Source organism: Pomacea canaliculata, linkage group LG3 (genome assembly GCF_003073045.1).
Source record: "Pomacea canaliculata isolate SZHN2017 linkage group LG3, ASM307304v1, whole genome shotgun sequence".
In the NCBI taxonomy this organism is placed as follows: Eukaryota; Metazoa; Mollusca; class Gastropoda; order Architaenioglossa; family Ampullariidae; genus Pomacea; species Pomacea canaliculata.
The window spans coordinates 18362075-18506253 of NC_037592.1; the positions used below are offsets into that span (position 1 = coordinate 18362075).

The window sequence follows — 144179 nt, forward strand, 5'->3', positions numbered from 1 at the left end:
CTTCCTCGTTCCCTTTTAACCCAATATGGGAGGGAACCCAAAGGAACCTGACTGCACCATAGCCAGCAATGATTTTGTTTATGGTGGACAATATACCAAAAACAATGTCTAGTCTTCCAGACGATAAATTTTGAATAGCTGGAGCGAAGAAAGAGAGTCTGAGAGTACTAAGAAATGAGGTTGGTGATGGTTCCATTGTGTGGTGGACAGTCTCGAGGCTGTCTGTATGGCAGTCATTTCAGCAGTGAAAATGGAGGTGTGATTTTGGTAGTTTGAGGGAAAGACTAATGAAGTCAGGACTATAGACTCCTAGACCAGACTCGAATGTCTCTGGGTTGTGGGAGCCATCTGTGTATATTTGTACATAATCTCTGTAGATGGTATCCAGTCTGAGTCTGATCTCAGAGGTGATGAGATGTGGTTGTTCCTCTTTGTTAAATTGAGAGAGACCAGTGTCTATAATCGGTTGTGGAGACAACCAGGGAGGAGTTGCTAATTCAGCTAGTGGGTAGGGAGCCGTTATGTTGATCTGTGCTCCTTTGGTTCTTTCTAACTGCTGGGACATGATGCTGTAGAGTTGGTTAGAGGGGTAGGACGACCTGTTCTGTGTCTGTGTGGTTGAGAGTGGACCGCGCCGTCACTGGATGGTCTGGAAGGAGACATTGCGTTTTGTCAGTAGTAGGTGGCAGCTCTCTCCTTAATAATCAACTCTATTGGTTTTTGCCCTGTCTCCGCTAATACAGACAAGTTTGGGGATACGAAGGGACACCCAACACTACTTTTAGTGCCCTAGCCTGAAACTGACTGGGAGTTTTCGCTAGATGTTTAGATTCAAATGTACAAAAAGGGGAGCTGCGTAGAGTAGTTTGGACATGACATGAGCTTGATATAAGTTAAGCAGTGATTTTGGGTGGGTGCCCCAGTTGTTACCGCTTCACTACTCTCATGAGGTTTATGCCATTTTTAGGCAGATTTTGTGATGCTGTCTACATAAGGGACCAGTTTGACTTATCGAGGAATATAACTCCTAAGAATTTTACCTGGGAGCTATAATCATTGATTGTGTGGTGAAGCATGAGCTTGGGATAATCAGCCGTTTGATTCGGGCTTTTTAAAGATTATTGCCTGCGTCTTAGGAAGAGATAACGAAAGCCCTTGAATTTTAACCAGTTTGCAACTTCAATTGAGGTCCTCTTGAATCTCAGCAATACCTAGGTATTTAGAGACTTTTCGGGTTACGGGTTTTTGCGTATTTCCACTTTTCCCAGGAGGGAGGTGTCATCAGCAAACTGTTTGATCACTTACATACTTGACATTTGGGAAGGTCAGCAAGCATAATGTTAAAAAGCAATGGGACTGAGAACACTCCCTGAGGCACTCCATTAGCAAGTAGTACCTCTTTGGACGTCTGACCGACCACTCTGACTGAGATTTTCCTGTGCGATAGAAAGGAGCTGATTAAATGGACAATTTTATTTGTGTTGCCCATTGTGGTAGAGTTTCTGGATCAGCCCTTCATGCCAGAGCATGTCATAGGCCCGCTCAATGTCCAGGAACACTCCACTAGGTTCACTCTTTTTTCAGTATGGGGTGTTGAGTAATTAGTCCTGTTGTAGCGCTGTTATATGATCCATTGTGCTATGTTTTATTCCTAAAACCACACTGTTCCGGGGGGGAGTATGGTTATGTCTTTCACAGAAGTAGTTAAGTCTCGATTTATAATTGTTTCAAAAGTCTTACCTAAGTGGGAGGTAAAGTGCTATAGGCCTGTAATTAGCAGGTGATGATGTCTTTTTCTTTACCAGGTTTCAGGATTGGGACCACCGTGGCCGTTTCCATAAAGCTGGGAATGAACTTTGATCTAGATTTCATTAAAGGACGTGTTGCAGGATATGAATGTTTAGTTTTAGAAGGACACCTCTGAAGCATTCAAATAGGTTATTAGGTCGGGACCTGGCGCCGAAAGCCAAAGCCTTTATTGGTAAGGCCTGCTCAAGTTTCTACCATAGTATAGTTATCGCTGCTAGGGGGTGACGTCAAGAAGGATCATCTTGGTTTAGGGAGAGGTTTGAAGTCGCGTTCAGTCTGCATCCTATGTACTTTGAAGTCGGGTTGGTATAGAGTTTAGAATTCAGAACTAGCTTCTTGGAATTGATCCCACTAAAAGTCCAAGAGTATGACACAGTGCTTTTATGAGTTAAAATGGAAGTGGAAAATCCCAGCCTTTTGCCATAGTGAAAAAGATTGAAAACAAATATGATCACATTATCCAATGTAATATGAAATGGTAAAGAGTAATCAAAAATAAGATAAAGTATTTTTCCAGGCATTGTGAACTACTAGCATAGGAAAGCTAGCCAAAGAATTCAGTAAATTTGATGTAATAGTAAAGTTTCTCGCTGATTTGTGTTTACGTGAGTGTCGAACTAAACATAGGTTCAGAATTCGATTGGGATGTCATAACATACTGTCTCTAGGAGAAAGTTGGTAAGAGATACATCTGCAAGAGTGAATCATGAAACAGACCTAAAGGAGTATTCTTGCTGGATGAGATGGATAGCATAGATACAAAAGGAATGGAGCACGTGGAGCGTGAATCTGTCCAGATGGGGTTTCAGGTTTCGGATCCTTACATGGGTATGGATGAACAAGGACAGAGATAGGCAAGTGCTGCAGCAAGGAAAGCGGGACAAATGTGCGACGAGAGGTTCTCCAGTTCTCCCTAAGTTAGTCAGCAGGTGAAAGATGTAAGAGGGTCTTGAGGGACTCGTCACACGAAATGAAGGACATCTTGTACCGTTTTATCAAAAAGGACATGCTTGGTATGTGCTTTATTCTGATTTGTTAGTAGAGAGGAGGGTTAGTCAATCTGTTATCCTGGATTCCCTTTAAATAATGAGGGTTCCCACATAGCAGATACCGATACGAGTGCTGGTGATTTCTTGATCCATGTGCATTGTGTAAAAAACGTAATGACATGTTGCGTACTGTGTAGTTAAAAAGTAATAAAAAGGCATTGTTTCGCTGGTGGGGCGTATTGATTGAGTAAGCAGCTTTAGAGAAATTTTTGTAGCCCCGGGCTAAAGGGCCGTGCTACATTGTTGCTTGTATGAATACGGTCAAACTTGGCGACGGCTGAATTTGTTCGCCAGTCTTGTTTATTGTTTTTGGGGGGGACGAGGGGGGGTGTCTCTAAATAACTAGTTGTCATACTAGTAACAGGTATTATAGATGTTGCCTTAGCCACAGATCTCGCTGCGAATGTGAATTTTTGTTTATTGAAATGGGGCTGATGTGTTTCAATCTGATGTCGTTATCCAGGGGAATGCCATAGTGCCCGGTGATGCGTCGGGCCTCTTTCACATTAAAAGCAGTGTAGGTGAGGGGCATTCTATCTGTGCTATTTTTTTTCAACTGAAGTGATATGCCTTTGTGTCCTTTGGATGGCTCTCTGAAGTACTTTCAACTGAGGGGTGTACTGAAGTGTCGGTGTCGTGGAAACCTGGGTGTTCTCACTAGAACCTGAAGAGGCCCCGATTTGTTCAGAGTGAATCATGAAAGGCGACTACACAAGTGGTTCTCTCTTCATCTTAAAACAAAGGACAGTTCGAGGGTAAGGATTTAAATATTTGACTCTGTAGTGTTGTGTGTGTATATGGTACAGATTTATAGACATGCCTGTCAGTAAAATAGGACTGTTGTGGATTGTTTCTTTATTGCTTTATCGGTTAGTTATGAACCTTTTTAACCGTTTCTTGAGCTCATTGGTGCTAGCGGTCCCTGCTTGCATTTCGCGCTACTCTAACCAGACAGAGAATTTCCATTGAGTTCTCTCTGGTCCCGTCTGGATAAAAAAAAACCGTCTTCTCGGCATGCTCCCCCATTCTCTTATGTCTTCACTCCAACGCTCACCGTACTCGGATTTCGTTTAGTTTCCGCCTTTTATTTCTTCTTAGTTTATCCTTGATCCTCTGTATTGTTGATCCACTCTGTCTTAATTTACGAAAAACATAACAAATCGTTCTGTCACAATATTGGCCCATGCGAAGATCAGCGATAAGTAAACTAGATCTCTTAACCACATTAATTCAGCTGCCTTACTTACGACTTTGAAATTACAACTGTTTTCTGTTATCTCCATTGTAATAGGTATGTTATTGTTATCAAGGTTAAATTTTCTATCCATTTTTCCTAACCCCTTTCCCGTGAATGGACCTTTATGTGGTGATGCTGAATTATATTGGCCACGAAATAAGAAATGGACACAATGTTTACGCAATTTCTAGTGATCTGTAGTCTTTAATCAGCTGGTTGAACACGAGCAGTGTGTAGAAAGGAATTAAAAATGACAGTTTATAGACATCTTTACAGTTCCCATGTATTGGGATTGTTTTTTGAAATTAGAATTTCCAGAGTTTTTCTGCCTATAGAAATGTCTAACTGAAATTCAAATGCCAGTTCCACTTGTAGTTCCCTTTCTGTTTATAACACTTTAAATTTTTATGCCACTTTACATATCAGTATAATTTGCTTGTAACTCTTTTTGTTTCACATTATATTCTGGATTTTAGGTCAGTAACCTACAATTAAGTGATTACTTTTTTTATGCAGACCTCATATTCTTATATTTGTTCTATTTTTAGATGCTGCAAGAAAAAAGTTATCCTGAAGCTACGGATGCTGACTTGCATGCATCAACTTGGTTAGCTGGTGCTAGGGATCAAGAGAATGGCAGAAGGGAAGGGCTGAGCACAGCCTATACGTCAGTTAATTGTTCTGGGTGGTGGACAAGTAAAATGCTGTGCAAGCTTTCTACCTACAGTTGTAAAATTCTTGTACATAAACCTGCATATACTAAATCTGGATTTATATAATTATATAAAACTGTGCTGTGATTATTATTTACTCTAACCCATTAAATTTATCAATGAGGATATTTCACCCGATCCAATAAGAGATGTGTTGTGGTAAATTCAGAATCATTTAATATGTTTACAGTTCTTTTCTAATACCTTCTAAAATTCTTGAACATAATTGTGTTTCAAACATGTGTTTGATGGTTTCCTCTTCTTAGTGATAAAGGTGCAATTTAAAAATTTAATCTGTTTAAAAGATTGTAGTTAATACCATAAAGCTGCAATCCAACCTAGAACCTTTTATAGTTAATTTCATGACTTTGATTTATTTTTAGAAATGTCTATTAAAGCATCACTCTTTTTTGACAGCAATTCAGTTCATACTTATCATTTGATATATTGTCATAGATCTTTGAACCTTTTCTTTGGGAAAATGTAATTAGTGTTAAGGAAACTGCAATTTAATTTTAATTGTTTTGTCAATGGATACATGGTTTTGCATCGTTCTAATGAACAACTTATAATTAAATAACGAATGTTGCATTAATATATCAAGAGGAAACATCTTTTATGTATGCAAACAGACAATGCTTTAAAAAAATTTATATATTTTTTAAAAAGTTATTTTTTTTATCAGTTTGCTTTTTATCCTTATTTATGATAACATTTTTACCTGATAAATGATAAATTGTTTATGTATACAAATGAGACAATGCTTTAAAAAAAATTGTATATTTTTAAACATTATTTTTTATTAGTTTGCTTTTTTATCCTTATTTGTGATAATATTTTTACCTTGATAAATGATAAATTGTTTATGTTATACAAATGAGGCAATGCTTTAAAAAAAAATTATATTAAAAAAAATTTTTTTAGTTTGCTTTTTATCCTTATTTTACCTCAATAAACGCCAATAAATGACAAATCATGTTTGTTTTTTTTTATAACATTTTGCACTTTTGTGCACTCTTTTGCTGCTTGTTATATATATTATAATTATTGCAAAAATACACAAATTATTAATCCATTTGATATTGGTATTTTTAGGAATTTTGGCATGTCTTGATTAGAAATATGTAAATCAGGATATGCCGAAATCCCTAAAAATACCAATAATCTGAAGATATAAATAGTGGGATATATAAAAAAAAAAAAAAATGGGACGTACCCATGAGCCATCAGGGTTGACTAGCGGTCACAAGGGGGAGAGAAGCGTTCCCACGCTTGTTTGACAGGTAAAAACCGACATGACCCCGTTGTTACGGCCCGGTTTCACTTTCGCTATGGGTCGGACGCCATTTTGCCACATGGCCCCCGGATACTCAAGACATGTGTCCCACCTGTAGCCAATATTCCTTTGCTGCTGGGGAAAATGCAAAGGTATAAAACAACCTTTTGACTTAGTGCTGATAATTTGTGAATACTGTTAAAACAAATCTACATGCTTTCAGTCCTCCATGGAATTGAACTTGACCAGAACTTTGGCCTCGAAATTGCTGTCTGTCACCCTTAGTTGCGCAGCTTTTGTCATGATAAGTCCTGCCAGACTGAACAATCTCTCAACCGCAGCACTGCTTGGCAAGACGTGTTGGTGCGCAGATAGGGTTGTTTTGATCGTGGGTTCTATTTGTCAGTTCATTGACATTCTGCGACAATCCAGACATCAGGAAGGTAGTTGTCTCAGGGGTGCCGGTAACTTCTTCATAATGATGAAGTCTGCCTGTTCAGCTGAGCACTTGGTTGGGGACTGGACTGGCGTGTCCATCAATGCTGCCTCTGCAGTCAAGAGGGATCTGCATTTTCTCATGCAGGGTTTGGTCCCCAGTCCACATCAACTTGCACCTGAAACAATAATATGCACAATAATTAATGCTTTGTTTAATTTCGTTAAATTTTTTTCTTATTATTGTTTTTAATTAATTTTATAAATGTACTGGTTTTGTGTACTTATTTTGATTTGTAGGCAAAGTGTCAAAAGACCAGTGACAGTGAATATTATGTTTTGTTTTTTAATCAACAGCCCCCGTCCACCCCACCTCCCGTCAAAAGTTTATTTTTTAATTATTTACGGATATTTGTATAGCGCTTATTCTCGTGTAATCTGAGCTCTAAACGCTTCACATTCTTCTCATTCTCAAAAGAACAGTGACAGAGAGTAGCTTATAAATGAAGAAAAATACACTGAAATAACGAAAACTCTCCCTCACCTTGGTTCGACACAGTTGCAAGCAGGGTGTCTTGGGTCCTTATAGGCATCACAAATCTGGTCTCCAACCCATTCAGCAGTAGCTAGGGGACCACGGATTTCTAGCTTGGACTTCTGTTGCTCGATGCGGGTCTTGAGGGTGTTGAGCTGAGGGCAGGAGGTGTCCCAAGCCCACGCACTTTCTCGCCCTGCAAGTAGTCGAGGCACATGAAATTTGAGTTCTGTGACCAAGAACAAAAGATATTAATTGTGGATACATCAACCCTACTTAAAAAAAACTAGTAAAACAAACAAAAAAGGAAGAAAAACAAAAATAGTAAAACTTACCTCCAACATTTGGTTCGCCGTTTTCCTGCTCATTAACTGCGTTTCCTTGGCCCAGTGAGTCTGGACACGAACTTTGAAAACTTCTCGTCTCCAGCATGAAGAAGGACAGGTTGCATTCCAACAGTAATCAAGGACGGCGGAAATTGACGTCTGCTTGCTGACGTACTCTCGTGTTCCACTTTGAAGAGCTTCGAGACAGAGGGTTGGTCTCGTCTCCCCTTTTTGCCGCTTTTCGTGACGTTTCAAGTCTTGAGTCAACTGCCTGGCAAGCAGTGGATGTTTCCTCTAAAATAAACACATGAAAATGAAACAAAATTTAGAAGTCCATTCACAATCACAGCAAGTTTCTATCAAGCTAATTGTCATATTAAATTACTAGCATTAAATATAAAATCCTTCAAGCCACATACTGTTTCAAACGTCCTCCATGCTCCTTTTCATACAAACAAACCAAAAACACACACACACACCTTTTATGACAAAGACTAAAGTAGTACATGTAGTACAGAAACGGTAAAGACAGCAGTTTGATCAGGAGAGGTCGTCGCCCTGCGGTAATCACGTGATGCAACCCCTTACCTTCCACAATCTTTACAACATGTACACTCCTCTATTTCCAAAGCAGAAAAGCAAGAACATGAAGAATGAAGATCGATGAAAATCTCAACGAACTTACCTGCAAGTGCGTTCTCAAATTAAACGCCGACGTCTTGTTCGTTGAGTACTTTTTCGTGCACACCATTCTTGCATTTGAAACTATAGCCACATTTTGTGGCTTCGCAAATGTAAAAAATTTCAAATAAGGCTGGAAATTGATGGTACGTCCATCTTCGTTTTTCAAATCGCTCCCGGTACTCCGGTTACTGTAGTGTGTCAACCACACACCCCGAGCAGTGAGAGCAGTGGGCTCGTCGCGTCTTGCTGACACGCTGTAGTTCGACGAATGGTCGTGTAACCAACACGTCAAATGGCTAAGTACATGGGCTGTCGTATACCAGAAATATCACAGAGATGGAATTCCACACTGAAGTTTTCTTTTAATTTCAGTATTGTGTGTGATGCTTTTTAGTTGATATACGCGTCCAGCAGCCTGGCCTAAACTGAATCTTCTTCTCTCCAATGTAGCACAAAGAGGGTCCACACCACTGTCAGTCCTGTTTGCATTTATTCTCCCTCCCCTCGAACATTCTAGCACAGACATTCTATTTCGTCGCAATAAAACATTTTTGAACATCGCTACATTGTTTGAACATCATTTCCTCCCTCGCGCAAAGACAAGACATTTTACTTTGAACATTGCTACATTGTTGAACATCATTTCCTCCCTCGCACAAAGACATTCTATCTTTTACATTGCTGCCGTGCTGAACATAGCCGTCTGGAATATAGATGCAAATCTACAACCCAAAGACATTATACTTTGTACACTACTAGAGTTGCTACAGTCGTGAAAGTAGCCAACCTGTAGCCAAGCTACAGCTACTTTCTAAATGTAGCTTACGCTAAAAGCTACTTTTTTTTAATTTGTAGCCGGCTAAAGCTACAAGCTACAAAATTTGTAGCCAGCTACAGTAGCTGTAGCTAGGCTACAGCTACTCCCCATCCCTGGTTAGGACTGACTGTATTCTCCACAAACAGACAAAACTAGAACTTATAAAGGAGAGAAGAATGAACAGCGCAAATGACACAAACATAAAAACAACTGAATTGATCGCATAATGGTCGGGTTAGATAAGCGAAGAAAGACACAGTGGGGGCACTATGTTGCAGTCGTGAATTGTTGGCCATTTATAAAAGTTCAAAGACTGGAGTCAAACCGAGGTGTATACTTTAGGTCAGTCATCAGGAGGAATGAACTGAAAGTATTAAATATTATTATCCCCTCTTATGAGTAAAGAAAGATGTAAGGAAAGACAGTATGTTCAGATAGAAGCCGTTTCACCTCACTTTTTCTTAGACCCTACATCAAGTACTAGTCGGCTGAGAAAGGCGTTTTATTGCTAAATATAGTTTGCAACTGAAACTCGTTTAATTTATTTGCACAGTTTCAAACACCTTCGATCCCCCTCATCTCATGTGTTAAGTAACATTCAGAATCCACTGAATGTCACTGAGCTGTGGAGCCACGTCATGCCGAGGTTCGCTTTTCTACCTGCACCAGGTTTTTTATCCCAACTTTGATACTTTTAGCACGTGCCACCTCTCGTTGATGTTTCTTACAACTCTAGTTCTCACTAACTCATTAATTGCCAGTTACGGTCGAGAACTTCCTTTTGAATGATGCATCTGAGGCATTCATACTTTCATACATCTCTCCCATCCACCACCAGTGCAGCTTTTTAACTTATTTCAAAGATGTCGTTGACAGCATGGTTAAATTCATAGCCTTAGAAATGGAAAGAAAGTGAGCACCCCAAATACAATAAGCATAAGCTCATCACAGATTGTCTTGCACAGACATCATGACACAGAAATCTCGCCGTTTCTGACTAGACATTACAGTGCTTTGTGTGCCTGAAAGGAAGTTGAACAAAGTATGTTGATTTGTTGATTTTTTTCTACATTGTAAAGGGACCACTTAGAGTTAGCCTGGGACCCCTTAGAAATCTGAGGAAGGGGTCCCTGGGACCCCAAAGAATTTAGCCTTAGCAGAAGCCCTGCTTAAAATATGCACCGTAATAAAGTGTATAGGTAGGTAACAAATACATAATGGTGTTTGTAACTATGGCTAAGCTTTTATCTGTAAAGATTAACAAATGAATCATATTGAGAAGTTAACATATGGTAAACACTGATGTATTTTAAACAGCGACAGAAATAATTTCACTGTTGTTTGTCTAATGGCATACGAGTGTAGAATCGTCAGTTTGAAAGTAAAAATAACAAGGTAAGTAAAAGTTTATGTTTATCCTTTGTTTTCTTTGTTTTATTTATTTTCTTAACATGTATGAAAAGTTTTATGCAGGAACATTTTTCTCAAGGATAACTCATTATACCTAACACCGCCTCGTGCAGACAAAATCAAGATGGCGACACGGTGGGGTATCTGCAGTTGTGGACTTATCTCAAGCGACTTTTGTACTGCATTAAAGACACTCTCTAGCTCAGAACACGATGTGAGTATATAATTATTATGTCAGTAAATGTCAAATATATGACTCGTTTCGATTCATATTTCACAAGGTCACACAGTTAATATGCAGTACGTGACATGCTACCCACACAAGAAACGCCCCCGATGATACTCGGGTGCGAAGCCACTAGAACCTACAAGAAACCGTAAAATTTCTCTTATTGTCATAAAATCGTAGCAATGTTTATTTGTTGTTTTACTTTATGTGACACAACAGATGATTTACGCAGAAAAACAATTTACAGAGTAGGTGTGGCAATAAAAAGGGAAGCAAGTACAGTCTGATGTCGAACGCAAACAAGGAGTAGCTCCCCCTTAATGTCCATTTAAATAATAATAATAAAAAAAAAACTGAACACATTTGAGACTTCCAGCTTAATTTGAATCTTAATCTACAATGTTTTTTTACGCTACTACTTATGAAGATTTTTATTGCAGATTGTTGCTGTGGCGGCCAGAACAAAAGATAGTGCTGAAGATTTTGCAAAAAGATTTAACGTCCCTGCAGCTTACGGTTCTTACGAGGAACTTGCGAGAGACCCGAATGTAGGTACGAGTGCTTATAAATTATGTTAAAGCTTTTTTGAATTTACACAATTAAAGCGACTCATTTAGAGGAAATGGACACATGACTGGCACAGATGTTTTCTGTGCATTTCTCGTTGTCTGGTGGTATATATATCTATAATTTATTTCCTGCGTACGAAATAATAATACGAACGCTAATGCAAAAAGTTTTCACAACTGTCTTAAGGGTTATATAGTTCCAGCACAGCATTTTGTTTACCGTGACATCCATTGTGAGGAAATAAAAATGTAGAGAGTGTTTTAGTCGTATATTGTGTCACGTCCTAACACTGACTGTAGGAAGAGACACACTGTGACAGTAGTGTCATTACGCTGACTGTAGGCAGAGGCACACTGTGACAGTAGTGTCATTACGCTGACTGTAGGCAGAGATACAATGTGACAGTAGTGTCATTACGCTGACTGTAGGCAGACACACTGTGACAGTAGTGTCATTACGCTGACTGTAGGCAGAGATACAATGTGACAGTAGTGTCATTTCGCTGGTGATATTTTTTTTCTGCGCAATGAGCATTCTTCGGAATGGATACCTGCGCATTACAAATCGACTTATTATTATTATATATTCTCGCAGAAATTGTCTACGTCGGAACAATCAATCCTCACCACTATGCTGCCTGCAAACTATTCATGGAGAGTGGAAAACATGTTTTATGTGAAAAACCGGTAACCATGACAGTGGCTGAGCTGAAACAGTTGATCAGTATAGCCAAGGAGAGGAAGCTCTTTTTCATGGAGGTGAGATGTGATTCATACAAATACCAGTGGCTAATATTCCTGTATTTTTCGTATACGAAATATAAGATTTTATCAGAGAAAAAACATTATGCTGGGGGTGGTGCTGCTCTTGTAGTTAATGATATGTTTGATGAATTGACGCATGCGCTTAGAGCTCTAACATCCCTTTATATGCAGGGATTCTGGACGCGGTTTTTCCCTACTGTCAGAGCACTGCAGGAGGAACTAAAAGCGGGAACAGTGGGAACGGTGAAGATTGTGCGGGTGCCTTTCTGTATTCCGATCTCTCATGTTGACCGCGCGGTCAAAAAGGCCTTGGGCGGCGGCGGCCTACTGGACATCGGCTGCTACACAGTACAGTGGGCCAATCTGGTCTTCAAGGAGCAGCCAGAAAAAATAGTCGCTGTAGGGCAACTGAACGAAGATGGTGAGATGGAAATCGTTGTAAAAGTGCTTATAACTCATTTTATTGCTGCTGTTTCGTATTCCTTTCACATGTCACTAGATGTTAAACACACCACGAGATGTTTCATATTTCGCAGTTGTTTTTATCTTCAAGGTTTTATGTATCATACGTGACGGTTTAAAAGCAAGTAAAAAACTCTTATTGTGCCGTGCTTGTTCCCATTAAAAACACTTTCTGTGAATAAGAGGAAGTCTGTGCTGGAACCACGTTGAGGTAGTCGTGCAGTACGTTCGAAGCGCAAGAAAATTGATGGCAGCATGTGCACCTGCGAATGTCAATACTTTTATGCACGTGCAGGTGTAGACGTGTGGGCTACTATCACCCTGATCTATAGTGGGGGCCGCATGGCAATCCTGAACTACAACATAGACTGTGCCTTTAGCGGAAATACACTTGCTATCCATGGGTCCAAGGAAGCTATTGAGGTAAAATTTATTAAAATAAAATTTTCTAGTTATTTCTTTAACTTCGTAATACAACTTTGCCATTTTTGTTTATAACTGTATTGCTAGCCAATGTTGTCCATGGTTTGCTTTGACAGATTTCTCATCCTATGCACTGCCCGACGAAAATGGTCCTACACTCAGGTGAAACTAAGGAATTCCCTCTTCCTGAGAGTCCTCACAAATACAACTTTGTGAACTCTGTTGGATTAGTCTACGAGGCCCAGGCTGTAAGAGAATGCCTTCAACAAGGTAAGTGAAGCTAAACTTCTAGAAAAATTTGGATTGTTGTTTGTCAAAAAATTCGCTGCTGTGGCTTTCATAGAAGGTAAAAGAACATTTATGCACACACACACAACGCAACTGCCACACAGAGTTAATGCTCAGCTGAGGGTAAAAGTAAAGTTGACACTGAAATTGCAAGGAAGAATTTAAGCCTGACAAATACTTCTTCAGTGTGTTCTTTCCACTTTTGCATTGATTGTATGTGAAATATTTGTGGGCTGACCTCACCATAGTGATACTATATATCTCTTTTTCTGCGTGTGCCTGCGCGTGTGGTGTGTGTGCGTGCGCGCGCGCTTCCGTATGCCATGTTCTATTTCCAGGACTAACAGAATGTCCTCAGATGCCTCTTCAGGACTCCATCAACATCTTGACGATCATTGAAGAGGCCTTAAGACAGCTTGGAGTGCAGGGGTGCACACAACCTTAATTTCACTTTCATGCTTCTTTTGACACACTGCTGATGTGTCTTAGCGATCGCTTATTCGCTGTTCCAATGTTTATAGCGGTCTCCTTGCAGTTTTTCTTTAATAGCCAGGATTTTCTTACTTTTTCTTCTCTTACAAAGAGTGACCAGAAATATTCACTGTTATTCCATGAATGGTTGTCTGCTATCACTACATAATCCTGATTAGTCTTGCTTGGAGTGATTTGTTTGATGCACCATTTAGTATTGACATTAAGAAAATTTTGTGTGATTTATTGTGTTTTAAGATTGAGCCGATTTGGCTGTACGTTTTGCAGCCTGTTGATTTTACCTCCCATTGAGATAGTCCTTCGCTAAACATAATCAGTATTTTTTGATAAAGCTTTTTAAAGTTTTTAAATAACAGAGCATTATATATTTTTGTCTTACTGTTCATTCAGATTATTTGGTATTTCATCTGTTTAGCGCAGATCATTCTGCACAAATGGTTTTTGTTGCTCAAATAATAATGTACAGCGTGTCAGGTGTAATCGTTAAAATGTACTCGATAAAGAGCTGTACCATTTACGGCCTCGAGTATTATTCAGCACTTAGTTCAATATGCACATCTTAATAGGTGTGATTATTTGATGTATTTGATAAAACAAAAATATGTATGATTTAGCAAATCTGTCTGGCTTTTTCAGGACATTTTCTTCACATATTTCTTATTTATGTGGGAATCGCTTCTCTGCCTACTGAATCAGTGCTAGTCACAGTTAACCAGTTACATTGTCAAGGTTATGGGATCTGTACCTTTTTTACCTAGTACAGTCTTTACTTTTTGACAAGGCTATGTGATTTGGATCCTTTACCTTTATTACATAATATAGTCTTCAGATTTTGTTTTTTTGTTTTGGAGTGGATAGGGCGATAAGTATCCATGCTGGAATGCCATTTATGATAAGCAAATTTCTGACAGTTTTCGTTTTGTAAAGACTGGGTACTGAAGATTATAACTATTTTATGAGATATATTTTCATTTTGCTTTAAAAAGTAATTTGCTATCTTTGCTTTTGCTTTCTAACCGCCTTATTGTATTTTCAAGCTTTCATTTTTCAGTGTGTTTAAAATAATACAGTTTCCTATCAAACAGTGCTTTCAATGCTTTAATGCGTTTCAAATATTTCTTTCAGTGCATTGTGAACAGAAACAAGAAAAATATTGTTTTACTGTATCAGTAATAGTATATATATAGAGAGTAACTACTTCAGTGTCACACTACATTAGGTTGGTTCAACAGTTGAATAAAACAAAAGGAAAAAGCGCGAACAGCGAGACCCAACAACAAAAGCATAATACAGAAGGACAACAATAGAGCATAAAAGTACAGGAGTACAGATCTTGGGGAGTTCTGTTTCATTATTTTATATTTATTTTTCTAAAGGATAAGCTTTAGAATAACCATTTTACTGGCTCTCAAACGTGCTTCGAGATGGTGTATATGTAATAAAGTCATAACACTAGCACACACGTGTAGCTGAAAAAAGCGCCAACAGTAAGAATTATGCTAAGCTGTCGGTCTAAGACTTCTTTTCTTCAGCTCAACCAAAATGCATTCGTAGTTCGTAAAATAACAGATTTTTATTGTTTACTTTACTGACTTTATCTGCATCCTCACTGGATTTTTCTTACGGTGTCTTTACCAATCTTGACCTTATGTATCCTCGCTTTGAAAGTGGGGTTAGATGTCATCGTTGTGCACTGTTCAACTCGCCAGTTTGCTTTGTAAAAGGATTTATTACAGGCGGATAGTGCTTCTGAGTATTTTGATTGGGTCGACATCATTGTTGTACTTTGATTTTATTTAAGTTTACATCCCTCATGACTCAGTCCAGTTTGCATCATTTGAGCAACTCTTTTCTTGCACATAGTATGTGATTAAAAACTATGGACAGCTGTTTTCAAGAAGATATTATTCAAAACAGAAGCCAACGAAGTAAATAGAGAAATTAGTAATAAAATGCCAAATAATGCTTCCTGCTGGTTCAGTCAACTTTAGAAGATATACACACGTACACACGCGTACACACACACACAGCTAATCAAAGCTAGTGTCACGTCATCGACAAGTGTGAAGACTGCGCGGACTTGCGACTCGGCTTCTCGTAGTTAATTGTATCCTGGTTGTATTTTAATTGTGTCCAAATCTTATTGGTAGGTTATTATTTTTGTAGTCGGGTGGGAAACGCCAGTTGCTCACTGCTTGTTCATATTATTCTGATTATTACGTCTCCTCGAGCAGAAAAGCCTTGCCTCTACCTGTAATGGGTCTGACCTAATAGCTCTGCAGTGTAGACTTCAAATTGCAGCGGTTCTCTGAGACTGTCGACTTGGACCTGAGAATATTAAACAATTTTAATTTTAAAAAAGAATAAAAAATTGTTATCTCAATCATTCAAAACAGTTACAGCAACTTAAAATCTTCATTACTTTAAAGATATCAAATACAATTTAAAAAAGATGTAAAATAGAAAGAAGTTATCAATCTTGGAAAAGGCAACCACTAAATCCCTAAAGAGGATTGAAACTGATGATTTTCCTTTACTGTTTTGTTTCTTCTATTGTCTTCCTCCTCATATTACTCATTTTTCTCCAATATTGGAAGATTTTACAGAGAAAAGTTTGCAGCAGAAATGTTTGAGCATTACAAAGAGAAACTTACAGCCACTTCATCCATTTTTATGATTGTCATTATTATGGCAAATGGTTTTCCCACAATCAAAGGAAAGACTCTATAAAAGGTCTTCTTGCTGTCACCTTTCATGATTTTGCTTTTACCAATGATTTTCTGACTTTGGAATTGGAAAATGAAAACGACAGGAGCATCGTTACCCTTCGTCAGAGCCAGGCTGAAACTAGAAGGCATTGAATGTGTCAGCTAGCTAAACACCATCAATAACTACATGAATAACATTTCTATTCCAATACAAATATTACACTTGCTTTAAAATGTGTAAATTGTCACCTGTTCTACTAGAAATATCAACTGGTCTGTGGATATCGATGCTAAAGGAACATCAATTGAAACAAAGAACATACTTGAAAACGAAGCAAAATCGGACCACAAATTTCTTTTTTTTTTCATTTCTTTGTGGTACGAATGAATCAAACTAAACAACAAAAGCATAGTAATAGTTCTATAACTTAATACTTTAAAGAATAGAAAAGCTTTGGCACTATGTATAACACACTTTCTTTCGAAGTAAATTTAATTTGCTAAATAATAAAGACAATGGAAGATGCCTTGTGTTAGCCGAAGGAATTCCCTTGATGGACAATGTGTGGCCGACAAGAGGATTTCTGCGCAAGAGGTACACTTTGCCCTGTCACAAGAATGAAACAGAGATACTTGGTAATAAAAATACTGTCGCTAGGTTTTGTAGGCTGAATCTGTTTTCTTTAAAAAGCATCTTTCAATCAAACTAAAAATATTAGGCTCTACTTATTCACTTTTCCACCTACTAAAATCCCGCTACAGATAAGTGTACTGTAGATTTTTTTTTTTTACTGTATGTTGAAAATGTTTAACGGCAGACGATTATAATGACATCTTATTTCTAATCACTCCCAGTGGAGCATAGGGCCGCAACTACACCACGCTAATGACATCTTAGAGCAACCATTTTAAGAACAACAAAAAAACTTATTTCTTTAAATAACTTTTGAATTATTAAAATGAAATATTAAGCTTAATTTATGAATAAATTCAGAAAATTATTTGGAAAGTTCTATCTTGATTTGGACATTATATGCAGAGAAAAATCCTTTGTCGTCCACAGAGACAAGCCTGAGGGATAAAACTAATGCATAGTCTCATACAGTAAACCAGGTTTATCAGGTGTATAGTGAGGCCAAAATATCAATATCTGGATATTCAGTTATTTACAAATATTTTTATATTTTATAGCAAAGTAAGCTATCACACAGCCGATATAAAAACATTGCTCATGCTAAAACAAACTGTTTGCTCTTGTAAACTACCGTCAGTGCCATTGAAACTGACTTTAAGTTTCTGATAATTAATGATTCAGCACGTCGTTTACCTTCATTCAAAGTTGAGCTTTAGCTTATCATGGTCACACTCATTTATCACTTCCAGACTGCATTTAATAGAGGTTCCTCAGGCAACCTACCACAGTAGGGTTTTGTATGGTTTGTTCTTCACATTCACCGCTCAAAGACCATATGTCGGCGAAACACATGGCGTGTGATGCTGAGATCGCTTTCCACGTGAACCCTTCCTCTTTGCACGTAACGTTACCCACCAGCGGCCATGAGCCGTTCTGCCACGTGACTTCTACGTCAGAAAACTGAGGGGACGCTTTCACATCACAAGTGTGGCCTGCGTGACGACCCAAGAAAAGATTTTGATAGAGATTTATGCCAAAAATGTCTAACAATTTGGCTTTTGGGAAGACAGATACAAAGTCATCGTTTGAATCCAGCATATTAAACAGTTTGTTTCCTAGCGTGCATGGGCGAACTCATTCAAGACTTTGATAATGGATCAGATATTTCTTTTCTGAAAAACCTAAGAGTTATCACTCTCTCTTCTATATAAAAGCGTCCAAATATTAGTGCAAATAGTGCAAAATAAAACTTTGCATATATATATATTAAAAAAATAAAACTTACACAAGCTATCGACTTCATTGACTGACACAGCACCGTTGATGTGCACAGATTTCAGCAGGTCTATTCGCGTTGCTGCCTCGTAAGTTATAAGTTTCTCTGAGCCGACACTAATCTGCCTCATTCAAGGGAAACATTTGACATGTTTTAACTGTAAGACGTAAATTGTATCTTTTCTTTTAGTGTTTATAAACGAAGAACAAATACAACTAAACCAGTTGCTTCATGCAGTCACTGATATTAGTTTTTAGACAACGCTGAACATGTTTCAAGTTTGTTGTTATTTACTTTCCTAACATGGTTGTGTTTAATATTCTAATACGATGACACCACAATCTACAGCGATTGGTTGATTCTCTGTACACAAACCAGTTGTTATTAAAGTAATAATACTTTACAAGTGCATCATACTAATAATACTTTTAAAGTGCATCATCGTGTTATTTCTCTTCCAGTCTCTTACCACAAGAGTCCTGATGTTCGCAGGAGTCAGTCTTAGCTGCACCATGCTATCGACAACGAAAGCAAGAGGACTTTACTAAAATACCGTTCTTCCTGTCGTCATCCAGGTCTCTGGTGTCTCTGGTGTGGATGTGAATTGCCTTGCCCACGAGGAAGAGGATCGCCGCGAATGAGCATCTCGTATTCTACACGAATGACAATGGCAGTCATTCTGTCCTCGCTTTCTACTGACACTTGAAACCTTTCATTTGGGTGAACAGAGAACAGTTTAATCATCTTTTCTTGCTTACAAGACACATTTAATGTGAAATTTAATACAAAGTAAAATAAAACACACAAGCGCATTACTTGAGACATCGAAGTAAGATGTTAGCAAATGTCGAGCGTATAAACGTTCGTGTGTCATAGTATATCAGTCCATCACCATGATTTACTGGCTGGCGGGAAAATGAATAGAAGCGCAGACACTTACACATTTGATGGGCAAGATCATCAACGCTATTGTTACAGATCGACCAGTGAATACATGGGAAACTTAACATTAGTGATGCTGGTGTGAATGCGGGCATCTAACGATATAAAGGGTTGCCAAGTGTATCCTCCTACATCGTAGGGAACAGAAACTCAGACATCGTGATTCGCTCCTGTCCCTAAAAGCAGGTGGGAGTCAACTTTTGTTATTCTCGTCGATAAAAGGAAATGTTTCCAGTTTAACGACCAGACCTTCAGTCTGTAAAAACATTGTGACCTTGAGCAGGGCTTACTTTGAGGCAATAAGTCAAATAAACTTGGAACATTTGTATCAACTATATATATATATATATAGAGAGTGTTAATTATGGTGAGACAGATGTTAAAAGATTTCTTTTTTTCATAATTGACTTCCGGATTTGTGTTGCAGATGGATTGAAAGATCTATTATATTGGCTGAATGTTTTGTATTTGCTTGTGTAACCCTCTCAGGCTTTGACCGCCTGCCTCCTGCATTTATAACCAGTCTTAGCCAGTATGTTTAACATTGCCGTATAACTAAGCAGGAGACGACTTGGTTGTAGTTAGTTGAGGAAGTGTTTAGGACCGTGTCTCCTGGATGTCCTTGCCCTGGTCCTCGAATACACATGAACTGAGCGTCTCAAGGCAATCGTTTTATTATTTGTTGAATGGGTGCGCAACTGTCATGAATGAATGAGTTGTAAATTACTCGTGTTAATAAAAGCCATGTACATAAAAAGTATCTCCTCTTCTTGAAATTTGCCAGCTTGCTGTTCCTGAATTAATTTTGTCGTAAGCCTTCCTCATCGTCATTACTCGCTTGACTGGCAGCGACTGATCACCAGTGTAGCTGAGCCGCTTATAGTGGCCTTTGCTTGGAGACCTGGCTAGATGCTAAGAATATTTTCCATCTAGGTCAGCTTTAAGCGGTGGAATGCAAGTCCTACTTAAAACGACCAGTTTGAACTTTCTTGTTCGCCATACAGTTCTTCTTCCGTCTGTCTCAGGGTCGACAACATCCTCCATTGCGCCCTGAAGGACGGTCTTAGCCGGAGTGTCATGTGTGGCGTCACTTCACCGTTGTGAAGAAGGGTTCTTGGTGTCCCACAAAATTGCTCAGCGATCATTATGATCACTACATAGGTCCGCGACCAAAGATGACCTCAGTTTGGCCGTGTTCATGTGTCTTAAACGCACTGGCAGTCGATTTGGTAATAAATCACATTATCTGGAGAATGCCATGTTGACGTCCTACAGTCTTTGTGGGGACGCTGAGTTTTGAATAGGATGCGATGGTGGCTCTGTGGAATTTAAAGGCCTCAGTTTTCCCTGAAGGAATTTACCAACTGCTTCTGTTCATTGTTTGTACGCGTCTGGGCCATGTTTTTGATTCTAGTATTTAAATATGACGAGGATGTCCTTTCAAGGTACTGTTTTCACTCCACAATATAGATGTCCGACTTGCCGTGAAAGCATTTAAAACTACTGTATCATGACAGTTCTTGTAACGACTATTGCATTATGACGGTTGGTGTGACAATTTCCTCAATTTTTCCTAAATTTTTTAAGTGTCAACATGCATCATTAGATCAGGATATTTATAAAGGGCTTACTTTGCAATCAAGCAAGTTGTTTGTTAGTTTACAGTTACTGTTGCCTTTTGCTTCTATATCTGTGTATCTGTTACAAAACTGGAAGGAAGGAATATTTATGGTGCAACTTCCATCTATTTTCAGGGCGGTTCATTCCAGTTTTTGCCCGATCTTTTAGGTTTCTGTTTTGCTGCAGCAGTGGGCGTAGACATAACTTTGATTTTGCCAGTAAAATCTTTGGTTTTCGTGGTAATTATGATAGTACTGCTCTGGTAGCTTTTAGACATAGAAGATAGGCACAGGTTATGGTAAAGTATTCTAAAGGTGGAAAGGAAAACTTACGTTGATGCATGTATTGGTGTCAACCTTATGCAAAGTGATCGTCTTGACGCCGTTGTAAGTGGCAAAGTAAGAAAGAAAGTAGTTCTTATCGGCTGCACACAAATGCAACAGCAAGGACAAACATAAAAGTACACACGCGCTCACACTATCATCAACCAGTCAGTATGTAGCTATCTTAGTGTGGTACTCAACATAAGAATGAATTTTAAAAACATGTTCTGCCGCACTTTTTGGTCTTAAATAAAATGCTAACAACTTAATATCACACAGCATGATTTCTTGTAGGATGTGAAGGTGTAACGATAAAACGTTGATAAAAGGTTAACGATGGTTTCTCAATATCGTAGTGTGGCCTCTATCTCTTGAAACTAGGTGCTACTATTGAAAGCACCTCAAGTACTTTATTAAAAAAAAACCCATCCCGAGTCTTAATTTATAAATTATAATAATTAATAATAATTTTTAACATCTTAATTTAAGAAATTTTATAGCCAGAAAAAAGTAAATACGCAAAAATGCCTGGATGATTTCAAGCCAATCCTCTAAACTCCAAAGGCAGGATGAATACAGAACTCTGATTATTTACAGACACTTTCGATGAAGGACTTACAGGGTTGTGCCAGAAATACTGTCGACACTCTCCCTGTGTGTGCCAGATGCCGTTCTTGCAGGTTGCTGAGGGTTGCTTGCCAAAATAAATGGAGTTGTCATCGCACTCCACCTGTGCCTCTTGTGCGTCCCCCGTGATTTTTTTGGCGTGATGGAATGTTGGGCGACTCTCCAAGTCACAACCCGTTACCTTCGTCTCCATCTCTTTGTCCTCCATTCTTAAACGTTAGATGGATTGACAGCATTCTTATGGTATTCATATAAACAAATATGGAATGCTGCAAATTCTTAAACCCAATACTTAAAACGATTATTTAACAGTAATATGTTACAATTTACGATTACTAGAGAGAAAATAGTCTCATAAATGTGACACAATGTTATAAACCATGGCCCAGCAAACGAGTGCAAGAAATTAATAAGTTTAAAAGAGGTGATAAAAGATTATTTACCAAGAACTATCCTGTTAAGATCAGAATAAATAGAACAAAAGAAAACGATAAGTTTAACTTACCTCTGTGTATTTACTATTAGAAATGCATAAAATAGGAACGGCAACCACCAGAGTACGATGCCTGAGAAAACACAAATGCTGTCAGACATGGCTTGAGCCCCAAACACAATTTTCTTACTTGAATTTAACAGCGACGCCAAATATAGACTTACCATCAGTATTAACTTTATGATTATAAGCATAGAAATAATAAAGTCGTCAGTTATGAGGAAGGTAGCCTCGTAAAGGTCACCTAAATGTAGATACGAATATGCGTGGTGAATAGCTGGGCTTCTTGGGATGAGAAAAGAATCTAATTATGGAGTCCCTGACAAGACAGGTGAGAGGCAAATGAAAAATCTTCCTACTGCCTTACTTGTTGGCACCTTGGTTAATCAAATTCTAACATTGGAAGACATGTTTGGTGTTTTAATTGACGAATCTTGTATTTCAGTTTTCTGATGATTGATACGTGATTGAACATAGAACATTTAGAGAAATTATCAAATGTAAATACAAAATGATTGAAGGTGAACCGTCTTCGTTTAGCCAGACATCGTTGTTTATTAAAGTTAGTAAATCTTTTTGTATTCATTTTGCTATACATCGCAACGGCATTTTCTGCTAGAAGAATAAACAGGTCTTAACGGTATATTGCATAGTTTTAACTTACTTATTCTTGTTTTCATTTCCAGGATCAACATTTAACAAGGTTCTTTGAATGTATTGCGTGCTGCCAGAAACCGATTTGTCTTTTACAACGATAATCGTCAACGGTAACAGATGATGTCATCGCGCCTGTTATCTCAGCAAAAAGTCATCTTTACGTCAAAGCCAATGAAACTTTTCAAAGCCGCCTTCCTCGGCTTCTCTACTCAACCTTTTACAGGAAACAACGTTAAATGTGATTAGACTTTCCACAGTAACATCAGCCATTAATCAAAAGTTTTTATTATCCTTTTTTAAGTCACACAAACGCTGAACAGAGTATGTAAACATAAATATCTTGGAACAGACTAATATTTTTTCCCTCACCAAGAGAACCAAACAAAAACAGTTTATCATTGATTTTAATTTCCGTTAAAACTAGCCCTTGCCTGAAGACTACCTTTCTCATCAAACTTTAAAGGATTAGAATAACAGAATAATGTGTCAATGATTGATATCTGTCGCACTTTATTTTACATTGTGGTTTTTAATAACTGGGAGTAGGATAGATTATAGAGAGACAACCAGTAGAAAAGTCAGAGGAAAAGATCCAGTGTGTTCCATTAAACCATATCTGTGATTCTAGCTGTACCATTTCTTGTTTTCGAAAATGTTGATGCTAAAAATATTGTTAAAAAATACACGCACGTCCTCTGAAACAATACTTGTATTCATTTATAGTGTTAAAAAATGTAAATGTCCTAAATTCAGCAGGTAAATTAAATAAGCGCTTCCTTTATTTCTGTATTGTCAATGTTTACAAATACATACATGCCTTACATACATACAAGACCGTGAAAATGGCGCGTGCACACGCACACACACAGCACATGTGCAAAATCTACTTACAAAAAAAGTAAGGTGTGAAAGTTTGCACAATGTGTATGTAATCCCAAGCACACTATTAGACGAGACACAAAATGACCACTTGCCTCGAGACTGTCCAGTTTAACAATCGGACCTCGATAAGTCGACCGTCCCTAAGTCGAAAACCTCCCTATTTCGAATTAATTGCTAGTTCTCGGCCAAACGCCTGCGCCTTTACTCCATTTTCCCGAACTCGAAAGCTCTGTAAGTCGAATTTTTTTTTCGGGTCCCTTTGAGTTCGACTTATCGAGGTCCGACTGTATATTCACAGGAAACTTATTTTACAAAGATCGGAAGAACATCATGGTCATGTTTTACCTCTGAGATACCTTCAGATCAAGAAAGACCTTAACATGTTAAGAGATGTCGGACATGTTTGAGAAAGAGATCTTCCATTTTCAGGGTTATCAGTTTTCACTTTGATGGCTGCACCAAAAAACTTGAGGTTGAAGAAAAATCTCTCGGGGTGGGGAAAACACGTAGAAAGAGGTACGTACAGGTGAGAGCATACGATGATGCAAGCATTTCCCGTTCCGCTGCCACTTGTCTTTTACACACTGAATTGCAAACCGTTTACCGATATGAACAAAGTCTTTCTGACAAAGAACCTGTGCCTCATTCATGTCCTCTCTAGTGCCTTCGAAATTTTCAAACACTGGATATTTATGTCACAATACGTGCTTTGAATATTGTAATCAAGTCAGGAAACATGATTCTGTGTAGTAAAATTGAATGTTTTCCTTTAAAACAGATGGTTTTTAAAAATAACAAGTGATAAATCTGTATTTACAATGGTGATAAACTTCTGTTATCTAACACTTAATCACATAAAGCTTATGCACTATTTATTACAAAAGAAAGACACCGCAGTGAAACAAGAAGGAATAATAGATGATGCGGATAGAGATGGGAGTTGATATCTTCTTTTCCAGATTTTTTTTTTTCAAATTTTGAGTTATAAAAAGCTAACATATGATTATTTGAGTTTTCATAATACGGGATTAGTACTAAGATTTAATATCTTGGATCGGAGACCTTTCAAGCAAACAAAGGTACAAGTAAAAATGTTTTAGGAGTTATGTTTTAAACTATATAGACTGTTTTGATGGAGGTTTACATGATGGCTATTGAGTAGAACGAGTATTTCATGCTTTGTCTTGAATAAGTGAATGTATGGATTGAGTTTGAGGGGATCTGCCGGTGTAATTGATCGTATATATCCAGTTCATGTGTTGTCATAATGGGTGCTTTAGAAGAAGCTGTGATCTTAGGACTATTATTTGTGGGTTATTTGATCTTGGGTTTTCCATTTGATTTTGTCTTTCTTTTCCGTTCTGCTAGTTTAATTAATTATGATTTCATCTTTTTTATTTTAATTGCCAAGAAATGTTTTACACAACTTCTCAGCAAATTTTTCTTGCATGAATCTTTTACTTTAATGGGTACTTAAAGTTGCTGGTCATTCAATTAAGTGTCTAACACCGTGTATCCATAACAGGGCGTGTTTATTCAGTATAGTTGTTCCAGTAAACGCAAGTTTCCTCGTAGATTTTTATGCCAGAGACTTGATTAAGAGGAGAGATGTATAGTTTGGCAAAAAATCCGATTCCACAGTTTCTAAAGGAACAGAAAGTAACAGCTTCAGCCATTCCCACTACAAGGGTTCAGTGAACCTTATGCTCACTCATGCACGCTTTCTTAAATCTTCCTATTTCCATGCATTCCAGCTGGCGCAGCTAAGGGCGACAATCGCTGCCTCCCAACAGACAAGGGTGACAACCCCCGTTCCTAACAATTCACATCCACCTAAATAATTCTGGGCAACTATAGAAACCCTGACCGGGATATATTTACAAATTAAAACCTTTTTTTAATCATCTTCAAGCAAATCCCGAGAAAGATTTAGGTACATCATGTTATTAATATATTTATTATGCTCATAGTTCGTCAAGAAAAAATAATTTTATAACAACAATTTATTGTTACTTGTGTAACTTATCGATAGCTTCCTTGTGCATAGCTTCAGTTTCAGGTTTTTATAAAATATCAAATATTTCATGATTGTCGGAATACTGTTCAAGAAAGACACTATCGACTTTTGAGGATTAGGAGGAGTTTGCTACATTACAATATATATATAGCATGCCGACAATCTCTCTCACACACATAAACATACACATACACACAAAACATTTACACACAAATGAACAAGCGCAAGAACACACGGGCACAAAATTACACAACACATTACATAAAAATAAGCAAACAAATGCGTCTACACTTTCGCACCAGACTGTAATTACAAGTGCGATCACGCACAGCACAATGGATTGAAGATATTTAATACCATAGATGCCTTACACCACCTTTCATTGAACAATGCATATCCTGTTGCTAGCCTTTTATTAACTTAAAGGAAATTGCATACTGACAAGTAGTTTATAAAGTCAATGAGTGAGAAGATTTTGTTGTAGCCTGATGCTGCCTTCACACGAAACTTGGATACATATATATCTGTCAATATTTCTTTTGCAGATGACTTAAATGACTGCACACATTGTTTAGACTCAGCCACTTAACAAGAGACGTACATTCTATGACCGTTTTACTACCTGTCAAAATAATGATGATGGAAATTAACGATTAAAAATCCTTTAACAAATGATAATTTACATAATGTACATATTTCTTTTTCTATGAGAGAGTTACACATATAGACATATATATTTTGTCAAAAGAAAGTTACTTTATTTCAGCAAATTCTACGCTTTATCTTTAACGCGTACTTTTTTTTTAAAGGAAGGAATTAACGAGAAGCAGCAGCAATACTCACGCGCACACACTCAAAGAGTAAGAAAGCAGAATGATTTATGAACACAAGTAGTAAAATATGTAAAATTAAGCATCAGAAAAAGTACTCAATAAATAAATGCACCGAAATATTTCCAGATTTGGAGATTTAGTTCTGCAAGATACCCTGCTTGGTTTGGTTTCTCATTTTGCGAGGTAATTAATAGTTGTCCACGAACGAGGTGCGAGTGGCAGGAAGATGCTTGTGCCGGTGAACGGGGAGAAGGAGGGTCTAGAAAACAAGATGCACAAAGCAACTATTACAATTATAAATTAACCAGGAAAAGCGCTTGTTTGACCTTTTAGAAAGTTTTTTTGGTATAATTTAGAAAATGCATCCCAATTACACTAAGGAGTATTTTGTGCACAAGTCGTTATGTACGCCTACGAGGCAAACAGACTAAACTTTGCATTAATTTGGTGCTCTCAGCAGTGTCAGAAAAAGATAAACGTAAACTAAAGAGCATGTGTCACTTCCAGCTAAAATAGTTTATCAAGCATGCAAACGCGCACATTGCAATACCACTGGTACACGTCACACCTTCAAAGCAGATTTAAAGCAAAAGAGAAACTGTTCAAGTTGTGTGTGTGAAAGAGAGAGAGAGAGAGCGAGAGAGAGAGAGAGAGCCAACTTCAGGAAAAAAGAATATTCGTGAACAACGTCTTAATGAAAACAGAATTAGAGTTTCAGTACTCTCTGTTCAGAGAGAGAGAGAGAGAGATATACAGAGAGAGAGAATAGTATTCTAACAAAACAAGAAAAGCTCAAAGATCAACTTAATACTACAAGAGAGAGACATAACCAAGGACACATTGCTTCTCGCTATCTGTAGGTAAATAAATAATGTTCAATACTAGAATTTAGTAGACTTTTTCAAATGATTTGTCAGGTTATATCTATACATCTGGTAGGTGTGTAATATACGTTGCTATGCATGTGTCTGTCATTTTGCAACTCACGTGGTCTTGAGGCTCTTATCTGCCCTTTGTCCTCATATTCTTGACTTACATAGCCTGCTCACCACCCAGCCGCCAGAGCGGTCACAGTGAACATCTCCGTCTTTCAGGCTGGCCAACATGAAACCTTCATTGCAAGTAACATTTCCTTCAACCCTATTGCTCGTCATCTTCAAAACCAATGTTCCGTTAGCAATGGACGGAGCCAGATCTTGTCTGCAGAAATTTACTTTATGTTGGTTACATGCAAGGTCAATTTCCAAGACGGTCAATGAAGTTTTAAAATATTTAATGTTTTTCATAGACCGACCGGAGGAATAGAGTGTCCAGCTGTCAACTCCGTTGATGAGGAGCTGAAAAATACCGTAATATGAACGGAACACATATCTTAAGATGCATTTTTATAGAAAGCAGTCAAGCTAGCTGGCATGATCATCGTTGTACGTACACCACTAGTTAGACCGTCGCCTACACACCTACAGCACGATCGAAGCAATCCACATCCACACGCAGTTAAAACCTATAAACCGGAGTACGCAAAAGTGTCATTTCTAAATGTTCTCTTCTGCCTGTTATTTAAAAGATGAATGATCCACAATACTAGATAATAGTCAATTGATACTCCTCAATACATTGTATAGCCAGAAGCTATGGTGGGATGGTAGTTTAAAACAAATTAAAAAAGTGAAAAGCAGTGTTGTGTGGGTACAAGGTGTTTCAAGATGCCTACATAGAGTATTATAATAAAAAAAATTAAAAAAAACGAACTACACATTATCAATATCGATCATCAAACTGGAGAGGTCCTAGGGAATTTTACTTTTTTTCCCCCGAAATAAGATTTCGGCAGTATATTCGATAGCTAAAATAAGACACAAACACACACAATGCGCATACAATAACCTCCACTTTAGCTTTTTTGAAGATGCCTAGCTCTTTGCTTTGAATATGAAATACATTGAATAATATTGTCAAAGTGAAACACAATACAATAATATTGGTACGAAAGTGCCTATCAGACAGATCACAATAGCAGATCAAAATAGTACAAGAATTAATTAGAATACTAATAAGAAGAGATAATATTATTAACAACTCTTTATCTCTTTACTCACACTCACGCACACATTGCACATACTTTTCAGTAAAAGAAAAAAAAACCAAAACACGTCATGTAGCCTTTTGTAAAAAAGACGAGCCTATGAAAAGTCTGGTCTGTTTTTTTATATCTATATAAACCTAAATTGTTTATGTACAAATAAAGTCGTCGTTTATTGATATATATATAGATAAAACTAACGCGTATAGACAACGGTTATATGAGCACACGTATCTGCGAATCTGTCTACTAATTTACTTACCTGCATCTGATTGTCACTGAGGGCCTTGACTTTAATAAACACGATCTCGTTTGGATTTATTGACCATGACGTCAAGATATTTGATGCCAGCCTCAGTTCATCACATACCAAGGATTTAGCTGCAAGCTTCCTCTCAGGAAGAATTTCAAAGAGAAATAAAACGTCCTCATCGTCTGTGAAGGACAAATAGGGCCTGAAAATATAACATTTTGCATAATAATTTTAGTGAAATCATAAACTAAACATTTTGCGTAATCATTACAGTGAAATCATCTTGGACTCCTTGATTAGCCCTTATCCCTCACGCACCCACATGATCGTTGGCATCTCTCTCTATATATATAAGTCTGATAAATGAAAGAAAACTCTTTAGTCGTTCCGATCACTCTATGGTGCATCTGCTGTCCTTCATTAGGCAAGCTTGCAGATGCTCGGACGAGACCTGCTGGAATCAGAAGGCTAGAGGTAAACAACACGGCTGTCTTGCCTGAAGTGACAGAGACATTGACAGCCCTGCGCGACATTCACGAGCAGAGAGGCGTCGACAAGTTTTACTTTGTTCTCTGTGAAGAACTCTGCATTCCAACACGCCACATCAGGTTGTGGCCTCTGGGCCAACGACAAGCCATGATTTAACGGCAGTTTCATGGATTGAGATAAACGTCAGTGTCATGGATTGAGATAAACGTCAGTGTCATGGATTGAGATAAACGTCAGTGTCATGGATTGAGAGAAACGTCAGTGTCATGGATTGAGAGAAACGTCAGTTTCATGGATTGAGAGAAGGCGAAAACTGACGCACACAGGTCTAATGACAACACAATGATTAGACGGGATAAATACGATCTAACAGAAAAGCAATCCATGAAAGTGGACTGTGAGTGTAAACACTCCCAAGCTGTGTGGCAAACCGTCAACGACTGTAGAAAGACAATACCGATAACTGATGCAGACTCCACATTGCGCTCTCCTAGATAGGCTTCATGACTTCGACGACCTATTCAACTTAACAACAGAACACGAGTGACAGCTATGAACCTGTGTCTTCTTTATCAGCTCCCTAAGTACAAATGAGCACGAGATTAAAAACTTATCCCGTCAACAAAAGGACATGAAAGCAGCAGGGCCTTATGATGTGTCTACGCGGACCAGCACTTTTCTATCTTTAGATATTTCTCCAAAATATCCCTTCAACTCTCCATTCTCCATTACCTAGAATCCCTTGTCTTCTGTGGATTCCTTTTTTAAGGTTACAGCTCACCTATTGTTCAGCAGAAACTCTTCGATAAGCTCTTGGCTTGTAGCCCCTCCCGATCAGTCTGTTTCTGTATCCTTGACTTCTTGCACAGCCCGAGAGAGTTGGATGGCGAAGTTTGATGATGATATGATGGTGAAATGTCTCATTGCGAGCAGTGATGAGAATGTGTACTACGTGGTAGCGTTATTCGATGAAAATAGAAAAAAAACCTTAGCATGGCTAAGACCAAGGAGATCGTAGCTGACTTCTGCAGGAAGAGATATTTTATGGAACCTGTCATTATGAGTAACCACTTTTAACAACAAGATTATAGAACAGATTGACCATTTCAGGTTCCTGGAAACCACCTTTCCCGATGACCTTAGCCGGGACAACTATTGGAGTCTATCATCAAGAAGGCAATGCAACAACTTTACTTTCTACGATAGCTTCAAAATCATGCCTCATAATGGACACTCTTGTCCAGTCTCATTAGGCAGTGATCAGTATGGTTGCTGACATTCTCAATCATCGTTTGGTACGGTATCATTATCCAGAAAGACGAAGTCCTACTTAACTGGTTTTCGCATCTAGCATCAGAGGCTATGTAAAGGCATCTTAAAACCAGAACGAGACCTAGTAGGCCAGTGCAGAGGCTACAAATATTTGCGCTGACCATCTAACATCCGTGATATTAGACAGATCTCTCTTCTCGTTCCCACATTTACGATCAAAGAACAACTTTTAAAAAGTCATTAGATTGATACCATTTTTTGCACAGCATGTTGTTCACGATAATACGTTTGTGTGATTTTATTTTGTTTTCTGAACAAACAACTGTTTTCAATGGATGTTTAATGATTATGCTAGTCATATTGTTAACAATGTAAGTGAATAAGACGAAAGGTTATCAAAGAGACGTCCATGTTGTTTTGATTCCTTACGCACTTTTAGCACGTAGCACGTCAGTGTGCCATATTTAGATCATTTCTGTGCACCCAGCATTGGGATACATGCGCTGTGATAAATGTTTTAGACTATTTTGAATTGTTTGTAAATATATCTTGAAACTCAGTCTAATCAGCTGGTATAATTGTTTTTCCCTATCTATATATTGCAGAGTGTGCTTAATTCTCTTGCATCTGCGCTTTACTATCCTGTATACACTTTTCTTCCATATGTACATATTAGAGCACATAAATGGTTGCATTCATGACACAACCTGTACAACTTGCTGTGACCTATATATATATTGCACTTTGTGAAGACCTATTGTGCTCAAAGTTCAGTAAAGAAATTAATATTTTATTTAACTTTACAGCTCCGATTATACTGTGAGCACGATTTTTTTCTGTCTTACAGAATATACAAAAAGTTAAAATTAAATAAATTTTTAAAATATCTTATTAAAAATATTATACTTTTTAATTTTTAAAAAATTAGAAATGTTTGAGTAAAAGCTAAGATGTCTGCTGCTGCATTCGACAAATTATATGGAGAGAGTTTGTTTAATTAGATCAAATATGCATCAAAATATTAATAAGCAAAGAAGTCCTGTATATTTCATTTCTTTCACTTTTTTCTTACTTTTCATACCTAAAGAGTGTAGTAATAGTATGCGTTTTCTGACCTTTTCTTTGATATAAGAAAAATCTTTAATCATTTCTCTTTAGTTTGCCAAACAGCAAGTTAACTTTGGCATTACGTCTGATTAAAGAATTACTATAACTCAACCTAAGACAAACTAGCAGTGCATCGTAACCTCCCTTCTGTTTTATAGAAAAATAGAACCCTCTTGGATCTCTAGAAAAGTTAAAATCCTAATATATTAGTTTCATATATTTAATGTTCTAACTACTATACCTAACAGACTTTTCCTAACAGTAATTATAGCTGGTTTTGTTAATTAAGGAAAAAACTGTTTTATTCGTTGTACAGCAATCTCCTTTATTTGATTTTAAGAAACATGAAACAACTCTACAGTCAATAAGTTGTATCCCCTAATCTGTGAAAGCGATCATTTGCCACATAGCTTTGTGGATGCTAACAGAAAAGTAAAAACACATAAAAAAGACATTACCGTTCTTTTGATGTTGTGTTAGCTGACAAACAGATTTCAGAAACAGAAGGCATGATTGATGGGAGAGGATATCCTTTCTGTGTAAAAAAAAAAAAAACAAAACAAAAGAGATTAGACTAAAACGTTTCACAATTCTTCCTTTACTCTTTCACTTTAAAGTGAACATAAAAACATAATATAAAGATCCAAAACAGTTCACTTAAATGATATAACGCCGAAAACAATTTTATGTGTGGAAATGAATTTAAAATATAAACACATAAAAATACACCATTTGACGGACAAAAAATTCTAAGTTCTCAGAAACCATCACAAGCACATTTTTTTTAAATTAACTCTTACCTCCACGGAATGTAAAGGTACGCACTGCTCACTCATCACCCATCCTGCTTTCCTGTCACAGTGGTTGGTAGACTTGCCTTTGTTGATCAAAGAAAGTCGTTGTTACACACGGCGCTACCCTCAAGCCTGTCCTGTGTCTTACGCCAAGTCAAGGCGCCGTTATCCAGTGACGGGGCCAGCTCCTCTCTGCAGAAGTTGGTTCTGTGGCGGTCGCCCACCACGTCAATCGCCATAACGACCAACGACGTAGACAAGTGCATCAGGTCTTTAAAGTTGTAGCCAGAAGGGTACATATATCTATAAAAGCCGTTGATCACGAGCTAAACAAAAGAAATGTTTCAGCATGTTTATTACGTGCTGTAGCAATAACAGGCGTAAATGTCATTTACTAGAAACGAAAAATTAACCTAAAGCTAGAAACCAAAACTATTGCATATAACTATGATGGGTGGTTCTTTCATACACCTCAAGATGTCTCCATCTCCTTATATATCTTATGCTTTTTTCTCTTCTTTTCTCCTTCTCTACGTATAGCACACAAATTTAAACACACACACACACAATCTCACACACTTCAGCGACGCGTGTTCGTTTTGCCACAGCGACTGGATCTGGTGAGAAGACACCAAGTACTTCTACTACCTTTAGGTCACTGACAAAGGTAGTGTCAATACCTTTCCTATTTAATGGTAAAGGAACACTATAAGCACAAAAACTGCTTACTTGGTTCCCGTTAGACACACGTAATATATCTGGGTAACCATTCAATATAGTAAACATTTGCTTACATTTACTAACATTACGTACAAGTACATCTTACCTCGATATCTTTATCTGAGTGAATTTTCAATTTCATGAACGCTCTTGCATTCCGCTTTACTGTCCACAGAGTTTTAAATTTTTTTTGTTGTCGCCAAATACCGGTAACATACGTGCTAGCGAGTACCGTTCCTTCATCAAGGTCGAATCGAAACTGAATCCGGTTATTTACTCCATCTCTCAACGAAATAACAGGTCTGAAAAAAGTCAAAAGGCCACAGTAATATCAGCCTAATCTTTATTGCTTTCCTTTTTAGTTCAATTTCACTGCGTTTAAGCGATATTTTCAGCATAGCACTCTGCAATGTTGTCGCACAACTTCTGGTTTTTGACATGTACCATTCATGTAACAGGTGTAAGATTTTTGACCGGGCGAACGCCGTCGTAGGAGAACTGACAAACCGATGTTTCCCTGCTTGACGCTAAACCCTTCTTATTATAGCCTCCTAAGCAATAACACACCAAACATGTGGCAAAACAAATAGCATAATCAACTTACTCAAGCGACTTACTAACTTAGATCGTTTGAATCCTTTCCGTGTGTTCTATAAAGGGACTACAATGAGACGCCTTACCTTCTGTCTCCTTCAGTGCTGGCTGTCAAATACAATTCCTGCTCAGCTCTTAGAGGTTCGGGTAGAAGAAAGACTGCATTTGCCTGCGGAAAATGTCATTTTTTAAACACAACTACTTTTTTTTAAGAAAGCTGATTGCCACTGATTCGTTCGGCCACAAACGTTAACACATGATACTTGTAGGGTCTATGGACACAAATGGCCTCGATTTAGATGTAAACGAGAGAATGAGGCAAGGCTATAACCGCAATCAGGACAAGACAATCACTAACTGCATATGGGCCAGATGTCCACGCATAGCGTTTACAGACAGGGTCTATCCTCCATCCTGTCTTGTCGTCACACTTGGCTGAACACCCGTGTACACCAGGGCAGTCGTAGTCCGTGTGGCACTTAATTTCTCCCTCCAGTCCTTTATCCACTTTCTTCCATTTGATAACGCCGCCGTCAAATGATGGCGCAAAATCTTCTCTACAGACATTGCTTCCCTGCAGGTCATTATTTTCGCTTTTGAACAAGATCTCCTGATTGCTGTTAACACCCACGATGGACTCCAGTGGCGTGGCCGAGTGAAACTGAGCACTGCTGGTGCCGCCGTTGACGGTCACCTATGAAGATAATGTTACGATGTTAAGTATGTATTGGTGCATTCATTAATAACAAAAGGAATCGGATGATAAATATAGTTCTATGTAATTATATTAATGTATCACAATTTGATACAGTTTACTCCAAATACATGCAGAGACACAAAAACGTATAGCACTTTAGAAGTGTACTGACTTATGTAATTTTGTGTGTAGAGAGTCGGCGTCGAACGGCTCAGGACTGTCCCTTTACCATGCAAGTAATAACCGGCCTTGAACTGCCACTCGCGGCTACTGGGTCATTGTTACATCGCAAGTTACGCCTAGATCTTGAGCCACTTAGGGAAACAAGGACCAGACAGGGTGTATCCAGTGGCGCCACGTGGGCTGGAAAGGGGGTGGATGGCTCTGGAATGTTCGACGGTAGGAGAGATAAGTAGCGTAGCTTGACAGTGGAGAGGCGCTTTTGGATTTGGGAGTGACCATGGACAGACGGCAGGCAAGCCGCCGAGTTCAAGTGAATAAAAACTACAGTTATGCGGAAATTTCGATCTTTGTTGTTTCTGGTACAAGTAGCCCAACAATAAGTAGCCATTAGATACTGACGTCTTGGTTACAAAATGAATTCAAGGAAAGGGAGAGAGAGAGAGTGTTCACGTACAGAGAGAGCTATATAGAGAAAAGAAGAGAGTAGTGGACAGCGGCAGTGTTTGTATGTCTGTCTCATTGGTGACGTTTTCTTGAAAATCTTTCCTACACTTTAGAGAATTTACCTGAATAATATTGCTATTGACCAAGTGGAACTGGAGAAAAACTGTTGAGTTCAGTTTCATATTTGGAATGGGCACGACTGTGGTTGGTGCCTTACTGTCCTTGCCAGACGTGTCTGGAACGTTTCCCTCGCCTTCTCCACGTATAACAAAGCGGTAGATTGTGTTTTCTCCTTTTAAATCTACAAACGAACTGCAACGTTCAAGAAACACACCTTTCTTACTATGCTGTTTTGGAAAAGCGGGAAAAATCCTCTCTACACAACAATTAACAAGTACCTGTAAGCTCATGCCCACCGCCCTTCCCTCACACTTACATACACGCACACACGCCAACAACAACTTGTTTACACCTACTCCTTGTCCCGAATGAAAACCACCATGGATATCATCTTCCCAGATGTCAAAGGTTTAGGCCTTGTGATCTTCTCCTTTTTCTCATCATCAAGCTAAAACAAACAGTGCAGTGTCGTATTCGATTGGTCATACTCAATGAAATCTGCATTCGTTATTTCCTAATGGATAATCATATGAGAGCTACGAAATCGAAAGCTTCATAGCCTAAGACCACATGCATAACATTAGAAGACAGTGTCAGATCAGCAGGCTGTGGATTAAGAAGTAGAGCGATGCCCGTCGTCAATCATTTAAGAAAACCCCGTCAATCCAAGAGTTTATAATCAAACCAAGGAAAAGAAGAACTATAGCGTTTGCAATGGCGTTCAAATAGTACAGATGTTAATAGATGGATTAGTAAACTTTGGCGCTTAAAGTGCTAGCAGGTACTTAAATATTTTACACCTAGGGACCGAGATCTTATTACTCCCGCATATTTGTAAGCACATGCACCTAACCGTTAAATATTAACTTGGTTTTTTAAAACAGCTTTCAGAGATACACTTTAATAGAAATAAGAGAGTGTAGAAGAAACAGTTATTATTTAAAGCAAATTACACTATGTAGGCACCTTTAGCCGAGAAGACATCGACGTGCAATCGCCTAAATCTCGTTGTTAGAATCGTACTTAAAAACCGACAAAAAAATTGGTGAAAATGATTTGTACTTTTTATCAATACTTACAATTTTGTTTTCCCTTATCAAGACACCTTCGTTGCACACGTCGTCAAAGAGCCAACCGGTCAGGCTGCTACATACCACTGAAGACGACTTGCTGGTGCTCCGTACAAAGTTGCCATTGCATATGACATCAGCAATCAGAACACTACCATTTCTTTGGGCTTGTAGTACTTTACCGTTGAGGACTTTCGGAATATGGTTTGCTTCACACGCGTAGTCTTCCATAGGACGCTTTTAAGTTTAAAATTACATTTTGGTGCAGGGAATTGTGACTAAATTATGAAATTGTAAACAAAGCGTTCAATTTAACAACTGCCAAATAACGAACTTTCAAAATCTCATAATAATAATATTCATAATCATATTCATAATCATAATCATATTCATAATCATATTCATAATCATAGGTGTATTTTTATCTCGCACTTTTATGATCAACATAGGTATCAGCCTCTGCACTGACCAGTAACGATAAATAACCATTAGGTTTGAGACTATGGACAGTAGCAGAAGGGATACGTTGACTGTAGACAGTGTAAACATGGTGCGTTTCCTACTGGTTCACATGACAAACGATATTGCAAAAGGAGTGGAGGATATTAATTCAGGAACAAACGATTTTGAAAGAGCGACAGATTGAAGCCTTTGAATGAGAGTGACGAACGTGATGTGGAATAGGGTTAGGACCTACCTCCACGGGATGTCGAGATACGCACTGCTCACTCATCACCCATCCTGCTTTCCTGTCGCAGTGGCTGGTAGACTTGCCTTTGTTGATCAAGAGAAAGTCGTTGTTACACACGGCGCTACCCTCAAGCCTGTCCTGTGTCTTACGCCACGTCAAGGCGCCGTTATCCAGTGACGGGGCCAGCTCCTCTCTGCAGAAGTTGGTTCTGTGGCGGTCGCCCACCACGTCAATCGCCATAACGACCAACGACGTAGACAAGTGCATCAGGTCTTTAAAGTTGTAGCCAGAAGGGTACATATATCTATAAAAGCCGTTGATCACGAGCTAAACAAAAGAAATGTTTCAGCATGTTTATTACGTACTGTAGCAATAACAGGCGTAAATGTCATTTACTAGAAACGAAAAATTAACCTGAAGCTAGCAACCAAAACTATTGCATATAACTATGATGGGTGGTTCTTTCACACATCTCAAGATCTCTCCATCTCCCTATATATAACTTATGCTTTTTTCTCTTCTTTTCTACTTCTCTACGTATAGCACACAAATTTAAACACACACACACACAATCTCACACACTTCAGCGACGCGTGTTTGTTTTGCCACAGCGACTGGATCTGGTGAGAAGACACCAAGTACTTCTACTACCTTTAGGTCACTGACAAAGGTAGTGTCAATACCTTTCCTATTTAATGGTAAAGGAACACTATAAGCACAAGAACTGCTTACTCGGTTCCCGTTAGACACACGTAACATATCTAGGTAACCATTCAATATAGTAAACATTTGCTTACATTTACAAACATTACGTACAAGTACATCTTACCTCGATATCTTTATCTGAGTGAATTTTCAATTTCATGAACGCTCTTGCATTCCGCTTTACTGTCCACAGAGTTTTAAAGTCTTTTTGTTGTTGCCAAATACCGTATACATACGTGCTAGCGAGTACCGTTCCTTCATCAAGGTCGAATCGAAACTGAATCCGGTTATTTACTCCATCTCTCAACGAAATAACAGGTCTGAAAAAAGTCAAAAGGCCACAGTAATATCAGCCAAATCTTTATTGCTTTCCTTTTTAGTTCAATTTCACTGCGTTTAAGCGATATTTTCAGCATAGCACTCTGCAATGTTGTCGCACAACTTCTGGTTTTTGACATGTACCATTCATGTAACAGGTGTAAGATTTTTGACCGGGCGAACGCCGTCGTAGGAGAACTCACAAACCGATGTTTCCCTGCTTGACGCTAAACCCTTCTTATTATAGCCTCCTAAGCAATAACACACCAAACATGTGGCAAAACAAATAGCATATTCAACTTACTCAAGCGACTTACTAACTTAGATCGTTTGAATCCTTTCCGTGTGTTCGATAAAGGGACTACAATGAGACGCCTTACCTTCTGTCTCCTACAGTGCTGGCTGTCAAATACAATTCCTGCTCAGCTCTTAGAGGTTCGGGTAGATGAAAGACTGTATTTGCCTGCGGAAAATGTCATTTTTTAAACACAACTACTTTTTTAAGAAAGCTGATTGCCACTGATTCGTTCGGCCACAAACGTTAACACATGATACTTGTAGGGTCTATGGACACAAATGGCCTCGATTTAGATGTAAACGAGAGAATGAAGCAAGGCTATAACCGCAATAATGGACAAGACAATCACTAACTGCATATGGGCCAGATGTCCACGCATAGCGTTTACAGACAGGGTCTATCCTCCATCCTGTCTTGTCGTCACACTTGGCTGAACACCCGTGTACACCAGGGCAGTCGTAGTCCGTGTGGCACCTAATTTCTCCCTCCAGTCCTTTATCCACTTTCTTCCATTTGATAACGCCGCCGTCAAATGATGGCGCAAAATCTTCTGTACAGACATTGCTTCCCTGCAGGTCATTATTTTCGCTTTTGAACAAGACCTCCTGATTGCTGTTAACACCCACGATGGACTCCAGTGGCGTGGCCGAGTGAAACTGAGCACTGCTGGTGCCGCCGTTGACGGTCACCTATGAAGATAATGTTACGATGTTAAATATGTATGGGTGCATTCATTCATAACAAAAGGAATCGGATGATAAATATAGTTCTATGTAATTATATTAATGTATCACAATTTGATACAGTTTACTCCAAATACATGCAGAGACACAAAAACGTATAGCACTTTAGAAGTGTACTGACTTATGTAATTTTGTGTGTAGAGAGTCGGCGTCGAACGGCCCAGGACTGTCCCTTTACCACGCAAGTAATAACCGGCCTTGAACTGCCACCCGCGGCTACTGGGTCATTGTTACATCGCAAGTTACGCCTAGATCTTGAGCCACTTAGGGAAACAAGGACCAGACGGGTGTATCCAGTGGCGCCACGTGGGCTGGGAAAGGGGGTGGATGGCTCTGGAATGTTCGACGGTAGGGAGAATAAGTAGCGTAGCTTGACAGTGGAGAGGCGCTTTTGGATTTGGGAGTGACCATGGACAGATGGCAGGCAAGCCGCCGAGTTCAAGTGAATAAAAACTACAGTTATGCGGAAATTTCGATCTTTGTTGTTTCTGGTACAAGTAGCCCAACAATAAGTAGCCATTAGATACTGACGTCTTGGTTACAAAATGAATTCAAGGAAAGGGAGAGAGAGTGTTCACGTACAGAGAGAGCTATATAGAGAAAAGAAGAGAGTAGTGGACAGCGGCAGTGTTTGTATGTCTGTCTCATTGGTGACGTTTTCTTGAAAATCTTTCCTAGACTTTAGAGAATTTACCTGAATAATATTGCTATTGACCAAGTGGAACTGGAGAAAAACTGTTGAGTTCAGTTTCATATTTGGAATGGGCACGACTGTGGTTGGTACCCTACTGTCCTTGCCAGACGTGTCTGGAACGTTTCCCTCGCCTTCTCCACGTATAACAAAGCGGTAGATTGTGTTATCTCCTTTTAAATCTACAAACGAACTGCAACGTTCAAGAAACACACCTTTCTTACTATGCTGTTTTGGAAAAACGGGAAAAATACTCTCTACACAACAATTAACAAGTTATGCCAAAGGTTTTCGTACCTGTAAGATCATGCCCACCGCCCTTCCCTCACTTACATACAGGCACACACGCCAACAACAACTTGTTTACACCTACTCCTTGTCCCGAATGAAAACCACCATGGATATCATCTTCCCAGATGTCAAAGGTTTAGGCCTTGTGATCTCCTTTTTCTCATCATCAAGCTAAAACAAACAGTGCAGTGTCGTATTCGATTGGTCATACTCAATGAAATCTGCATTCGTTATTTCCTAATGGATAATCATATGAGAGCTACGAAATCGAAAGCTTCATAGCCTAAGACCACATGCATAATTTTAGAAGACAGTGTCAGATCAGCAGGCTGTGGATTAAGAAGTAGAGCGATGCCAGTCGTCAATCATTTACGAAAGCTCCGTCAATCTAAGAGTTTATAATCAAACCAAGGAAAAGAAGAACTATAGCGTTTGCAATGGCGTTCAACTAGTACAGATGTTAATAGATGGATTAGTAAACTTTGGCGCTTAAAGTGCTAGCAGGTACTTAAATATTTTACACCTAGGGACCGAGATCTTATTACTCCCGCATATTTGTAAGCACATGCACCTAACCGTTAAATATTAACTTGGCTTTTCAAAACAGCTTTGAGAGATACACTTTAATAGAAATAAGAGAGTGTAGAAGAAACAGTTATTATTTAAAGCAAATTACACTATGTAGGCACCTTTAGCCGAGAAGACATCGACGTGCAATCGCCTAAATCTCGTTGTTAGAATCGGACTTAAAAAAAGCGACAAAAAAATTGGTGAAAATGATTTGTACTTTTTATCAATACTTACAATTTTGTTTTCCCCTATCAAGACACCTTCGTTGCACACGTCGTCAAATAGCCAACCGGTCAGGCTGCTACATACCACTGAAGACGACTTGCTGGTGCTCCGTACAAAGTTGCCATTGCATATGACATCAGCAATCAGAACACTACCATTTCTTCGGGCTTGTAGTACTTTACCGTTGAGGACTTTCGGAATATGGTTTGCTTCACACGCGTAGTCTTCCATAGGACGCTTTTAAGTTTAAAATTACATTTTGGTGCAGGGAATTGTGACTAAGTTATGAAATTGTAAACAAAGCGTTCAATTTAACAACTGCCAAATAACGAACTTTCAAAATCTCATAAAAATAATCGTAATAATCATAATAACAACAATCATAATAATCATAATAATCATATTTATAATCATATGTGTATTTCTATCTCGCATTTTTATGATCAACATAGGTGTCAGTCTCTGCGCTGACCAGTAACGATAAATAACCATTAGGTTTGAGACTATGGACAGTAACACAAGGGATACGTTGACTGTAGACAGTGTAAACATGGTGCGTTTCCTACTGGTTCACATGACAAACGATATTGCAAAAGGAGTGGAGGATATTAATTCAGGAACAGATGTATTTTGAAAGAGCGACAGATTGAAGCCTTTGAATGAGAGAGACGAACGTGATGTGGAATAGGGTTAGGACCTACCTCCACGGGATGTCGAGATACGCACTGCTCACTCATCACCCATCCTGCTTTCCTGTCGCAGTGGCTGGTAGACTGCCTTTGTTGATCAAGAAAGTCGTTGTTACACACGGCGCTACCCTCAAGCCTGTCCTGTGTCTTACGCACGTCAAGGCGCCGTTATCCAGTGACGGGCCAGCTCCTCTCTGCAGAAGTGGTTCTGTGGCGGTCGCCCACCACGTCAATCGCCATAACGACCAACGACGTAGACAAGTGCATCAGGTCTTTAAAGTTTGTAGCCAGAAGGGTACATATATCTATAAAAGCCGTTGATCACGAGCTAAACAAAAGAAATGTTTCAGCATGTTTATTACGTGCTGTAGCAATAACAGGCGTAAAGTCATTTACTAGAAATGAAAAATTAAACCTGAAGCTAGCAACCCAAAACTATTGCATATAACTATGATGGGTGGTTCATTTCATACACCTCAAGATGTCTCATCTCCTTATATATCTTATGCTTTTTTCTCTTCTTTTTCTTCTCTACGTATAGCACACAAATTTAAACACACACACACACAATCTCACACACTTCAGCGACGCGTGTTCGTTTTGCCACAAGGACTGGATCTGGTGAGAAGACACCAAGTACTTCTTACTCCTTTAGGTCACTGACAAAGGTAGTGTCAATACCTTTCCTATTTAATGGTAAAGGAACACCAAAGCACAAAAACTGCTTACTCGTTCCCGTTAGACACACGTAAATATCTAGGTAAACCATTCAATATATAACATTTGCTTACATTTACAAAACATTACGTTACAAAGTACATCTTACCTCGATATCTTTATCTGAGTGAATTTTTCAATTTCATGAACGCTCTTGCATTCCGCTTTACTGTCACAAGATTTTAAATTTTTTTTTGTTGTCGCCAAATACGTTAACATACTGCTAGCGAGTACCGTTCCATTCATCAAGGTCGAATCGAAATGAATCCGGTTATTTACTCCATCTCTCAACGAAATAACAGGTCTGAAAAAAGTCAAAAGGCCACAGTAATATCAGCCTAATTTTTATTGATTTCCTTTTTAGTTCAATTTCACTGCGTTAAGCGATATTTTCAGCATAGCACTCTGCAATGTTGTCGAACAACTTCTAGTTTTTGACATGTACCATTCATGTAACAGTGTAAGATTTTTGACCGGCGAACCCGTCGTAGGAGAACTCACAAACCGATGTTTCCCTGCTTGACGCTAAACCCTTCTTATTATAGCCTCCTAAGCAATAACACACCAAAAATGTGGCAAAACAAATAGCATATTCAACTTACTCAAGCGACTTACTAACTTAGATCGTTTGAATCCTTCGTGTGTTGATAAAGGGGGACTACAATGAGACGCCTTACCTTCTGTCTCCTACAGTGCTGGCTGTCAAATACAATTCCTGCTCAGCTCTTAGAGAGTTCGGGTAGATTGAAAGACTGTATTTGCCTGCGGAAAATGTCATTTTTTAAATACAACTACTTTGTTAAGAAAAGCTGATTGGCCACTGATTCGTTCGGCCACAAACTTAACACATGATACTTGTAGGGTCTATGGAACAAATGGCCTCGATTAGATGTAAACGAGAGAATGAGCAAGGCTATAACCGCAATAATGGACAAGACAATCACTAACTGCATATGGCCAGATGTCCACGCATAGCGTTTACAGACAGGGTCTATCCTCCATCCTGTCTGTCGTCACACTGGCTGAACACCCGTGTACACCAGGGGCAGTCGTAGTACGTGTGGCACTTAATTTCTCCTCCAGTCCTTTATCCACTTTCTTCCATTTGATAAAGCCGCGTCAAATGATGGCGCAAAATCTTCTCTACAGACATTGCTTCCCTGCAGGTCATTATTTCGCTTTTGAACAAACCTCCTGATTGCTGTTAACACCCACGATGGACTCAGTGGCGTGGCCGAGTGAAATCTGAGCACTGCTGGTGCCGCCGTTGACGGTCACCTATGAAGATAATGTTACGATGTTAAATATGTATGGGTGCATTCATTCATAACAAAAGGAATCGATGATAAATATAGTTCTATGTAATTATAATTAATGTATCACAATTTGATACAGTTTACTCCAAATACATGCAGAGACACAAAAACGTATAGCACTTTAGAAGTGTACTGACTTATGTAATTTTGTGTGTAGAGAGTCGGCGTCGAACGGCCCAGGACTGTTCCTTTACCACGCAAGGTAATAAAACCGGCCTTGAACTGCCACCCGCGGCTACTGGGTCATTTAATCGCAAGTACGCTTAATCTTGAGCCACTTAGGAACAAAGACCAGACGGGTGTATCCATTGGCGCCACGTGGCTGGAAAGGGGTGGATGGCTCTGGAATGTTCGACGTAGGAGAATAAGTAGCGTAGCTTGACAGTGGAGAGGCTTTTGGATTTGGGAGTGACATGGACAGATGCAGGCAAGCCGCCGATTCAAGTGAATAAAAAACTACAGTTATGCGAAAAAAAATTTCGATCTTTTGTTTCTGTACAAGTAGCCCCAACAATAAGTACCATTATATACTGACCGTCTTGGTTACAAAATGAATTCAAGGAAGGGAGAGAGAGTGTTCACGTCAGAGAGCTATATAGAGAAAAGAAGAGAGTGGGTGACAGCGGCAGTGTTGTATGTCTGTCTCAATTGTGACGTTTTCTTGAAAATCTTTCCTAGACTTTTAGAGAATTACCTGAATTATATTGCTATTGACCAAGTGAACTGGAAAAAACTGTGAAGTTCAGTTTCATATTTGAATGGCACGACTGGTTGGTACCTACTGTCCTTGCAACGTGTCTGGAACGTTTCCCTCGCCTTCTCCACGTATATACAAGCGGTAGATGTGTTATCTCCTTTTAAATCTACAAACGAACTGCAACGTTCAAGAAACACACCTGTCTTACTATGCTTGTTTTGGAAAACGGAAAAATACTCTCACACAACAATTAACAAGTTATGCCAAAGGTTTTCGTACCTGTAAGCTTATGCCCACCGCCCTTTCCTCACACTGACATACACGCACACACGCCAAAAACAACTTGTTTACACCTACTCCTTGTCTCGAATGACAACCACCATGGATATCGTCTTCCCAGATGTCAAAGGTTTTGGCTTTGTGATCGGCTCTTTATCCTTCTTTTCAAAAAAAAGTGCACTGTTGTATTACATCGGAAATACACAATGCCTCCTCATTTCCTACAGTCAAATCTTGTGTGATTTTCGAAATTGAAAATGTAATAACAGAGATTATGTGAATAGTAAAAGTCAGTTTGATATCATAAGGCTGATGGCAATGGGTTTGTTTGTTTCCAGTCATCAATTACTGAAGAAATCTAGTTTAGTCCTATTGTTTGCAAATAATAGTTGTAAATAATATTATCGCTTCTTTAAATGAAAAAAAAAAAATGAAACAACGAAAACAGATTTTGTTTTAAGAGCAAAACTTTCTGTATGTACATCAAGAAAACTTGCTACATGCTACATATTACTTACGAAAATTTCCTGGTTCTCCATCCATGTATGCTACATCAGAACTTAGATAACCAATATTTGTCTGTTTGCGTTACACAGGTGGTCTTCAACACGACGCATTTTAGCGTTAATTGCATTTTATTACATGTGATTACGACAAAAGTTAGGATACCACAACAACAAAAAAATCTACTTAAAAATTAAAAAAGGAAAACAATTATTGCTTACCCCCACGGTAATTAGAGATACGCACTGCTCACTCATCACCCATCCTGCGTTACTGTCGCAGTGGCTGGTAGAGTTGCTTTTCTTGATCAGTGCGAATTTGTTGTTACACACGGCGCTACCCTCAAGCCTGTCCTGTGTCTTACGCCAAGTCAAGGCGCCGTTATCCAGTGATGGGGCCAGCTCCTCTCTACAGAAGTTGGTTTTATGACGGTCACAGACCAGGTCAAGCGCCAGTATGACCATCGAGGTAGACAAATGTGTCATGTCTCGAAAGTTGTAGCCAGAAGAGTAGATATATCTATGAAATCCGTTGATTTCGAGCTTTAAAAAAAACCGGTGTTTCTTTTGGATTAAAATAGCAATGACTATTGTTGTAAATGTCATTTACTGAACAATTATAGTTTTAAGTAAAAACAATGTGTCATGATTATCGCGCATTATTGTTATAACTGAGGGCTCTTTTAGTCTTTCACTGTTACATTGACATACAGGTAGTCGTTGAGTTACGACAAACCGGCCATGTTTCGATATGGTCGTAAATCGTCAGCCTTAAATTACCGCAAGTATAATATTCTTGGTAATCATATTGTAATTATCTTCAAGACAGAGATTATCTAACTGAAATAAATGTCCAGCTGCATTATCCAGCATTAGTAAATTCTTGAAAGTCCTCTCTCCAAACAACGCCTACGCACATGAGGAATAACAGAACTACTAAACGAGTCTTCAAACAAGTGATTTACCGGGCTACTACTCAAGTTGCTAATTGAGTAGCGCGGGCTGTGTATCAGGAGTGGTGAGACCTAGAAAACTATCGTACGGTCCCCACGGAAACATTCACCTACTCTCTGCTCCCTTGCCAGTCATGGCCATCGTAAAGTTGAACAGTCGTAAGTCGCATAGGTCGTAAGTCTGCGACTACTTATATATACATATACTGACACACAAAAAGAAACACATACACGTGCACTACCGGAATGAGCGTGGTGTGCTCATTTCCGCTCAGTGTGATTAAATTTCGTAAAAAGACGTCAATAACTGCTAGTGGAGTCTATTTTTTTTTTGGGTCATTATTTGTCTTCGACGTTACAACCGTTTCTACTAAGGTGAAAGTGTAACTTTCCGAACAACAAATACTTTCACCACCTTAAGGTAAATGCCCGCAGGTGATCTCGATGCTGTTTCCATGTGGGCACGTGCATCACCATGGACTGCTACTGTTGCTTAGTGGCAAAGAAACACTAGAAATAAAGGTTACTGTTTACTGGGTTCTAGTTAGACAAACACAACATATTTAAGTATGCATTAGTTTGTAGACATTCGTTATACAACGACATTATGGATAAAAGTACATCTTACCTCGATATTTATGTCTCTGTAAAATCTAAATTTCATAAACACGTTTCCTGCCTGCATTGCTGTACACAGGTTTTTAAAGTTCACTTTTTCTTTCCAAATACCATGAATGTAAGTGTTAGCATGTACTGTTTTATTTTCAAGGTCAAATTGAAAGTGAATCAGGTTATTCGTTCCACTTCTGAACGATATGTTATGTCTGAAAAGAAAAAAAGTCAAATAATATCACCGAAATCTCATTAGGAGTCCTCTTTTTTCCCTTTGACATTACGGAACACTCTTCGAGCCAATGATTCCCTCGTTTTTTTAAACCTCTAAAACTGTCGTAAGCCTTTTCACCGTACTAAAGTGGTCAAAGGAGGAAAATAGAGATGTACCTAAGTAGCGATAGTTACTTCTTATAGTAGCCTTCTAGGCAATAATATGTGAGCTATATGGTAGAACAGATATAGTATCAAGCAACCCTCTAACTTCTGTAGCACACATCGTGCAATTTTAAATACTTTTCATATATCCTTTCAAACTGACTACAATGAGATACGATACCTTTTGACTCCTACTGTGTTCCCTGACAAACAGATTTCCCGCTCTGCTTTTATTGATTCGGGTAGAAGAAAAACTTTATTTGCCTGCGAAAAATATAATTCCAAGATTTGATTTTTAAATACAACTATATCAAGAAAGCCAATTGCAACATGAGAATGCATATTGTTTGTACCAGTACTATCTGAAATTGCCTTGAAATTGATGATTGTTGATGATGATGATGATGATGATGATGATGACGACGACGACGACGACGACGATGACGACGATGAGGGCAATGACGACGACGATATGATTATGGGTATTTGTAATGCACAGCACCACGACAAAGATAATTCGCACTCTCTACGCAGACCAGTACATTGGAACCTCGGTTAGCGAACGCCTCGGATAGCGAATGTTTCGGTTAACGAACAAAACTTTCGTTAAAAGTTTGTCTCGGATAGCGAACAAAATTTCGGATAACGAACAGCCACGTGAACCACACGTGACCGACCAGCATGTCGTCATTCGCGCTCGAGACACAGTTACGATCGGTCGTTCTTTATCTATGCGCATCCTTCTTATTTAGAGATTTTTATGCTTTATTTCAATAAGATAATCCTCAATAAGGGCTCCAAAGAAGATTAAGAGCAATTAATAGTAGTGAGGTAATGAAAGGAAGCGGCAACAATGAATTGAATGATTCAAAGTATGAAGGTGGATGCGTCTGTAGGATATGTGAAGTCGTATTACCGAGAGTTTACAAAAAAGGCAAAGGAACAGACACTGGACAAGATTTTCCTTTAGCCTCAAAGCTACAGAAAGGAAAGTCACCCGATTTTATAATGTCACGTGTGCTCATGGAGGGGGAATCAAAGCAGTAATTTCATCCCTTCCTCCCCACACCTGCTTCCAACCACGCCGTCAAAACGGCAAGTTTTCTGATGTTTATTGTTTTTATGTTTATTTAACTCCATTTATATTGCATTATAACTGTTCTCATTACAAATACCTATATAGCCTGTAACTTTCAAATATTAGCGAGTCAACAGGGGCTGGGAACCAATTAAATCTATTTCCTTTATTTCTTATGGAAAAAATTGTTTCGGATAACGAACATTTTGGATAACGAACAGCTTTCCAGAACGGATTAAGTTCGTTAACCGAGGTTCCACTGTAATGATAAATATAGTTGCATTATACTGTAAGTGATTTGTTCGGTAATCAAAGTTAAGGTTCGTGTGTAAAAATGGCCTTGAATTAGATGTAAACAAGAGAATGAGGTAAGGCTATAACCGCAATCAGGACAAGACAATCACTAACTGCATATGGGCCAGATGTCCACGCATAACGTTTACAGACAGCGTCTATCCTCCATCCTGTCTTGTCGTCACACTTGGCTGAACACCCGTCTACAGGAAAGCAGTCGTAGTCCGTGTGGCACCTAATTTCTCCCTCCAGTCCTTTATCCACTTTTTTCCATTTGATAACGCCGCCGTCAAATGATGGCGCAAGATCTTCTCTACAGACATTGCTTCCCTGCAGGTCATTATCTTTGCTTTTGAACAAGATCTCCTGATTGCTGTTAACACCCACGATAGATTCCATTGGTGTGGCCGAGTGAAACTGAACACTGCTGTTCCTTCCGTTGACAGTCACCTAAGAAAAAAAGACGACACGTTTGAAGACATAGTTACGATGTAAAATACAGACGAGTAGATATATATATATATATTACTGCATGAATCAGATGATAAATTGATAAATAAAACTGTATATTAATAAATAAAAGTAAAATTAATTCTAAAATGTTTACACAAAATCCGTACAAAGATTAAAAACAAACGATAAGCGGGAAGAGGGGGAAAGAAGGCGGACGCAGAGAGAGAGAGAGGGGTGTACAGCGGCAGTGTTTGTATGTATCATTGGTGACGTTCTCTTGAAAACCTTTCGGTAGACTTTAAAGAATTTACCTCAATGGTATAGTTATTGACCAAGTGGAACTGGAGAAAAAGGGTTGAATTGAGTTTTATATTCGGATTTGGAACGAGTGTGGATGGAGACACATTTCCCTTGCCAGATGGGTCTGCAAATATTGCCTGGCGTTCCACCGATATAATGAACCGGTAGACTTTGTCTTTTCCTATTAGATCTACAAACGAGCTGCAATGTACAAGACAGTCTTTTCTTACTATGTTTTTCTTGAAAAGCTTTGCACTCTCTACATGACAATTATCAAGTTGTAAATGTTTTCATACGTATAAACTTTACTCTTCGCACTTCCTTCACAGCTACATTCACACCAATATCCAACAAGAAAGTCTTTACACGTACTTGTTGTCCCGAATAAGAACTGTCATGGTTATTTTATCCCCAGATGGCAAAGGCTCAACAACTGTAGTCCTCACGTTTTTCTCTAATGTATCCTTAAACAAAGAGTGCACTGTCGAATGGGATTGGTAACACACAATGAAACCTAAGTTTCCTATTTCCTACAGGGTTAGTATAATCTTATGCTAGTTGCTAAATCATAAGTTTCATAACATAAATCAAACATAATATTAGAAGACAGTGTGAGATCATCAGGCTGATGATAAAGAAGTAAAGGAAGGGATCTGCCTACCATAAATCTTGGTAGACATCCTCCGTTCATGAACCACGTGTCGGCTAAGCAGAACGCTTTTGGAGGCGTATTTCCCTTCCAAGTGATGTTTCCCTTGTTGCAGGTGACATTGCCCTCCACCGGCCATATCTTTTCATTCCACGCTACTTGACCAAGTGGAAATTCAGGAGCATCTGATATGTTGCATATTCTACCTGTAGAAACACGCTTTTATCAAAATGGAACCATTGGTATACCTAAGTGTAAAATTTCTCAATGACACTTAATTTTCATCTTATTTCTAATGCTTTGTATGTGATGAATGCAATACACGATGTAATCATCATTCTTGCATACCACATCAAAAGTGTACAAATGGAAATGGTAAGATTTTTAACAATGTTTTACTATACAGCAATTCTGACGATGACATTTAAACAGTTTCATATGTCTGTGTTTCAGCCACTAACAGTAGTGCTTAAAGTAAACTAATATCTTAAATGTACTTTATGAAAAATATCTGCTTTAAAGAGCATCATGCCCCTCCTGGTGGTGATAGTGCAGATAGTTTCTACTTTAAGAGTTGTAATTAAAAATATCATACGCGATACAACACTATATCAAACCCACATCTACACAGAAATATCCAGTGCAGAGCACCATTTCAAAAAGTCAACACATTTGACTTATCTAGATTAAAACCCAGAGAACCAGTAAAGAGCTTTCAACTGGTCTTGCAGTCCAATGATTGTGTTGAATACTAAGGCAGTATCATCAGCAAACTGTAAAATAAATAGCCCAATAAGGTCAGGGGCCAGCTGTATCTCTAACTCAGTCATATCCTTTGTATATGTGTCGAGGAGTTAGTTCAATAGTACAGGGCTACATAGGTTCCCTTTAGACCACTTAGGCATTGAATACAATCAGATGTTTGCACCAGCTTTCACTCTAGTTTTTATACTGATGTACATATTTTATAGCTTAAAGTAATTTCCTTTAATCCAAATTTTTCAAGCACATTCCTTAGTTTGTTTTTATTAATAATAATAATCATAATAATTTTAAAAATGCAAAATTTGTAAAGCGCATACTCATACGCCTTAGGAGTATACTCAGCGATTAAGAATAAGATAATTAAACCCATTTCAAAAGCTTAATTAAAGTCTTTTAAAGGAGGATATACCTTTTTATGATGGGGTAGGTTCTGCTGAATTAATGCCATAAGCATAAAAGTTTAATCTGCAGTTACGTGGCCTCTCCTACTCCATGTTTGTCTGTCACCAATATTTATAGGATTCTTCATTGAAGCCAGCCAACTCAGCTGTCTTTTTATTTTAAAACATCTGATAGTTTCTCCTTTCTAGAAAACAATGCTGTTTCATTATTTTTCTTCGAATTGGTATGATATCCGTTACTGTACTATTGGACTGAGCTACTATATTTGGGATTGTCAATGTTTTGCTTGTATTGGAAACACATAAGCTAAGCCATTTTATTAAACATATAGCAAAGTCATCTGACTTTAAAGATAGTGCTGCTAACCTTCTTAATAGAGGAAGACAAGAGTGAGCTGAATGCTACTGCGAACTGTACAACTTCCAGCTGGCGAAAGTCCCGAACATCCTGTTCCGGAAGACGACCCCGTGAACCAAGTCTTATAATCAAATAATCCAATCAAAGTAATGTTGAAGGTGAAGAAACTGCTCGCTAAAGATATGAACGACTGTAGAGCTGGCAAAAGTGCAGTTGGGCAAAACTTAGACTGTCGCACTCTCATCGACAGATTGCTTTAATAGTTAACGATCTTCAACATAAATAATAATAAAAAAAAAACTTACACAAAGCGTTTGCAAAGTTCACATCTGCTTCTTCACTGATGGTTATATTAGTCAGCTTCCTCAATGTAGTCGCTGAAACGTATCTGAAAATCTTCGTAGATCCTACAACCAGCTGCATGAAAAGAATTATTTACATTTTACTGAACTCGTAATTTAACACTCACTTCTCACAGTTGGCACTGAATATTATTTATTTTTGTACACAGTTAACAAAAAAACAAAAAAAAAAACAAAACAAAAACTGACAAATAACGACAAATGCGCTGAGTTTAAAAAAAAATAATCAGAATAAATTTTTTTCCTTTTTGCTTAAAGATTCTCCCCTTATTCTGTGAATAAAACCGTAAAACTCCTCTCTGTAGCCAAATCAGATCGGTACATTTATGAGCAAGTGAGGATAGAGTCATGCAGCTAGCGGTGAGTCTAAATGAAAGTGTGGAATATAGCATCATAGTCACAGAACAACAAAATGCGAATGTATTCACTATTTTACCCCTGCTTACCCCGAGAGTCTTCACGCTCTCTGCAATCAGCTTAATGTGCGTCTTTGTGCCCACAACAAAAGGGAACAAACGCCAGAACTTGGTTTCAGCCATAATTTGTCCATCTTTCACCGTGTGAACGAAAATGTGTTTGCTGATGTCAGTACCATTAATACGGGTTTTAAAGATGACTCGTATGACTATTGCAGTGTGGTTAGATGGGTCCGATAGTCTCACCGTAAACCTGACAGAAACAGCCAAAAATGAGCCACACTTTTGCATTCACAAAACAGGACCAAGCGGCACTTAAATGATATCTAAAAATTAAAACTGCTCTAAAGAAGCAAATTCGGAACCTTTCCTTTCAAAAATATCTCATATGCTATTTATAGGCGTTGCACAAATGCACGTAAAAAATGTACTGAAATAATCGAAAGTGTAGTCTAATCGCATTATCATAACACAGAGTCATGGCAAAGTAATAATAAGTGTGATTTAGTTGGTAATACAGATGTGGTAGCAGGCGTGTTGTTGGCGTCCATGTTAATACACTGTTGCTGGGATGTGACCATACGACATGCATCGGTATTTCGCTTTACTTACGACGTGTTCGTCTTTGGGGTCAGAATGGCACCGAAAGTGAACTTGCTCCCAGCTTTCAGCTTAAGAACTAGAGAGAAAATAGTTCCTTTCGCCTGCAACAGGCACGCGCGCGCACACACAGACATCAATGTATAAATCATTAGGCCTGAACATTCACGTCAGTATTCAAATGAACTCATCATTGATCACACAGATGCTGGCTGAATGAAAGGCTGCCAACGCGTTACACTCATTAAAGTATCCCTCTTAAAGAGTAATAAATCTTCTTGTATTTAATAATCTTTGTTTACAGTTTGACAGGATTACCAGTGATATCTCCCGTTGACATCACATATTTCCACGATTTTCTAATTTGTGTGTGGTCTATGTGATCTGTGTGTGCTTACATAATCAGAAAAACTTCGAACATTCAACTTCATACAGAGACAAGAATTTCTTTGTTTCTAATGATAGGATCAAAACAAAATTTACTTATATTCGCATAAAACTTCATAATCATGTTTTCACTTCTGTAAGACCGTTAGACCTTTAACGTGTCAAGAGATTTCTGAGATGGAAAGTCTCACTTTGGTGGCGGCGCGCACAACAATTTTAACAAAATATGAACTTGAACTAAACTCTCTCGAGCTGTGGACAGACTTTAGAAAAAGGTACTTACAGGGGAGAGCCACAGATAACGCCAGCATTTCCCGTTCTGCAGCCACTTGCCATCTACGCACTGAGCTGCAGGCCGTTGTCCCAAATAAACAAAGTTTTTCTGACATGAAATATCTCCGTTGAATGAATTCCATTTTGCTGCTTCGGCATTCTCAAAGACTGGGCGATTTTTTATGTCGCAGTATTTTCTTTGAGCCTCCACACTGGACAGTATTGTATTCGGGATATCAGATTTTAAAAAACCCACACGATTCTCTCTAGTCCAATCGAATACTTTTCTTTAAAAAAAAAAAAGATTTTAAACTTTAAATGACAAATAACAGATCTGTATTAGATGGGTCCGATAGTCTTACCATATACCTGTCAGAAACAACCAACAATGAGCCACACTTTTGCATTCACAAAACAGGACATTTACATTTATAGTATAAGCTAAAATTATGTCATCGAAACTTCGCCCATAGAAAGTTAATGAACTTATTACTACAAAACAAAGACACCACAATACAACAAGAATATAAGATTATACGTTAAGAGATGGGAGTTGATATTTATTGTGACTTTTAAAAAAAAATGTTGAGTAATGGAAAAACTAACATATGGTGTTTGTGAATTTTTTTTTTTTTTAGACAGGGTTAGTAAAAAGTAGGATTTGTTTGCCGTAGACCGGAGACCAAGTTATCAACGATTTGATAAAAAGGTTATAGAAGTCTTTAAACTGGCCGACTTAACTGCAAACTTGACTCAACTGAGTTCGTGCTTGGCGAGAATCGACGACGGTGTGTATGAGCGAACTTGACTGCATGGGTCAATGCGGTGACCTCTCGTCATTGAAGGGGATTCCCTTCCGTCATTGGTTGAGACAAACAGCCAATCAACAATCGCGTTCCTCGTGAAAGCGCCTTGCTTTGTTCTTTCTATTCACTACTAAAACGATTTCGCTGAGATTCGCCTGAGTGTGAAGGTGGAAGCAACATTCAACAAAACTATGATAAAGAAGAAAGATCGCATGGCAAACTGTATCGTACTCGCAGACTGCGAAGAAAAATCTTCAACTTGGGAAAAAAAGCTGGAGCTTGCAGCCGAACCTCGTGATGAGCAGAAAAAAATATGGGGAGAGAGAAAAAAATGGTCCCACCTTAAAGCTAGGGCCATCGTGTACGTCAGCACCATGCAAAGGGTACCAACTGCAAGCCAAGTTTATTATAACTGACCCAGACTCAAGACTCAGACACGTTAACAACTATGGCGTCAATTCCAAAGATTAATCTCTTCAGCGTGCCATTACAGTTCCTAAATTTAAAAAAAAAAAAAGTCCTGAACAGAATCTGTTTGTGAGACGGATAATTTGTATCCATTGATCAGTAAAGGGACGAGCCACTGCCAACCTCTACGAATGTGTACATGGATAGAATTGTGCTTTCGTGACTAAACACACACACACACACACATCGGCAGGTTTTGGAGAGTCAGCAGTGATATCAGCAAGAAAATAACACACAAAACAAGGAAACATTTTATAAAGACGATGAAGGTAAAGTTTTTCTTTTAAAATTGATATGACTCTGATACAATGCTTTATAGAATATCAAATGTAATTTTAACAGGTTTTAGTTCTGTTTTTAGTTCCATCCAAATTCTGTCATAGATAAATGTGTGCTGAAATGATCATTTATATATTGCGTCCAGCAGACAGATGTACACTTCAATGATTGTTTTCTGCGCAGGACATTTGGCCTTTTTTGGTCTAAATTGACCGCTTAATGGCTTTGAAGTCCTGTATATGTTACTGTGTGGTTAATATATAAAGTTACAATCCTTGATGTTATAGCGAAGCCAACTCCTTGTTGTAAATATAAATAGGTGATTGGCTGCCTCACACATATTGGTGCACGCGCAGACACACACACACACTGGCACAAGCTGAAACCAACAATTCCTGTAAATGAAAATGGATTTAATGGCAAACATGGGAGCTTACACAAAATGCAATCATTTACCAATTTTGGAACACAAATCTTGCTATGCTATATATATATACACACACAAAAACTTTGTATGGTACCTATCTGGTGGTTCTGCCTTTTCTTCTGATTTTGATTAGCATCACACAATCAATGTATGACAGATAACAAAATAAATTTAGGAGAACTGTGATGGTATGTAAGTTAAATTTTTAGCTATCTTGCAAGTCATGACGTTGAAAAATGAACAAAGCAGCAGGATTAACCTAGGATTAGATAAATTGGTTACCTAGCACAATTGCTCCTATACTAGAGACTACTAACTGTAGTTGACAAAAAAAGGGACACTCTAATACTGTCTAAAATATCAAGCTGTATGGTATGTAAAAAGTAACCATTTTACTAACCCTGTAAAGTACAACACACAACCATCAGCATTTCAAACATTTGAAGAGGAAGGAAGGCATGCTAGATTATTTTGGTGACTTATTCTGGGCCTATATATAAGGACACAATGGAAAGACACTACTTATCTGTGCCTTGGGTCCCTTTAGTAATTTTTTTTTAATTTGTGCAGCCTCTATCACAGACCTGGGCAAACGCCGGCCCGCGGGCCGCCTCCGTCTCTGAGCCACCAGTGTATTGGGTAAATTTGAGAACTATATTAGTCCGGCCCTCTAGAACCATTCCAGTTTCTCATCCGGCCCCTTGGGAAAATTAATTGCCCACCCCTGCTCTATCAGCAAAAATGATTCTGTTGACTTAACATGGGCAACAAACATTTCAGTCACACCACAACAGTAAATGTCATTTTGTTGATTTTGCAGGCTGTGCACATAAGATTAGTTACAACTCAACCAATGCACAAATGGTAAGGCCCCTAAAGGTGACTGCTCCCACTTCACATGCCACCATTCACTGGAAGTGTCTGTACTGTAGCAGCACCCAGCGAAAGCTATGGATCATCTTTTTAAAGAAACCAGTCAACAGGTTAAAAAAAACTAAAAAACAAAAATTCAACAAGGGATGGTAATAGACTGCTTTAATTGATAAGGAGATGCAGGAGATGTACGCTGAGGATGAACTTATTGTGAAAAATATGGTTTTGATTAAGATTTAGTGGACCAATGTCAGACTGGCACAGCTCAGTAAATATTTTGAATTTAAAAAATTGAAAGCTGCAACTACCTGAAGAAGAAGCTTTAAAAATATTTCAGTTTGGACTGTATTAAGAGCAAAAAGTGAGAGGAAAGTAAAAATTGAGGTTCACCCAGATTATTGGACTATTTTACATTTACAATCACTGAAGATGGTACATGCTGCAGTGGCATAGGAAAGATGCTTTGCTTGATGGGGGAAAGGGGGTTAGCAAACGTCATGCTGACAGTGAATATTGTTCACATTTATTCATCCTCTGTACTGTTTTGAAGGGGAAGCTTTCCCCCTTACTCCCCCCCTTCCCCTGATTCCTAATCCACTGTACTGAGGTTTCTTGCACTGTGGAGTTCTAGCCCTATGCTCCTGTTTTTAGTCATAGTTTTCAGTGTACTCACTATTCTATGTTTATGTGCTTTATGTCAATGCTAGAACAAGTCTTCTTATAACCAACTTTGCAATTTGTGTTTAGATTATTACACTTGTATTCAAAATGTGTTATCACATGTCTTGAAATATTTTTTTGATTATCACTTTAATTTTTTGTGGGCTTCCTTGACTTCTGATACATTTTGATTTTTTATCTCCAATTTAAGTAGACCTTAGTATTCAAAAAGTCACTTTTGTATTGAAAAAGATATATTCCTAACTCAGTCTATAATTAAAAATTCTTATATGTGCTTATTACATTCTTTGTGAACCCAGTTTTCATACTTTATTCTGAGAAAAGAAGTAACAGTGAAATTTGTTGTTGTGAATCCACCAAAAAAGTTTGCAACATAGTCTTTAAAATAAGTCAAACTATGATGCACTTACAGTAAGTAAAAAAAAAAAACAGCAGTCTTTATGTTTACTGATTTTTAACACAAACACTTCCACTTATACACCCTATCTAGGCAAAATTATCATGACTGTTATATGCATGCATTTGATAAGCAGAAAGAACAGAAGGTCAAATGGGAAGCATGTGTTCTAAATAATCTTCCATTTTATGTTCTGATTTATGAGAAAAAAAGACTCACCACTGGAAATATCTCTCAACCATTCTTGTTAAGCGACCAGATGACCTCACAGCACCATTATCTCCCTCATTCAACTCAAATCCGAAGAATGTGATTTATCCGAATCTGAATGTGCTATCCAAATTCTAGTCAAAACATTATGCAAAACAGTGCAGGAAATGCTGAACTTGAGTTCAAATTCTGGGTCATATATTTCCAAAAACGGAAAAAACTGACCCTGGCCCAGTCTACGACACAGTTTGTGCTTATGTAAGCATTACAGATCAGCTGGCTGTTGATCATAATCTGGAAGGACTGCAGCATAAAATGTCAGTGCTACCATCAGCTGCCTGATAGGCGGTAAGGTAGTGAATGTTCTTTTGTATCAAGTCGCCGGAATCGAAAAGAGCAGACAACTCTTCGTCGTTGTATAGAGCAAAACGAATTCGTCAATCACGAAATATACGTTCTCTCCTCAAACGTCGTTTAAACATTAGTCTAAAACACACAGTCATCTCCCCGCCATCTTCTTTCAATCTCCAAAGGAAGAAATCAGAAATGGACTAACTTACAGGAGGCCGATTTTTCAACATTTTCGCCCTACGTAGGAGTACATGGTGCTGACTTTTACAAGCGGTAGGTGTTCCCTGTTTTATACCCCGACCCTGATGTAGGGTGGAGATCACAGGCGGTGGCAACTACCCGCGAAATAAAACGTCTTTCTAAGCCGAGTGCTTGCTGTGGCGTTTAGATACCTGGGAAAACGGTTTGCAAATGAACATACTGACAGCGTTAGGACCGACAATTGAATGTACTCTCCATAAATGAAAAAAAAATAAAGGGAAAGGATAAACAGCGGAAATGACACAAACACGAACACAATTATATTTTAAAACTTTATTTTTATTGGGTTCGTCTATCTTTATATCTTTCTTTACTCATAAGGGATGACAATATTCAACATTTTCTATTTACTCCCCTGGTACTGACACAAAATACTCATCATCCAATCAAGTAGCCAGCGTCGACGAGAGAGAGAGAGAGAGACAACCCCTACCGATTCCTTGTCCCCTCCTACAAGTGGGCTGGTGGACATGTGACTAAACCCCACCGGCCGTAAACTTGGTAGACAGGTGAGGGAGCCCCTGAGGTATCACTATTGTGAATGTTACTTCCCACACGACAAGATGAATCTGTGATCTTGGGACTTTTTAAAAATTTTTTTCCAGATGATTTTGTATTAGTTTTAGATTTTACGAAGTTACACAATTAGGTTTTCATCTCGTTTGTTTAAATTGCTGTCATGTTTTTTTTATCTGTATAAGATTTTTTTTTAACAATTATTCTGTAATCTTTTATTTTAACGGGTGTGTGAAGTTTTGGGTTAAGTAGTGAAGTATTTAACACGTTTTGTGCACGGCGGTGCGTATTTATTGTATATAGCATAAAACGGATGTATTAGAGACTCTTGTATGGAAGGTAATAAGCTGTTTGAGATTGCTTTGGGAATTTTTTTTCTTTGATATTAAATTTACCTTTGTTGCTGAAATAATGACACTGCAAATAGGAGTGACGTCAACAGCTGAAGCATGGCGACTGAGGACAGCACCTGCTGAATATGTCAGTAACCTCCCATGAAAATATCTCATCGGTTGCTTTAATTAACATATCCACAACCGTATTTGTAGTATAATAATAAATTACTACATATTTATAGACAAACCTCGATGCGTGTAAGCCTTGGAAATTGTGTAATTTGCAATAATTTGGATCATGAAATGTAGGCCAGTAGGTAAATTACAATATCTGTATTATAAAAAATAAATTAGTTCAAAGTGGTACTCACTGTATTTGTAGATGTCTTTATAAACGAGGCTCCACGTGGTCAAAACTGTAGCGTGGCAATAGCCTACGACACATTAAATCGAAAAGGATGCATACTGCTCACTGACGTACTTACGCATGTGAGTTTTTAATTTCAGATGTTTGCGACATTGCTGTTTAATTTGTTCTCATACTTAATTTTTTTTTTTAAATTGTACAAACTTTAACATACCAAGTGGCAAAGAAAGATGTTGAGCCAGTAGTCTTGCTTAAAAAAACCCCATGTATTGCAATCAGTTACTCCTCAAAATTTAAATGTGTTGAAATATGTACAGCTTAAAAGTACTGTAAATGTTACATATATAACAAGGTTATTTAAAAAGCAAGCAATTTAAGCTTGCAGTTATTTTTAAAATAGCTCTTTTTCCTTTAGTTTTCTTATTGTCAAGTGCATATCTTACATTGGTACATTGGTAAGAGTTTGTTATGTGAGATTGTTCTGAAAACGCTATTACTCGTTTCTTAACAAGAAAAAAAAAAAGCAGGAATTTAAGCATATGTACACATATAAGTTTAAATTATAACGTAGATATAAATATATAAAGTAACCTACTGCACTGTTATTGCGCCCAGGCGCTGTCACAGCTAGTCAACCGTTGCTGCAGTCTGCCGCTGTACAGTTGGCTGACGCCTGCTAAAAGACAGGGACGTCATATCAGCTGCTGCGCCGTGGAGCAAAGATTAATGTCATGTAGATAAAGGCAGATATTTCTTACAAACCTTTCGGCAAGTATGTCTGCATATTGTTTGCTGAGACGTTTAGCATCTTATATTACGCCTCTTCCGTTGTTTGGCGGCTCTGTCTGCCCGGAATGCTTGCATGCGGTTTTTGATTTGTTGCATTCACTTCAACAATCGTTGTGCGTCCAGACAGTGCTTTTTAAACACATGTTTCGACGATGTAATGCTCTAGTCCTGCTTTAACGTCTTTCCTTGAATGCCTTAATTAAACGATTGACATACAAACGATTAAATTAAAATCTACACTGTTATCCATGATTGGAGTGATTTCTACTTAATGATTAATATGATTTCATGTAGGTTTTATTTCTCACGTTGATTTCTACCTGGTTTAATGTCCTGACTGCATTCTTCCTATGAGGAACTGGCTATTGTGTCACATCACCGCCCCATCTTCGTGTTTTGTTTCTTCGCTGCAGTGTGACTTAATCTTTCTCTGCAGAGCACTGAGCTCGTCTTCTCGTAAAGCAGTTTGACTCAGGCTGACACTGGAAAGAGACGTAAGACAGCAGAGAACATAGCTGTCAACTCCAACTTTTACAAGCATGAGTGGCATAACAGTTTCATCCAAAGTCCTAACATTTCATGGTGTAGTAGCAGAAAAGTCATCCAAGAGTTAAATCTGTGCTGCTAATACAGAGGTAAAATGGCGCAGGTGTGGCAGACGAGACCGCTAGTCAAGCATTTGAAGTGATTGATGAAAAAAATGTTACATGGCGCAGGCATAGAGGAATAATCCAGAAGATGGCAAGTGGCGTAGCTGAAGCACAGATCAAACAATAAACACAAAGAGTAACTCAGATCTACGAAAAATACGAAACTAAATGGAGATCTGTCACCCTGTAGTCAGTCAGGCAAAGGGACATCACTCTCACACACACATAACTTGACATAAGTATATTAGGAATCTTGCAGATTATACTCATCATATGTAAGTCGTATTCTAATAGTTTTTATTAGTTCACTGCAGATTTTTTTAAAGGCAGGAATTAAGAATTGTAAATTCCTGACCTACAAGATACGGTTGTGTCCTAGTATGCTCGCGATTTTTAGACACAAGTTTAGGCAAGGGACTGTACTATTACTAAAGACAGCCATGACAAAAAACGCATATGAAGATCGTGTTGGTGTGTTAATTACTACATCCAAACAGCATGCATACGACAAATTACAATCAGTCGCTATGTGGAGTTTGTCTTTCAGCTAGTTTATATATACATATGCAGGTAAATATCAGGTTATATGGAAGAATTCAAAGTAACTATAAGCTAACTTTGCTAAAACACAGTTACCTTGATTCTTTGTAATGTGTGTTTATGTGTGTGTATGTGTGTTGCCTGCACTTTTAAAAGTACTATGCTTATATATTTTATTATTATTAAAATATCTCAAACGTAAACATTTTGTGTAGACTCATAATACACATTACTATGTAAGACCAAAAGCATGCCACGTTTATTAGCATTCACGTCTGCAAATGTGTTGTAATTTGTAATTTCAGAACTCGGACAACAATCTTCGAGGGCTTACATGTAAAGGGACACAACCGCGACATAAAAAAAAACTTTCTTAATAATGTGTACAAAGGTTTTCTCCCGTGAAATGTATATAAAAAATAAGCGTATTAAATGCGATAAGACGAAGATTCTGACACGTGTCCAACCTTACGCAGAAAAAAAGTAAATAAAAAGTCAAAAAAGGAAGCAATGTGCTTTATCTTGGCAAGCAATCATGAAATGGAAACAAAGCAAGCGGTCTTAGGTGACATAATATTGATATGCTATTACATGAGATTGGGGCTAACTGGGAAGCGTTTTTCCCTCAAAAAAAAAAAAAAAAACAGCATCGATAACATACAGAGGCATCTAACAGCGAAAAATAAACTCTGCAATTTGTGGGGAAAAACCCTGCTTTTTACATTGTGAGGACCACGGCCATTGGAAGAGTTGGGTCAACAGATCACTTCACCGCTGTCTCTTCAAACGCTGGGGGTAGCCAAACTTTTCACTGAATCGTAAGAAAAGAAGCCTCACCGAGGCGGCACCGAGGCGGCTAACATTTCTTTCACAGAAAGTGTCAATAACAGAGCAGACTTTTCTTTACCTTTGTGTGTATGTTAAATGCATGTGTTGGGGCTAGTATTAATGGGAAATAGTTTAGGTCGTTTGTTCTTTGAAAGTTTACCTGTAATGTTCTTTGAATAAGGTGTGCTATTGACAGTTGTTATTTTTGTCGCTATTTGTTGCTATTTGTTGACTGTAGCGGTTTTGTTATGAACAATTTCAGAAAACTTGAAGATGATATGGATCTTAAACATTTTTGTATTTTACAATGCTTAGATGATCTCTCTCTCTCTCCCTCTCCCTCTCTCTCTCTCTCTCTCACGATCATTTCTCAGTAATTGCTCATGAATGTTAATGCAAAATAAGCACTGGATTTAACTTTGTCGGTGAAGTAATACCTACTCCACGGCAGCCCCTTTGATTCGCCTCCAGCAGGTAAAATTCGGGCATGCACCAAGTGACAAAGACCACCCATGCACTAGGATCAAGTGCTCCTATAGCAGTGTTGGGAGTATTACACAAAGCACTACACTGGTCAATTGTTGGCATGTGTCAAACAGGATGTCTTGCCACAGCTTCTGTACACATGGGCAGGGCCATAACAACTACTTCTTTCTGGCTCCCACATAACTGTAATTAGGGAGTAGTCCCACATGTACCTCAATTCGTCCTGGTACAATATATTTGAGAAGGAAGACTTCCTTGAGCTTCTGTACATATGGGTTTGGTAAGAAGAATTCTTTTTAACCAAGCATTCTTGAGCTGTTTCGGTGATTGGGTAGTTGCCTCACTGATATTGTACTGCTGTTAGTAATGTTGCTCACACTCTGTTAAACACGAAATGTCCGGCATTTACTCAACAAATACTAATTCCTTTGTCGTTGGCAAAACTACCTATGAAAGATGCTTTTTCACACACGATACGAAGAAAGTGAGTATTAAAAATATGACTTGGTTCGGGGAAACTTTGCTATCAGAAAAATTTCATAAAATGTTTTGTAAAGATACGAGAAATGTAGCAAAGGGAGTCTTTCCACGAGAAAAGCTAAACATATATTTAGGTGTAAAGATCTGATGTACTAAATAATAAACTGTTAAAACTTTCACAGCTGTTATGAAAACTTTCGTCTTACACTTTGTATCTGAAATATTTTACAGCACCGATAGAGATTGTCAATACCGTTATACACATTTGACTACACAGCACCAGTAGGTGTAAATACACACACACGAACAGATGCTTACATGCATGCGCTTGCAACCTTAAAAATGTCCATATCAGTTTTCAGGATGGCTAGATTGGTGTTTTACGCATAAAGATTTACGAATAAAGTTAAAAGAGCTAGAACAAGATGAATTTGGCTTTATATCCGAGTTATATCTCAGGGTCAATGAGTCTATATAGACAGAGAGACGTGGTATAAATAAAAAAGTGAGAGAGACATAGGTGATGGTCTATGAAAACCCTATTTTACTCCGTGCACGAGGGAGTTGAAATTCAAAAACGTAGTAAATCTTCGTGGAAAAGAAAACAGACTGCTACTTAAGAATTTAAGTAAACTTAGCCCACACAGCAAATGTGCTCCGAAAATAAACAGAAGCTGTGCCGGAGGCTTGCTGCAATGTGTGCATGATTCTTAATCAAGTACTTCAAACAACAAAGGTGTTCATTTTAAGGAGATTGCGTTTTCTTCTAAACGGACACGCTTCCTTCTGGGGAGCGTCAATTAAGACCGTTCTTGCCCCGACTTCTTGCGGTATCTTCCTTAAATGTCAAGTATAGACAGCAAAATCGTCTCGACCTTGTCTAGCGCTTTGGTAAACATTGGATCATAGAACCTCCCTGCGATTAAGTGGCAAGATCGGCAGATGAATACTGGATGATGGTCTGTGAAGCCTACTCACTTCGTGTGTGTCTGAAGACTGTATCCGACACAAAGAATCCAGTTTTCATCAGCTGCTGGCTGCCACACCGTTTAGTCACACCAAGGAGCGAGACAAACATCCGTCACAATGGTTATTCCAGTCTTTAAAAGGCGTTATTGTACAGCTGGTCGTCAGAATTCGGGAAAGGAGTTTACAGCTCAATTAAATAAAAAGAAAAAAGAAAAGAAAAGAAAAGCAAGAAACGCGATGCAAAAGCACCAAATGCACTTCACTATTAAGAATAAAGCACAGCAGAGTTTAGAGTAGCTTTGTGTTTGGCAGAAATTTATGTCCTCACATCACCGCAAAGCGTTGTATTCACCTCATACTTAATTGAGTGTGTGATTTCCCAAACAATTCGAAATTAGTCTGCTCACATTTAGCTGCCCGGATGTACAACGTGCACGTGTCCGGCGTCGTGTGACGGGACCACGAATAACAGCAGGTGGCGAGCTGCTCACTGCAGGTGGAGCGGTAATGCAGCGACATCGACAGGTGCGGGGTCAAAACTGAGGTTTCCCAGTCACCTTTGACCTTAAGGTCTTTGTTAGCAGTGTGTTTAACCATTAACATTGAGATTTCATGATCTGGTGGGAAGGTATCAAAAGTGTCAACCTTTTACCAGTTAAAATTGACTGTATCTCTCTCGCACCCATACACACAGACACACACCAACACACGAAAGCACCAACACGCGTATACACACAAGCACACATACAGAGAGAGAGAGTACGTGTGCACGCTTGCTTGCACGTTTTCAAATATTACCGCACCTTACACACATATGTTTTATGTATCGACAAGAATGTTATGGGGCAAACTACAAAAGTAACGAGAACATGCAAATCTCCTCCTTAAGTATACATCACTTGCAAACCCTTGTAGGCCACTGTACCAAGAATCTAACCCATAATAGGCGAGATGCTAGGGCATTCTTTGGAAGCTTGCTCGTGTATATATCTGCACAGATAAACACCTAAAGACGAACACAAGTTTTCAAGAACAAATATTATGTAGCGGGTCCCTTCGTCACTAGTTTGTGTTTAACAATAATACTCTCTCGGTGTAACTGTGTGTGCATGTGCGTGCCTGCGTGCTTGTGTGTGTGTCAGCTACGTACAATTACATGTGGATTAAAAACGATTTATTGACGACTTTACTAGGTGACCCATGAGTCAGATTTTAAGGGCTTTAAAGTGGTAGGCAGTAAGTGCAGGTGGGGTTCTGTAAACCTCCATGTAGTTAAACAAATGTTCTTGTAGTAGGCTTGAACAATTTCCGCTTAAATTTCAACCAGAGCAAATGCAAATAAAAATAGACGGTTCATAAACAAATTGCCTATAATTTACATACAAAGGGATGCTTGTACATGGCGACTAGAAATATAGTAATGATAGATAATATATTGCTGAGTTTATCTCCCACTTGTTACAAAATAAAGTCATTGGGCACGACTTGAAAACATAGTGCTGGGCAGAGAACTATCGTGGTCAGACTGTACTGCCATAACCCTCAGGACTCTTGAACCCTGAACGTTGAAAAGCAGCTGAGATTTCTTCTGAAGCTTATGACCGTCTTGCAAACTGATGGGGACGAGTTAGTGCCTGTCACCAATACAACAACGATTGACTGTTCTGGATTCAAATCTCGTATTGAGCAAGGCCAAGCTGTTCTTTTTCTGCATGTGGCATCTGTTTACAGAGCTGGATGGTTGGCTATGATGTAGTCTTAGTTGCTTGCTATGCTTAAAGTACCTATCCCCCACCCCTTGCAAACTAATATCATGCAGCCACCAGCATCCGCTAGTGTGTGAAGAGGTCAAGATGTAAGTTCGCCTAGGCTAACACACAGAAAAAGTCATGCACACGTGGGGGTGTGTTTGTGTGTGTGTGTGCTTTTGTGCGTGCGTGTGTGTGTGCACGTAGACATACGTACATGCACATGCAAGACCTGCTTTGCCACTTTTCACCTGATAACTCCTGAATGACAAGCAACACAAAGTTTTCAAATACTTCAGAATGTCTTCCTTATGCGGAAAGGCTCAAGATCTCTCGAGAAAATGACGCCATCCCCGTCCACCTAACGCTGAAAATAAAATAGAAAGTCGTGAACAGGTGGGTGGATCTGTGGCCTGTATAAAGTCGCCTTGCATCCAGATGACAGCGCCATCTATGAGACGTCTGCAGCGCGGAAGGCACAAGAGAAGGAGCGGATACCTGTCAGCTGAGTGTCTACCTTCAACATTGCGACATCGCTCTCTGGTCGAGAAGGTGATTGTCCACCTGTCAATTTTTGGGAAAGCAAAATGGAGGCTTTGTTTGTAAAAAAAAAAAATGGAAAGGAAATGTCTCTAGCATTTTAGCAAATTTTGAATATCTTACTGAAATCTCAGTATCTAACATCTATTTGATCTATTTTGCTATTTAAACGTTTCTGGATATAAGCATTACACATTTGGTATGTGTTTGCTTACTAAAAGATTTGCAGTAGTTGACTGCCAGATTGTGTAGCAAGACACTGGCACTAACCCTGTGTAATCACTTTTCAGACTAAGCAACTGAAAAAAGTATAAACAATGTTTACCAGCCACATTAATAATAATTCCACAAAAACAATGAATACTAATATGATTTTGTAAAGATTATTTCTCGCTATTTTTTAAACGGCCGCGGTGTTACCAATCACCATCCTGTCAAAACCACTCAAAATAAGTGTATCTGGTACTTCTAAATGTAAACACTTCTTTTGAACCGTGTTTGTCTGCATGCGCTACGGGGTCCTTCTTGGGCTCGATGCAAGTATTGAGAGAGTAGCAGGCTGTGTAGTCTCTACCAGCAAACACAAGAGACGTAGTCCCTGCAAGCGAGTTATAAAAATGCTGCAACTAATAAAAAAATTTGTTTCGAGCACTGTTTGCTATTAGCAGAAATCAACGACGTATGACCAAGCTAGCTGAGGAGATACGGTTGTCTTCGTATATGGTGATTACCGCATACACTAAATGTAGTTCTCACAACATAATGATGGTTGACTGAAACTTTTGTTTGTTCTCTTCCAGCCACCGCCACCAAGATGATCAACGCTGCAGTGTGCTTGAGCCTCTTTGGCTTACTGGCCCAGGTTGCCGCTCAGAACTGTGAGTAGACTCTCTGTATGCATCGCTGGACAATCCTTTAAAGTCATTGTTTCCTTGACAGGGAGAAATACATGAAATCCCGCTACACAGAAGGTGTTAGAGACTAGGAAGCCGCACATTTCCTGTTTAAATAACTATTTTCCAAGTTCGAAAATTTGCATATTCATACACTGGAATCATGTTTAAATGCGTAAATGCTGACATATCACAGATCCCGGTACATGGCGAGAACGCTTGTGCCTATACTTCACCTGAATCCAGATTCTGAGCACTGAGAAAACGATTAGCCCTGGAGGATATCACTGGGGCTTAGCTTTCTTTTAGGTGCATCTTTTCTTTCCCAGACCGAAGCTGGTGGAGCCTGAGTATTGGAATGTAGCATCTCACTTTGATGGGGGGAGATCTGATCGTGTCCATCTTAATACTTCCTTAAAGATGGAGACAGTTATGGTTTGCTCACAGAACTGCTTTACAATTTTCTTTTGGAAGTTAGGCGAAGTCTTGTAAGATACACAGTGTACTTAAAATGTTGACTGGCTTTAAGCACGACAGACGTAGTCTGTTAAACAATATTATGATTTAAAATCATATAGAAATAGTTTGAGATGTTGATATTTATGACTCAATGCATCATCGGTGATAATTATTTTGATCGTGAAAACTCTGTTACGGTTGTACACATCACTGCTGTACAGGGACAGGAATACAGCAACAATGTAGTGAAACTCGGTGTCACACGACTGAATACTTTGCAGATCATAACCTGCAATAAGGCTTGCAGGTCTTATCTTTCCATGACTTGCTTTGTAAGTTGCTTTTGAGCTTTTTAGCATGCGAGATGAAAATAAAACTTGTTTTCCAGTGTGCAACAGAATGGATCTTGTATTCCTTGTGGATTCTTCAAGCAGCGTACACAACACAAACTTTCAGCTGGTGAAGACACAACTGTCTTCTGTCCTTGACTATTTTCGCATCTCATCTGGAGAAACACGAGTTGGGGTTATTACATACGGCACCGAGGTCTTTGAAGTCGTCCCATTCTCCAGCACAAAAGCAGATTTGCGGCAAGGTATGTTTGTATATTAATCTAAAGTATGGGCTTCAGATATTTTTAAGCACTTGCACATATTCCATACATGCAGCATAAAGACACAAAACACGAACATTAGCAAAAGTCCCCGACATACAACCTTCAGTCTTATAATCTCTCCGCATTCGCACTTAAATAAACACATTTACACTTAAATCCACTCTTTTGCATACGTAGAGGAAGAGAAATCGTTTTGAAATTCAAAGCGTGCTTAAGATTAACTTTGCAGAGTTTTTTTTTTAACTTTAGGCAAAATGATTTTTAAAATGTATATTAATGTTTTGGTCAGCAACAGTCTGTAAGAAACTGATTTGTAAGAAGTCTTTTAATTTCAGCAATAAGCCAGCTAAGCTACCAGAACGGTGGCACCGACACCAACAAAGCCCTCGACAGGGCGGTGCAAATGTTCCAGCAGTCGAACAGGCAGGACGTGGCGAAGGTCGTTGTGCTCGTCACAGATGGCATGAGCACAAACCCCAGTCTCACCCTCGCCTCCGCCTCCAATGCCAAAAGTCAGGGCGTCCAAATATATGTCATTGGTGAGTTTGTCCAGATGTGTCCTTACGAATACAAGAAGGGTAGTGGATGTGATGGATGTGATGAGTCATCGAATCGGCTATGTTTGTTATGGGTGCTCCAGTGTTTGCGTGAGCTATGCCCAGCATCTTCTGTACCGTGGTTCTTTTATATCACATTTCGATGATTCCGTGAACTAGGTTTGTAACTGCAGGACTAATGCACTGCTTATGCTAATCATTCAAGACAAGGGCATGCAGCATGCAGAAAGACAGACTGATGAATAGAGTTGGGCGGGTAGCACATATGTTAATCAGGGAGCGAGGTAGAGATGCGGGAGGGGCATTGCGCCGAGCCAGCAATTAAAACTGCATGAGATCAGCAGACCCTGTAAACAGGTGTCACATGCAGAGACAGATTGGTGTGTCCGGGACGGGATGAAATTCCAGGTCAGCCAACCCTCTCTGTATTGGTGACAGAGATGTGGTGATACACCCAAGGCGTATTCATAGAGAAAAACGTTAACGATCAAGTCATGATGGAAGCCCACGCATGCAAAGAACAGACAAGGCTGGCTGGGGTGAATGTGGGATAATTGATCATGTCAGAAAAATGACAACGAGATAGATGACCATACAAGCCAGTTTCGATCATGTGTGATTTTTTAATATAAAACCATCATGAAAACAGTACTAAACGTAGCGACATGTTGGGAAAAGTGTCTTTACTTAAGGGTTTATTTAGGTGCTCTTTTTTTTTTTTTGATGGGATAAATTTCAGTGGAAGATGAACAGAAGTCAGGACTGTACAGGGTTATGTTTACAATGTGAAGGCATCAGCTAATGAGGATTGGGACTGTATGCTAATTAAGTGTATCTGTGTGCAAACATGGGGTCACGACTTCGATTCTTTCTTGACCCGAGGATGTTTGTAGGAGTGTAGAATGAAAGGGGGGTTTTCATCAAGATTCTGAAAATACTATCTTATCTTGCACTAAAATTTAACACTAACATGTTACACTGACATGTCAGAAAATTGTATCTCACTAGATTAAGTTTGTTCTCTGGTCCTAGTAGATATAGGAGCTTACTTATGTTTCTTAGCAGCTCGCGGTATGCTTGAAAGTTCACATCTCTTATTGTTCTTCATCACAGGGGTCGGAGATAATGTTAACTCTAACGAACTCAACTCCGTTGCTACGTCTGCAAATGGAAACTACGTCTTTACGGTTTCGTTATTCTCTAGTCTGGCCACAAAACTCGTGGAGTTTGCTTCCACCATGTGTCTCATAGGTACGTGCAGTTGATATTTCTCTTGCTGTAAAATACCAGTCATTCAGACAACACTGTGCAACACGTTTATCATGCGCAAAGAGCCAAATACTAGGCTGCTCATGTTTGTATATTACAGAAAAAATATGACAGAAAACGTTCTAAATTTTCAGTACTACTTTACCAGTCTGTGCAGTGTGTACGTATGAAACCATGTGTAGCTGTAAGTCTAAAAAAGCTTACTTTAAAATATTTATTTGATACTTTACCTGACACAACCAAGGCAATGTCTTTATTATGATGTGGAACTATTTTATATGGCATGCCATGTAGAGCTATTTATGATTGAATGGTATTGGTTAACATTCTTCTCGAAATAATGTAAATATTTTCACAAATAAATAGTTTGACAAATATCAGTGTCAATTCCCAGCAATCAGAAAACTATATTAAAATCTAAAATCATTTTTGAAAAATAACGAAGGAAAAAGTAAAGCAGCCAAACGAGATGAGCAAAGAAACAAGGTACTAAAAACATTTTCCTTATTACGTGAAAAAAATCTGTTGTTGATAAATTGGCTTAATAAATTATACAATCATACAATAACCAACACTTAGTTTTGAAGCAGCTGTTAAAATGAAGAACAATTTCTCTCAAGTTAAGTTTTTAATCAATCTCAACATCGCTAATAGTTAATTAATGTTTTAAAGACTGATTATATTATTTCAGAAACAACGACTAGAACCACAACTATGACAACAACGCCGTATTTGGGTAAGTTAATGGTAAACTGTAAAATAACTACGGCTACTGGCGAAAAAACGGAGAAACAGAACTGATTATTCACTAGTTTTTATTAAATTAAATTACTTGAATGTAATCGAAGATCACAATGGTATGCATATGTTTAGGTATTCTTTCACTTTTGCATGCATACACCTGCCACTGTGTATCCTACAGTTTGAATTCTTGCAGATTCCATTTAGTTTTGGGTACTTTGTCATAAGCCGTTTTCTGAAAGAATAATTTATCAGAAGTACATCCTTTCTGAAATAGGGTAATGTAATTACAAGGCGGTCAGAGTAGATTCTCTGCCTCTCCATCCTAGGCCCAGGCGGAGTGCTAATGTATGAACAGATGTCTTGGTAAGGCAACTCAAGTGTCCTCACGGGGCTTGTCGGAGACAGGCAAACGTGCAGCTCGACACTTGGGACCTGTAAGTGTCCATGAACCCGAGCACACAGTCTACTGTATTGAAAGCAGGAATAATATAAAGGATGTCCTAGGCCATGTGCCTTGTGGAAAATGTGACCTTAGCAGGTCACGGGCAAACAATGCACACACATTTAAAATGGAGCCGTGCGTTTGTGTGGATATGCAAATCATAGACCTTTCGATGTTTTTATAGAAATAACAAATGTTCGTTGTTCATCTGGATATTTTAGAGTTCTAATGAAAAGTATTTTGCTATAAAGTTTATTTATTCTTTCTCTCTCTCTTATCAGCAAAATCATATCTAGTCCGTTTTCGAGGTTGCATATTTATTTCACACACTCACACATAAGTAAATTTTTAAAGTCACATTCAATATCTAAAATCACTCTCACAGCTGAGTACAACATAACATCATTATTTCAATGCCACACGTATTGCTGCATCAAAATCCTGATGCACTTTTATCATCGTAATATAGAAAAAACGGCTTGAGTATCAATGTTGTTTGCAGAAGGGAACAATGTCTTGACATAGCTTGTTGTTGTTGCAGTCTGTGACAAGCAGCTGGATGTCATCTTCGTGCTGGACGGCTCTAGCAGCGTCAGGAACGTCAACTTTCAGAGCGCGGTGTCATCGCTCATCAACACTGTGCAGTTCTTCATGCCGGGTGCCAGCAGAACCCGGATTGGCGCCATTACATACGCCACTGGCATCTTCCAGTCCCTACCCCTCACCGACGACAGAAGTGTCATTACGAAGGGCAAGTACAAAATTATGCTTTGAGCCCTTCACATTGGTTTTGTCGCGATTGCCACGTTTGTAGTACATTAAACTAAGTTGATGCCAGCGCAAGTTAGCCTTATTTACTTTTCTTCTGTTTCCCGCTGAAAGCCTACTTTCACGGACGGATGTTTGCTTATGAGTTAAAGTGTTTATTGCGATTTCAACTACTTCATCACTTGAACCTATCTCTAGTTTTATTTCGCCGGTTGCTGTGAGTTTATATCAGATTTGTTGTTTTAAGTTAACATACATAGCACTTACAATAGTAATACAAACCAACATTTTAACGAAAGTTATTTCGTTACGACACGTTGGTCGTAACTAATTTATTTGTATTTTACACAATTTATTGGTGCAAACTTTCTGACATTAGTTTCATCACGATCGTTTCGACACACGAACACCATTCTTTCGTCATCTGACCTGAGAAGCCTTCCGACAATATTACGACTTTCAGTAATGACCACGAAGTGATTACAATGAGGCTAATAAGGATTCAGGAAATATTAGCCTCCCTATTGTCTCCCCGTCTATATTTTCTCTGTATGTAAGCACAGGTGTTGGAGGTGTGACTGTATTGCCCTGTGTCTGAAGGTCTGAGTGACCTGACCTATCCTAACGGCGGCACGGACACGGACAAGGCCATCCGCGCGGCCACCGCGGAGCTGCTGTCCAAGAAGCAGAGCGGCGTGCCTCAGATCATGGTAGTCATCACGGACGGCCTCAGCACCAACCCGCCGGCCACCCTGCAGGCAGCAGCCGAAGCCAAACAAGCTGGCATCTCCATTTACGCTCTTGGTGAGTGAGCAAAGCCGTGGTGAACCTGTGTAAAGTCAGTAAATAATTAGTCCCACCCTCTGACCATTTAATGTCAGCCAATACAAGGGTTAGTTTACCTCACAAAATGTGTGATTGACTTATCGATGCTGGATGGGGATCAGGATTTTAAAAATATCAAAATTTTAGAATGAATAAGTAGAAATACTTCAGAATTTTTTTTCAAACAAGAGTAGTACAGACAAATTCGTTTTTTTAATCCTTAAAGATTCTGAACACATTCTGTCAATAACGTACGTAACGTTCTATCTCTCTCTCTCTCTCTCTCTCTCTCTCTCTCTCTCTCTCTCTCTCTCTCTCTCTCACAATATATATAATAAGCTGGAAAAAGTCTTCGGTTGTGTTCACTCGTTGTTTTATATATGCATATCCTTTTTGTGACGACAAGAAATATTTCTGAAATCTTTTGCACATTTAAGGTATCGGCCTCAACGACAACACCGAGTTGCAGGCAATATCATCTGACCAAAACCAAATGTATCATGTGGAAACTTTTCAAAATCTGACATCTGCTCTTGCCAGTTCTGTTGTGGATGTGTGCCGCGCTGGTAAGTTTGAGTCTACTCATGTAACACCTAAAGGTCCTCATGTTTATGACCTGATGTACTATAGCTAAATGTTAAACACTATGCATCGCAGTGCAATATCTAGGACAATTGCTTTAAATATCAGAAAAAAACTAACTTTCCTCTTACCTTTAAAGACAAAATATGTTAATAATACAGATTTTGCATAGTGCTCATATAGCAATTTGTCATGGTGACATACTCAAAAGAGTTGTATTAGAATGAGCTTTAGTGTCATTACTGTGCATCTCAGTTTTCAGAATAACATTAATATTCACGACGATGCCTATTAATCACAGTCATGATGTCTTCCTCATTTTATGGTTATTATGTCAAATAGTGTTTAAAAAGAAATATCAAAGTGGAAATTTTTTTAATTTTATAATTTTTTTTTAGTTTCAGCACCGACGTCACCCATAGGTAAGCTTCACATCTCTTGTAGTCACCACGCCAATCACAGTGGATAGAGATACACATTCTTATTCGTCAAGTTTTCAGTTTAAACTAATTTTTATAGCATTGATCATAAACAAGACAATTGAAACTAATATGCATTGAAATGACTCATTTCATATGCCGATATATTTTTTCATATATGCTAACCTAGAATTCAAGGCAATCTGTTGATGTACATGTGCGTGTGCAGTGGGATAGAGATGGATCAGTGGAAGAAAGTAAATCATGATTTTTTTAAATATCTTTTCCAGTAACAACACCTATGCCTTTTCCAACCTTTACACCTTCTAATGGTGGTAAGTTATATATCTATATATAGATATAAAGGAAAATGATATTTTGATAATTTCTGAACGATATTGGATAATGCACGGACATGAATGATTATGAAAGCATGATAATAGTTGCGGTAAAAAAAAAATGTTAGACCACTCATTGAATAACAGTGTCAGTCAGTTATCCACTTAGTATGTACTAACGAGACTTGCCTCATGGCAGAGCGTGATGCGCTGTATCATGTCATCCGATTTCGTCTTAACAATGAAGGCTTCATCTTGTAACCATCCCACTGCTTGTTTTATCAAAAAAAAAGTGTGCAACAAAGCCGTGGACATCGTGGTCTTGATGGACGCCTCGTCAACTGTGGGCACAGCAAACTTCGAGCTCATGAAGCTGTATCTGTTGACCTTCCTCCGTCTGTTCGTCATCAGCCCTTCCCAGGCTCGCTTTGGTGGCCTTTGCTATGGCTCCAGGCTCTCGGGAACCTTCGGTCCGTCTGATACAGAGAGTGCAACCGTCAATGGTAAGGAGAGGAGTAGGGGCTTAAAAACTATTTAAAAAATACTTGAAATAGCTGCCATCTTCCCTGCTTTCATGATCACTTATTTCACTGTTTGTATCTGAACTATTTTTGCATAACCATCATTCTTGCGCGGCACTATTACTGCAAAAATACCAAAGAGCTGGAGCACAGCTAGTCACTGACATAGCATGGAAACATTGATAATCTGCAATTATTTACATTAAACGGCAATATGCGTGGACAACGGTAGACGTTAATATTTTTTAGTCGATAATGTTGTTGAAACTGTCTCACACAACACATTCTACACAGCTATCCTGAGACTACCCTACCTTGGGGACAGTGTCAGATACACAGACACGGCCATCACTTCTGGTAGCGACCTGCTGTATACCAACCGTCGTAGTGGGGGCAAATCTACGCTGGTCATTCTCACGACTGGTGCCAGCATCAATCCTACAAGCACCATCAGCCGTGTACAAGACGCACTTAATACAGGAATCAACGTTTACGCCATTGGTCAGTTTTCTGCTCTACCAGCATCCTTCTCAAGCTTATCATTCACATCTTATATAGCGACAACTTAACTGTTGTTTATGAGATAGCTACTTTGTGCACAAAAAGCGAATTTGTTTAACAACTATTAGTCTTTTTTTTTAAATCTTGCTGAATAAAAGAAGTAATCTTGCAAGAAGAGCAATCACAAGCTTAAAGAACATTTTTATTATGTTTTGACACGGTTGCATTCATTATGATATTCTCAGTTTATGCAAAATTGTTTACAGGCATCGGCAGTAACCAGGGTCTATCCGAACTGACCAGAGTACTGCCTGGCAGCCGACTGCGTTTCGCCAGTTCGTGGGCCTCCCTACCATCAACACTGAGGGATGTTGCGAGCGACATCTGCTCTAAAACGTGTTTTGAGCGCGTGTCCGACAAAAGCCAGGCGCCACAACTAATTGCCTTATTCCACGACGACAATTAACGAGCTGTCCATTTTATATGCAACCATTCTGTCACAAATAGATTGAACATGCGCTGGATTTCAAAGAATGTTTGGTGAATCCTTTCTTGTTTCATCTCTTTACAACAATGTGCAGCCAAATATGGACGGTTAGATACCTGCTGGGAAAATAAATTATAAATGGCGAGTTTATCCTTCTTCGGAAATGTAGTCTCATGTTTACTTTATGGCACTGGCTCTTGTGCTAATAAGCTTGGTCAACTTCTAAAACTGGCATGACTAGGGAAATAAAGTGTGTTTACAGGGATAGCATGAGTTGTAGGTCATAGGTCAGGTGTCCACGTTTTTCTTCTGACGTTTGTCTTGGGGAGATCTCATTGTCCTTCAGTTCAGAGCAAAGATAACGCCATCAGTGCAGGAGTGGTCTGGACAAAGAAAAATGGTTTTGGTATATCGCAGCAAAGTCTGATTGTTAACCAACAATACTGTTCAATACCCTTCAGCTCGATGTAAAATAAAATTTGTATTGCATTCATTCTTTCAAATCTGCTTTCTGACTACAAATTAATGTCACCGAACTGTTTGCTAAATTTGTTGAGAAATGGGGATTATATTATTTCCTTGTAACAGTGACCATTGGCCATTACACGCGTGTACAAACAAATGCGGGCTTTTAGTATTTTGTTCACGGGAATAAGTATATTCCCCTTTCCTGACTCTGAAAGGGTGCAAGTATGGAATTTTGTAATTGATAGCACTGGCTTGGAGTCTTCCGTTATATCTCTAGAAGAAGAGAGTTTGTTTTTTTTTTTTTTCATTTTTCTTCTAACTCTTCTTGGAAATATATGTTGAGTGTCTGCGTTAAGCTAAGAAATAACCATCAAACAGCATTTCAGTGTCTAGGAGTGGATGAACGGTTTCTTCTTTGCCTTGCAAATAATTCTGTGAAACGATCCCGTCATTAGAATGAGAGTATACGTGCATTAGTCCTATTTTCTTGCCAATAAGCGTGTATGATTGTGAGCTCGGAAGCAAAAGCAAATTTGAGATCCCCGTCCCAACAAACACCACTCTCAACACACACACACATAGTTTTTTTTTGTTTTTTTTGTTTTTTTGGTTTTTTTTTTTTTTTTTTTTTTTTTTTTGTTGGTCTGACTGTAACCCGCGATTGTTAGTGTTCTTAACTTTTAACTCTTAGTAAGCTAATGTTTATTAATTTATTCAAGAGATGACCCTTTCCTATCTTTCTGTCATGTGTAAGATACACATAGTTCACAAATCTCTATTGCAAATAAAGAACTCTTCACTGAACTTTCTCTGTGCATGTATATTGTATATTCCGCTTTTGAATAAAAGAATAAAAGAGACGAGCTTGATAAGATTTTAAATAATTCCATCTCTCACATCATCTTAGTGGTCATTGGTCACAGCTATGCAGACTCGGGGAACCCTGAAGAAAATCTCACAACACATTTAACACATTATTTGTGTCTGCACTGACCAGGTGGAAATTAATATTATCAAATCACCATGAACCCGCCACTTCAGAGAAGAGTAGACATCTGTCAAGAGAAGTAATCCAGAAGCACGCGCAATGTCTTGGTGTCAGTTCTGTCCCCTTTCCTGCGCTGCCACTGTTGTCAATGAACTTTGCAGCGGGACGTGATCGGTGGAGCGTGTCTCCCAATAGTCATTTAGTCGCATCACCAGATTCAACTTCTTAGAACATTAATCCAAATGAAGCAATCATTCGGTCTTAAACAGAGATCGCATATACAACAGATCACACAGCTACTTCTCACACACTGAGATGGCTGGGTGTGTGGGCGAGATTCTGACCAGGTCCAGGACGAGGAGATGATCTACTTCGTGTTGACAGAAGGTGCATTTCATCGTCATAGTCCAGGTGTGTGCGGTTCGCTTTACACGCCTGACAGCCAATAGTTTAATACTGACCTAAATACAGACAAGTGCCTGGCCTGGCCCCATGCAATCCTTCCACCAGCTTTTTATATCCCAAATTCAAATGCTAAATAAATTACACAGTAACACCACTTTCAGCTTTTTTACTTTTCATTGAAAAGTTTGATCATTTTGCTGATAAATTTGACTTCTAATATTACCATAGATTTAAAACATAAAAATCAATATAATAAAATGTAACAAAGCCTGGACATCAATCATACCCTAAATGTGTGGTGGCAACTACCTATAACGACTAAAGTAAGGTAGGAGGAGTCGTGACCTTCCGTATTAGTAACCTCATGCGTCACAGACACCCTTGTCAAAATGTGTCACTAACCAGTTCTGACAGGTAAATATATCGGCCGTTGCTACCGTACATAGTTGTAACGGTTCAAGCACACCTAAGGTGTGGCCGAGATTTCACTCTCTCCTCCTTTCACATTTGTGCCTCGTGCGACACACCTCACGGTGCTTGCCATCTCCACACCGGTGAGGCGTGTCAGTCAGTCACAACCGCCTCTGCGTGATCTCTCTTCAAGCTGTGTATTTAAGGCTTAAATTTATTTCCAAATTCGTGTAAACAGGGTGTTTGCACTTCATTTGCATATCATTAGTTTCATCATCAGTTCTTTAGGTGTATAAATAAGATAATAATTCATTATACTATCTTAACTTCACACACCTACAGCTTAGACATATGTCTTTATTTAATATTTATTGTAAAAATATTTATTTCTCAAAGTCAAAGATAATTTCACAGCTTGTGACATACTATTAATGGAACAACAAAACATCATTATTAATTTCCTAATTTCTTTAAAGGTTAAAGTTTTTTAAAAGCGAATCCCCCAGGACAGAAACCGAAGACTTGAAAGGGATTTTTGCTTGTTTGTTTGGTTTTTGCACAGATTAGAAAATAGTTCAGCGTTTTTGTTCAGAATATGAAGCATAACAGTGTCCTGCTTTATAGACAAGTTCTTTGCCTTCTCCCGTCCATCAGCATAGTCGCTTCCATAGTTCCATTCAATGTTTTGTTTGCTCGCCTTCGAAACTGCACGTTGGCCATACGGTGAACGAATTCTCGCCGCCCGAAATGTATAGGCTTCGCATGATGAAAGCTACTATTTCATAGACCAGAATATTTTAGGTGAAGGGAACCTTTCACCACTTGAGCTATTCATGTGCACGGTTAACTCAGTAACCATGCATGCTGTTGCCCATGCCCAGCTGGAAGTGACTTGCTGTCCTCTTCCGCTGTCTGAAGCGAGACCATGAGTCAACCGACTACAGGTGTGGCAGCTGCAAATATTCAACAAATGTATTGGCCTAATATAAGTAATCTTTGACATCTCGTGTGAAAGACCACAAGTCATGGACGTCAATCATTGCTAGAAGTTTCCACTAAGAGCCAAGTTATGAAACAACAACAGGAAATGAGACAAAGAGACAAAACTGAGTATAGCAAAACAGTCATTTGATTCTGGAGACGTGGCTGGTATGTCTATTGGATCTTTCTTCTTGTTTAAATTACTTCTTTGGAGTGAGACTTACCTCCCTAGTCTTTACATTATGCTGTTGAAAGGAAGACTTGGCCAAGCTCTTTAGTATCACAACAGATTGCTTGCTGCCTTTTATACTATTGCTTTAGTTAATGATAGGATTCTGACATGTCACTCAGCCTTTCCCCTTTATGATAAATGGTAAAATCGTTTGAAGTATATTCACAGACATAGACACAAACCTTAGCTTCGTCTCCTCCTCAAGTTGTAGTACATGTATCACTAGAAGTAGTGTCAGTCATCACCAGACAGTTCTATGCGAATTCACGAAGATGTAAAGAGATGGAACAGAAAGGCATTTCACCAATGTCTCTGCACGTTAATGCTAATGTCCTGGCTTCTGTAGTCATATTTACGTTGATTTATTTATTGGATGATTACCCATCCACAGTGACATAGTGCAATCAATTTTTCACATTCGTCTGTTTACTGACGTACACGGTGTTTCTCTTAAATAAAGGGTATGTGCTGTGCCCTACAATCCGGGTGGCTACAAAATAGTGCTGTTAGTCCTCCTTTCTCTCATCATTCGTCGTGAGTCAGAGTGATTAAGTGGGTGTTGAAGCATGTATGTACATATATGTCTTTGTGTCTGCACATTATGAGTTTTCTTCTGATCTGTCAGTTTCAGATTAATAATTACACAACCTAATTTTCTCGGGGTTTCGGGTATTGTACATGTGCAGAGCTGTTGCATTTAGACAGAAATAATAACAAACATTACTGCTACTCTAAAGTCGTCTACTCGTGAAATTAATTTGTTCACTATTACTCTCTTTTGTTTCAACCGAAATACATATTTTGTTGTCTATATTATTTTTTTGTCAGAAACTACATAATTATGAATGCATAGACCCGAACTTGTACACGCGTTGAGCAGCACAAGCTCGAACAAACAAACAAACACACATACATGCACGAACTCTTCGCAAGAAAGTGCACATATGTACAAACAGGTGCAAACGCAAGCCGCACAATAGCCTCCCAGTTATCGCTGGACGAACACCTCTCTCTGTCATTTCTCATCGGGATGAAGACAATCAGGTGCAAGGCGGGTCTGTGTAAAATTGCAAACAAGGCGGTGTCGGCAATTGTCCTCCCCAGCAGAGCCTGTAATGAGAGTTTGGTGTGTGTGTGTGGGGGGGATACCTAATGTCCATTGCCCCCCTGCATCATGCGGCTCTATGTCTATCGGGTCTATCCAAGCAATCTTTTTTTAGGAAAGGCACAAAGTACTAGAAAACAAAATCACAAAGATTACAATCACAAAAAGGGCTTGCAGATGTATGAGAGAGATCGAGAAAATGAGAGGAGAAAGTGTGTGTGTGTGTGTGTGTTACGCATACGTATGTTATGTGTGTGCACGTTAGTGTGCTTCTATGTTAGGTTGTTACACAAGAGGCAGGAGAGAAAGAATTCACGACCATGTCTGTAGCTCTGTGCATTCTGGGTACTAATGTGGGTGTGCTGGGTAGTATTGTGGGTGTTCAGAGTAATGTTTTGGGTGTCGACTAATTTTTGTCTCACGTTATTAGCATTAACATTCATACAAGTGGGTGCCTGCATACGTGAATTGCCTGTTTGTTTCATCTGTTTATCTTGTTGGTCACTGATGTGATGACGACCATTTGTCGACTATGTATAGCTTCAAACAGGCTGAAGGGTGAGACCAGAGAGCTCACAGTGGAAGGTAATGGCAATGTCGGCAATTGAACGCTTTTCAACGTGGTTGTTCTGCAAGACATGTTTGCCAGCACGAGACGGGCACAAGCGCCTATTTTCTTGTCACATAACGGTCGACTGGCATCGAGACGACAGACAAGGTTTTTAGATGGGGATGGAAAGGGAAGACTTGAAACTTCTTTTCAGAATTATTTTTCTTTTCATCTTTTGTGTTTGTATGTATGTGTGCTCGCGCGCGCGCATGTGTGTGAGAGAGAATGGTTAACAACGTGACACGCTACGTAAGTAGAGTTATTTTGATATTTGGGGACACTAATCTTTGCGACAACAAGACACATGCAGGTACAGTTGCTTTTACTGATTTGAGAAAAAACGAAGGAAAGAACGGATGAAGTGTAAGAATGTGTGCGTGTGTACGTGGATGTTGCAAAAGAGCGTACTTTGATGTACAGGCTCCTTCAGAAATAGAGATATTGTCATTTCACACAGTTTCAGAAGTGAAAAAAAAAAATCAGAATAACTGTCTCCTAATTTGTGCCGTGGGAATGAGAACATATATTCGCCGTGGTCCGAGAAGACGGTGTTCTTTCATGCAGATAGATCCGCGAGGGTTGGGTGAGACTTAAGAAGGTAGTTTCCACGAGCATGTGAGTGGAGGAGACTGCTGGGATTTCCTGACAGGTGTACGAAAGATCAATTGTTTTTCCACTTCGTGTAGTCTCTTTCCTGCCTTAGGAAAGGTGAACAGTTTGTTAGACCTGCTCTTGAAGGTATGACTAGAAAAATCGTTTTAAAATTTACAAATGTTAATGTCAACGTTTTGCATTCTCGATGAAGTATTGCGATATCGTGTTGGAAATTCACCATTTGTGCACAAAATCTTATTTGTTCTGTTAGTTTTTTGCAGATATGATTTTTCTGTTCTCAGATTGCCACATAAAGACGTAATCATGGCGGGTGTACAGAAACATTTTGCAGTTCTCCTTTATCTGACAGTTCTTGCCTCTAATGGTCAAGGGCAGACAACATCAACGTGGCTGTGTGAGAACAATTTTCCTTCTGAAAAAAATCTTTTGAGAAAAAGTTCAAGTGTTAAAATAAGAGGAAAAAATGTTTGATTGCGCACTCATATGTCTGGATATGTGTGTGTGTGTGTGTGTGTGCACGCGCGCGTTAGACAAAGGAGAAGAAAGTGAGGGTGATAGATATGGGAAGTGTGATTTTAAATAACGTATACAGAGATAACAAACACTGCTCAGTTCATTGAAAAGATTCTAAAAGACACAGGTCGGACGATCACAAGAGAGAACTCTCAGTTGCATCGTCAGAACGCCTGTACGATATGTTGCACTGGCGTGACCCTAAACACACGGGTATGATGTTGCAGTGTCCGGTGCGATGGACATCTACATAGGACTGGACTGCTCGGGCAGCCTCTCTGATGCGGACTACGCCAAAGAGAAGAACGACACGCTGGCCTTCATCAGGCAACTGCCTGTCAATCCAAACGGAACGTGGGTAGGCGTCAGACCTTTCAGGTACGCCAGGTTCTTGATGGCAAACCTTCCTCTCCTCGTCATCGTTTTTTGTTTGCCATCGTTGTCGCATCCACATGGAAAAATGTTGTTAATAATCATTCTTGTTGTAACTTCTTGGCCTTGGTTGGCCTCAACCAGCAAATAGAATATATGCCTGAATCTCTATTTAAAACTAAAAGAACTTGGTCTACTCGTGTGTTGCAGCTATGACGTGGCGGACACAGAGATTAGTCTCACGGGTAACATGACCATACTAGAGCAGGGCATTCCTAACCTTCCGCGCATGAAAGGCACCACGGATATCAGCAACTTTCTGCTGGTAGCCATTGGGAAGCTTATGTCCGCAAATGCACGCAATGTACTCAAGGTAAATTGGTCGTACTTGTCGTTTTACATTTGTACTTTGTAATAAGGGTCTATGAAAGGTTTTGCAATGATTGATTATTATGAGGGAGAAAGGATGAAATCTCGCATGAGCTTACCACTCAAGCTGAAAAACGTATAGTTTGGGAGTGAACGCACAAGAAAATAAGTGAACATCACCAGAAAGACGGATTATCTGGTTGTCTCACGTTTTTTTCGTTGAGATGCAGTGTATCGTCATATTCACGACGGTTACTCTCGCTACCCAAGCCGAGTGGTCAACGCGGTGGACCTGGCGACCAAAAACAACATCCAGATATTCGCCGTGCCCATCGGCACCCGCATCAACGTCCCCAGCCTCAACAGCCTTGTGGGCCCCAACAACACCATCAGCTCTGCTGCATCACTCCCACAAGACCTTCAGACATACGTGCAGGTGGAAGAAGCACGTGAGTCAATCATTGTCACAAGAAACTGTCGTCTTTTGTAGGTTGAAGATCAATGTAGTAGAATTACCGGTCTTTTACGTAAAAGAACACGAAAAAAAAAAAAAAATAAACAAATAAAGACATAAGACGTACGTGTCAAACAAGATCAGTGCAATAAGTTCATACGATCTGTGAAAAATGTGTCTTGTACGCGATGTCTACAATTTTCCGGGACTACATCCCGCGAAGTCTGTTGCAGTTTTCAGATGTTTACGAGTTTTAAAAAACGTTAACAAAACCGTGAATAATTTTGTGTTTGTTGTATGTGTAGATCAATACCATTTATTTTCAAAGTCTTATTGGAAAATACGATGGATTGCACGTGCTAGAAAAATATCATTTCTTTGTTTACTAAAGGTTTGGCTGCGACTTATCCCACAACAACTCCCTTTGTCGAAGCAACTCCGACTGGTTCGACACTAGTCAGCGCCTCCACGTCTTCTACTTTTTCTACCAGTCAAAGGGATGTCAACACCACAGTCAGCGTCGTTTACACCACCTCACAAGAAGACGTCACAAGCTCCGGTCTTACGTCACAGCAGCCCAAGATAACTCGACCCTCCTGGCCGTTTCTTCCACTTCACCAAATGATGGCAACAACACACGTATTACTTCTATGTTGCCTAGCAACAGCAGCTCTCCCTCTACTGCACGCAGCAGCCAGCCAGACGTTAGTGGGACAGGTGCAAGTGAGGTCACCGCCACGTCAGGCACTTCTGTCGAGGCCTACAGCACCAGTGGTGCAACTGTACACCAGCCAACTGCAATGTCTCAGAATGGCGCCTCCACTACAGTCTCCATCGGGACTTCAGCCACCACAAACAGCTCCACAGTAACTTTTACTTCCGGTGCAAGCTCTTTAGCTGGTAATTCCACGAGCTCTGCGCTTAGCTCAGTGAGTAATTCTACAACCGCGACACCTAGCTCGGTGGGTAATTCTACTGGTGCCACACGAAACTCAGTGGGTAATTTTACCGCATCTAATTCGGCCGATGCTTCCTCTACCGTCACACACAGCTTAACAACTGCAACACTTATTTCAGTACGCAATTCTACAACTACCATGGTTAATTCCGAAAGTAATTCCACTACCACCACATTGAACTCAGTCGTTAATCCTACTACTGCTGTACCCAACTCAACGGTAATTCTACTACTGTTGTACCCAACTCAACAGGTAATTCTACTACTGTTGTGCCCAACTCAACCGGTAATTCTACTACTGTTGTACCCAACTCAACAGGTAATTCTACTACTGCTGTACCAAACTCAACCGGTAATTCTACTACTGTTGTGCCCAACTCAACCGGTAATTCTACTACTGTTGTGCCCAACTCAACAGGTAATTCTACTACTGTTGTACCAACTCAACCAGTAACTCTACTAAGGCCGAATCCAACTCACCAATTACCAATCCAATTACCAACTCAGGTAGTTCTACTACTGCTGTACCCAACTCAACAGGTAATTCTACTACTGTTGTACCCAACTCAACCGGTAATTCTACTACTGTTGTGCCCAACTCAACAGGTAATTCTACTACTGCTGTGCCCAACTCAACAGGTAATTCTACAACTGCTGTACCCAACTCAACAGGTAATTCTACTACTGTTGTACCCAACTCAACAGGTAATTCTACTACTGCTTGTACCCAACTCAACCAGTAACTCTACTAAGGCCGAATCCAACTCAACTGGTAATTCCACTACTGTAACGTTAAGCCCAGTCGGTATTTCTACATCCGGTATAGTCATCTTCACGAATAATTCCACTTCTCGTGCAACCACCTCCACTGGCACTTTGGCTACTCCTGTAAACAACTCATTTGGTAATTCATCTTCCAGTACAGTAGCCTCTGTTGGTAATGTTACTTCTGGTGCAGTGAGTTCAGTCACTAATTCCCTTTTCTGGTTCCGTCGACACATTTGGCACTTCAGCCACAGAAAACGCTATTACCAGAGCCAGCTCTTCCAGTTCTCTCTCGTCCTCGTCACCCATCTCAGCCAGTAATATCTCGGTAGGTACTGTCAACTCATCGGGCAATGCGACATCCAGTCCATCTCAATCTTTCTTCACTTCTGCTACCACCACAGTCAACTCGGGCGGTAATGACTTTCTCACTGCAACAAACCAAGGAGGTGATCCCATTCTTGGTAGAAGCACTTCCGGTGAAGTCACTGCTATCAACACAGATAATTTACTCAGTAATTCCACAATGAGAACAGTCAACTCCCTTGGTAATTCTACTTCAGCGCCAACCAACTCGCTTCGCAATTTTACTGTCAGTCCAACCAGCTCAGTCAGCTCTGCGACTAGTGTTGCAGCCAACTCTGCTGGTGCTACTACTACACCCAGCACAGTGGATAATAGCTCTACCAGTGCAAGGAGCTCCACTGGCAGATCGACCATCACCACAGTCATCCTCGGCGATAATTCTACAGCTAGCATAGTCACTTCACTCGGTAATTCTACTTCTGCAGCAACCAGTTCGGTCAGTAATTTCACCCTCAGTGCAGCCACTTCAGGTGGAAGTTTCCCCGGGAGCACGGCGAACGCGGATGGTACTTTGACTACAGCTACAACCAACTTGATTGGTAATTACACTTCTAAGGCAAACAGCTCGTTTGGTAGTCCTACATCTGGTCCAAACAGCTCCGTTGACATTTCTACTACAACAATCAGATCAGTTGGTAATGCCACGTCCAGCACGCCTAGCTCCATTGGTGCTTCTAGCACCACAAACCTGGCTGGTAATTCTACTGCTGCCACATCACTTACATCTACTGAAGACACATCGCCGTCTAGCACTAACGTTAAATCTTATTCCTTTGCATCCACAGCCACTGGAAACAATTCCTCCGGTGACTTAACAGCCTCAACACTTCTTGTAGCTGGCAACAAGTCAGATGTGACGCAGACGCCTGTTGAAACGGGTTTACAGAGAAAAGAAATTCGGATCTTTTCAAGTGCAGGTTCTACATCGGCCACGGCTACTGGAAGAACCAATGCAGCGTTCACTGTATCGAACACCGAAAACATAGTGGCCAGCAGTGGCACAACACCTGGGACTGTAGCAAACATCACTGTTTCTAAAAGCACATCGAACTTACAAGATGCTCCTTCAACCCTACCCTTAACCATAAATGCCAGTACAACAAACAATGGATCATATTCTGATGTGAGTGGTCCAACTGTTATTCCCGATGGAAGTAACACCCCTACAGGCACCCTGTTAACCCCGACGTTCTCCATGACAACCAACAGATCGACGACAGCTCCATTGTTTAATTTTACTAACATCATTGACACAACTAGACCAAGTACTTACTCTGAACTTACAAGCTCCACCAACACGATGGGCACTTCTGTGAACTCCACGAGCAGACGACAAGACGCCGATTGGTCAGGCAGGCGTCGGCATTACGGAGCCGGCAGTCAGAACTGGAACCACGATGGACATCGAGACCGGGCACGAGACGATCTCTGGAACCAGCAGAGACGTGTCGTGGCCTCGAGACTGGACCCTCACGACAGAGCGAGGGCTTGCTAATGTCAGCAGCGAGCGTCACAGCAGTGACCCCAATCCCACCAGCATAATTCCTTCCGACACAGATGATACAACGCCTCCTGCAAGCATCACAGACAGGGCGACGACCCCAGCTAAGTCAGGTAAAGAATAGGTATATTTACTGAAATTACACGTGGCTATTGCAACGATTTTCAGTAGCTGAATCGAAGATGATCCAATTGTGATTTTGCGTGGTAAAAAATGATTGATGGCAAACGAGGGAGGAAATACTCATTATAAGTCATTAAAAAACGGGAATAATATGATATTGTTAAATTTTATTCTGTTTTTGACATTATTCAATACTTCTTGTTCGTCCTTTGTGACACGTTATTTCTAAGAGGTTCAAAGCACTTCTCGTCTTCACTGTCTTCGCACAGGGGGAATATGCGCCAGTAAAGAATTAGTGATGTCATCCGGCGTGGGTCATCTTCGTCATCCCTATAGATGTGACCTCTACATTCAGTGTTACAAAAGCCCCGATGGCAACGTCATCGCCGTCACTCGACAGTGCAAGCCGGGACTGCTCTGGAATCCCACTCTCGGAGCCTGTGACTGGGCGTTTAATGTGAACTGCCCAATGGGTAAACACTTCTTTCTCCGCCATTTTCCTTGTCTTGCTTTCTTTCTGCTAGATGTTCACCTTCTGATTATTCAGTTCCAGTGTTATAGAATATATGTTTGTGTCCAAAGACGATGCTTGAAGCAAATAGTAGACGATGCTGCAGCTAATGAGGATAAGGACATAGGGAGATCAAAGTGTTTGAATTTGCTATTATTGTATTAGTAACAATGTTTGCGGTATGCACGCAGACAAGTGCCGGACTTCGTCTCTGCAGAACACAACATGGCGGGCAACTGTCGAGCCTTCTGGTCATGCCAGCAAGGACGCTCCACGGCGATGTGCTGCAGGGCGGGGTCAGCCTACTTCCCAGGTCAAGGTTGTGTGGCTTGCGCTAAGTGCCAGGACCCTTGCCCAGAAAATGCCGCAGTGGTGGTTCGTATAACTGATTGTTGGCTTGACGTATCACTGAACTTTGTAAAATAAAATGACAATTAGGACTTAACAGAGATGGTTGGCAATCGAAAAGATAATGCTGCCGTCTCCTCGTTTCAAGCCACTCGTTTGATATTGACAGAGTAACAAAGGACATTGGTGATGCTTCATGTCTGATCTCTGTGCATGGTAAAACAGAAGGCGTGTTAGCGTCGGTCGGTATGCTAACTTCATCAGCACAGTGTTAGCATGATTCCGAGATACTTGTGATTAATCATTAAGGGTGTTGACCTCTCAGTACAAATGGTAGTAAATATTTATTAAATGCACGCGGTCAAAATGCTTTGTCACCCTAATCATAACTCCAACACAACGACCTTTTTTTCATGCAGATATTTGCAAAGTAAGACCGGTCTGGGGCTCACCTTCCAATTACCAGATAGACCTTGGCTTGTTTGGATGGATGACGTCCACGTGTTTTTCTGGTACCTTTAATCTTGCTTCCTGCTCCTGCTCAACATTCAACACCTTCAGTACCAGAGGTACCCACTAACATTTGATTTTCTAGCTAAAGATTTTTTTTTCAATAAAAATTTAATGATATGTGTGTGTGTGGATACATACATATATACAATCAATACACACTGAATATTCTCTTCATAAAGATTAGCTACTGATAATACTCCTGACAAAGCGAAAATGTTTACTTTCTGTATATTCTCTCATTCTACTTTTACTGTTTTCAGGGTGTTCGCTGTACTTGTCTCTGACTTTCAACGACGCTGTTTCCGAGTACAGCAAAATACAGATGAACAATCTTCCTTACTGACAGGGGATCTGCTGTCTTTGTGGGAAATTCAGCCATAACAGTGCCATTTACTCCGGCTGAGACTTACTTGCGGCTAGCGGTAAATAAAAAAATAATCTTGCCGTTACATATTTATAACATTATCGTTCTTCTGAAGCCTGCTGCATCCTATGAACAATGATTAAAACAACTCATTCAAAATGACGAATTTTCTTATTTACCTTAAAACTCAAGTACTTTACCATAATTATTATTCAACAATTACCGTAAACTAGTTGAGAGATTAATCATGTCGCGTCTACTTGAGAATTCAATTTCTCAGACTGAATTTCTTGCAGTATCATAAATGTCTCATCTCTGATGAAAGATAATCTGGTCTCTGACACTTGAAATGTGTTTCTTGTGATTAGGAAAAGCCTCTGGTGCTGAGACTCCGCTACATGGAGCAGTCCCCATTGAGCATGCTTAGTGTCATCGTGAGGTCGACACCCTGTGAGACTGGAGGTCAGCTGGTTCTGTATGCCGATGACGATGGCATTTATGTGAAGATCTTTAGCCAGCAGGGCGAAGTGGCATCAGTGACATTGCTGACAGAGGTACAGAGACTTTGAGTCTTAAACTTTATTTACTAGCCTCGCTCCCATGACTGATGGGAGGTAAACACTTCATATGTAAACAGTTACATTGTATACTCGCATCCAAAAGAAATAGCTATACCTGATTATATAACATAGAATGAAGGTAAATAAACACTAGGAACAGCATACAATACAGCGTACAAAAGCCACAAATGTTTCTATCAAACAATATGTTCGCTCAAATAAAAAAAAAGAAAGTGCTGGCAAGATGTTTGCATAAGTGTATAAAACATAGAGCTGGACAAAGCTTGATCAAAGGGCTAGATTTTACAGTTTAGCAAAAAAAAATTGTCCATCACGGATGTTGATTGCCATAGACTTTTGAAGTCTTTAACTTGATCTTTCAGTACTTTACTGAAGAAATAACGAGTCAGAATGTTCAATAAATGGATTTCTCGCAGGGCTTTGTCCCCACCATATGGAAAATGTTGGAGGTGAGGTACACGGTAAATCAGCTGACAGTCTCCGTCACCTCCGGTTCATTGACCTACATGTCTTCAGTGAAAGGTATACGGCTATTTCCTAAATACTTTTCAGTATAATTACTTCCTGTTTCTAGGCACATAAGATATTGAAATAAAACTTTCAACATTTGAGAGAGTGTAAAATTATATTTACGGTATCAGTTTAGGCTTTCCCTTTGGGAAATCCAAGTTTTTAGTTCTTAGTCAAAGCAAAATAAAGGTGTATATGGTTTACATATATTGTCTAATTAAAAAAAATATACATGTACGTAAGACAAGCAAACAATCATTATGAAAATATATACATATATTATATACGATTGCTCTCATTATTGTGACAGTTCCAATCAGTCTAAGTATGGCAGACTGCGGCTGGACTTTAGGACATCCCGTTGATATCAGGCAACTCCAGGTCTATGCAGGCCGAATGGATGATGTAAGTCGCACTCACTCCTTGATCAGTCCTTCTCTCGATATAATGAGGGATCTCGCTGTGTGTCAGTCTAGCGTGTGTGCGTATGTGACTGTATGAACAACTCACTGGTATCATAGACGTTCGCCCTTGTCCACTAGCAACACATCACACGATGCACGACTTGCTTGAGACAAGCGCCGAAGGTCTGAGGCATTTGTGTGATGTGTAGGGCACCGTAGACAGAACATTTCCCGATTGAACGTAAAACTGATGTTGAAATCGTGTACCTGATCACCAACTATACTTTTATGGATATCCGTGATCTCAATGTTTTCGTTAGAGTAACTTCACGTTTGGACTTAGCTTTTGTCATTACCTTTATTGCTCTTCCACTGATAGGCTAGCCTTCAAACTCAGTAACACCATTTATTTAAACCAGCCGTGAATCGTCAAAGCCTTTTATATATTAACTTGTTATGCTCTCTTCTGTTACAGGTTCAAATCTTCTACTGCACGATGTAAAACTGCAAAAATGTTTCTTTGGGCTACCACCTGCCCACTCATCTGATGTCACAGATTTTTTATTTGTTTATTCATTATCTTGTACAAGTAGTTCAGCATTTGAGTGGGTTTTATGTTTATAGTTATAGTTCTGCATTTTTTATACTGCGCCAATTTTCTTCTTTATAGACTCATAAAATATACTTTATTGCCACAATGCACACTTTTTTGTAAATATTTGACATGATAAGCAACAGAAACTCATAGGGTACAGGGCATTAGTACACATTTTGTGCTTGAGACTAAATAATTTTACTGGATCTAGCATTTATCGTCATGTGTGCTGATCAGGTTCTTAAACACAATTTCCATCACAGAAAAATGCTTGTAGGTGATTATATGTGTGTATATATTTATTTATATATAAAAACAAGAGAATTATTTTAGCGTCAGTACAAGCTAGAGCACTAAAAGAATGTGTTAAGAGTACCTTCACATCACCAAGCCTGGCAGTGCTGGCAGAGACAAGAGTAAGACAGAAACCTATAGAACTGATAACAAGAGGACAGCCAAATGCTACTATAAAATGCAGTGTCTCCCACCAGAACACCCAGAAGGACAGATTCTCTCACAGCTCCAAAGGTATGAACAGTTTGCCTAACACCACAACCACTATCCAAACATACTCAACATAAAAAACACAAAGGAAGCAGGAACAAAAAACCAACATTACAGCATCTTACCCACACAACGACATGCCAACATTGTCACAGACACTTCTACATCCACAGAATTTGACCTCACAAAATACTGCAAACAGAAACAAAGCTTAGACTAGACATTAAATTCCTTTGAATTACCTTTGGAATAAAAGGAAATTTTGAGGCTGGTGAACTAGCTAGATTGGCAGACAAACAAAATACTGAAAAGATGTGTGCATAAGTGTATAAAACATTGTGCTCGACAAAGCTTGAGTAAAGGGCTAGATTTTGCAGTTTAGCAAAAACATTGTCAATCACGAATCATTCAATCACCTTGTCACCAATCCAAATATTTCTATTTCACCAGCTGAGACGAATAACCATAAAACCAACTATTGAAAAAGGTGGCATGAAAAATAAATGCTACCAACTAGCATATAATTCTACCACTGGAAACGTGGCAGCATCCTGAACCCAACAGCAAATTGCAACCAATATAAGAGAGCACCACTTACAGCAATAAACATGTGGAAAAATGGATCAGTGACCCTTCCCCTTCAAACTTCTCAATATCCCTATCTATCCCTAACAGGTATAATCACCTCAGATTCATTCATCCACCTGACATCAACAACAAAAATTTGTTACTTAAAGATAGGTCTTCTGAAAACATTGGCTTGTTTTCCATATACTCAAAGAGTTATTGTCTATCCCTTTTGAGTTTATTTGGTGAAATCATGCTTAACTGAAACTGCTGCTTAAAAGATTGTATGTAGTTTTGAGATCATTCTGAAATGCAGATTAATAAACACTTTTGTAATTTTTTTTTTGTGTACAATGTGGTATGTACAGAAGAAATGTCATGCTGTGTTTTTGAAAAAGGTGTGAGCGTACGCTTTACAAATTTTGCATTTATTATTATTCCAAAAGAATACAGTTGGTAGTAAAGGATAAAGGTAGACCTGCTAACCTTTTCGTGAGCTCGGTGTTAAAGATCGCCCTGTTACTGGGGCCAGACCTTATATTTCCCGCCCTCTAATAAGCAGATGCTCATTCAAACATGGATTGACTGGAGAAAGTTTCCTGCACCACAAAGGTATTGAATCAGCTAGTATGTTTAGGTTTGACACAGGTGCTCGAAAGACTGCCTAGTTCCTCAGGTGATGTTCTGCACCTTTTTTTGACGCCCAGCTATTCACCAAATTTTTATCATTCAGCTCTACTACTACTAGGCACATATTACCAAGTGGCACAAGGAATCCTAAGAAGAAATATAAATCAAGCACAAGCATCATCTTTGAGGAAAAGAAGCAGTATGTTTGAATGTAAGCATTGGTATAGTTATCAATATTTTGTCACTAGATGTTTGGCAAGTACAACAGTATTGATCTATAAATGATTTAAGTAGGGCATGGGAGTAAAATCGATGTTGCCTTTCTTCTAAGTAGTTTTAGTTTTTACTTCAGTAATTCTCTAAATTTTTAAACTATTTCATGTAAACATGTTTTGTATTTTCTTAATACAAACCTTCTTATCAAATTCACAGTTATTTTTAAGATACTTCTGCAGAGCAGATGGTTGCTAGTTCAAGACTTCGGAATCAAGCTTGTGGTGAGGAAAAAAAAAAAAATCTGCCACCCTAGCAGCTTCTTAGCAGACATAGAAGCACTTGATAAGGGGAGGTAAAGGCAGCAAAAGATGGCTAGGTTTCTGCATGCATACAACCACTGTGCCTTTCACATTTTACCCTAACCACATTATTTTTTTAAAATAGCTTGAATAAGAAAATTTTGAAACATTTATTGTATGCAACAACAATAACAATGTTCTTAACATTTCTATTTAATGTAAGAACTTTTTCAGCAAATGTCACAAAATCATGGCCAATTGCTTTTGCAATCATTTGATGGCTATAGTATAGCTGGTAGTATGGTCTGTCTTCCTGCAAGTTGTCCCAACATCCTACAAGCCTCTTTCATTTTCAGCTGAGAGGATAAAAGTATTTGGACCAAATATCAATAAACAAGAAGTCCAGTCAGTACCATACATCAAATATCCATGCTTGTACTTTATCTGTGACTGTTATCTCTCTTCTGTGCTGATCACCTTTGAGATCATCATCTACATCTGCATATGCTTCTCATGTTGCTCAAGAATTCACTGAACAGGTTCCACCCTAGAATCAGCTTCAAGTTCTGCAACTAAGCAAAAATAATTTGCATAGAGTAATAAATACCAGTCTAAAACACGGCTATGCAAAAACACCCACATGCACATACACACACAAAAGACATGAGAAAACTGATTAATAGTGCACTATATGACACATGACGAGAATTCACACAATCATTCCCTATTGATTTTCTTGTTGTATCATTGGGGACTGCTGATAAGCATAGCTGACATTCCACCCTATATTTGAAATGTTGTGTTGCTTAACCAACTTTGCAGCTGAACAGTACCACTTTTGGATTTATTTCAAATGCCACATTTCAATTTTGATGTTCATGATTTGTGATATATGACTCCATGTAGCTAAATGTTTTGATAACTAAAATGGTCAAACTTTGCACAGCCACCCAATCTCATTTTTGTTTACCCATAGTTTATTCACACAGGACTCTGGATTTCACAACTTAAAAAAAACGCTTGCTTGTCTACCCTCTCAGGCTAAAGTCATTTGGTTGAGGCCACAGCAAAGTCTGCTATTACCACTGCCTCTCCCTACCTGGATGCATCTCACTATATGTGATATAAGCCCACAACAGTTTTCACTTTCTGTTTTGAACCAATTACGCCATTGAAACTATCCCCTTCCCCCAACTTTCACACATACACATTTCCTTTATGATACTCTATTTTCAGGACTGAAAAAAATTCTAATTAGGAACAGATTACACTTTTATAACTGATCAGTAACATCAGCATAGCTGCCATTACACATTAACAACCATCACACACCCTACACGGATCATCACTAATCAGACCCCTATACTTACACGATTCATCCCCACATGCTATCACAATCAGCACATATGCGTAAGTGTTAAAAAAGCTGTATGGCTGAAACGACAAAACACCGACGTCCTCCTGTTAGTTGTGCACGCTAGTACACCGAACCATGGCCGAACTCACGGCGACCTTCTTGACAGCATGTGACGCTTGACACTTTTATTGCTTACGTGGGCGCTATAAATACTGTAGGTTTGTAGTTATTGCTCGTCACTTACAGGAAGTCTATGTTCCTATATACTTACTCAAGCAGGATCTTCGCCATCAGTCCTTCGTCACGATGCGACGATGCGATGATCGACGCAATCATCGGCGATGAAAGAGTTTTGCTAGGGGAGCTCACTCCGGGCGACGTGATGGGGTCGAGGTCCACAACATGTTGACCTAGAGTTTTGCACGTTTGGACTACAAACTCTTGTACTGTTTCTTGTGCGTTTTACAAACAAGCTGGCGGAATTTATTTTCAAAGAGTAGTTTGAAAGCTGCCTACTGCACTCTTTAGCAGCTTTATTTGACTAACCAAGAGACAGTTTAGGTAGACTTTAGGCTGCGTGAGTGTGACGCTGAGGTGAAGCCAACAGTCGGACAGACATTATTATTCTACGCGCTTTTCAATGGAGCTGTTTGCCTACAAGACAACGAGTGAGTCACCAAATATTACTGTTGATACCCACTGGCGTTATTAAAAGCACAGACCATGTCTCTAGAAATTGTCAATCAGTAGATGTTTTCAGTAGTTATAAATAACAATGGGATCGACTTTTTGTGTTTTTTGCAGTCTGCTGGAAAGCGTGGTCTTATTGAAAGGTGTACTGTTTTGGTATTGTTGAACTTTGGCCATTTAGCTTTTGAAAACTGATTGCATCATCAGTGCTGTAAGCAGACATGCTTAATTCGAACGATGTTTTTATTCTTTTTATATGTATTATTTTCTGTCATTTTTGAGACTCGCGAGATTAATTTTCAAGCGTGTGTCGTCAAGCCCTCTAATGCCAACACATTCCCTTATTTCATTTCTGCTTACCGGGAAAAAAATGTAGGAGACACGATTTACCAAAACTTGTAACTGGAGAATATACTGTTCTTTTCACAAAGGTATGGGACTAATGTATATCTGAAAACCAGTAAGAAATCCACTAGGATTCCACTCCTTGTGAGTTCCGACATTACAGCAAATCTATTTAATTAATGTTTCTTATCATTTTAACACAATGATTGTATATATATATACGAAATCAGTTTTTTATTTGATGAAATTCATTTGATACAAGACAGTCCAGTTATATGCAATTACAGAAATAGGCAATTTAGAACTGGCAGTAGCAGTATAGACAACAAAAACATTGAAACTCTTGAGCACACATCTACACAAGAGATTTGAGCAAGTAAACAGCTTAGTGATTAAGTAATGACATTCAAACCCCACCACACACTACCAGGTTCAATACTTTTTTACCTTCCACACACTACCAGGTTCAATACTTGCCTGGAGCAGTAAACTTTTCCCAGTTGAACCCCTGTGGAGTGTGTACCTGACTAGGGTTAGGAAAGGTAAAGCAGTGCAGAGAGAAGCTGGCTTTGACATAGGTGGTCTCTAACAGCCCCCTTCACCACAAATGTAAGGTCATTTGATTATCTCTTTTTATCAAAATCCTTACAATTACTATTTTTTATAAAAGAAATGATTCTTTAGTTTAACTAAAGCTTTCAATGACAACTGAGTTTTCATGCTTCAATTAAGAACTAGAGAAATAAAAGTGATTTCGTATTACCTTGGTATAACGCAAAATAATTGGTTTTAGTTTTGTTTGAGTAACTTATTCAGTCAGACATTATAAAAATTTTAATCCAGGGGAAAGAAACAATGATTACATTACAGAAATCATTTATAGTTTATAATCAGTAGGCTGCGCTGAAACAGGGTCATCTATGTTGGTCAAATACAGATATGCTTTGAAAATCTAAAATGGTGCTAGGTAAATAAAATGTTATTTCATTACAAGTGTTTTTGAGTGTTTCATGACTAAAGTTGCACTTTTACTGCCACCATTTTGTTGTTGTCATTGGCTTCAAAACAAGTTGTGATTCATACATGAACAGTATGACTTATAAACCTTCACCAGATGTTTGCTTTTATTAGCAGTATTAAATAACAGACACAACACTTTTGCCAAACCACTAATATATTTGTTTCTTTTCACTACTGTTTGTAAGTATTGGTTTCTTACTGTGCATTCTTCATTGGCATATTTGAATATAGCTTTATGTTTTAAGAATCTCCACCATTTGGGCAAAAAATAAAGATCCAGAACTAATAAGAGAAATTACATAATCCTTTCAGATTCTGTAAAGTGTTTTCCTATCATGCTTGCATCCTTTTGTTATTAAATTTCTTGACTAACTCATGACCTTTCATTAAAGAAAAAGTTTATAAATATAAAGGATTAATTAATGGTTAAAAATTGTTGTGATGGATTTTGCTTTCAAAAGATATACTGTAATCAATTGTGCCCTTTCCTGCTCAACTTACTTTGCCCATTTGACACTTTAGACAGCCTGTTTTGAGAATTCAGCATCTGAATAAACCGAAAAGCAACCATACTGATCTTTTTGACCTGAAGCTAGATATGTGATTCAAATTATTAAACTAAATAATACAAGGATGTAAGTAAAAACAGGCTGCTTGAGTTTTAATATTCTTAGATAATCATAATTAAGATTTTCAAAAGATTTATTTCCAGGTCCAGATGTGTGACACCTTAGTTTTAGAATGCATATTAAATAATTTTGTTTTTAATATTCGTGGAATTTAAGACAGATATTTGCTAGTCTTCAATATATGTACATACAATTTCCTGTTCAATTTTGCACACACACACTGATAATTCCTGTAAATAAATAGAGGTATACATGATCAAGATTCGTTAATTTTTTTATTATTATTTTTCTGTCAGTGTTTTTTGAAATGCTTTTTCACCATAAATTAAATGTGAACGAGAAATGGGCAAAAATTACTTTACAAGGTCTGAATTTGTCTCACATTTTTATCTGTCAGCTTGCAACATTTGGTAAGGCATGATGGGTATCAAGCTGCAAGAAGCTGGTGTAGAACTGTTGACATCATCAGGGGAGGCAATTGTGGCTGCTCATATCATGGGAGGTGTAGGAAAAGATGGTGTAAAACACATTTCAACAAACAGCAGCAATGGACAAGATGAACAGTATCATCATGATGAGCATAAAATCAATGAAAAGGTATATAAAATAGCTCTTGGTGAGTTTTCAAAAATTTATTTTATGAAGAATAATGTATAGAAGAGAAGAAATGCTTAGTTCACATTCTGTAGTATGCTAAAAGAACCAAAACCAAATTTTAAGATTGCTTCAGGTCTAAAGCAATTAAATTGTTAATATTTTTCCACTTCTGTGATATAGATTTTTTTCCCTTAGTACACAGCCTAGATTGCAACTATAGTCATGCAACCTTTGGTTGCTCCTCATTAAAGTAATAACTGGCAGATGAAGAAAGTAAATAACTGGGGTCCAGTGAGTTAAAGTTTGTGTTTAAACTGCATTGACCAGCGTTACTGTGCTTCTGCTTTTTGCAGTTTGATCAAACCAGTACTAAAAAAAATGTAATAGATGAGGATTACTCTGCAAGTGATAAAATAGCCTCCCCTTATTTATTGTGGGCAGTCAGGTGGCGCATCTGCCACCAATGCAGTGAAGGTTGGTTGTCCTGGGTTCAGCTCTTGTCTCAGGCACGCTGTTCTTTCTCTGTATGTGGCATCTGTTTACAGGGCTGGCTGCCTTCCTGTGATATGGCCTTAGTTGCTGGCTCGAGTAAAATACCAGTTCCCTCCCCACTTATTCATTGTGCTTGTCATTCAAACAAATGCTTTTCATCATTCCTTATTTATGTTGAGGATTTCCCTTAATGCTTTTGTAATATCGTATGGCTTGAACTTTGTCAATTTTCTCTGCCTTGACATGCTTAACTAGTCCTAATGTTGATGTTTTCACAGTTTGCAACTCATTTGTTTCTTCAGTATATAGCTTTATTTTCCATCAGTACCCTAATTTTTTCCCACAGCCTACATGACTTACATTTGTGGCTTGAAAGAGTCCAATATTATATATATATTCAGACAGACAGTTTTAATAAGAAAAGATGGAAGGTATTCAGAGATTAAAATTAGGCTGAAGAATAACTGGGATTCAAAGCATGTAAATGCAAGCACTTAAATGATAATAAGGCTTATGATGGCCATCTCTAATTGTTTGAGGAGTATTTTGAAAGCAAGTGATGTTTTTTCCTTGGATTACTCTTCTTATTTGTGACCTTTACTTTATTCCAGAATATTGTGACTGTGTAAAGAAAGCTCTTAGCTCCCATGGATTACCATCAAATACCTTGTCTTTGCAAATAGATAACATAGTATTAGATAATAACCTTATGTTGCAGCATGAAAACAACCACTAGGCTGTGCTGTTAGCTATAGTTTTCATCTTGTCCACATCCACATATTAAATTGCATCATCCATTAGGCCCTTTTGGTTCCTAAAATATCTACCTTCAGTATTTTATACCTGTACGATTGTTCCTCAGCTGTTCAGAAAAGTAATCTATGGAAATCATTTTCCTTAAAATAGTGTGTTGGTTTCTTTCTTTTTTCTCATTAGAAAGATAAAATGTCCTATTTCTAAAATTTGCATCAAAAGCATTTTGTTTTCATTTGGAGATCTTAGACCAGACTGTTGGTTATACTTCTCAGCAACTTCATTTGCCTATTGTAACAATTACCTATTGAACAAAATAAAGTATTAAGTCACATTCAAGTAATTCATCAATTAGCTGCTTAAAAGTTTTGTTAGGTTTGCTTTTCAGGCATGGTGTGTAATTCAAAACATAGAACTTATATAATACTGGATATAGATTTGTAGAGATATTTTTCCATGATGTTTGTTTACAAAGTTTGATTATCAGTGGTCTGAGTTTTATTTGCTTTTTTGTACAGGTGCCCACTCATAGTAAGATCCTGACATCTCTTGTAGCTGGAGCCCTTGCAGGATCCGTTGCTAAAACTGTTATTGCCCCTTTAGATCGCACCAAAATCAACTTCCAAGGTGAGACTCAAAACTAATTGCCAATCAGCAGAGCATGGAAAAATTACTTTTTCTTGAAAACAATCCTGTTTTGTTTTGTAATAAGTGTGTGTGTGCACACATGTGCTTGCATATAAATGTATGGTTGCATGCCTACATATTTATGTGTGTGTATGCTTGTAGGTTTGGAAATGCAGTCTTTACCACCACCAAGTGCAAAAGCATACATGGCATGTAGATTCTCATGGATATGAAATTTGCATATTTCTTACATATTCAAAGTTATAAAATTTTGTTTTGATTTTTGAAATACTCCACTTTTTGCTTTTCAGTTGCCAACAAACCTTTTTCATTCGGCAAAGCTTTGAGCTTCTTGTATAAAAGTGCAAAAAATGAAGGGATCCTGTCCCTATGGCGGGGGAACTCTGCCACCATGGCACGCATTGTGCCCTATGCTGCCATCCAGTATGCTGCTCATGAGCAGTTTAAAATTATGCTTAATCCTAGTAAGACCAAGAAGTAAGCAATACAGTTTTACAGCAATATCCCTTTTTCCAGTGTTTGTTTGGGTTTTTTAAAATTGGTTTTGAGTGTCCTAGTGAGAATGACAATAAGACTTTAAAGTATCACTTTTAAAAGCTTTGCCTTAGGACTAACAGTTTCTTATTATTCTGGAGGATGAGTTTAACCAGTTTGCTATGTTTTTTAGCTATCTTTTACCCATGTTAGCTTCCTCTTTATACTTTGTTTTTCTACAGGAAGTTTGTCCAAGTTTATAAGACAACTGAAATTTCAGCATAACTCTGAAATATATGATTTTATTGACTATATGATTGTAAAAATCATGCATAGAACATATAGAAATAGTTATTAGAAACAATTATAATGTAGCACACAATCAAAAAATGTGTGAGGGTCTTTGTTATGTAGATATTTAGGTAGGAGATAGTATGAGCCTGTATTAACTGACAGTATATTTTTAAGGACTTGATAAAATTCAAATGACAAGAACAGCAATTTTGATTGCAGACATTTGCCACCAGCTCGCCGCTTCCTTGCAGGGTCATTAGCTGGGGTCACCTCTGTAGCCTGCACCTATCCGCTTGATCTTGTCAGAGCTCGCATGGCAGTCACTGCTCGTGACAGGTAAACGTTGTACACAAACAGTTGTTAAAATGTCCCGATGGTGTTTTTCAGAAAATCAAAATACTTTATTATATTTTTATGCTTTAAATCTGAAAAAAATAATGCTGTTTGCCTGTGATAGTCTTATTGTCCACTCAGTTTTTGTTTCAGAGCTAGAAAACATGACAGGTATTTACTTCACAGCTGTTTTCTTGCAATGTCTTGATGCTCTCTTTGAAGCTTGAAGTGCACATTTAAGTAAATTATAAGAAGTGCAATGCATTTTGACCTTATTCTAGCTATTAACTTTGCCTGCATTATGATTTATGCAAAACTGCAGGATAACAATATTTTTTCAGTGCTTTAATTTTTTTCAGGTATCACAATATTGTAGAGGTTTTCCTCAAGATTTACAGGGAAGAGGGCCCCAGGACAATGTACCGTGGTTTCACACCTACCATGCTAGGTTCCATTCCATATTCTGGCACAAGCTTTTTTACCTATGAGAGTCTTAAGAAATTCCATGCAGGTAGTTTTGACTTTTTATAGACATGTGTAGCTACTTTTTTTTATAAAGAAATTGCAAGGGAAATTGGAGAGTGGGCTTAAATGATCTAAGATTTTTTTTTTCTTAGTGAAAGTTTTTCAAACATGGCAGTCTTCATGAATTAGCCTTTAAGCTGTGATGTAGATGCAACTGTAGGTAAACAATTCCTTTGTGATCTAAGAATTTTGATTGAGTGTGATTCAAAACTGTTAGTTAAAAGTTAGTTATCAGTATCTATCAATTAAGCCCAACTTAAAGTACATGGTTCGCTTGCCTCTTACTTTTAAAAACAAGCCCTTCCTTTTTCTGCCTTTACTGGAGAGCACACAGACCTTGTTTTTCCCTCTTGAGGATTGTATAATTTAATTTGTTATTTTCAATTTCCTTGTCATCGTTTATTTTAAGCGATTAAAAGTTTTGGGGAAAATTAATCTAACTTGCCAAGTAATGTGAATAGATTTTTTAATTTTTACATTTTAGAGACATTCAAAGGTCGAGATCCTAATCCAGTAGAAAGGTTGATATTTGGAGCCTGTGCTGGATTGCTGGGACAGTCTGCTTCATATCCTCTGGACATTGTCCGGCGCCGTATGCAGACAGCAGGTACTTGTGTGTAATTATATACAGCAATAAAACAATGATACTAAAGTATGTAAGTACATGGTCCTTAAGTGCTAAGCATTAATTTTGTTTTTCTACCTTTCTTAATAGTTTAATTTCTTTAGAACTTAAGAACACTGTTGAGGAAAAGCTTTCACCTGCAACGATATTGTGGATCAACAAAACCTTCCTACTCTCATCTATATTCTTTAGCATAAGTTTTATTGTTTTATGTGAACCAGTTAGTGAAACAATAGGTGCTTAGTTGTTTTGCTATTCAGCTGAAATTAGCTTTTTTCATGAGCATGAGTATGATAATATTTTCATAGAATCTAGTAGCCATTAAAATTATGATAGCAAACTCAGCCAGTTTTGTGTCTTGTCTTTATTATCAGGAGTCATGGGTCATGCCCAAGATTACACATCAATCATAGGTACAGCTCGGCAGATTGTTGCTGAAGAAGGTGTGATCCAGGGCTTGTATAAAGGGCTAAGTATGAACTGGATCAAAGGGCCGATTGCTGTTGGTGTCAGCTTCATGACTTTTGACCTCACACAGCGCTGGCTTCGAAGACTAGAGGTTTTTCATGATGGTGTACGGTAACCTTCCCCTATACAAGGGATAAACATTTGTTGCAGAAGTTTTACAGTGAGCACTCAGAGTGCCTGTCATTGTATATTTAAAGTCTTTAAAAAATGTGATATGTACATCTGTACCAGCGGGTGTCAACTATTTTGTAGAGAATGTATCAGATGAAAAGTTTGCTTTGTGTGTGAGTGCAGACAAGGGCATTTGGGTGTGGTTTTGACATGTTGTTGTGCACATTCATGTCATTTTTGTCACTTTTTTTTACCCCAGACTAGCTTACAACAAGCTTCCTGACTATAAAATTTGGTAACTGTGTGTGTACATGTTGCTGACAGCAATTCAAGTTTTGAGTGCTACTTCTACAATAGAGAGTACACAAAATATTGGTATGAAATGATGACAACTGACATGAGTATGCATAAAAAGAATATTAAATCACGTTTTTCTTTTTCTTTGCGAATACTAAAAAGCAGTTTATAATTACACAAACAATGTTTGCTTAATAAGATTAAGACTAACATGGTCACTATTTTTATAAAAGTAATTTTTATAAAAAGTAATCTTTATTACACACCAAACATTGATTCTTAAGATTTATTATTTTTCCCCAAAATTATCTAATAAAAATCTTAAGCTGCCTCATTATCCCTGAAATAGCATCAAAATCATTTCAGTGAAGATAAGTTGCAGGTAGATCTTCTAATTAAGTTGTTCACTGATGTGCTTTGCAATCAATGTGGATGAATTGATGCAATCGAGCTGTAGCAGTGAAAGCATTCACATCTGTGAATGCAAAGGAGTAGTTAAGGCATGATTACCACATTGATTATTTTACCCTGCTTGAATATTTCTCAAATAGAGAATGTAATGTGATGCAACTGTTTCATTTATAATTTTCCATGAAAATTTATTGCAACATCAATATCCTTTACGTTTGCGCAACAAGAAGCATTTTTCCCCTGCCTCATGCAGTGAACAGTTGATATTAGGAAACACCTTCCACTGCTAGAGTGTCAATGTGTAAAAGGTGCATGCTCTTTTCTTTAATTTCTTACAATTCCAAGCGAACCCAGTATTTTTATATGTATATTTAAATATCCTTTTAAAAATCCCAGCAAAATGAAATTATCTCTTAGAGGAGAGGTAATTATAGTTAAAAACTCTACCAACATGAGCCTATGTGCATAACTTTCAAAATGGAAAGAAAAAAACAAGACTCCTATTATGAAAAGGTACATAAAGTATTCTTGATGTCTTGTTTCCATAAAGTCTTGTGATTGGTAGCTCTGTGCATCGATGAAAATTGTTATGACTAGCACCTTGGATCATGATACTGATTGCAGTAGTTAACCATGTTCCCCATCATTGAGGGGGGGACGGCGGTTAAATGTCACACAAGTTAGCGCCTGTCACCAATACAGTGAAGATTAGCTGTTCTGGGTTCAAATCTTTTCTTGTGCATGCTTGTCTGTCTCTGCATGTGGAATCTGTTTTACTGGACTGACAGCTTTGCCATGATATAGCCTTAGTTGCTGGCTCAGTGTCAAACACCAGTTTTTCCCCCACACGCATATACAATCATTGGAGTAGCATTCTTGACATTTGATTTTGTATGGGGAAGATGAGTATGAAGCTTTGATTGATCTTGATGGTATCAGCAGCCTGTGTTCTATAAGAAACATAATTGCTTCAAGGAGCTTATTATCATAGAAGTAATAATAATGTGAATTTATAACATGCAGCATCATGACCAAGATATATTGCACTATCTGTGCAGACCAATAATGATAAATGAAATATAACAGCCAGTGGACAGTGAGGTACGTAAAGTCACACTGTACAACATAAGATGAGGTACAAGAGTAGAGTGTAAAACAGTGGATGAAGGGACGTAAATACTATAAACAATAAGATGAAGTCGTTACATGGTGGTTAGCATGACATTATTGCCAGGGAGTTAAGAATGGTAATTCAGGGATAGTACTTTGTGAACAGACATGTTTTCAGAGACTGTTTGAATGTAGTCTTGGAGTCCGAGTGACGAATGTGATGTGGAAGAGAGTTCCACTGCTTAGCAGCACAAACGGAGAATGTATGTTACTGTTTTTCGTGGTAGGGATGGACAGAATGCAGTAGTCTGATGAGGAGCGAAGGTTTCGGGCAGGAATGTGGACAGACAAAATTTCAGTATAGTGGGGAGAGGAGCCATCAAAGAATCCATAGCATACAGTTTAGAGCTTGTAGTTCATTCTAGCTTGGTAAGCAATGAAGAGAGTGAAAAGTGCTGTGACATGCTTCCACTTGCAAGTCCAGAAAACGAGACAAGCAGGTGAATTTTGGACTTTCTGAAGCTTATCAATGAGGTACTGTGGAAGCCAGCAAGAAGAGAGTTGCAGTAGTCTAGTCAGAACAAATAAGCTGATGAGAATTTTGGTGGTTGAGATGGACAGAGTATGACGAATGGAGCTGATCTTCCAGAGCTCATAGTATGCAGAACGGCAGATGTGAGAAACATGCTTATCAAGAGACATGTCAGCAGACATTATGTAATCTAAGTTACGTGTTGAAGTACAAAAGAACATCGGCATCTCTTACCCGAGCAGAGACAGGCAGTGAAGGGTAAACTCCACTCTTCTCTTTGAAAAAATTAAAGCTTTTGTTTTTTCATCATTTAGTTTTGACTTGTTGTGGGTCATCTATTGTCTAATATCAGAAATACAATCTTGGATGTTTTGGATAACGGTGTGTGCCTGAGAAGGAGAACAGCTGGTATACAGCTGAGTGTCATCAACGAAGGATTGATCAGATATAGAGTGAGATTGAATTAAAGTAGTAAGTGGCTTCATGTACATGATAAAGAGGATGGGACCAAGTACAGAACCTTGGGGAACTCCTGAGTGAATAGAGACTGCTGGAGACATGCAACCATTCACTATAACCGAGTTCTGAGAGATATGACTGAATCCAGTTGAACGGGGAGCCTGAGATACCATAGAGCATACTGAGTATGAATGAGAGTAGTGTGGTGCATAGTATCAAAGGCAGCAGACAGGTCCAACATTGTGAGAAATGATATCACCTCTGTCCAGAGCAGACAAAATGTTTGTCACCTTAAGCAGGGCAGTCTCAGTGCTACGAAAAGGCTGATAAGCAGACTGTGATGCAGAAATCAAATGAAGGAGGAGTAATATTATTGACACGGCATTTCTTACTGGTAATAGTATAAACACATTCTATTTTGGGGGGAAAATAATAGATTTGTCATCGTTGGTAAACAATAGGCTGACACAATGTTGACCTTTTTTTGCATATGGTATATTTACGAATTATAAGAAATCTGTACTGCCTATGGTCACTGGCTTTTTTCATTTTGTTTATTTATTTTTAGATGGCTTTCTGACCCAGGATTGAAAAACATCTGAAAACATGTCTGACCCAGGATTGCAATTAACATGCTTCACCCCATCCTTATGATGTCTGAGTTTGAACAGGCTGGAAAATAATTTGGAATGCATTTGTATTAATGTATTTGTTTTATTGGAAGTGGTTTTGGTGAATGCCTTTTGTTATGCTGATTTATGGAGTTACTTTGTAATGCACTAGTCATTTAATCTGTGTATTGCATATTATAAGCAAGCAGTCTTAGAAGTCATGAAAAAAAAATCTTCAAAACTTTTGAGATTATTGTAGTTTACCCTTAAAAAAAAAATCGCTCTGCCATGGAGGACTGCAGACTGCAGGTAAGAATAATAAAATTAGGCCCTTTTATAAGAGCTCCTGATGAGTGCAACACCAACGTGGCTTTCTTCGTGCTTGCTATCTGTGCTTAGAGTCTACCAGAAGCTGGATTATTGCAGAAGTCTTTCTCATTATTTCATGTTATCTATTATTTCAAGTCTCAACTGCAACTCTTTGCCTTTTCTGTACCTGACCTGAAAATCTGCTGTATTACTATATTAATATTTTTTACACATCTTACGTTTCTCCCATACAAATTTTAGGAGTTCTGTCTTTACATATTGCGCTACTGCCTTATTTGTTGTCTGAAAATATAATTCTCTTAACTGCAATATTCCTTTTACTGCCTGATAACTTACATTGTTTGCTCTTTAACCATTTAAGTGCCTGCACACTATATTTTTTTTCACCATTATGTAGAAATTGTTTAGGGCATTGTCAACTGCTGGCATTACTGCCAGAGTGCCTTTAGATTTTTGCAGAAAAGATGAGTGTTACGTTTTTTGATATCACACTCCTTTTATTGCAATGTGGTCTGTAATAACTGCTAGAAGAAAACACTTCTTCATCCCTTCAAATTACTAGTGGGATTTTCTTTAGCTTTTTTACTTTTGTGTGTTTGCATTCATTCAACATATATGAAACATCACTTAACAAAGAGGATGAACATCTCACTATGTAACATTCACCTCTAAAATGTATCTGTTTACATAATGTCATATGATTTACAACAGGTAGAGCTAATGAAAATGATATTTAAGAGCACTAGTTTTGTATTATTAAGAGCTGGTAGTCACGGCTGCCATTAAATAATCACAGGGGTCAGGCTAGAAGACACAGAAGCAAACTATTTAAAGTTTTGTAGTCCTCATAAACAGTTAAGCTTGCTAAACAGTTGGTGAAGCTAGGTGGAATGTGGGTAGTGATGATATTTTAAACAATAATGTACAACTTAGTCATGTGCTATAACTCATCATCAATCCTGACTGCTTCTATGCAACACATAACTAAGATCTGTATGCAAGTCCAACAAATGGTAAAGAATTTGATAATGGCCCACTTTGTGTAACACTCACACTGGCCTAAAAGAAGGGTCACACTTAAGAAGTTCTTAAAAAATTAGAACTGAAGCAAACTTGATTTGAGACTTGGCACTCTATAAATACTGACATTCGTAACAAAATTGTCTTGTTCTGCCATAAGGTCAGAACTCTGTACTGATGGAACAGGAGTACATTGAGAAGTAGATCTGTGACAAGATATTGAGGGCTGCTGAATTTCTGTTCTAGACAGTAGTTGTTTGAAATAACTTTTTTTGTGTGCACTAGTTGGTAGCTAGTCAAGGTAACCAGATTCTGAAATGACAAATGCTTGCTCTATGTAGATGCATAGAGAGGGAAGATAAATATTTTTTTCTGTCCTCTTTAGTAACATACACCCTTTATCTTTTGTTATGTATGTTGCAGCTTATCAAAAGCCTAAAAACTGTTTTTGTAAAAATTTTTAAATACATTCAAGTTAATCTTTAAAATGTTAATCTTTTGGCTATTATGTAGTACTCTCAGTACTAGTACCCAGACTGAACAGTTGCTGATATAATTTAAAGCAACTGAGTTAGAAAGTTGTGCCTCAGGGTGTGTACATAATGTGCAATTTCTTATTGAAATCATAAGCGATTAACTTCATAAATTTATTACAGCCTGTCAGTGCACTTGTAAATGTTGGAACAGATTTTGTGCAATTCAGGTAATGAGGTCGTCTTGTATGACCTTGATCCAATGCCAGTAAATGTGTGCACAGTGAAAAGAAATGAAAAATGTGTGTGTGTAAGTGATTCAGTGTTGGTGATGATTTTCGGCTGTGGTGAGCCATAATAGATGAACATTTGCTCTGTACGAGCCCATTTTTGCAAGGTAGATGTTGGGATGGCTTGATTTGCAAGTAGTATGCAGCTATATTTTTGTGATGTTTGAATATGAACTGTGTGTTCACAAAAAATAAAAATAAACAGACAATTTCCATTCTGGTTCACCTTTCCTTTAGTGTTAAGCAGCGGCATTCTTAAAAAATATACAAACTAGAACATTATTTACAAAAGACTTATTTTTAGCAAAAGAGATTAAAACACAAGTTAATGAGAAAATTTACTTTTGTTATGGATTTTTTTTTAACTTCTTCTTGATTAAGACCACTGATACACATGCCAAAAAGGTGAAAATTTTTATTTAACTATAAATAGTGCACAATCATTCTGCAGCTATTAAACCAAGGATAGATACATCATGAGCCAAAATTGTCCTACCAAGGATAATGCTAATAATAATTACTTATACATCAATAAGAATACATAGTTAACATTGCAGTGATTCTAGTAAAGACATAAAATAACTGGCAACAGCAGTGGAATGATGAAATATATGATGTGATGTCAAATCATCACGCTGCAAACAGCCAAAACTGTCAGGATGATGCAATCATAATCTTGCATGTCCATGGGCTATTTAGTTTTGCAGTGTAGTCGGTTGGTGGTGACAGTGAGACCTGGGTGTTGTGGATTCCTATCGTGGCTCTGACATACCTTTCTTAGGATGTGACACCTGTTTAGAGCGCTGTCAGTGGGTTAGATTTTGTTGGGTTTTTTTTTTTTTTTTGGTGGGGGGGGGACGTAGTACTTGGGTTTCCTCTTTCACCTTTCATATACATAATTGGCCAACGTGTGATATCTTGTATTTTCATCTAGCATTGCATGTGCCTGCATGCTAAGAACTTTGAGACTGGCTGGTGTTAAAAAAAGGGGCTATATAAATATGTTATTATTTATTATTAATTACAAGGTAGTGATTTATGATATTTGTCTTTCCTAAGTCACTGACTTTTTAAAGATATTTTTCTAAATACACATTACAATTGATAATTTTGTAATGCAGAATATGGTGGATGTATTTTATGCATTGTGCTTATTATGACTTGTTTGTTTTTCATCAATTATGTGATACTAATGTCGCTGACATATTTTAGGCCCTGTAACACCCTTTATTTTATTTTTTTTAACCAGTGGAGACAGCTGAAAAGCTATAAGTGAGCAATGAATGGACTGCATGTCAGATGATGACATATACAAGTGTTCTTCTTTACTATTGTGAAACAAATCATTTTCCATATTGGGTTTTCACTATTTATAAAAATTAGAGTTTTTATAATAACAGGTGAAGATCGACACAAAAGATGAATGTCCCAAGTAAAAAAATTTGGCTTTTCAGAACATAACAATGTAAATAATCTGTGACATGTCTGCTTTGAAAAAGTTTGTATAAATCAGACTAGAGTAAAATATAGAAAACAAATAATTTTTCTGTGAAAAATAATATGCATTATCTACTTATTTAAGCAAGAGAGTACTTGGTGAAAAATGGAGGATCTCTTAAAGACATTTCAAGGTTATTTAACATAGAGTATTTTAATGGGAAATGTATTGCACATTTGAAATTTTTATAATTAACTTGATATGGAGATCAATAAACTGCACCAGGTCTTAGGGCACAATACTAATCATTTAATATCAAACCTTGCAACAGCAGCAGCAAAACTTTTAATCTGAGCAATCAAGGAAAAAAGAGTGTAGCAAGCACTATATCTAAACATTAAAAATTCCATATAAAAAGAAAAGGAGCAGTACTAATCACTACGCGGTGACTTCTTCAGCGGTTTAACAGAAACAGCCTCTGAATGTAGAACGTACAACTGATTATCTCTCACATCTGTCACAAATGTATCTACCTACAGAGACAAGAAAGTTCACATAAGTCAAAAAAAGAAAATAAACTGATAGGCATCTAGCACATGTTTTGTTAAAATACTGCATATCAAGTTATAAGGCCTCATGTACTCAAATATTTGAAAGCTGCCTAAAAAAAAATCAAAATGGCACAAGATATTGAAATTTTATGCATGGATTTATAACTTGATTATAAAAGAACATCTTATGCACAAATTTCTCTTTGTCAATATCTTTTGAAGCACTTCCTTAAATATATAAAATTTCAGTTTCTTATCACATCCACTTCATGACTTAACATGATAACATAATCCATTACCTTCAAACCTGATGATGATTGGCCAGTTTGCAGATCAAAGGTATAGAAGTGAAGTGGGCACACAACATGAGGGTCACCTCCTATATCCTCAATGTCACCTTGGTCCAGTGGTCCTCCTGAAATCCAGATCAAATTTGCTGCTATAAATAGCAAGTTTTAGAAATGGTTCAAAAACTCATCAATCTATCCATCACAAAGGTTTAAAGTACTATAGAATAAAAGATGTACAGAGGACACAGTCTTGCAAATCATGCAAATCAATATTGCAGTTACCTCTTTTTCTTTTTTGTAATACACAAAAAATTCTGAAGATAAATAAAAGAAGTGTATTTTCTTAACAGTTAAAAGGCTGCCATACCAATGATCAACAGCAGTTGCATTTTCAAGAGATAAAAACACCATCTTTCCTACTTGTATAATGGTTATCTCCCATTTGGTCAACATTTGCTTTAAACATCAGCTGGTATATAATTTTCACTCATTTTAAAACATGTAACATATTAAACAAATGCACACACACACACAGGTATGTTACTTCTATTTTGACATATGCAGTAACAACTAAATTTCACTGCATTTATTATCTTGTGTGCACAAGAACTCAAAATCTGAAAAACAGCAATAAATAAAGATCAAGAGCACTACACACTTGCATGGGGACAGGCTGCACCTGTAATGTAAAATTGTTCTTGTTTTACACAGAACAATGCAAGGTCAATACCACTGGCTGTGTAAAGTCTGAAAAAAAAGGAAATTAAAAAAGTGCTAATTATTTCAGCAAAAAAAGCATTTTATAATTAAAACAGTTACACAGGTTATACTTTCCATAAAGTTGAATTTACTTTTTAAATATTTGTGAAGACATTGCATGATATTATATTCCTGCATATGAACATGTGAATGCAGATACACATATCCATCCCCAACTTTACTTACCCACAAATGTGCACTTTTTATCAGTTATTTTAAAAGGTACAAGCACTGAATAAAAAGGTAAATATCCCCTTTGGTTCTTCTCATCAATGGAATTAAAATAAGTAATCATAATTAAATTTCTGTATAGTACTAATCTGAATGATAATTTACAACTTTTCATTTTTTTACTGTGGTACAGCATATAATAAGCAAATAAATAATTGCTATAATTAATAGAAAAGTTTGACAATTTATTATAATAATCACCATTAATAAAAAAAAATAGTTAACATTGAGTAAGGTATATTTGGGTGCTTTAGCATTTTCAGTAAAAGTACAGGACATACCTTCGACACTGACGGTTTTTAAGTTCATTTACATGCCCAACCACTTGCCACTGAGGTACACAGTCAGTGTGACCAGCCATGGGGAGGCTTTTTGTTCTGTCTTTTTTTTTTCAAAGTAATTAGAGTTTGCTCTCTGCCTGCCTTCCAGGTGACTATGAATGTAGCATGTGTCAGTGAACGCTTATATAGGCTGTCACAGAAACAGTCACAGATGTGTATCCCTGATGTACTATGCATGACTGAAATAAGGGAAATGTGGAATGAGAAATTAACAATAGATTTAAGACGTTCATATTCGCTCAGTAAATCATTCAGATTCAAATCAGATGATATTTTTAGGGTAAATTTGATGTATTTCGCACGCACACAACGACGAACGCAAACGCGTTTGCAACGAATATGGTAACATAATTTGATGTCTATTTTTATATATTTTAATTCCATTGAATACTTTTCAGGCCAACGGTTGATGAGCGAGCACGTGACATACGTTAGACTGTGTTTGTACCATGTAACTGACCTCTAGTTTGATTTAGCAGGCCGGTTTCCGTAAAATGTTCACATGGGAACAAACGAACTCCCACAATTGAAGGCACACTCGAGGCAAGGACGCCATTTGTAAACAGTGAAGAAAGGGAAACTACTCTAAAACCTTTTTTTTTTTTTGTTAAAAGCACTCGTTGGCTTAGTTCCTCCTGAGAATGGACGCAAACTTCGTGGTGTCCTCTGCCGAACGTGATTTATATCTCATGTCCGGCTTCAGGCTTGCAATGTGGCTACAACCCTGACAAATACAGGGAAGCGAAAAGTTAATAGGGATTTTAGGGCGCTGCCAGGAAATGTTGCGTTGATATGTTGCCCTTCAGCCCCAACTGGCGACGCTGTTGATTGAAAATTATACAATAAAATAAGAACAAACACAATATATATGCTATGTAATTGTAACTGTTAACATTTTTCAAATGATGTGTGCAATGAGGCGATTGATAGCGCAATGGTTAAATGTCTTGCAGTCGGTGCTGGATTTAAGTATCGTGCTTGGGAGCACCATATATATAATTATATCTTTGTATCCAACACCTGGTCAAAAAGATAAAGCCGTGAATGAAAAAGTTGGAAGGAATGGTCGAGCGATCGTTTGTTTGGTTTGATTTTTACTGTGGGAAAGTAAATATAGTGTTTTATACTTCAGAAGCTGTTGTTTGTTATGGCCTTCTTGATATAGTGTGAAAAGTGGATGTGACAACTTCTTGTGGGAAGAGTGATGCAGCCGCCGAGAATTGGTGTAAAAGCGACAGCGCTCGCTCGGCGTGAGACTCACGTGGTCGACAGGGGCCCCTCCCGTGAACGCGAGCCTTGGTCGACTGCACGCTCGTGTCGCGACGGCGTCTTGCAGACCGAGGGAGGAACGCTAGGGATCGGCAGGTGATTGGAACTCATTAATTGTAGCTCTGACCATAAACGATGTCAATTCGCGATCCCTCGTGTTGTTCCATTGACTCTGCGGGTAGCTTACAGGTAGCCAAAGGTTCTAGGTTAAGGTTTGTGGCGGTTAGTGCGCTATGAAGGCGAGAAATTACTCGTAAACGACCTATAGTTTTCGGTCGGACTATCGTACTTAGTAGAGATCCCATGTATCTCACTGCGATCTGTTGAGACAGCTTTTGACCAGGAGTTTTTTGTCAGCTTTTGCAGACGGACACATCAATGCTATTGCTGTCAAGCAGGAAGGTGGCGCCCTGGCCTCAGCCCTGTGGTTATTATTAATTTGTTTACTTTTTTTCCTACTTGTTGTCAACGAGATGGTCAGTTGAAAACAACGGCACAGGTCTGGACAAGCGTTTAATTGTTTTCATAGTCGCAAGACGTGGAGGGTCTGATTATAATAATAACTTTGTTTTTACAATATTTGACAAAAATGAGGAGAGTCTGGCTACGTACGCTTTTACGCATGCTTTGCAGGGAATAGACACTTTTAAAGTTTGCATTTTATGAGGAGGGTGCAGTCTGTTGACATTAAAAAAGCGGAAGGGTCTGGTATACGGAATAAATGGAAATATAGTTGGAACGAATCGTAAGCAATCGCCTGTTCGGTTCGATGGGCCACCCTGCTGCTGTCGACGTTCACACGTGTTCCCTGGCGGCTGGCGCCATTCCGGCGTCTTCATCGAACGCCGGTGTTTTTACTTGACTGCTCTCTGTCCACTTAAGGATGTGTCTCTGAACTTGTATACAAGACCTGTTTAATGACCCAAGTGGTGAGAGTTTGGCTGCAGACATGTCGTCTCTTTAGTATCGACTTTGTTTAGTTTTGTGGGGGATTTTTATGTCTCACTTAAAGTTACGTAAGTAGCAGTTGAATCTACCGACAAAAAAGCATCATTAGTTCTGAAACGTGTTGTTCTAAAGCCAAGTTGACAATACCTCAGGTAGGAAAGGCTCTTTGACCGATTTGTTGTTGAGGAATTTGCGAGGAAAACGTGCTTCCATCGACAGGCGATTTTGCATTAGGGGAGCATCAGGAGAATGCAGTTTAGAACGATAAACCGACGTGGAGCAGCGTTTGTCTTTTTTATTTGATGCAGTAGCGCCTGATCAACTGATATCGCATGAGTAATTTGTATAGAAAAAATATCTTTTGGCTTTCTTCACATACAATGAGCAACATATGACATGACTGAACAATAACTTCTCTTCTCGGTGGTGGTCAGCTAAGAATCTTGGTCGAACTGGTAAATGGTTGAATCGACAGGTGCCCGTAGTAGATGGGGCAGAAGCTTTTTTTCACGCTTGCTTGCAAGAGGAGGGTCTGGTCTGACCAGAATAACGGCTAAATGCCGCGTGCAAAAATGAGAAGCTTTGGGTAGGTGCATTCTGTAGACTTCGTGTTTGTGGCTAAAAAAGCAACAGATGTAAACTAAGTGCCAATCGTTACTGGAGGCCAGCCCACAGAATGTTGGCGAGTGTTACGTGTTTCTGATGTAAGTGAGGTTTGTAATGGGGTGGGAGGAGAGAAATAGATATTGAAGAACCGTAAGGGGTAGTGTTATCAAGAACATTAGATGTAAGCTTATTTAAGTGCAGTAAAAGTGTAGTTAAATAGTAGAAGACTTGTTGTCTGGATGTCCTTTCACTAACTGGACAACTTGACTGTTGTGTGTTTGGTAACAGGGCAACATTGCGAGTAAAGCCGGCACGTGACTTGATGGCTCATGTCAGCTTCCTTTGTTCCTAGGTCTCATTGTCTCACCATTTCGGGTCTTGGATGACTTATATGCAGCACGAAAAACAATGCGCTGGAGAGTCATATATTAGGGACTTTTTCCGTTTTTTTTTTTTAAATTTCTTCTCCTTATGCTTATTTTGTTAGCATTCCACACCTAACAATTACATGTTTTTTCTAATGATTATAATTGCAGTTTTCTAAGTGCATGGGTGATTAGATTTTTCTAAGGTTAAGTTGACTTTTTCTGAAATATTAAGGCATGATAAGCATCCTGCAGGGTCACTTTCCTATGCTGTTGATCAACTGCCCCCTTGTGTATATAACTCAGTAACTTCTCAACAGTTTTGTATAGAAGGTAAGAAAGTTGAAATGGTTGCTAGCTATTTTCAATGTTATCCAGCAGTTGAAAGTGTCATATTCATCATTTGTTAATTGATTGTAGAGGAAGCTTTGTGTAGGGCGATGTATCTTCGTGAACGTACTCGCCAGCTCACACTCACTTTTCAGGACATCAACGAACTTGCTGTGGTGTTGTTGTTGTTGTTGTTGCTGCTGCTGCTCCTGCCGCTGCTGCATGTTTTTCCTTTTGCTCGCATTGTAAACAAACATGTACGTGAACTGGACGGTGTCTATGATCGCTCTATTGACCGAAGACATCGCCATTGCCGCCACGTATCGTCTGCCAACTTGAACGACGACCTATTCATCACCCACGCCTCGGTTATCGGTCTCCAGGGGCCCACCACTTGAAAACCGAGCCGGACAGGTTTGGACGGCCTTGGCGGCCGCTGGGACTCCCACGACACTCGTTAACAGCGTTCAGAAGAGCCCAATTCGTCGTCAGGGAGACAACTGGCAAGTAGCGGTCCCGAGTGCAGTCCCTTTATTGCGAGTTAGGCCAGTCTCTAAGTGCCACTTTGTAGGCAGCCTGCTGACTCGGAACTTGCGTGCGAATCGCCTACAACGACGGGTTGCAAGGGTAGACAAGGTGTAGTAAGGGCTGAGGGGAGGAGGTATAAAAATGTGTCGAGCTGAGGGCAGGGAGCTCGGATTCCCAGAGTTCGGATGCAGAGAAAAGTCTAGTCGACAGTCCTTGCTGAAGTGCAGGTTGTGCAAATCCTGGGATCGGTGGCATCACACGAGTTATGCGCTTATTAGACGATATCTTGATGAGAAAAGATAACACACAGAAAAAAGACCATTAAGCATTTTGCTGGGATAGAAACCAAATTTATTTGCAATATTTACTTAATTTGGATTATAGGATTACGAAGGGGAGGAGGGTGAGTGAAATAAATAAATAACTAGGATAATAAAGACAAAAAGGAATGTATTACAAACTTCCCTGTGTCCTCCATCACTTCTCAGTGTTATCTACTTGTGTGTTCGTGTTCTTCGCTCTGTCGTGTGTGTGTGTGTGTGTTTTTTTTTTTTTTGTTGTTGTTGTTTTTTTTTTGTATATGTAGAGCGCTTTGAGCCTGGTTTCGGAGATTTAATGTTATGCAAATGTTCACTGTTACAATTGCCAATATTCCTCGTCCCTGTCCCTAACCAGAATCCTCCGTGTGCTCAGTAAAGGTGTTGTTTTCGCACGGAATAGATCATAATTTCTGACGTATATGTAGTTCAGACAAAATATTCATGGGCACATCTGTCCATCTGTATGTTCTTAGTTTCTTTACAAAAAAATTCTTTTTTTAACTGATTTTTAAAAAATGTGTGTTGACCTATTCTGCTAATTTATGCATGCAGTACAAACTTTGTGTGTGTGCACTTCGTGCTTGTCTGTGTTTTTCTGTTAGTCTGTAAACTGTTTCCCTTTCTGTGTGGGTGAATAAACTACTGCTTTCATTTAACTTTGTTTTCTTCTTTTGAATGAGGATGGGTACCGCTCGAGAACACAAATATATCTGTTTATACTTAATAACTTTTGTTGGGAAGCCAGTGAAGTTTATATATATTGCGTCCACCCAGACGCGTCTCCATTTTAATCACAGGAACCAGTAAACATGTCTGGCTGAGGATGCCTGCCGAAGGTGTAAGCAGGAGACTGCGGTTGTTCCGGCTGACGAGTCTTAAAGGTTTTCCCTCCGCCTTTACGGTACGCGAGGATGAAGACTCCGCTTCCTGCGCACAGAGGTTGTAAAACCCACTGCCCTGTGAACACTGCTCACACTGTAATGTCGCTGGGGAGGGAGGGGAGGGTGTTAGTGGACCAATAAAATACTCATGCTTGCTTCCAGGACGCCGAGCTTTCGTGTGTGCCGTAAAAGCTGACTTAAAAAAAATCATAATAAAGGATGCGTGCCCACTGCACTCCTTGACTCTAACGCCACTGCTTGCCATTTCTTGGCAGCAGGTCCAGAAAGTTGTTGCCAACTTTAAGGTGGGCTGACATACCATTGAAAAACCCAGAAATACTGATTGCTTACAAAATGTCTGCACACATTCGGATATAGGGACGTGTAGTTACACCAGTTAATAAAGACACGCTTGGGTGCTCATAAGTCTTGAGGGGAAAACACTGGTTAAAAATTTCTTTATTTCATCGAATCTCAAACTACTCCTTTATCACAAAGAGGAATGATTTGTGACAAATGTATGTCAAATAAAAGATGTCGACGGAAAGATTTATTGACAAATGAAATAAAGATGCGTATAAAAGCAAATGGAAAGATTTATTAACATCTTATTCCTGTTGTTTTACAAATCTTAAAATTACATATTCCTTGGTCCATTAAAATATTCAACACACCAGTTACATCTGTACATTTCATATTTCCAAGGAAAAAAAAAACATGTAACCCTGTTTTATTGTACGGATGGCCTCCCATAAACATGGATTGCCATCTCTAGATGAGCAGACTGTTCGCACTTCTCGTCCCGTGTGGATGGCGAGAGCAGAAGTCGTGTCGCAGACACCACTGCACGCATTTTATTGCAGTTTTGATGTGTACTCCCCTCCCTCACGGGAACGGTCCTGCAAGTCCCAAGGAAATATTTGAGAAACGTGGAGTGAAAGTGGGTGGGTTGTGGATAAACCACAGAATTGCAAAGAACTCGAAAATCAGTAAAACATAGAAATTTAGTTCTGACCAGCGCACGACCTCTTCCATAAAGCCATTACCTAGAGAACGTGTGTGTACACAGCTAAATTACGAAGAACTGTCAGGAAATTTAAAAAGACTCTGGCAGAAAAGAGAGCTGACATCCCCGGAGCCACCTCTTGTCCTCGGGCCACCCTTTCTGCTCACCTCGTGGCTGCAGAAAAACAAGAAATCCAAGGGTGTCGTTAGGAGGGCGGCGGGGCCGTCAGGACTCTAATTGTTGCGTGGCTCTGTTTCCTAGTTTACAACCCGCAGGCGGCTATTTCCACAGGCAAGAACCCGCTCGCCCGCGGCGCTAGACTTGCCTGCTACTTGCTGTTTGTCGTCTGCTGTGTAATAAAGATGGGGAGGCCATGTTTGCAGCATGGCGTGCACTCATGAAATATTGTCTCCAACTTTAATAGTCGGCACGGGGAAAGGGTGCGAAGGAGTGGGGCTCAAGTTTCTTTCTTAAGGTCTACTGCCAGAGAATCTTTACATTACTAGACAGACGGTCTGTATGTCTCTCACACTCACTCTTTCTTTCTCTCTCTCAACCATTTAAACACATGCACAGACACACGCAACTCCATCCGTTTTCAGTGTTCTTTTCCTTAACCCTGCCGAGTTCGGATGCGAACTACATCGATTTACGATTGCGGAGGTATTCCATTTTTTTACCCGTTATAAAGCCTTTGATGTTTACTGCCTTTCTTTCATTTTTCACTTTCATCTGGTATTGAACGGTTATTTGCAATTAATACGGTTTGACAAATATCTGAATGTGTGACGAACTAAGCAGCAATTCCTGTTACCAATATTTCTTTAACAGCTCCTCGCTTCCCTGTAAAAATATGAATAACAATGGCAAGGAATTCTGGACATTTATTTAGACATTTACACAAAGAATTTTATGTTTTCTTTTCATTTTTCTTTCTCTCGTTTGTTCCTTTTTTTCTTTCAGGAAATTCAGCACGAGTTTTACAAAGATTTTCTATCGCAAGCATTATAATACGCTCGTTTGCATAAACTTGATCGTGTGAAGGAACCAGATTTTGACGGTTAAGAAAAGCAGAAAAGACAATACATCAGCACGTTAAAGCTGTTTAGGTTAAAACTTAAAGCTGTTATCTCCTTCCCCAATGCCGGATTGTGCCTAGCAAACTTCTAAAGTTTCTTTATAAAGTTTTTAAATGATAACAATTTTATCTGCAGATTAATGGATGAATGAGTGCTGATACATCTATCAATAATCATCATGATAAACCTGCATCTGGGGTCTTTCACAAACAAGCAGTCCCTGGGTAGGAGGGTGGTACAGTCGGAGGAGATGAAATCAGATGACCTCAAGAAGCAACATGGCGTGCCGAGCCCGCGAGACGATCAGACGGACCAGCCGTTACGCACATTTGATTTTCTCTCCTCTAAATGTCGCCCAGTCATCTTCACCGCGCGGGTGCCTCTCATGAACTCGTTTATATCAGTTTCCCTCTGTGGAGAAATGCCGCGGACTGGCCAGACATGGGCGAACGAGACACCAGACGAATGGCGAGGAGAGGCAAAAAACATTCCGTTGTCTGCATCAGGTGTCCGCGGCCTCCTCACTGGAGACGGTGTGATTTGACTCGATTAAAAGCAATGGACGCCGTCTATCGTCGCTGCATTCCCCGATTAATAAATTTCACACATGTCCCCTGATTCGATAAGTTTAGAGTTTCTTAACACAAGGACTGTCAGTAATGACAGTTATTGAATAAAGTGTGTTTCTAACATGCAAGGCGAATGCGCAGGAGGACTACTTGGAATAAATGGTAATGGTCGTCTGTATGGAGAGGTTTGTCTGTCTTCTAGTTCCAAGGAGTCGGACTAGAGTGGAATGGTAAAGGGTAGTTATAAGGGACTATTGTAATCGTACCTTGAGACGATCATGGGTCTATTCTAGAGAAAACATACAAAGAAAAAGAAACTCCTAGCTCATCTATTTCAAAGAACACAGTGCAGTTTCTGGGACAAAAGTCTATAATTGTATAAATGGGGAAAGTATTACTGGTGTACAAAGCACCTAATGAACTTAAATGGTTATATTTCGCTTAACTCAGTGGCTTGTTAAGCACGTTGCATATTCAATTTTATATCTAATTATTTGAAATCATCAAAGTGATCATGCAGTAATTTCGGATTTACATGATTGTATGTGGAATTTTTATTTGACGATATCAATTTTTTATTAATGATTTTGATGAACTATTTTGGGTTATGACTCAAATCATTTGTTAGGATGGGGACGAAGAAATATATTTAGAGAACACACATCCACACACACAGAGGCGACTGCTGCATCATATCCAGTATCATGAGAGTAGAAGGTGGAGCAGCCATTTATGATCTGAAAGCATTGGAGTAGTCACTTAGGCATTTCTAATTGTAAAACCGAATCTTATAAAGAAAGTCCTAACATCATTGCAGCTTTACTTTATTGAGGAAAGGCTGTCTTGGGGACATCCGAAAACATTTCTCTAACGGCTCTTCCAGCCGAAGTAAAACCACTTCAGTTGCTTCAGTTCGTTTTCTACATTCTATGAAACTGTAGTAGCCACACAAATAATACAGAATTTTGTGTTTCTTATGCGCATCAGAATCTTCGTTACTCCAGAAACCTGTCCTCTTTACAAGTCAAAATCACATAAACGCATCTCGAAATACATCGGGAAAAAATCCAGTCCGTGTGACATTAAAAAATTTCCTTTCATAACATCGTTTTTTGGTGGAGCAATCAACCTTATTTGTCCAGATTTTTCTATCAATGCAGTCAACCTTCTTTATCGAGTTCTTAGCAATCAATAAAAAAAAGCAAGCAATTGTTCCAGAAGTTGCTCAATCTCTATTTTTCAGACTTAAAAGGAACAACGGGAATAACTGTGGGCATAATTCCGACATGAAAGGCTTGACGCCCTCACAAAAGGTGTTTGGATTACGAGGAAGCCAGCCAGCTGACCTGACCTGTCCAGTTTGGAACATTTGCTGTTTTATTTTAGACGGTGGAAGAAGGACGACAGCTTGACAAATTATCTAGAAGCCATTGGCAATCTCCACCGAGAAACGGCCCTGAGGAACCGCAGGTAGTTAGAGAAACCAGTCAAGCTTCTTTATTAGCGGGTTAAACAGGTGAGGGGTGAGGTGTCCAGATACATCACGAATACTTTGGCGTGTTTCCTTTCCTACAACCGGAAGGATACGCGAACAGAAACTCGGTTATTATGCGAAAATTCAGTGCTTTGAGTCCTTTCAGAATAATGTTGAAATTACAACAGCATGCTTCTCTTCTTGGTGTTTATGATATTATCTGTACATGCTGAATGATTCACCATTATCTCTCTCCCACACAGGCACAGAGTTTCCATGAGTCCTTCACGCGAATAAGCTGAATACTTCATGCAAAAGATTTAAATTTTACCTGAAATAATACTCAAAAAATACCAGTGTGGTGTATATTTGTTTATTTGTAGTTGATTGAAGTGAATATCACAAAACTGTAGGTTACTTCAGTAAAAAAATTGTTTGGCTTGTTTCAAATACACCCACGTATGCTTCTTGAATCATTGTTTCTTTTATTCACAACGTCAATACAATGCCAACGGTTTTACTGAAAGTTGGGGTAAAAATCATGAAATATTATCTGGAAGAGTTGTTTTGTGGTGCTTGTCGTGCAGGACATATCCCGCCAGTTCTTACTCGTGTATATTTTTGCATTTTCTTGAATGTTTACAGCAATAAAGAAGGCGGGGCGAGTGACCTCTGCCCTGTGAAGTAGGTGTCGTGAGTCGGGTCTCGTAGCAACATACAATATGCACGGTGGCCGCAGCATCCCTACAGCAAACATTTAGGGCGGAAGAAGGGATTTGCTGTCGGAAGCAAGTGGCACTTACCACGGTGATGGCCTGCCATTAACCAGCTGATCATGGGGCTATAAGGTCTCTAGTGGCGAGATGTCGGCCTTACAACCTCGCCATTCATTGTGTCACGCTAACAGACGCTGTACACAAGCTTCAGATGGCTGCTGCTGCAGGACTGATGCACGTGCTGCTCACACCCGGCACTCACCACACGCTAAGGTCGTACAGGAATGCAGAGACATCTTCAGATATTTACTCTGGTTCTCTCCTTTGTTGTAAATAGACGTACAATCTCTCTCTCTCTACTTTCTTTTCACAGACAGACAGACAGACAGACAGACAGACAGACAGACAGACAGACAGACAGACAGACAGACAGACACACAGACAGACACACAGACAGACAGACAGACACACAGACACACAGACAGACAGACCAGAAGTTGCTTTCAGTGAGCACGACATTCTGGAGCTGGGGAACGGCACATCATTTTCAAGAGGAACTGTTAACTTTTCAGATTAACAGCCAGACCGGAGATTAATCTCTACGGCGAATGTCTGTCTGTCTGCCTGCCTCCCTACCTGTCTGTGTGTACACTGTTGTCCCTCTGTCACATGACTGAAAGCACAACATACTCACACGTACACGAGATCCACCCACACGCTATTAAACGTGTGTATTCATCAAAGTCAATTTGAATGGGTAAATCCGTCCATCATTTGGCGGGGCTGGCATGAAAGTCAATATAGTCTGGCAGAAGTCTTCAGACACGACTCAGGAATTATTTATCATCCTATCACTCTTCTGGGGTTTGGACCTTTTCTCTTTGGATCAAGTGAGATTTAAAGCGTGAAACAGGTCTGGATCCACGAAATAATGGCCTGATGGCAGGACAGGTGATCACACACGCCCACATGTTGTGCAGTGGCGACAGCTGAGAAAGGAAAGAAAGTATAGAACGATTTGGAAAAAAGGGGGACAGATAAAAGAACCAAAAAAAGGAAGACTGCATTCTAAAATAAACTATTTGTTATGGAGCTGCGAAGCTGTGGTGTGGTATTGTTCCTCTGAGATGCTCGCAGCAGACCTTACAGATGTCCACCATCTCACTGACTTCTGCTCATGTCAAGTTTTGACCATATGGTGTTTGGTCGTTTGAACTTGTTTGAACTCAGTCACTCCTTCATTGTCTGCCGGAGTACATCAGGGCAAAAAATGTATATTGGTTGTGATTGATTAATTATGGCTTACTGATTGCCTCATTGAATTTCATTGATAAGGTGTGGTAAGAGAATGAGTTAGTAAGTTTGTGCCTACGACTTGCATTTAAATATTCTAAACATATGAGTACAACTTTATTTTTTTAGCTGAGTAGTATCTCATTTGAGGGTCTTGTCTACAAAAGAATTAGCTGTGAGTAAAACAAAATGTCTTACAATTAAGTTTTAAAAAAACACAGATGGGGAAAAGACTAATTAGGTCATAAGCTAAAGTGTTTATAACAAAACAAATAATTTACGAAGGAATCAAAAAAACCTAATTTAAAGCCTAATTTTAAAAATCTCTATTCCCAGAATGAATTAAATATTGTGGTCTCGCTGGTAGAAATAATTTTACTCGGAAATTCATCGAGTAAGGATGATACTGGGCTACATTTAAAAGTCTAAAGTTAATGTCTAAAGATACCGGAGGTTATATTTCATTGTCTGTTACAGATTTTTAACTTTTAATGATTTTGACCCTGAACGATCTGCATGAAAAACACATTTCTCCGTATTTGGTATGCACGCATACGTACACACATGTTAACATTTACTAACAAAGAACTTACCAACAGACTGGCAAGCAGTTCGAACACACATGGAATGCAAACCAACATTGATAAGAGCAAAGTCCTGGTTATTGTCAACACCAAAGCAGAGATCAACATGAACGGGGTACGTCTGGCAGAAATCAGCAGCTTTAAGTGCCTGGGAGCCTGGGAGCCACCCTCTCCAAGGATGGCAGCTCCACGACACATATCTGCATCAGGATCGCAACATCAGCAGAGGCAATGACTAGACTAGACAGGGTCGTGGGCAACCATAACACCACATTTACTACAAAGTACTATCTTCACAAATCCCTTGTAGTACCCGCCCTGCCCTCTGCTTGCCGATACGGGAGGACAATCCGGGCATTGGAGAGCCTGCGGAGGCTGGTCTGGATCTCGTGTAAGGACGATAAAACCAATGACTTTGTGTGAAGCACGGTTTCTACACTCGTTCGACACCACAAAGCTTTACTTGCAACAGTCAAGCGACGTAAGCAGGTCTGGTTTGACCACGTGACCAGGCACGACACCTTGCGGAAGACAGGAGGAAGAAAGTAAAGGAGTGAAGGGAGGGAAGGGGTGAGAAGAGAGAGAAGACAAGCTAGTGAATCCGCTAAACGAATAAAAGAACAAAAATAAAAAGATTATCTGCGTAACGAACCCACGCGCACGTAAAGTTGACTATTTAAAACAGGGAGAGAAATGTCACTGTCATCATTTACACAGCCAGCTCAGACACTAAGATGTTTTGCTGTAACATTAACTGTTAGTTTAAAAAATCTTCTTCTGGCATCGACTTGTTTGAGGGAATTCAAGCAGCTGTGGAAGTACGCAGCTTGCAAACTCTCACAAAACCACAGCACAATCTTTATGAAAGTATTTCTTCACATTTGTCGTTGAGTGTGCTGATGAATGCCAACTTTCTTCATTATTTGTTTTTTTTGTTAAATATAACAAATTGCTAGTGTCCATCCTCAGAGCTAAGTTCTGCCTGGCTTTATTACAGGCTGTGGTTCATTTGCATACAGCTAAGGATGTAATATAACACATTGTTGAAGGAGTCTGAGAAAATTTGCAGAGGAATGAAAGTAACAGCGTGCAATTTATCTCTCAATTTGGCTTTCAGACCTTCCCTTTTAACCGCCAATCCGTCTTGCCCAATGTCCCCATGTTGCCATCAAGTCCGCCCGTTCACTGCCGCTGTATATTGAGAGCGACGAGGTCTGGAAAGAAGAATGCGAGGAAAGTGACGAGGCGGGGCTTACGATTAAGCGCTTTTATTCTAATCCTTGATGGCTTGAGCAGCTAGCGAACTCGTGGGATGGAAGCAGGTGTGTAGGAGGATTGAGTTCAAGCCAGGGAGCCGAGTGGCACGTGCAAAGTTCTTACCCGTGTAATCTGTGAGGCTAAGATGGCCAAAAGGCGGCTTTGTAGGGCTGTCAGGGGATCAGCACTCAAACATGGACAGGGGAGGGCAGTTCTAGTTTAACACCAGCTGTGATGTTCGGGGGAATGAGGCGAATGTGTGGCTTCCTTAAACGCTTACAGTTTACATCTTGGAGGAATTGCGTCTTCCAGGAGACCAGGAGACCAGGAGCATCAGAGACAGGGGGGAAAAAACACGGAGGAGTTTTCCTACTTTGAAGAGTTTTCCTACTTTGAAGAGATCTGTGCAATTTTCTCTTTAAGCCTCAAATAGGGTTTCCTTTTGAGGTTTCGATCCTTGTTCCAACAGAGATTCCACGTGCATTGGCTTGGAGTCTGACTTCATGGAGTGTGAGGAGGGTGAGAAACTTACAGTTTGTAGGTGTATGCAGGCGTTTCCTGTTAAATGTAGCCGTCGTTTACTGACAGTTTGTAAACTTATTTCCAGGTTAATGGGCATTAGGCCCGAAAACCTTAGTTCCAGTTGTGAAAAGTGCTTAGCAGGGAGCCTGTGTAGTTTTCCTTTTAATATTTACGAAGACTTCTGCGCTGTAATAGTATGATAGTATGGTGCTTTCTAGGGTTGGTCTAGAAGAGTCACAACTTATAGTTAACATTTTATGCTCACAGTTGTAAATAAATCAAGGCGGCACTTGTAGAAACTGAGAAGAATTTGGTCGCCTTCAGTGCTAAATCGCGGAAGCACAAACCCGGTCATCAATACTTTGTGGCAAAGCTGGTCTACACCTACATAAAACTTTGTGACATAGTTCTACCTCAAGTTGCGATGACTGATTTTGCAGACAAAACTTTATAATCTGATGCCTGTAGAGCTAGCGAACTGTATGTGGCTCACAGTTTCTTAGAGGGAACCCCTCTCCCAACCTCCGTTTCGTGAGTTTGTCTAAGACTGACATCTGTCATTGTTTGTGATGAGCCAGATGTCCGTCACTGTTTGTTGTCCGAAAAAGAAGTTGGAAGTCAGTCTGAAGACGAGTCTTACAAACTTTTCAATATTAAATCAGACTAAATTTCTTCTCGTCTTCCACATCTAAGCCAGACTACTCCGTTCTTCGTCTGATGACCGAGTGCTCTCGACCCTTGTCACCAGAACAACCGCACATGGTTCCCGGACTGTTAGATACTGAGCTGCCAAGTATTGGAACTGTCCCATTATCCATATCCGCCACTTACTATCAAATCCTTTAAAACGTGCACTAAAATCGCATCTGTTCCACCAGCAATCCACATAATTCTAGTCCCTTTTCTAACCCATTCACTCTTGTTATCTATTGACTAGTCCGTCTGTCTGCCTTCCTTTGAAGATTTCAGCAACTATCAATCGTTACTGTTCTTTTCTTGATTCCTAATTGCACCTTCTATGCTTGTCTTCTGGTACTTGTCTGCACAGTTGTTTCTCCTTCCGTCCTTTGTCTGCATGTCTCGTTCTTGTCTCAAGAACTCCTCCATAAGCATGATCGTGCTCTCGCTAAATCACACCTTTATTACTATTATTAGTAGTATCATCATCATTAGCACCGCCCTGTTCGCTGTGAAGGTATTGTACATCACCACACTTATCACTCGCAATGACTGGTGTTTACGAGCTTCAATGCTGAGAGGTGGACATTGACCTCTAAGGTCAATTGGCTCCCCAGATCAATAGCTGCGGTGTTAATAAAGGCACGTGACATTTCTCATAGAGATGTCATCCTGATCTCGACAACTGCCGGTCAAGAAGAACACAGATTCATTTTCACATGGAGTGTGTTTGCTTTGTGTCATGTGACCCACGAACTAATTATTAAACATATACATTACATTCTGTACGCGGCGGAAATTAATTGTGTGGTACAAATTATATAGGGCTTGCTTTTTAAATAGACTGAGCGAATTTCTGTCTTTTTTTAGTGATGCTAATGACTGTGAATCTGTGTGCTTATGTGTGTCATGGGAAGACGATGAAGCCAATGTCCACACACAATGTGCTGAACACGAGGGCAGCAGCACGTGAAGGGCCCGGGTGTGAGTGTCGAGCACTGATGATGATGGACTAAAGCCAGGGTACATCACATACGGGCCACAGGCCACAGAGAGCAGGCATCATTAGAGGAGCCAGGCTGGGGCCAACCGCTCGCAAAAACTGCACTTGAAAAGAGAGGATTTTTTACTTAAAAACTCTTCTAAATCATCTTGAGCAGTCCATTGACATTAAGCCCGCTGCACCTGTTTGTAAAGACCTGGACCTGGTCGACTTGTTGACCTTTTTAAAAGTTTCTCCTGCACTTTGTAACTGGTTGTTTGTAATGCACAGCATGCACGAGGGCTTGGTGCATCCTGCAGCACACGAAGCTCGGCTAACGCCCTCGGGTACTTTAATTGGGAGGATCTTCTCTATCCCCCCAGGAGAAACGCGCTCCTTTATTTTCTGGTTCCTGCGTTGTTGCAATACATGAGCAAACTCATTTCTTTGCCGAGTCCAATATTTCATTCTTAGATGTAGACAGCACCCGAACCAAACTTAACTCTTCCTATATTTAAGGGGGTGAGAGGTAAAAGGTCATTGGTCAATGAGAACTGTAAATGGCTCAACGTGTCTCGGTCATGCCATGTGACAGGCTGATCCAAGATTTCTCTTTTACAACTGTAATGAGTTTACTCGGATAAAGCAGGTGATCAGCTACTGGACAGGACCGGGCAAAGTTCACACCCGCGACTTCGACTGTAAAGTCTGTCTCTACCAGCTTGCAAAGTAGTAGATGAATACACAAGGGTAGGTGAGTACACATAGGGACCTAGGTACACTTGGGTACTTGGTGTGGAAAATACTATGATGCTGTTCTGTAAGTTGTACTGTGACAGTTGAAAAAAACCTCCTAATATCTAGCTTGCCGCTTAGACACTAATGGCTTGACAGTCTTAAAAATTTTAACCACACTTAAGCGTTGGTGTAATTAGTGGTGAAATCACTTTCCATTAATGCAACAAAAGCTCCATTCTCGTTACCTATTTATTTATTTCTCATCACTCAAGTTACTTTTGAAACTTTATCGACCTGAACAGGAACCGTTACGGTTGTTGGCGTGAGTCCAGTCCTTGGTGAACCGACAGGCCCGTTACAAGGTACAGCTGCATCTTAGATATTCAAATACTCTGCTTTAATTAATTTGTTTTTCTATTTGGCGATATTGAAAGTATGTATTCAATCTGACTGCACTATTCCGTTTTTATTACAGTGCCTAGAATCGTATACTGAGACAAATTTATCTTTATATTTCATACTCAAGAACACGAACTAGAAATTTCATTTCTGTTAGAACGTTAGTCATGTAATTAATGTTTCTTTGGAAGAGGACAGAGGGATTCAGTCTAAAAGAAAGTACATGAAGTTATCGTTTAACATTTAAAATGTGTCTAAAAATATTTTCAACTATCGCCACATTTGCCTCCGAGGACGACACACGTTTTTTTGGTGCGGTTTTTATTCCGTCTGGGTGAGAAAACCTTTTATGTGTTTGCTCCCCAGGTGGTTTGTACGGACTCTAACTGCTACCCTAGCAACTTCTCCTGGCTGCAGGCGGTCCACTTGTGTGTCCCTACATTAAATTTCTTTCTTTCTCATGTCGCACTAACCGAGTTGGGACCCTGTCGAATCTGTCGATCAAAAGGAACACGAAACCTGATTTCCAGATAGGCTGTTCTCACATCGATGAGCGCTTCCCTCTTTCTCCTTTGCTGTCTCCCTTTTCCTGCCTTTGCTCTGTTTGTCTGTCTGTCTGTCTGTCTGTCTGTCTGTCTGCCTGCCTGCCTGCCTGCCCGCCTGCCTGCCTGCCTGCCTGTCTGCCCGCGTGTCTGTCTGCTTGTCTGTCTGTCTGTCTGTCTGTCTGTCTGTCTGTCTGTCTGTCTGTCTGTCTGTCTGTCTGTCTGTCACACACACGTGAGCACGCACCACTGTTGTGGGCACACAAACACGCACAGACACAATCAAAGGCTGGATTATTTGAAAAGTAAAGCGTTTATTGACAAGCAGTCCTTGTACACAGAACAAAAGACAGCCGCAGTACACTCATCCTCACAGAACAAGGTCAGGACATGAAGAAGAATGTCGGAGAATGCAAAGGCTACCTGACAGCCAGGATGTAAAGTGTACTAAATGGTCGACAAAAGAAAGATTCTGACAAAACCAAATTTTAATACCCTGTGGAAACAAGGGTAAAAACGAAGTACAAACGTATAAACCGATATATGTATATAGACTTAATTTTATTGTACCATATGCTAACATTCAGTAAGTAAAGAAAAATGGAGAGAGCGCAGTAGGAAATGTTGCAACCAATCTTCTCTCATTCCAATGAAAGTAGCCAGCTAGCCACAGTTCTTTCGGTGTAATAAAAAGAGATAACTAAAGATAATTTGTGAAAAAAAGAGTGTTAAATGTCTACAAATTATATAAGCAGTGGCAATGCGACCAACCACAAAACATTAAAAAATGTAGATATCAATATCACAAACAATAATCTTTTACATATTTACAATTTGAAAAGACATGTATATGGTTTATTATACCATAAATTTTATGTTTTAGAAAGTTCTTTCTCTTTGAATTAATTTGTCTACTCATCTTTGCATGTATACAATAAAAAAGAAGTTTAAGAAAGGGAGAGGGGATAGAACTGAAATTCTGTTTGAACACGCGCGCGCGTGTGTTTGTGTGTAAGAGAGAGAGAGACAGACCGTGGGGAAAGAGAGACGGAGAAAGGTAGAAAGACATGGTATCAGTAAAAGCTGTTTCATGGTGCAAACGATTAAGGTTGAAGACAGGAATGGAGTGTCGCTTTTTTCTGCACATCTCTCTTGGTGCTTGAGTGTAGTTGCGTGTGACCTCATAAATATTAGAACAGCTCTATTTATTTCTTCCATCTGACCCACTCATCTGTAAGAGCCGGGAGAGGAAATCACACAAATTGCAGTTCGCTTGGCACACTCCAGTCGCAGCAAAATCAATGTTCTGCTGATTAATACCGCGATATCCTCCATATCACAAAGCGCGGCGACATCAAAGGCCGTCACGAGCGTGTAAGTGATGCTAATGCAACCTCCAGCAACCCGCGTGGTCGCCACATCACCCTGGGGTCTAGGTCGCTTCCATGATACTCATCTGGCATTTCTAGTCTAAATCTTGTTGTATAATTGACAGCAAGAAATAAAAGCAATGCCACACAACAGGTAAGTTTCCACCTATATCAGAAATAAGATAATTCAGCAGAAAGGGTAGCAAAATGAATAGAGATTGTACTGATGACACTCGATGGAATACAGAAGAGTGAAGACGAGAGACAGGAGTGTTACAGGAGCGTTAACATGACAGTTACATAAAGACAGGAGTGTTACAGGAATGTTAACACAGTGTTACAGGTAAAGCTGCACTGGAAAGCGGACTCAGCACGCCCACGAGGGCTCGGAAGTTGGTTATTTTCTCAAACCTAACACCCTAACCTCCACCCTACCTGCCTCCCTCCCTGCTGATTCACCGCCCAGTCACGACAGGGTATCACATGTAACTGGAGGACATCCTTGTTCAACACATCTTTTATTTTCTCCATTGTTTTGCCGTTGAAATCCCATTTCTAACTGTATGTGATTTATCTAATATATGTGACTGTACAGTCGCGCGTGTATGTAAAAAAGTGTGTATATAAGAAAGACAGAACTGGTTGAATGGAACCTTTCTCACGAGGACAAGAGAAGAAAACAACAACCAATCCATTCACTCAATGTTTACCATGTGGATACAGGTGTTACCTGAGTAACCAGGTGTTCCTATGTGCAGACCACAGAGCTATATATTGTTGTCATGTAATTTGATTTGTTTTGATTTGTTATTATTTTAGTTTTAAACAAATTTACCATCAGGTCTCATATTTCTCGGAATTTTTGTTTTCACGGGAAACCAGGTACCTTCTCAACATTTCGCACAAAAATCAAATTTTCAAGAATTCTAGAGTTAATTTAATCTCTGTTTCTCAACTTGCAAAAGCTACTTTCGGAAGAACAAAGCTGTTTTGCGTGTTTCAGCTCTCGAAATGGGCAATTTACATATTATTGCTCATTTAGCGATCGGCAACATCTGTTTATCTCCTGAAAATTGTAGGAAAAACTTGCCTACGAGCTTTTTACTTTGACAGTAATTTTCCCTTTGCGATGATTTATGAGGGTAGGTTTCTTTGTGACTAGATACAGTTTATGGACACGATATTATAATTCAGTTTTTAATCTCTATTTGAGTCTTTGCTGTGTTATTACGTGCTTATATGACAACCTTACTGTTATGTTTTCTCTCTTTATCTCTAGAAACTGTCTTAGCCTCTCTGAAGAAAAGAAAGAGAACTGTTTTTAAGAAGAATATTACTCGAAACCTAACACGATTAACGTGCGAGTTAATCAAAATTCGGTTTCCGCTTGCCTGAATATCTGGTATTTCAGGGCCACATCTGTAAACAATATTTATTCTCTCTCTATTTTCTTTGCATCTACCGGATGCAATCTTTTCCCGCAGAACACGTGTCTTTCCATAATCACAAGGTTTCGGAATGTCATGGCGGTTATAAAACAAAAGGTTTCACGTTTTTCCCCGATAACAAATGAATAGGATTAACAAAACATACCTCAATATGCGAAAATATTTACTACAACACACATCCTCAAACTTTTTAGAATAAAACACCAGCGAAACTTGATAGTGCGCACGCGCTTGCTCACACATCCACACACACACACTTCTCCCCCTCCCAACAATTTATTAGGTGATGCTCACATCTTTACTTGTCTTGTCATCCGAAGGCAAGCAAGGGCAATCAAAAATAGACCCGAAAGACAGAAAACAATAAAAACAAAAGCAGTTCTTGTACAGGAAGAACCGTTTCGTGTCCTATAAATAAAAACAATTCAAAGAGAACTCATTCATCACTGTTGCCTAAAACCTTTTTATGTTGATTGCGAGCAAATTATCAGACTTTGCATGAACTAGAAAAGAATATGATCCGTTACTTTTGCAACACAGTTTCTACAACACGATAACATTGACCCCAAATGATGGAGAGAAGATCTGCTTGACCATTCATCAAACAAGCTTTTACATCTTCCCTTCCGCCCACCTGCCCGAGTTCCACGCGCTGATGTATACACGCTCGCACCCAGAAAATTCATTTTTACTCTTTCTAGACAAGTAGGGGATCAGCGAAAAAGCATTAATACATTTTTTTTCTGACTGTATTTTCTGTTTGATTCATATTTTTTCTTTCCTTTTTACGCTGTTTTAAAGTTTCACTTGGAGCGCTCCACATTGTCGATTCCTAGTCAGTAGTCAGCCAGCATCTCTCTCTTACTTCGCTTCTTCGGCTCTTGCAAAAAGCTTTACATTACCATAAACAGCTTTTGTTCAGTATCCCCAACGATTTTTATGTTTGATTTTTTAATATAGTTTTTTTTCTCTTTTTGCTTTTCTTTATTTCTTACTTTCTTCATTTCTTCTTTTTTCAGATTTCCAGCTAAGGCATGCAAATTTTCGGCCCTAGCGTTCCCTTAATGTCAAAGGCTCAGAACTCAAACCATTTTTCCGAAGCCTAGAATAAGTGAACCGAGCAAACGAGAGTAGTGTTCGGTCCACGGTCCACCTCCTCACAGCCTGATCCAGAATACAAGGGACAGGGATGGGAAGTCATTGGTCTACCACGTGTCTGTAGTCTGTAGTCTGTAGTCTGTAGTCTGTAGTCTGTAGTCTGTGTACAAATGCTGAACCCCTTGACAGGCTTCCTTGCTTGACTTGAATGGGAAACACAGACTACTGAAAATAGTGTTCAGTATGTAGGTCTATACACATTTTCCGCTTCTTGAACCGTTGGTGATGAGATGAGATGAAGACTGACATCAAAAGACATGAGATGATAAAAGATTTCGAAGACGACACCACGTGCAAATTGGAGCCGCGTTATTTGTAAAACAACAAATTAACGAACAAACAAACAGAATTAATCCCGCATTGTTCCAGTTTTTTGTTTGTTTGTTGGTTTCCTTCGCCACCAAAACGCTTGATAACATAATATTGCTTCATGCACGTGCCACTTGTCGCGTTATACTGTGTGTAGCCAGATATATTAATTTAATTATTATCGTACATTTTATATTCCTTAACAGCGTTAACAATATTTTACATGACGAAGAAAATACAAGTATGAACATCAAAACATGTTAATATTTACTTCAATCTCACATTATAAAGCAGGTGTGTGTGTGTGTGTGTTGAAAGAGAAAGAAAGAGAAAGATAAATAGAGAGGAAGAGTTTAAAGAAAGAGATGCAGAGAGAGAGAGAGCGATCAACAAAAACAAACAAAATTGTTAGACTTGAAAGATTTTACTGTTTACCACAAAGAGAAAACAACAACAATAAGCGGAACGTCTAAGCTTACATCGGTTACATCACCAGTGCAATACACGTGCCCTGTCAGAGCGAGGAATTCAGAGAGGATCCATTAAAAAAATTCTTAAATCGCGCAATTTGTCACATGACATTTTGTTAGATGTCAGATTTACGATGACACTGGCATTTGCAAAAGTGAAATTGTGATTGTCGTGGGGTTTGATGATTGACATGCAAACACATGAATAATAAAATGAAATGAAATATTATTAAATTCTATTAAGATAACTTTAAATATAAGAATAAATTCTTTACTAAATAAAATATTTTTACTACTTTTTAATAAATGTTAAATGAAATATTATTAATATTTTAATAATAGATATTAAGCGAAATATTATTAAATACCGTAAGAGAGCTCTCTGCTCAGTTCCCAGCATCCTGTTACAAGATACTTTATATCATTCTTGGGTATCGTGTATATAAGTACATACTGGTCTAAAACAAAGGAACCGATGTTGTCGCATATTATAAACAGAAGGTTCGGAAGTTCACATTAAAATGCGTGTTCTTGCGCGAAAGAAAATAAGGCAGCGAGACTGAAAGGCAACTAGTTCGCAAGTGGACACCATTGTCGTTCATGGTGACGACCATCAAAAGCTGTTTGCAGACACCGGATGTGGGGCAGGGCAGCGGTTGCTGATGACCATCCTACCCTCATTTAATGGAAAACATCAGGGGCACGACCAGTGCCTCATCGTCATCGTCGTCATCAGTGTCTAGAGGATGGGGTTTGGTTGTTCTTGTCGTCACATGTCAGTTTTTCTATTCCATTTAAAATGATGCTAACGCTAACACGTGCATAGTCTTGTTGCTGGTATGTCGTGATTTTCTTAAATTAAAGTGAATTTCATAAAGGTTGCTCTTAACCGGGCAAAGTACAGAAGCCTCAACCCCCCGTAGTGCCTTAAAGTCCTCCCACCTCAGCGATATTCTCCCGCACGTGCTTAGAGGACAGGTCAGAGGTTAGCTGAAGATGCTGACCAGATGTCCAACGTCTCAATGTTGGATCGAGAAGCATTGGTTTCTTGGGACCTTCACTCAAACTTTGACAAACTTTCTCAAACTTTTGGGAAATTTTCCCTGTTGAGAAGGACAATTGTATTCAAATGGAGAAACGTCAGGGCTGGGCCATAGTCTGTATCTTTATCTTATTCCCTACTGACAGAAAATTAGTCCTCCATAGGTTGGGCAGAAGGCGTTTAAGTTGACAAAACTAAGGACATCTTAGATGTCTGTGTTTACGTAGTCTCATATCTCTTTCGTCCTCTGTACTCTCTCTCTTTCTCTCTCTCTCTCATACACACACACCATTACATACATATCATTATATATAATAGTACATACGCGACGAGAGCTCGTAACTCACATACATTTCCTGTATACATCATTTGGAAATAGTGAAGAAGTATGTGGATTAGTCACAGTGTAGTTATACAGTCGAAGACTGTGAAGGCAAATACTGTTTAGTGCTGAGCTGAAAAGAGTTCATTGAAACCAAAAGGTTTGTGAAACATGGAGGCTCACTATCTCATCTGTCAATGTACAAACTGACCGTGTTGTATAACCGTTATAAGGAGTGAATGGCTCGTGTTGCATCATTGTGTGGTGCAGATGTGTTGCAGAAATCGTGCTTTTTTTTCCCACCTCATTCAACAACATCCATTCAACGAAAGCTCATGTCATAAAGAAAAGAGAGAAACTGAAATCTTTTTTTCTGCGAGACGGAAATTTTGGAAATGATGTTTGGGCTTTATACGGTTAGTTGTTGTTTACTGTTAACGACTGTCGGAGACAGAAGTTCGGTCTGTGTTACGGAGGGTCATGATAAGAAACAGCTTAATTAATGTTCAACCCTGTCGGTAGTATTTAGACTGCAGTCGACAGGACGCTTGCATCGGCTCCATCCGCGACACCAGCACGTCTCTCACCCACGGCATAAACTTGTGAAGGGGAATAATCCAGAGCACACGATTGTGTCCCCTTGCGAGAGCGTCTCGCCGTCAAAGCCGAGGAGTGTGTGATGCTCTCTGCGGAGTGACTGTCCTTTCCTCCACATTCTCTCAGGTGCTGCCAGTGGATTACCTCCCTCGTGCACACCTGTCGAAGCCACGTGCACACAGGTATGTAGCGGGGCTGTCCCGCCCGCACCACTGAGGGTCACGGCCGCCGTCACTTCCTTCTGGTACGTGCGACTTCCGGTCCTCTTGATGAACGCGTGCTGTGCTATCTTCGCCAGCGCACACGAACAGGACGAGCTGGTGGGTCGGGTGAGCACTGACGGCAGCAGGAAGGCCAACACCAGCGCCACCAAGGTGAGGAGACGCGAGCGAGGGTCTGTGGAAGGCCTGAAGACCGCGCCGTAGCCCGCGTTGCAGTAGTCGCGGTCGCAGAAGCAGTACTCGGCGGTGAAGTTGACGTCTTCGTTGTAATATATGTGGCAACCGTTGGACTCATTTATCCCGCGGACTGTGCCGAAAGGGTAGCAGCTACGAATGACGCCTACCCACCCGTCTGCAACACAGAACAAGGTAATGGCTCTAACTTTACATGTGTCTGTTTGAGGACAATAGGGGACAACACTCGGATTGACAGATTGTATAGAGGGGGTGAATACAATTATGACAATGACAGCAATTATTCCAGTGTTGGTAGTACCAATTTAAAATAATAACCATATGCCGATACAAAGCAATATGGATTATCATTCTTGGGAAGTGGAACAATGTTAGAAAGTTTGCAGAGGGTGGAATAATGGCCTTTAATCAACAGAAAGCTGAAAGAAAAGTTAAAACACTCCACCCAGCTGATTGGCACAGCCATGCGAGACACGCCCACTGATCCCATCTTGTCCTTGTGAATCTGATTAACTGCCTTCAACAATCGTCACACAGACACGGGAGATGACGATCTCGTTCTCAGAAACAAGCGATTAATTTCCATGACCTTGCCAGAACAATTATGCTTGTCAAACCGTGCATAACAATTATTCAAAACATTAGACAAGTCCTGATTATTTACGCCATTAAGTCTGACTACTTTTCTCGTATGCTCCACTTTCAGATTAACCGGAAGTCATTGACTTAGTCCCCTGCCAGGCATGACGAAGGTCGCCGGCAAAATAAGGTAACTCTATCTTGTCTTTACTCTCTTCTTTGCTTTTCTTATTGCTTCTCTCACATCCTTATTTTTAAGGTATCGTGGAGGCTGATGGACGCCGCGGTGGACAGAAGAACTGACTTACAAACATCAAAGACTGGACTGGTCGTCTATACAGGACCTGCTGACTATCACCCAAAACTGCAGTAATTAGGGAGGGAAGCTGCTGTGTCTATCAATGTCCTCCCCCTAACTCCAAGGACAGGTACTTGTTTAGACACTAATGAATCAATTACTATGTTATCAAGAGCTTCCATGTTACACTACTTTTGAAAACTGAAAGCAAAATCAGGTATAAATACTCAGGTATGTCAATAAAATGGGGACCTGGCGTGGACATGTACACAAAAGAAGCTAAGTGTGTCACCTGCATTTGGGAGCTGAGTCTGCTTGCCACACTTCTTAGTGTCCTCCTCGCATGGTGTGGCCTCGTACTGGTAGGACTTGAAGTTCTGTCCACAGGCGTTGGACTTTCTGTTGTCGCAGTTGTAGCACTTGATGGCGCCGCTACCTGACAGACCACAACACATACAGACTGTGTGAGCAGGTTCACAGTGCGCTGCTGTCATCATGTCATCACGCAATGCGATATCAACTTTGTCCTAAACATGACAACTGAAATAATTCAGACATAAGACATCGGAAAAAACACTAATAAGCCTGCCCAGTGCTATTTATTTTCAATACATTGAGATCAACTATTTATGGAATTACGGTCAGGTGTTAAAAGAGAGCTGCAGTCACGCCTTCAGAACTCGGTAAATTTCCGAGCATGCGTATTCGTAAGCGTTTAACATTATCTTACAGACGAAATTTTGTCCATTTCTCAATCGATGGCCAATGGCAGAAAGATGGCGAGTCAAATGAGATGTTTACGTGAAACAGATGCATTTTTTCCTTAAGATGAAGGCAGAGGACGTTGAAAACTGTCCAATTTTCCAATTTCTGGTCGAAAAGTTATTAAATTTATATTTCATATGGCTTAGAGTCATTTGTGGCTGTGGACTGTAAACTATTGCCAGTGGTAGATAAAATGTCTGAGTTCTTTTAGTGGAACTGGTAAGGATTGGGAATTTTCAGAGTAGTCAGCTATGGTAATGAAGTCAGTTAGGGTAATGAGATGTTACAGTTTCGAGGGCTTTGCTTCTCTCAGCTTCTCGTCCCTCGACTGTTGTCTTAAGGCGTTTGAGAAAATTAAATCTCGTTTCTTGGTGTCAACGTGAAGTCGCTAAGTTGATGTCGACATGCACTCAGCTACTAAGTGGTTGAGTCTACAGACACATTTTGTAACTCACTCAATCCAGCCGTTTATTCTCATCAGAACAAGATGAAAATTCCCCAAATGACCTCGTATGCAATAAAACGATGAAGGTGTTTGCAGTAAAAAAAAAAAAAAACTCCTCCCATTGAGATAACACCGCACAGAGAAAAAGCAGCCTCATGTCTACTCACATCGACAGTAACAGACACACACCATCTGGAGGGACACAGTCCTGTTCATACAGCATAATGTCAGCTGACATATTTATCTGTTCCTTGTGGTCTTTATTCGACCACATCGCGAGGTATATTCCGTAAATGAAAGAAATGTTTTCCTGCAAGAGAACCTGACAGCACAAGACCGGGAAACGAATCCCTGGGTACATAAGCCTTCTGTGATGTGTCGCGGTCGCTGCTTTGATGATGTCTTTATTCTCGCAGAACTACAGATCCCTTGAGGTTTCATCCTGACAGAAGATTCGCATACAACTGAAATAAGTAGGTAAAGTAAAGCTGCAAACCACATTTCATGCGAACAAATAGGAAAAGTATTTCGGATTAAGATGCTTCATGGGTCAATGGTAGTCAAAACATCTTTGTCGCTGATAGAACTGAAAAGTCGGCAAGGATTCACAAAAGACTTATATTAAGTACAGAAAGTTTCATTTCCTCTGAATAACACGATCTGAAGCAGTCAAGCATGAAGGATAGTAGAAATGACTTGTACGTTTTTGCAAAGCTGTGCGAGCTAATAAAAAGAATGTGCATTCTTCTTCTCCATCTTATTCGTCGTCTTCTTCTTTCTCTCTCGCCCACAAACACACACACACAAGTCGTGTTTTGATGCATCGATGATGGACACAGCTATTCGTGGTGAGGCCCAGGACAGTCAGTGATGGCAATATCATTATGTGGCTGTGGCTGAGACTGAGTCGATCTGAGCTGTGAATACAAATCGCCAGAGCAGCAGAGTTATCGAACCTGACAAGGATGTCGGGAAGGAGAAAATAGGAGAGAATCCCATCTCCATCAAAAGAGAAAAGTCGTCTGGATCATTAGGCGCATTCATCGAGTGAACAGGACTAATCTTCAACTTGTCCTGCTCAACCCTCGTAGCACAGAATTTGTGGACTTCACAGAAAGCTCTTGCTACTGGAAAAACGATGGCTTAACATCGTGAATTATTTCATTTTTGTTTGTGAGTTTAGTTAAGCTTGACTTTATAAAACTTACATTAAGAAATGAGTTTAGTTATTTTTTGTTTTTATTTTAAAATGCATATTTATCTTAGTTGTTAAAGGAGCAAGAATAATTGTTAAACAATATCAGTTTCTTCTTTATTCGTTTTATCGACCTTTACATGATTGACACATACAATACGGGGATAACATTGTTTCATATTTTGAGGAGGAGGTATGTACGCTGAGGACGCTAAAATAATTGTGTCAATAGGTCAACGTTGGCCAATAAGATCGAGACCGAGGGAGACAGACAAACAGACAGCAGATAGAGAAACAGAATAGAAAGTACCGAGTGACCTTAATTAGCAACATTAACAGAGACAGCTATGGAGGGGTAGGGATGGTGCAAACGTTCAGAGCAAGAACATTTACAGTAAGTTACAAGGAGAGCGACTACAGTTTACGGAGCCAGGATGGGAGGAACCGAGGGAATAGACGAAAATTCAGCAGGGAGAAGGTCGATAAGTCTTTAAAGGACACGTTGATCAAAGCGTTCTCTTGAGACGTGCGAGGGTGTGATCCGTCCCAGTCCCTCGACTAGTCCTTCTGTTCTCTTCTTACTTCTCGATTAAAAGTGAAGACAAGTCCTGGCGAAGTACAAACGCGAGTGTCGGAACTACATCATGGAGTGCGACAGCTCCGTGGAGGGATTGTCGAGGTTGTCGCTACGTCAGATCGTTACATCAGAGGGTGCTGGCCTCTGACAAGGGGCGAGACTGAGGAAAGAGGAGAGAGGAGTCCGGATGGGTATAATGGAAGATGAGAGGACAGGAGGGATAGAACGACAGGACCGACGTCAGACGGCAACAGCCGAGCTTGGACAGGCGCCATCTACAGGACTGAGTGTAAATCTGAGGCGACAGTTGATGGTGTTAGTGGGAGGGGAAGACGGTAGGAGGACGGGATTGACGGAGATGAAGTCGCAACAGACCTGATATCGACTGGAAAGCCTTCCTCAACTCGCAAAGAAGTGGTGTTGGTGGGAGTTTGAGTTGAGACGATGCATTGACAGACTAAGGGCGCTATCCTGGTGCCGCTGAATACAAGAAGAAAAGTTGTACATCTAGTGTTTGGCGTTCATATTAGCTATGCTGATCATTGCCCTCCTCAACATTCTGGCCACAAAAAGCCACAAAATAAGGCAAGGAAAGGAAGAAGATTATCCTTTCAAGTAAAGCTTTTTACGCACAGCTTTATAGGCTATCAACAAACACTGAACCATGACGAAGAAATGGAACAATTGGTATAAGAATGAAAATCAAAAGTTTACAATGCTTGCAGCAACGATCAGAACCCGAGAACAAAACAAGATTTTTTCCTAAGCTCAGAGGTCGTGTTTCTGTCAAATTAAATAACATGTCAACTCTTTCTTCCTCCAAACCTCCCATGACAATGAATGAGAAGAACATGTTGAAAATGAAAATCCGAAATGCGCATGTGCAAGCTATATTATCAATGAAGCGTTAGTAAAACAGTTTTTACAAGCAAGTAACAACTGGAAACAGCCAGCATTTCGTGCTTCGATTAGGTGTCCATCCTAATGACCCCGGCTAAAGCTTTATAATGCTTGGCTTCCTCGGGCTTGGAAAAAGGTTGTATTTTTGTGTGGTAGCATTATATTCTCCCTCGAGGCTTTCATTAATGAGGAAAGTGCAAAAGGCAGGATCAGACATTATCATGTAAGAGCAGACAAACAAAAAGTGTAGCGTGACTTCTGGTGACACAAATCTGTTTTGAAAAGATGCTCAGTCTTCAGAAAGAAACAATCTCATGTGCAAAAGCTTTTAAAGAACAGTGAACCAGACTTCGACTTTGAAACGTGAACTGAAACCAACGCAATCAATTTAAGAAGCTCTTGGAAGAACTTGAAATCCAGAGTGAAGAAGGACTTCACACCAATCGACTTCCACACAGCTATTTGCTTTCCAGGGCTTCCAATCACTCGGAACGATGCAAATTTGATTTCTTGGCAAACAATAAGAACAGTATTTCCGTAGGACAAGTCTATCACTCCTTCGTGTACCTGCCTGTCTGCCTGTCTGCCTGTCTGTCTGTCTGTGAAATGATGACTCAGAGGAGATGTATTTATAACTACAAGACGGATGATGAACAACATATCACACTCTATCCCAACAGCAATCTTGTTATTGACACAAATTGTGGACGCGAGGAAAGGAGAGGACAGAGGGAAGAAGGTTGTCACGTGCTTGACAGACCAGATTATTTCTTCACCGAGGGTTAGCGCTAGAACCGAGTTCCCTGTCTTTACGATTCCTTCGTTATCTGGAAAGGATGTAAGGAACTTTCTGTCAAAGACGAGAATGACTTCAGCGCCATCAACATCGCCATAAGCTTAACTATAGCTTAACCTGGCTGTTGGCATGGAAGCAGAATGTCTGCAGAATTCATGACATTTCCTGTCCGAAAATAACAGGGGACAGGGTGTCGTGACCGGGTAATGAGACAATTAATACAAGATAACAAACACGATAATGAGATGGGTAGAAAGACAAAACGCAATGTGACACGCTGTGATGAAAAACATAACAACGGGACAGGCGATAAGTGGACAAAGATAATGAAACACGAGAAAATAGAAATACGAAACAAAGTCCTTTTTCTTGAACTTTGTACCGCAAAGAACTTTGGATAAAAGTACATAACTACATAGGAGCCTTTCTCCTGTTAAATATGGTCATAACTGAACAGATTGCAAGATTTTCTGTTTGGAGTATTTTCAATGAACATCTCCTAAAGATGTGCCAGTCACACATTTCACAGTATGTGCCCGGCTAAGAAAATCATGAAAGTCACTATACTTCACTGTTGTCTTTTCTTTGCTCACCGTCTGCCTGTCGACAAACAAAGAGACAAACAAAAGTACAATCTTATTCCCTGCAAACTTTGGGAATAGAGAGGTTACCTAACGACTAATAACACTGTCCTTACAGGAAAACTAAATGGTAGAACTAGAATTGTGAATTAGACAGGGTGAATTAGAAGTGTGAGTTAGACAGGTATGACTGTTTCTTCTGATAAACGGCCCAGAGGCTGTAGATGGTCACTGCTGTACTCAGGCCTATATGGTCAGGCGTGGTCCAGACACTGGCCGTCATCAAGACATCTGTCACCACTTCAGGACAAGGACACATCGACGCTGGACCATTCCATTGCCCGAGGGTCAAAGGTCGGGAACTGCGTGTCACCAGCATCCCACGACAAAACACCGATCATCCACACCAAAGCCTCATCTTCCACCTCCCAACGCCTCTCTCTTGGGAGATAACAATGCCAGCCTCGGGGTGAATAATTCTCACTTGTCGCTATATAATCTGACTGGAAGGTAAACCCATTTCATGTCACATTCCAAGAATCAGAGCAAATTGGTGTCCTATGTAATTTTCAGAAAACTTGGGATAAAGGCTAATGTTAAAAATGAACCTGATCAGGATTTAAAAACCGACAAAAACTAATACATAAATAAATGAATAAACATTTCCCCGCGAAAGGTGACTTTAACACAAGATGATCTCACAGAAATTCCTTTTAAATTCATGATTTAAGGCTTAACAAAGACTTTTCATTTTTTATGGGGAAATTTCCCTAAAAATGGATTTGAAAAATTCCTTGAAAGCGTTTAAACTAATTTCTATAATACTGTAAGAGCAATGTAGTTTTCTTTAACTATTTCCCTGCCATTTATTACTGGCGACTCAATCCTATTCACTCCACAAAGGTGTCCGCGAGCTTCTGGTTCTGGCGTCGCGTGGTCTTCGCTCTACGTGCGTGGCAAGAAAACATTTGCCAAGTAATATTCCATCTGAAAATATGTCTAACAGTGTTCATTCATGCAACAGAAATGCGTTTGCCTAAGTCGTGAGTGTGTAATCTCTATTGCTTGTGCTGGTGTCAGTGATTTTCCACTCATTTTACGCTTGTCCTGCAATGGCAAACAGCCATCAGAACAAGAAACACTGAATCGACGTAGTTTCCAGTTTTGGACATCACCATCACATCAATGTGGAAAACAAAATATTCAGCTATATGACCAAAAACACTGGTCTTAGATGTATTGAAATCTCTTATCTTGACCAGTAGTTAATACTCATTGGGTTATGGGTCGATCTAGTCTCTCCTCCTACTTTGTACATCTAGGATGTACATCATGATTGGGTTATAAATGTTACCTAGTCTCTACCTCCTACTCTGTAATGCTAGGCTGCCGGAGTTAGAAACAATGTAGGGAGAAATAAAAATGGAAGATAGCTGCTTTTTCTTCTGGAAGAAGAATTATTGACGATGTCGAAAGGAATCCAATTTCAGAGTGATAAGAACTAGACAGCTCTTCCCTTTTTAAGCGATATTTACGGAGATAGCCTACCGGTCTTTTGAAAAAAAATTGAACTTGTCGACCTCTTGGTAAACATTTTTATGTGAATATACCATTATATTTTCTCTTGGCATAAAGTTTTAATTTTAAAGAGCTTTTGATCTTTTTTATTGCTGATGAATCATGCTTGTGTGCTTTTAGTTGTACAAATACTTGCATACTTCAGAAAAAAAATTCATCAACTACATACGGAGACGGTGTGTGTTTTTTTTTCTTATATCGTTGTATACATATACTTACATTTATCACAAACATTGCATCGAACCTCTCTCTAAAATGCAGCTGTTATACAAGGCAAGGTGCAACCTGAACAACAACAACAACAACAACGACGACAACGACGACACACAAACAACAACAACAAAATAGCAGAATACATAACCGTCGTTGAATGTTGTGCTATTCATCTAAATTCTTTTCCTACAAAAATAAACTTTTCTCTCATTCACTTTGTTGGATTGACAGGTTCCTACAAAAGTTGCTTTTAATATTAAAATATATTTATTTTATTCTAACTTTATTTACTTTATTGTAACTTTCATGATCTCATCAGCTTATGTCTTGGAAAGGATATTGATTTTGTTCTCGTCTGGAGTGAGGTAGTGGAGTTAATCCTGCCATTGAGGTAGACCATTAGGGGGACAATACACCAGATAGCTGACAGTTTGTCGCATGCAGAGATTGGCATAGTCCTT

General features: G+C 39.2%; 8 protein-coding genes and 1 long non-coding RNA gene across 16 annotated transcripts in view; 4 read left to right on the forward strand and 5 right to left on the reverse strand.

Moving 5' to 3' along the window:
• The first annotated feature begins 10399 nt into the window (after positions 1-10399).
• Positions 10400-14606, forward strand: LOC112560362 (trans-1,2-dihydrobenzene-1,2-diol dehydrogenase-like). The gene is made up of 7 exons (XM_025232184.1): positions 10400-10505; positions 10961-11072; positions 11685-11848; positions 12026-12275; positions 12612-12739; positions 12856-13009; positions 13366-14606. Exons 1-7 carry the CDS (start codon positions 10416-10418, stop codon positions 13470-13472), a joined length of 1005 nt encoding a protein of 334 aa, XP_025087969.1. The 5' UTR covers positions 10400-10415; the 3' UTR covers positions 13473-14606.
• A 1160-nt stretch (positions 14607-15766) lies between these two features.
• Positions 15767-22908, reverse strand: LOC112559542. Its single transcript, XM_025230875.1, has 9 exons — positions 22807-22908; positions 21642-21858; positions 21032-21123; positions 18607-18846; positions 18147-18258; positions 17645-17853; positions 16755-16834; positions 16174-16366; positions 15767-15847 (listed from the first exon to the last, which is right to left on the reverse strand). The coding sequence occupies exons 4-9, from the start codon at positions 18649-18651 to the stop codon at positions 15767-15769; spliced, it is 720 nt and encodes a 239-aa protein (XP_025086660.1). The 5' UTR covers positions 18652-18846; positions 21032-21123; positions 21642-21858; positions 22807-22908.
• A 3125-nt stretch (positions 22909-26033) lies between these two features.
• LOC112560318 lies at positions 26034-60013 on the reverse strand. Of its 3 annotated transcripts, none has more exons than XM_025232097.1 (31): positions 59936-60013; positions 59345-59407; positions 59034-59107; positions 53380-53581; positions 52722-52813; positions 52140-52362; positions 51637-51748; positions 49820-50013; positions 49531-49622; positions 49170-49359; positions 48520-48855; positions 47215-47297; positions 46672-46867; positions 45313-45633; positions 44666-44748; positions 39807-39996; positions 38723-39058; positions 38452-38534; positions 37878-38073; positions 37055-37375; positions 36367-36594; positions 35644-35735; positions 35290-35479; positions 34202-34537; positions 33930-34012; positions 33356-33551; positions 32536-32855; positions 32194-32270; positions 28877-29069; positions 27519-27868; positions 26034-26790 (listed from the first exon to the last, which is right to left on the reverse strand). In XM_025232097.1, the coding sequence occupies exons 3-27, from the start codon at positions 59087-59089 to the stop codon at positions 32622-32624; spliced, it is 4665 nt and encodes a 1554-aa protein (XP_025087882.1). In that variant the 5' UTR covers positions 59090-59107; positions 59345-59407; positions 59936-60013; the 3' UTR covers positions 26034-26790; positions 27519-27868; positions 28877-29069; positions 32194-32270; positions 32536-32621. The 3 variants fall into 3 exon arrangements, with proteins under 3 accessions (XP_025087882.1, XP_025087883.1, XP_025087881.1); XM_025232098.1 differs by having other exon boundaries at positions 44666-44745; positions 59034-59110; XM_025232096.1 differs by having other exon boundaries at positions 59034-59110.
• Positions 60014-66245: 6232 nt separating this feature from the next.
• Positions 66246-76208, forward strand: LOC112560894 (cartilage matrix protein-like). Its single transcript, XM_025233003.1, has 14 exons — positions 66246-66382; positions 67171-67248; positions 68111-68317; positions 68674-68877; positions 70009-70146; positions 70856-70900; positions 71892-72101; positions 72719-72922; positions 73381-73509; positions 73924-73947; positions 74235-74279; positions 74576-74785; positions 75098-75304; positions 75571-76208. Exons 2-14 carry the CDS (start codon positions 67185-67187, stop codon positions 75768-75770), a joined length of 1887 nt encoding a protein of 628 aa, XP_025088788.1. The 5' UTR covers positions 66246-66382; positions 67171-67184; the 3' UTR covers positions 75771-76208.
• Positions 76209-78857: 2649 nt separating this feature from the next.
• Positions 78858-92265, forward strand: LOC112559381 (mucin-5AC-like). Of its 5 annotated transcripts, XM_025230588.1 has the most exons (15): positions 78858-79212; positions 81888-82000; positions 82347-82497; positions 82702-82864; positions 83085-83309; positions 83706-84827; positions 84994-87017; positions 87297-87500; positions 87730-87913; positions 88306-88455; positions 88660-88821; positions 89132-89317; positions 89761-89866; positions 90165-90259; positions 90734-92265. In XM_025230588.1, the coding sequence occupies exons 4-6, from the start codon at positions 82845-82847 to the stop codon at positions 84724-84726; spliced, it is 1266 nt and encodes a 421-aa protein (XP_025086373.1). In that variant the 5' UTR covers positions 78858-79212; positions 81888-82000; positions 82347-82497; positions 82702-82844; the 3' UTR covers positions 84727-84827; positions 84994-87017; positions 87297-87500; positions 87730-87913; positions 88306-88455; positions 88660-88821; positions 89132-89317; positions 89761-89866; positions 90165-90259; positions 90734-92265. The 5 variants fall into 5 exon arrangements, with proteins under 5 accessions (XP_025086373.1, XP_025086370.1, XP_025086369.1 ...); XM_025230585.1 differs by having other exon boundaries at positions 78868-79212; positions 83706-87017; XM_025230584.1 differs by having other exon boundaries at positions 78868-79212; positions 83091-83309; positions 83706-87017.
• A 959-nt stretch (positions 92266-93224) lies between these two features.
• LOC112559385 lies at positions 93225-94826 on the reverse strand. The gene is made up of 2 exons (XR_003098326.1): positions 94698-94826; positions 93225-93641 (listed from the first exon to the last, which is right to left on the reverse strand). It is a non-coding gene; the product is annotated as an uncharacterized LOC112559385 (long non-coding RNA).
• A 129-nt stretch (positions 94827-94955) lies between these two features.
• Positions 94956-108174, forward strand: LOC112559382 (mitochondrial coenzyme A transporter SLC25A42-like). 2 transcript variants are annotated; one of them, XM_025230589.1, is made up of 8 exons: positions 94956-95094; positions 97508-97707; positions 99471-99579; positions 99891-100077; positions 100588-100704; positions 101061-101212; positions 101711-101833; positions 102226-108174. In XM_025230589.1, the coding sequence occupies exons 2-8, from the start codon at positions 97528-97530 to the stop codon at positions 102432-102434; spliced, it is 1077 nt and encodes a 358-aa protein (XP_025086374.1). In that variant the 5' UTR covers positions 94956-95094; positions 97508-97527; the 3' UTR covers positions 102435-108174. The 2 variants fall into 2 exon arrangements, with proteins under 2 accessions (XP_025086374.1, XP_025086375.1); XM_025230590.1 differs by lacking the exon at positions 94956-95094 and adding an exon at positions 96566-96661.
• Positions 108173-112150, reverse strand: LOC112559384 (Rieske domain-containing protein-like). The gene is made up of 5 exons (XM_025230591.1): positions 112034-112150; positions 111514-111752; positions 110901-110989; positions 110252-110367; positions 108173-109934 (listed from the first exon to the last, which is right to left on the reverse strand). The coding sequence occupies exons 2-5, from the start codon at positions 111591-111593 to the stop codon at positions 109833-109835; spliced, it is 387 nt and encodes a 128-aa protein (XP_025086376.1). The 5' UTR covers positions 111594-111752; positions 112034-112150; the 3' UTR covers positions 108173-109832.
• Positions 112151-135067: 22917 nt separating this feature from the next.
• Positions 135068-144179, reverse strand: part of LOC112559544 — a 9590-nt gene continuing 478 nt past the window's right edge. The window contains exons 2-3 of the mRNA XM_025230876.1: positions 136961-137104; positions 135068-135948 (exon numbers count right to left, since the gene is read on the reverse strand). Of these exons, the coding sequence (XP_025086661.1) occupies positions 135362-135948; positions 136961-137104 (731 nt within the window). The 3' untranslated portion in view covers positions 135068-135361. The remainder of the gene's footprint in view (positions 135949-136960; positions 137105-144179) is intronic.

What these genes read in the sequence shown, in the direction of transcription:
- LOC112560362 (XM_025232184.1), top strand. Translation starts at nt 10,416, where the DNA reads ATGGCGACACGGTGGGGTATCTGCAGTTGTGGACTTATCTCAAGCGAC. An exon ending in GGAAGCTCTTTTTCATGGAG is followed by an intron (nt 11,849 to 12,025) that starts GTGAGATGTGAT and finishes CTTTATATGCAG; the next exon opens with GGATTCTGGACGCGGTTTTT. An exon ending in GGTCCAAGGAAGCTATTGAG is followed by an intron (nt 12,740 to 12,855) that starts GTAAAATTTATT and finishes TTGCTTTGACAG; the next exon opens with ATTTCTCATCCTATGCACTG.
- LOC112559542 (XM_025230875.1), bottom strand. Translation starts at nt 18,651, where the DNA reads ATGGTGCAGCTAAGACTGACTCCTGCGAACATCAGGACTCTTGTG. An exon ending in CCATACAAAACCCTACTGTG is followed by an intron (nt 16,835 to 17,644) that starts GTAGGTTGCCTG and finishes TTCTTGTGACAG; the next exon opens with GGCAAAGTGTACCTCTTGCG. An exon ending in ATTCCTTCGGCTAACACAAG is followed by an intron (nt 16,367 to 16,754) that starts GCATCTTCCATT and finishes AATGCCTTCTAG; the next exon opens with TTTCAGCCTGGCTCTGACGA.
- LOC112560318 (XM_025232097.1), bottom strand. Translation starts at nt 59,089, where the DNA reads ATGCTTCAGCTGTTGACGTCACTCCTATTTGCAGTGTCATTATTTCAG. An exon ending in TATCTCTAATTACCGTGGGG is followed by an intron (nt 44,749 to 45,312) that starts GTAAGCAATAAT and finishes TTTTTTGAAAAG; the next exon opens with AAGGATAAAGAGCCGATCAC. An exon ending in TGATAAGGGAAAACAAAATT is followed by an intron (nt 35,736 to 36,366) that starts GTAAGTATTGAT and finishes TGTTTGTTTTAG; the next exon opens with CTTGATGATGAGAAAAAGGA.
- LOC112560894 (XM_025233003.1), top strand. Translation starts at nt 67,185, where the DNA reads ATGATCAACGCTGCAGTGTGCTTGAGCCTCTTTGGCTTACTGGCCCAG. An exon ending in AAAAGCAGATTTGCGGCAAG is followed by an intron (nt 68,318 to 68,673) that starts GTATGTTTGTAT and finishes TTTTAATTTCAG; the next exon opens with CAATAAGCCAGCTAAGCTAC. An exon ending in AGAGAGTGCAACCGTCAATG is followed by an intron (nt 74,786 to 75,097) that starts GTAAGGAGAGGA and finishes CATTCTACACAG; the next exon opens with CTATCCTGAGACTACCCTAC.
- LOC112559381 (XM_025230585.1), top strand. Translation starts at nt 85,564, where the DNA reads ATGAGAACAGTCAACTCCCTTGGTAATTCTACTTCAGCGCCAACCAAC.
- LOC112559382 (XM_025230589.1), top strand. Translation starts at nt 97,528, where the DNA reads ATGATGGGTATCAAGCTGCAAGAAGCTGGTGTAGAACTGTTGACATCA. An exon ending in AATCCTAGTAAGACCAAGAA is followed by an intron (nt 100,078 to 100,587) that starts GTAAGCAATACA and finishes TTTTGATTGCAG; the next exon opens with ACATTTGCCACCAGCTCGCC. An exon ending in GCGCCGTATGCAGACAGCAG is followed by an intron (nt 101,834 to 102,225) that starts GTACTTGTGTGT and finishes CTTTATTATCAG; the next exon opens with GAGTCATGGGTCATGCCCAA.
- LOC112559384 (XM_025230591.1), bottom strand. Translation starts at nt 111,593, where the DNA reads ATGGCTGGTCACACTGACTGTGTACCTCAGTGGCAAGTGGTTGGGCAT. An exon ending in AAAAACCGTCAGTGTCGAAG is followed by an intron (nt 110,990 to 111,513) that starts GTATGTCCTGTA and finishes CTTTTTTTTCAG; the next exon opens with ACTTTACACAGCCAGTGGTA. An exon ending in TGCAGCCTGTCCCCATGCAA is followed by an intron (nt 110,368 to 110,900) that starts GTGTGTAGTGCT and finishes TCTGGATTTCAG; the next exon opens with GAGGACCACTGGACCAAGGT.